Raw genomic sequence first — 110,911 nt, 5'->3', positions numbered from 1 at the left:
TACAAGATTTATGGCGGATCTATATCAGTTGGGTAACGTTATGTCTACAAATTCTACTTTTATATAAATGTTAATGTTGATGCAAATCTCAGCGGTGTTTGCAACGTTTTCATTGACACCTACATGTGTCAATCAGATAGACAACCTCGGGTGATTATAATGGGGGATGCTTATGATGGTTAGAGTACGTTTGAAAATTAAACTAAACTCAATTTATTTTAATTTATAATTATAACTTTTTTAAATTTCAATATAAAATATAATAAATAATTTAACTTTTTTAAATTTTAAAATAATAATAATGTTAAAAAATAATATTCTAACAATATTTTATCATCTCAACTCAACTTAACTCAGTTTAACATTCAAACACAATCTAAGTTAAAGTGAATCCATATCATCTCAATCAATCTTAGGATCCTTGCAATTCGTACCTGTGGATGTATTTATAAGGATCAAGGTGTCTCACGTGGAGGAGTTTTCCTCAATGATCGATTATGGAATTGACATTGTCTTGCCAATGAAAATATCTTAACATGATCTATTTTGTTGAGTGAACCTCTCACGAGATAAGTCTCATCAATTAAAATTTCAAGTAAGCTACAATGATTCCTTACGTTATCCCATGATCTCCAAAATGATGCACGTTAATTAGTTTCAATCATTTCTCGTCTTGTATCACTTGACCTGTTCGCGAACGTTTCTTTGAATTTCTTTAATCATAAAGTGACCTTTCCTTATCCATGGTGTTCACTTATACTTAACAATTAGTATTAACGTTATTATGGAGTGGTTTGGATTCAGATATGAATTGAGATGATTTGTGAATAGTAGAATAAAAGTTGAATTATTTATTATATTTAATGTGAGAATTTGAAAAAGTTGTTTTAAAATTTGAAAAAGTTGAATTATTTATTATATTTTGTGTGAAAATTTAAAAAAATTGTAATGATGAGATGAGTTAAGATGAATTGATGTATGTTTTGAATTCAAACATGTTCTACATAATGAACGAACATAATTTTCGAAACTTTCTCCCAATCATTTAAAAAATAACTAAGGAGTAGTTTAGATTCAGAAATAAGTTGAGATGATTGTGAATAATAGAATAAAAATTGAATTTTTTATTATATTTTGTGTGAGAATTAAAAAAAATTATTTTGAAATTTAAAAAAGTTGAATTGTTTATTATATTTTGTGTGAAAATTTTAAAAAAATTATAATAATGAAATGAGATAAATTGATGTAAATTTTAAATTCAAATCATGCTTAAGTGTTCATTGAGCATAAGGTATGCACATGCTTTATTAAAAGAGAAACACTACTTATTAAAAACCAGAGTTAGAAATTTCAATGTATCTATTCATCACAAATTACCGCCTCAGCGGTTTTTATTTTCACCGTGTGTTTTAGAAAGGATCCAATTTGTGGAAGTCTGTCCGCCTGTGAGGGAGCCCAACCCAGGCCCTGGTGAGTGGTGTGTAGAGAGAGACTTGTCCAGGACCATGTCCACGAATGGAGTTACGACAGTTGGCATTAATTAATTAATTAGGTAGTTTCAGAAAGAGCAACGACAAGAGGAAATTATAGCGTGGGCCTGGGGGGGAAATTTTGAACTCCGAGAACGAGGGCGGGTTTTGGTTTCCCACCCAAACGAAACCGCGCCTCCGCACTCTCACTCACCTCATTCAAAAGTTCAAACCCAAACGCAAACTCAAAAAATTTCTCCCAGTTGCTCTCCGGCCCTCTTCCCTCTCCAACACTCTCTCAGGTCTCTCTCTTCCGCTTTTCGATTTTTGGTTTTGGACCTTTTATTTTTTGTCTGCGGGCTTTTGTGAGCAAAGTTTCTGGTGTTAGATACTAGCTATTATTTTATTTTATTTTTTTACTTTTGCTTTCAATTTCATGGTCGAGGCTTTCCCAGAATTCAGTTCGGTCACTTTGTGTAAAAACTTCCCTCAATTTCTTAATATATCCGTTTTTTTTTTTTTTTGAAGTTTTTGACTTTGTTTCGTTGGGTTGAATGGCCCAGATCTGGTATAATACAAGCCCAACCAGATCTATGTCTTCTTTTACTCCGTCTTATCTATATTTTTCTTCCTGGCTGTAATTTTCCATCCATTTATGCTGCTAAGCTTGTTTAATCTCTTTGTTTTGGTTCATAAAATTTGAGAATTTTGATTATATTTTGCTCGTATACTGATGTTCTTGTTATTATATTCATGGGGATTTTTTTTGTAATCATTGCTTGTTAATTTGGAAAATGAATTGAAATAATAGGTAAGAAATGGCGGGGAAAGGAGGGAAGGGCCTCTTGGCGGCCAAGACCACCGCGGCCAACAAGGACAAGGACAAGAAAAGACCCGTTTCCAAGTCTTCCCGTGCCGGAATTCAGGTAAACTTTCTTCTTTTCTGCACGTAATTTTTCATAAGAGAATCTCGTAACGTGAATAAAATGAATTAGTACTGGGATATTCGTGACTCTGACTTTTTTATGGTATATGTTCCGTTTTTGCGTTGGGATTATGCGTTCATAGTTCCCTGTGGGTCGCATTCATCGGCACCTAAAAACAAGGATCTCTGCGAATGGCCGTGTTGGGGCCACTGCTGCTGTTTACTTGGCTTCAATACTGGAGTACCTGACTGCAGAGGTGCTCGAGCTTGCTGGGAATGCAAGCAAAGATTTGAAGGTGAAGAGAATCACGCCCAGGCATTTGCAACTGGCTATCAGAGGAGACGAGGAGCTCGACACGCTGATCAAAGGAACCATTGCTGGAGGTGGCGTTATCCCCCACATTCACAAGTCCCTCATCAATAAAACCTCTAAAGATTAGGCTCTTTTGTAGCAAATTCAGTAAAACAAAAGATGTTAACTGTAGGCTAATGTGTTTGGTTTGCGAGTCATTTCGGTATTTGGCAGTGTAGACTTTTCAATTTTAATGTAGAAGTATGTTCAGATCAGCTAGCTAGCTAGGATAGGATATATGGGCTAATCTTTTATTTCTGTTTTGTACCTGTGTTTAAGGCATGAGTGCTGTTTGTTGAATGGTATTTGATCGTGGTTCAACTATGATGTTCTGAAATGTGGTTTTTGCATCTAATAGGAATGATTATTTGATGTTCAGATATGTTTTCTGCTGCTTAATTCTCACCCATTGTTGTATTGTATGGGTGAGAATTGCTCATTGGTGTATTGTACTTGCATGGATTGTGTTCAGTCTTGTTTATCCTTTTTGCATGATATTTTTTGCTGAAAAAATGTTTTAATCATTAACGGATTTTACAAAGTAAATTTATAAGTTGACATAACTTGATATGATAAGTTAAATTGTAAAACTCATTTTATTGTAAAGTAAATCTAATATATCATATGAAGTTATATCAATTAAAAAATTTATTTTTGTAGAATTTCTTTATAGTTATAGCAATTTTTTGTTTGTTTGCTTTTGCTGGAAAGATTATGGTCCTTTTAATTTTAAATTGTTAACTTTTTTATCTAATTATTATAAATTTTTCAAACTTTTAGATAAAATACAAAAAATAATTTATTTTTTTTAAATAACATTAAAAATTTATATTTTAATAATATTTTTATTCAAAAAAAATTTTTTTTCCTCAAAGCTTCATAAAATATTTGAATTTAAATTATTTCAATATTATTTACAAATTATTTTATTACTATTTACAGATTTTTTACATCATCTTATTTGTATAATCAAATGAGACCTATAACTCGTATGACTTAGTATACCCTCTTGATAGTTGATTGTCCACTTCGTGAGTTAATCTGCTATATTGTTATTTTTAGTTTTTAATGATTAGTTTAAATATAATTTGGGATTGACGTGGTTAATCATGATCAAAATTGTCAAAATTTGTAATTGAAAAATGATAGGGTTATTACTCTCTTACTACTTATTTACTATTTATTTTATATTTAATTTTTTTAATTTTTTATTTTACTTAATAGTTAAGGAAATGATTATTAGTAAAGTTATATATATTTTTTAATTTTTTTTAATGATTAAGGATGTTAAAAAAATACTTAAAAATAATAATAAAAAAAAAATTGAAATGAATTATGAGTAGTAAATGAGGTAATAAGTTGATCACTACCCTTTGTAACTATCTGCTTGAACTTTTTGAATATCCTTAAATATTCAATAAATATTTATAACTATCTCACATTTTGTATTATTTGCCATGGAGCTATATTAGAAAGAAAATGTTAAATATACTTAAGAAAAATTTACAAAAATTTACTTATTTATATGTCAGTTATTGATATGTAGAAAATCATAAAATTTAAAATTTAAAAAAAAAACAAAGAAAATAAGTTTTATAAGTACATGTAACACTACTCATATTAGAATAAGCACAAAATTTAATGATGTCTAAGGTTACCTTTGGATATTGAGATGAATAGAGTTTAATTGTGAATAACAGTATTTTGCAGGTCTCATTAAGATAAATTTAATTTTTGATGAATTTAACTTTTTTATGAAAAGTTGAAAAAGTAGTAGATTCAATCAATGATTGGTTTGAGATAAATTGAAATGAGTTGAATTTAGTTCAACAACCTAACATAACTTAAGACTTCTTAAGACTTTGATATTTTGAACATGAACTTATTCTCTTTTAATAATTGAAAAGAAAAATAAATTAAAAATTATTAAGTGATTGAGAAATTTTATTTACTCTTGAAAAACGTTTTGCTCATTGTACATATGTATTGTCAGTATTCCTTTTGTTTTTAATGTTCTCAGCCATTGTCCTCCCTTCCATATAACTTATCTATATGACAATATGCCATTTCTTATTTTACTCTTGAAAAACGTTTTGCTCGTTATATACAAATGTATGTGTCTTTCTTTCCTATAACAAGTGTATACGTACGGGGACACATGTATAGATGAATATATATGACTAATGATGATAAAATTTAGGATGAAAATGGTTTTGAAGTATCCATGATCCAAAGATACTAAAAACCAAAAAGCTTACGTGCAATCCATTTTGCAGATGAACCCCAGGCTGGCATTAATGAAACAGAGCGTATCAATATGGGCGGGAGAGAAGAAGATCAAATGAAATGTTGTACAGTGTCATAAGAGAAGCTTGTACGATGCGGTGCGTTTCGATCTCCTTCTCCATAGGACTTCATTTGCCTGGAAAAAGACTTCCTTAAATACCCAGAAAAAGACCAAATTTCATGAAATCAAATCATAGGACTTCATTTGCCCAAAAGATCAAACCACAAGTGCGTAACAAAAAATTACAAGTTTTTCATGGGTATTGCAATCTTGCATATCTTGCAGGATCATTGGTATCTCAATCTTCATTAAAAAAAAAAAAAAAAAAAACAACATGAGAACCTAATGTTTTTGCAGAATACCAAGAACACAGAGCTACTAGTTCTTTAGGCAAAAATAAGAGTGAGTATATAGCAACATTTGTTGTGAAAAACGATGACAATAAAGGGAATATAGACACGAGAAAAACAAGCAATCACATACGATACAGTATTTACGTGGTTCGGCAAATTACCTACGTCCACGGGAGCTGCAAAGGATTTTTATTTCTTGAGGAATCACAATACAATGGTGTAGAACGGCTACTATTCATTGTCATACAGTACAAGTCAAACAACAACTCAATATATATATTGTACGGCGGAAACCCTAAAACAGCAGAATTAATGATGTTCGCTCGAGCGGCGTGTCGAGCCCGCGTCGAGCGAACCTGTTTCCCGCAATCGCTCGAGCCGTGAGTCGAGCGGCTCCTTAAGCGTAGCTCTCTTACTTCCCTCCGCTCGAGCCGTGAGTCGAGCGGTCATCGAGCGAACCTCTCTGACTTGCTTTTGCTCGAGCAGTCTGTCGAGCTCTCTTTGAGCGAAGCTCTCTGACTTGTATTCGCTCGAGCGGCTAGACGCTTCGCTCGAGCGGCGTGAGCCAGACTCCAAATACTTAACAATTCTTCCACTTGGAGACTGGTACACTCACATTGTCGCCCCTGCCTCAAACATGATATCCTCCACCTCTGCAACTCACAGCTCCTGTCTTCATGCTAGAAGACCAACTGAAGTTGCGCACAACTTCAGTTTCTCAAGTGTAACACCCTTTGTCAACATATCGGCAGGGTTCTTACTTCCACAAATTTTCTCAAGTAGCAACTGTCCATCATCCAACAATGATCGTATAAAGTGATACCTGATCTGAATGTGTTTAGTCCTGGAATGAAATGCTGGGTTCTTGGCAAGGAATATGGCACTCTGACTGTCACTGTAGAGAGTGCTATTCTGATTCTTTTTACCCAATTCCTCCAAGAAGCCCTGTATCCAAACCATCTCTTTTGCAGCTTCTGAAACTGCAATATATTCAGCTTCTGTAGTAGACAAAGAAACCGTCTTCTGTAGATTAGAACCCCATGAAACTGCAGTACCACCCAGAGTGTAAACAAACCCTGTGGTACTTTTTCTACTATCAATGTCTCCAGCTAAATCAGCATCAACATAGCCTTGCACCTCTAAGCCCTCTCCTGAGAAACACAAGCATGTTTCTGAGGAGCCTTTTAAGTACCTCAAAATCCACTTCACTGCTTCCCAATGTTGTTTTCCAGGATTACTCATGTATCTACTCATAACTCCCACTGCATGGGCAATATCTGGTCTAGTGCAAACCATAGCATACATAAGTGACCCAATAGCTAAGGCATAAGGAACCTTACTCATATAGTCTTGTTCCTCTTCTGACTTTGGTGCCTGATCCTTTCTGAGTCTGAAATGACTTCCTAAGGGTGTTCCAACTGACTTGGCCTTGTCCATACTAAACCGGTTGAGTACCTTTTTCACATACTCAGCCTGTGAGAGTCTCAAAGTGCCTCTGACTCTGTCTCTAACAATTCTCATGCCAAGGATTTGCTTTGCAGCTCCCAAATCCTTCATTGCAAAATGCTCTGACATCTGCTTCTTCAGACTGTTGATCTCATCAATACTAGCCCCTGCAATGAGCATGTCATCCACATATAGCAGCAAAATAATGTAAGAATTGTCAAACTGTCTGACATAGCAACAATGATCTGCCTGACATCTGCTGTACCCTGCACTACACATGAAACCATCAAATTTCTTGTACCACTGTCTGGGAGCTTGTTTCAGGCCATACAAGCTTTTCTTTAATTTGCAAACTGAACCTTCCTTTCCCTGTACCACAAACCCCTCAGGTTGGTGCATGTAGATGTCTTCTTCAAGATCTCCATGAAGAAAAGCTGTCTTCACATCTAACTGCTCAAGAAATAGATCTTCAGCAGCAACCATAGCCAAAACTAGCCTGATGGTTGTGATTTTTACCACAGGAGAAAAAATCTCAGAATAGTCAATGTCCTGTTTCTGTTGAAAGCCTTTTACAACAAGTCTGGCCTTGTACCTCTTACTACCATCATGCTCAGTTTTCACCTGGTACACCCACTTGTTGTGCAATGCCTTCTTCCCTGATGGAAGTTTTGTCAACTCCCATGTCTGATTCCCTAACAAGGAATCCATCTCATCCTTCATGGCCAACTCCCACTTGCTAGAATTTTCATCTTGCAAGGTTTCTTGGTAACTCTGTGGTTCTCCACCATCTGTCAACAAAATGTAATTCAAAGAAGGTGAAAAATGCTGTGGAGGACGAATAGTCTTACCTGACTTGCGAACTGCAACTATTGGAGTGGACGGCTCTGGATCTGACTGCGGAATAATGGGAATGGGTGTGCTGGACCCACTCTCCCCGTCACTCACATCTCTGCGCTGCACTGTGACCTCTGGTAGATCATCCAAACTCACAAACTCAAACTCTTGAGGAGCTGCTTCAGCAACTGTACTAGACTTGTCTTTATACACAATCTTCTCATTGAAGATCACATTTCTGCTTCTTATAATCTTCCGACCCTGATCATTCCAGAAACGATAGCCAAATGCCTCATCTCCATAGCCAATGAAATAACATTTCCTTGACTTGGCCTCAAGCTTATTACGAGCATCAGAATCAATAAGAACATAAGAAAGACAACCAAATATTTTAAGATGAGAAAATTTGACCTCTTTCCCGCTCCAAGTCTCCTCAGGCAATCCGCAATCCAAAGGAACTGATGGCCCTCTGTTTATCAAGTATACTGTAGTGCTAACTGCATCTGCCCAGAAAGTAGGTGGTAGCCCAGCGTGCAGCCTCATGCTTCTAGCACGCTCATTTATGGTTCTGTTCATACGTTCAGCAACTCCATTTTGCTGTGGTGTCTCAGGAATGGTCTTCTCCATTCTGATACCCTGAGTTGCACAGTACTCCTTGAACCCACCATCAATATACTCACCACCATTATCAGACCTCAAGCATTTCAACTTCAAATCTGTTTCAGTCTCAACCATGGCTTTCCAATTTTTAAACACATTAAATACATCAGATTTATGTTTCAAAAAATAGACACATACCTTCCTGCTGTGATCATCAATAAATGTAATATAGTAGGGAGAACCTCCAAGGAATGCCACTGGGGAAGGTCCCCACACATCAGTGTGCACAAGATCCAGTCTCTCTGACTTCAGTGTTCTACCACTTCTCAAGAAACTGACCTTCTTCTGTTTCCCCATGATACAACTCTCACACATACTGAGATCAACTGACTTCAGTTCTGGTAGCTTGCCTCTAGACAGAAGTTCTTTCATGCCCTTCTGACTCATACGGCCAAGCCTGCAATGCCACAAGTCTGCTGTGCTCTCTGCAACGGTAGTGGCAATAGTGTTATTCAAACCAGTAGTCATATAGAGTGTACCAGTTTTCTTACCCCGAGCCAGTACCAATGCCCCTTTAGTGACCTTCCAGGTGCTATCTGAGAACACCACTGAGTGACCACAATCATCAAGTTGCCCGACAGAGATGAGGTTCTTCTTTAACTCAGGAATGTGTCTGACCTTTTGCAAGGTCCATTTGTTCTTGTTAGGGAGTACAATGTCGATGTCTCCCATTCCAATTACGTTCAAAGCTTCTCCATCAGCCAAATACACATTTCCAAAGTCACCTGCAACATAGTTTTGCATTATCTCCCGATGGGAAGATGTATGGAAGGATGCCCCTGAATCAAGTATCCAATCATCAACTAGACTATGAACTGCAAGCAATAGTGCATCCTGTAATTCTTCAGTTACCACATTAGCACTATCATTATCTGTCTTCTTGGGATTTCTGCAATTCTTCTTTATGTGGCCAGCTTTGCCACAATTCCAACAAATTGCCTGCTGACCAGTTCTTGACTTGCTCTTGCCCTTATTCTTTGATTTTGATCTACCTCTGTTTGAGTTCCTGTCTTGTGCTCTCCCCCGAGAGTCGACATTCAGAGCTGAACTCGAACCTGAGGTCTCGCCTGAATCTCTCCTACGCACCTCCTCAGCCAAAATCAAATCACGGATGTCATCATATTTCAACTTTGACTTACCAGCAGAATTGCTAACAACCATCCTCATGGCTTCCCAACTGTTTGGCAGTGATGCCAATAGTACCAGTGCACGTATCTCATCATCAAATTCAATTTCAACAGACGACAATTGATTTGTGATAGTATTGAAATCATTCAGATGTTGTGCAACAGACGTACCATCCGACATCTTTAAGTTAAATAACTTATTCATCAGATGTACCTTATTATTTGCTGACGGCTTTTCATACATACCTGATAAAGCCGCTATGAGATCCGCAGTCGTCTTCTCCTTGATGACGTTGTGTGCAACGGATCTCGACAGGGTTAGACGAATAACCCACAGGACCTGTCGATCCAACAGAGTCCAATCAGCAACTGACATGCTATCCGGCTTCTTCCCCATCAAGAAGGAACCTTGTCTTCTTGATGCTCCTAAACAATAAAAGTAATGAAGTTTTATGATTGGACGAAGGAACCTTAAAACTGGACGATTGGATTTGTTGTACACTGAAATCACCGAAGACAAGGCGGATACGGGTTTCTCATAGGATCATCTTCTCTTCTTCGTGTTTTTTCCTTTTTTTTTTTTTAAATTAACAAGTGCTGACGCGTTCTACCACGTCAGGTTTGTGCACAGTAGTGTCGTGCACGAACTTGCCCGTACAGAGAAGAATTCATTAAAAATTCGACATCCTAAACTTATTAAACACATAATTCAAAGTTTCTATTCGAGTTGGCATTTGAATTAGATTTGGGCATCAAAATTAAAACGACAACATTAATCTTATTTCTAATAAAAATAATATATTATATATCCACTATTCAATTTTTCGGAAAAATAACTAGCATGCATGGCCTATCTTGACAGTGGCTCATCACATGGCTACCATATTAATATATTTTAAAAAACGAAAGGCGACCTAAGGCTTCATTTGGTTATTAAATTCATTTTAATTCATCATTATAATTTTTTTAAATTTTAATATAAAATATAATAAATAATTCAATTTTTTCAAATCTTAAAATAATAATAATATTAAAAAGTAATCTAATAATATTTTATCATCTTAATTCAACTCAATTCAATTCAATTTAACATCTAAACGCAATCTAATTTGAAGAGATATCTCTTTTAATTTGGAGTCAATTGTTACGAGTATGAATATATTTAAATTTGTGATAATAAAAGCACAACAAAAATGAATTGTCTTTCTAGCATATTGTAAATTAATTCTGGTGTATATCAATAAAATAAAATGGAAAATAATAATAAATAAGAAGATAACTCAATAAGATATCAAGAAATTTTATATAATTATATACATAATAATATATAGATTATTCCTCTGATCCAGAAGACGATCATGTAAAACTGTATCATTTTAGTTGGCTCACGTCACCTGCTTTTGCTCCCCTATTTTTAATATTCTAAAGTACCCATATTTGTAATGGTCTATATATTTATTATTTAATATTGACTGGTAGAAACGTGACTAGATATCTTAAATATCATGTATACTACATGACATGATCAAGCCAGGTAGCTATTTCTTCAATTCAAAATAATTGGTCTGAATAATTTACAAATATATTCATTTTTATTCACTCTAAAAATATATATTTTTTGTGAAATGAAAGTTTTGCAAATAGAAATAAAAACACTATACTGTATTTTAAAATTTTAAATTACATGTCAATTCATGCAGAACATATATATATATATTGTTATATTTATTATTAATTGTGATATTAAATATGTGAGTTATTGAATATGAGTTATTATTTATTTGAATATGGGTTTATTGAATATGTGAGTTTATTGAATATGAGTTATTATTTATTTGCGTGAACCATTATCTCAAAGAGATGCATTGGTTTAGTGGTAATGGTGTGTTCGAAACTCCACAAGTGCAATTTGATTTATAATTTCGTGAAGTGTTGGACTTGGACAGACACAATGCTTGGGCCAGCCAAGCCTTGCACGTGGGCCAAAGAGTCACAATACTTGGGTGTTTCTGGAGACTCGAACCAATGCCCTCCCTTCTCAAGGGAGGCACCTGTTGACCACTAGGCTAGACACATACCCTTTGGTATTTAAGTGAAACATCATAACCTTTAAACCAGTAATTGCCAGTTGAAAAGTCACAAGTTAATAGTTGTGATATTTCACATTGTGTCACTTCATTCTCTATAAATAGGGGATGAGATCCACGAATTTTATTCATTCCATTCTCCCATATCTTCAGTCATTTACACAATTTTGTAGAGAAACTCTGAAGGAAAAACTTCAGAATTGCTATCTACAGTTGGTAACTTTGTTGTATCGTAGAGGTGAATTGCTTGTAATCCAATAAAACTCTTTCGAGTGGGGGCAATTATCACCTTAAAAATAGTGTTCTACCGCCTTAAAGTCGTATTTATTTTTTAGATTACTGTATTCGCACAATTTTCTTCAACAATTTTAAGGTGATAATCGCAATGGGATCAGAATTTGATATGAAGACTTTCAAGATGATGAATCAAGACTTTGTTAAACTAGATAGGTTTGATGGAACGAATTTTAATCGCTGGAAAAACAAGTTGATGTTCATTCTTACTACATTGAAGATTACATATGTTTTGGATTCGAACTTGCCAGTACTTCCAGAACCCAAATTTGACGGTAATGATCAAATCAAGGCAGAACACAAGAAGCGCGAAAGTGGTATGTAGATGACACATTCTAAATACACTTTCCGATCATCTCTACGACTTGTTTACATCAATCAAGTCAGCAAAAGAGATTTGTGATGCATTAGAATTAAAATATAAAACCGAAAAGCAAGGTACGGATAATACTTCTTTAATGGATCAAGTCCATGAATTGCAAGTTTTGGTGAATAAACTACGTGAATGCAGGTACAAGAAGAAATACAAGAAATAAAATGGCAATCCCAATAGTGCAAATCTAATCGAAAATGAGATTTCGAAACTTGTGGTCATGATCTCTGAAATGCACATTAGTATAATTACAAAGTTAAATATAGCTACAACAACAGAGTCTTCTGATTGGTGGTATGATTTAGGTGCTACCATTCATGTTTGCAATCAGAGATCTCAATTCAAAAATTATGAAGATGCAGCAGATGGACATGTAATACTAATGAGAAATCACAACTCTGCAAAAGTTGTGGGAAAAGGAACTATGGAAATTCAGTTCACTTACGGGAAGAAACTTATTCTTGTTAATGTTCTTCATATCCTAGAAATAAAGAAAAATCTTGTATCGGCAAATTTGCTTTGTAAGAAGTATGTCAAGACCGTAATCGAGTCTGATAATGTAATTCTTTCCAAGGGGGAATGTTTGTTGGAAAATGGTACTCTTGTGATGGAATGTATAAACTAAGTATTAATAAAATAAGTTTTGATTCTGCTTATATTGTTGAGTCTTCTACTTTGTGGCATAATCGTTTAGCACATTTTAATTTTAAATATTTAAAGTTTATGTCTAAACATAGTTTAATTCCATATAATCATAGAAATGATATTAAATGTGAAATTTACATTCAAGCAAAAATGACAAAGAAACATTTTTCTAAAATAGACAGAAATACACAATTATTAGAACTTGTGCATTCTGATATTTGTGAATTAAATGGTATTTTAACTAGAGGAGACAATAGATATTTTATTACTTTTATGGATGATTTCTCAATATATACATATGTATGTTTAATGAAAAGTAAAGATGAAGCCTTCAATATGTTTAAATCTTATAAGTCTGTTGTTGAAAATCAAAAGAAAAAGAAAATTAATATTCTTCACAGTGACAGAGGCGGTGAATATCTTCCTACTGAATTTTCTTTGTATTGTGAGGAGAATGCCATAATACATCAAACTAGTGTACCCTATACCCCACAACAAAACGGTTTAACAGAAAGAAAAAATAGGCCACTAGTTGATATGGTAAATACTATGATTTTAAATGCAAACTTGTCTTTTAATTTGTGGGGAGAAGCATTGTTCACAGCATGTTATTTGCATAATAGAATATCTTTTGTGAAATTCAAAATTTCACCATATGAATTGTGGAAAGGTAGGAAACCAAATCTAGAATACCTAAGAGTATGGGGCTGTTTAGCCTTTTATAGAGTTCCAGACCCAAAAATAACAAAATTAGATCTATGAGCAATCAAGAGTATTTTTGTAAGATATGCTGAGAATTCAAAAGTATTTAGACTTTTAGATTTGGATTCTAACGTTATAGTAGAATCAAAGGACGTAGAATTTATTGAAGATAAATTCTATAATGACTCTAAAGCAGTATTAGATCCTACTCAAACACTAGAATCTAACTTGAGTCGGAAAATGAATTATATAATTCCTGACACATTGATTGGACTGAGGAGAAGTCAAAGAGTTAGAAAAGAAAAAAGTTTGGATCAAGATTTTGTATCATCTCAGGTTATTGTTTTCCTTTTTGAAGGAAATAGAGATGATGTTTTAAATAAGATACTCATTCTATTAAATATAGAAGAATATCTAAAAACATTTAAAGAAACTATGACTTCTAGAGATGTTGCATTTTGGAAAGAGACGATAAATAATTAAATGAACTCAATATTGTCAAACAATACTTGGGTTTTAGTAGACTTACCTCCTAGATCAAAACCTATTGGTCATAAATGGGTATTTAGGAGAAAATACAATACAGATGGATCTCTTCAAACTTTTAAGGGCAGATTGGTAGTCAAAGATTTTAAACAAAAAGAAGGCATAGACTATTTTGATATGTATGCCCCAGTGGCTAGATTTACATCCATTAGAGTGCTTATGACACTGGCTTCAATATATAACTTATATGTACACCAAATAGATATTAAAACTGATTTCCTAAATGATGAATTGGATGAAAAGGTGTATATGGAACAACCTGGGGGATTTGTCATGCATGGGCAAGAAAAAAAAGTTTACAAATTAATTAAGTCATTGTATGGATTAAAGCAAGCACCAAAATAATGGCACGAGAAATTTGATTCGGTAATTTTATCTCATGGATTTAGGCATAATAATGCTGATAAGTGTATTTATTCTAAATTCAAGGATTGTTATAGTGTTATAATATGTCTTTATGTGGATGACTTGCTTATATTTGGAACAAATATGGAAGGAATATCTGAAACTAAGAAGTATTTATCTTCAAAGTTGAAAATGAAGGATCTTAATGAAGTTGACATTATTTTAGGTGTCAAAGTAAAGAAACATAGTGGGGGTTATGCTTTATGTCAATCTCATTATGTTGAGAAAATGCTTTTTAAATTTCAACACTTAGGAATTAAAGAAGCAAATACCCCATATCACTATTCATTTAAATTAACTGAGAATGCTGGGAGAGCGGTTGCTTAGTTGGAATATGCTAGTGCAATTGGCAGTTTAATGTATGCAATGTATTGCACTAGGCCAGATATTTCCTTTGCAGTATGTAAACTTTCTAGATATACAGGTAATCCTAGTACGAAGCATTGGAAAGTAATTGGTAGAGTCCTTGGGTACCTTAAAAGAACTAATTCGTTAGGACTATATTATACCAATTTTCTTGCTGTACTAGAAGGATATTGTGATACTAGTTGGATTACTAGTGCAAGTGATAATAAGGTTACGTCTGGTTGGGTTTTCACCCTTGGTAATGGAGCTGTTTCATGGGATTATAAGAAACAGACATATATTTCACATTCTACAATAGAATCTGAATTTGTAGCCTTAGCTGCAGCAGGCAAAGAGGCTAAATGACTGAGGAATTTGTTATTTGACATAAAGTTGTGGCCACAACCGATGTCAGCCATTTCTTTGTACTATGATAGTGAAACTACTATGTCTAGGGCTTATAGTAAGGTCTATAATGGAAAATCTAGACATATTAGTTTGAGACATGAATATGTCAAACAATTAATAAGTGATGGTATTATCACTATTATATATGTGCAGTTAAGTAAAAACTTGGCGGATCCTTTCACAAAGGGACTCTCGAGAGATATGGTGAATAGTACATCTAGTGGAATGAGTTTGAAACCTTTCTTTTAAAAGTCACCTGTAATAGGAACCCAACTTTACACTATTAATAAATAGTCTAAGGTTTAATGGGTAATAACAAGTTACAGTTATGTGGTTGGAATAGTACTGAAATTTAATTAAATATGAGAAACCTTTCCAGGATGGTCAGTGCTGGCTGTTACGCTAAATGTAGGATGAGTAGTATACTCTTAATGAAGTTCAATAGCTGTATAAGTGTCTGAAGTAACAAAGACATAGAAATGAACTTTACCTATATGAACATAAGAGGTAGGGACAACTTCTAGCAAGAGTTTAAGGTTTACTTTTGTAAATGTTCATGAATGCCACGATGGAGCATGTGGATTAGTGCAAATAATTGGTGAGTTATTTCGCTAAAATTGGATAGAATCGTGTCTGTCATATTTCCGTTCTTAGCATATAGAGTCTTGGTTTAAGCCTAGGCCACCATTGACTTTGTTAAGAATTTGAAATACTTACATTAATTGAAGGTTTAAGTCGAGAGATACCTTTTGTATGCATGAGGATATCAGTATTTGACTGAAAATTTAATATCGCAATCTAAGTAGGAAATTGTTATATTTATTATAGATTGTGATATTAAATATGTGAGTTTATTGAATATGAGTTATTATTTATTTACGTGAACCATTATCTCGAAGAGATGCATTGGTTTAGTATTAATGGTGTGTTATTTCAAATGAAAGGGTAGAAGTTCGAAACTCCACAAGTACAATTTGATTTATAATTTTGTGAAGTGTTGGACTTGGACAAACACAATGCTTGGGCCAGCGAATCTTTGCACGTGGGCCAAAGAGTCATAACACTTGGGTGTTTCTAGAGACTCAAACCAATGTCCTCCCTTCTCAAGGGAGGCGCCTGTTGACCACTAGGCTAGGCACATACCCTTTGGTCTTTAAGTGAAACATCATAAACTTAACCAGTAACTGTCAGTTGAAAAGTCACAAGTTAATAGTTGTGATATTTCACATGGTGTCACTTCATTCTCTATAAATAAGGGATGAGACCCACGAATTTTATTCATTCCATTCTTCCATATCTTCAGTCACTTCCGCAATTTTGTAGAGAAACGTTGAAGGAAAAACTTCATAATTGCTATATGCAATTGGTGACTTTGTTGTATCCTGGAGGTGAATTGCTTGTAACCTAGTAGCAAATTCTTTCGAGTTGGGGCAATTATCACCTTAAAGATAGTGTTCTATACGCCTCAAAATCGCATTTATTTTTTAGATTATTGTATCCGCATAATTTTCTTTAACATACATATATATATATATATATATATATATATATATATATATGGACACATTAATTAACGTCCGTGTGAAAATTTCTTTCATTAAAGATTGAAGCTACTATTACAAAAATAAAAATTGATTGGCCACCATAGCTATATATGATTAACTGGATGATCATTACAAAAGGAAAAAATAAAAATAAAAAGACTTATTAGTGATCATATTTATATCCATTGAAAATAATCCATCAAAACAATTAGTTGATAGAACTTCAAATAAGCATTAGATATGAATTTAAAAATGTTTTTTTTTTAAGCTTTCTCCTTGTAATTTACATGCGCGTACAGTACTTTATATAATTAACTAGATCTGTAAAAAATGGGGGTACTTGCCGGCGGCCACCAAGCCTTGCATATATATATATATATATATATATGAACTGGAGATGCATGCAGCTAATTATTACCAGCACACCCTAAAACTAAGCATCTAATTAGATAACGTGTTGGATGCGGCCAGGTGGATGATGTCATGTGCATGACTCCAAACGAAGCTGCTCAGAGCATCTAATTTAGGATGGCCTCTCCTCAAAATTCTCTTATGCCAGTCTTTGTTTTTACTCGCTCGACGGAGCCTCCCCTAGTCTTATACCATGTATGTATGTGTGTGTATATACATATTATATATAACTTTTGTACTTCTCACTATTCATTCTCATCAACTTCTCTCTCTCTCTCTCTCTCTCTCTCTCTCTCTCTCTCTCTCTCTCTCTCCCCCTCCCTCCCTTAGAAATGGATGCAAGTTTTCTAGCACACAGCATGAGGAGCTCTCTGTCAACAGTGGCTCGCCGGAGGAATAGTACAATATGCAAGCCGCTGGCGTGCTCTAATCCTGCTGTTGTTGCCGTTCTAACGACAAGGCCAAAGGAAAGCATAGCCGAAGATTTATCAGGAAAGAGTACTAGTAGTAGTAGCGTCTATAACGATAACTGGTTCGATCTAGTGGCCATAAACCATCTATCCCAGAGTGTTCAAGCTGCAACGGGTTTATATCTGTGACCTATACATACATACATACATACATACATATATATATATATATATCAGTTTTGTGGGAAAACTGATTATGAAAGTTGATATATGTATGCAGGTATAAGGAACAGCAAAAGTGGGTATGAGAGCTTGGTGGAGGCAGCAAAAGTGGCATCACAGAATTTCAATCCAATTCAACAAAAAGAAGTGATCATTCAAGCCCTTGAGAGAGCCTTCCCAAGGCCAATCCTCTCCTTGGCAAGTTCATTTTATTTTTATTCCATTTTCTAATTTCACTACATATATATATAGTACTGCTGCATGGGGAGGGAATGAGATGATCTTGAGCATATATATAGATATGTATATATATATATATATATATATATATATATATATTTATAGTACTTGCTCTCTCATGCATGCTTTAGCTCTAGTTAGCTTCGATCATATTTTATTTTCTCCATATATATGGGGATTTGTGGTGAGGTTCACGTTTTCGTTTTCAAAAAAACCAAAACCATTTTATATATAATCAGATCAATTAAGCAATGTTTTCACTTTTCAACCTTAAAAAAAAAGAAAAAACGCACGCATGATGAGTCAATCTAAAAGGTACATGCATGATGCATGATCCACATGATCAGCAACTAGCTAGTTTGGAGTTTTTTCTCTTAAAACAAACCAAAAAAAAAAAAAAGAAAAAAAAAAGAATTATCACAGAATTTATAAGCAGCTAGCGTTATAAATTTTCTTAAGCTAGCATTAATCTAACAATTTTCATGTTTTTGGACGTTGCTGCATGTGCTAATTAAAAAGCTGATCACCAGCAGAGAACTCAGGAATTAATCTCTGCAAACAACGGCAAAATTGCATGCCCTAGCTAGCTAATTGCATGTATTAATCGATGATCTGTGTTTGGGACTGAGTTTCCAAGAAGTACTTTGCTTTAATTTAATTTATGGCCAGCTTGCTGCTTGAAAGATTCCAAAAACAGCGCGCCTAAGTCTCACAAATCATTGTTTGCATTATAGTAAAGTTAAAGCTACTTCTTTATTTATTTATTTATTTTTTGAATTTCAACATTTTGTGCAATTTATTAAATTCATGATGATCCATTGTTGGTGTCGTTGTGACCAATGGCAGATAAAGATACTTCTACCACAATCCAAATTCGCAAGAGAATATTTTGCTGTCTTCACAACTGTGTTTTTTGCTTGGTTGGTCGGACCTTGCGAGGTAAGGATATAGAATATATACTATACTATACTGTACGTAGTTCTTGGAGTTTATTTGTGAAATTACTTTTAACAATTTTTTGAACAAAGTTTCTAGCAAAATAAGAAAAAGCCAAGATCAAGAACGGAAAGAGATCCGGCTTTAAGGATGACAGAAATAGACCTGATATGAAGTACTGGGTCTTATGTATTGTACTCAGCAATAGATGGTTGGGATTCGCTTTACCTGTCTATCTTTCTTGATGAATTTAAAAACATGATCTTCATCAACACAAAGAAAACAGTAACAGACTTATAAAGGACCTGGAATTCGTGACCATTATATACTGATTAGTACTTATAGGTGACGACTCCTCAGACTCACGTGGTGCACGTGGTGTATGATCCAGTTCTCTAAATTCATAGTAATCCAGTCAGAAACATAAGATAATTTGATATAGGGATATACAAATGTGAATGAGTTAGCTGTCTAGGATACAGGTTATAAGGACCATATGATCATATGTAATAACACCAGTACTACTTCACACCCTCTAGCTACCATCAGCAATTTGATGGACTTGTGACTTGCTCGATGCTCCTTAACAACGTCTTAGGCATGCATTTCAAACAGTCATGTAATGCAGATTTCAAGCAACAGAAAAGTTTTTCACTGCATCGGAATGTTTTTGGCCTGGCCTGAAACGTCCAGCTTGACATATTAGCCCCTCAAATTGCATCAAACCTTGCATTTCACCACTGGCCTTTGCTTCTTTTCTATTCATAAAGGGGGCACACATTATATATATGCATATGGAGAGTGGCATCCCAGTTATGAGGTAAGGTCATTCTTTAAAACCAATACCCAGATTTCTATCTGGTTCAGGAGGCTTTTAGCATCGGGCAAAGAACAAAGATATCAATACAGAGAAAATATATTTGCAACCGTGAATTATGCAACCGCCGCATGATCGCTTTGAAAAAAAAAATAAAACATAGGATCCACGTGAAAAAAATTAATCTTTTAACAGTGAACTCCACTCTTTTTCAAAGCAATTATGCGATATTTACACACTTCACGATTGTATGTAGAATTATTCCAACATTGTTCATCTCCGGGATACTCACCTTATAATAAATTTAACAAAACAAGGTGAGGGAATTGGAGCTCAACGGAAGAAGAGAAAAGAATGTAGTCCACATCAAGAAGTGCAGGTAACTTTTTTCTTCACCCTTTTCTGTGTACTGTGCATATTCAACCCCAAGACTTTGTCCCAATTAACTTCACCAACCTAAGACACTTCCATGTAAAACAATCTGCTCCAATGATTGTGCCAACCCTAGAGTATTCTTCTATCTCACCATCATGATCACCAGACAAATTTGTTATCAATGTCGAAATCATCATTGAATTCATCAGCCTTGGCACCATCCACATAATCCTCTAATATTAATATTAAAATATTGCAGGTTTTTGGAGGAGACAGGTTGCGTGGGGTTGTGCGTTAATCTCTGTAAAATGCCATCCCAAACATTTATCAAGGACTCCTTTGGAATTCCAGTCAACATGGTCCCTAGTAAGTAACCCCCCCATCTAGCTTGTATATATATATATATGCTAGCTTGCAGATGCAAGTACAGCATCAAATACACAGTAATAAGCCAAGTTATCAACTTCTTTTTTGTCAGGAAAGTGATCTTGGTAAATTGCCAATAGAAAAAGATCAGGAAGTATACGTTCTAGACTTCTAGCTCCATTTTAGCTAAATAAAATAGGATTGATCTCCTTTTCTATTCTTATTAGAAAAAAGGTTTCCATCTGCAATAATGACTGCCTTAATTTTCCTCTTAAAGTAAAATTAGTATACGGAAAAAGAGCCAAAAATCAATAAAGGAAAAACGAATTCTAGTTGGAACTGGAACAATACCAGCACTAAAGAAGTGGAGCCATGCTCATCATGCCCATGGAGGGACCCGAGTATGAGCCACTTGGGGTGCAAAACTGCAAGTACACCATCCAAGATCAATGAGAATTCTACAACATATGATTACATATTTTCGCTCATGAGATAAACTACATCATGAATTCCTAATCAAAACCTTCATGAATATTAGAGCTAGGCCACTGCATTGTGTAATCAAAGACAGAAAGTTTCCGTTTGGATGTTGAGCTGAGTTGAAATGAATTAAGTTCTTTATGAATATATAATAGTGAGTTTTGTGAGACTCACTTAAGATGAGTAAGATGTGTTTAGATGTTAAGATGAATTTAGATGTATTTATAGAAAGTTGAAAAGGTTGTGGATCCCGTGTGTAAAAATGTGTTGATTTGATAAAGGTTGTGAGTCCTACGTGTAAAGAAATTTTGAGTTGAGATGAGTTTAATAATTTGATAATTGGGTATTTAGATATCAGGCTCAGATTAAAATTAGATTAAACAGTAAAATAATTATAATCTTACTTTCTGATCTGATTTGCAGATTTTGATGATATGAGTTGCGAGATGATTTTTGGTCAGGATCCTCCTGCTTCAACCGAAGATCCAGCACTCAAGCAGCCATGCTATAAACAATGTAGTAATTCAATTAAAGACCCCTTCAACTGGACCTGATCATTGCTTATATTTTCTTATTAATCTCAGCATTTCTTTAAAAATTGTCATGCTAAACACTCTATAGTGGATCTTCATATATAGGCTTTAGATTCTAACTCGGATTTATTTATATGATTCATGCAGGCAAAGCAAAGCTGAAACACAGCATGAAGTGCTCCAGTTAATGCAGAGGGATGCCGGAGAAGGGCATTTTTTGGGAAAAGATCATTCTATTTCTGACAGCTGTTCCCCATATCTTTCCATTTTACTGTCTATGTATCTATGTAATTTAAGGTATTTATGGTTCTTATTTAAAACCCAGAAAAAATACCATATCATTCTTCTGCAGCTAAAAAGGTACCTCTATCCATTCAGGCAATGGCTTTTCTAAGCAAGACCATGCAAAGATAATGAGAGATGAAATCAGTAACGACAGAGAACAGTAAAAGCTATAAAAAAATCACTACAGATACATGACGGACAATCACGACAAACATATTGAACTTTTTTCTAAAATGATAGGAGCACATTCTTGGAAATATTGAATAGTACTAACAAGAATCTACAAGTCTCGTCATATGCCAAACTTAAAATTGTTGGAAGAATAGTACAAAAATTAGGAATCATCTAACCTAAATTTTTAATCCAACTACCTAACATATATTACCAAGATAATTATTTGGCTATTAAATACTATTAACAGCTACAAAGGTCTCTTCATGTCCAGCTAAGGAATGCCAAGCAATGATTTTTGATTGTGCTGTCATCACCAAGTTCATGTTGCTCATTCAACAGTTATGAATTTCAATGCATGGTCATTGAAAAACATTTGGACTTGAAGTTGAAAAATGATGAATAATGTTTATCCAGAATCTAATCATAGATGAAACTTGCTGCTCAAGTAAGGGATTAAGAGATTGTGGTGTCAACTCAGGCCCCGTTTGGATTTAGAAAGTGTTTCATTCCATCTCATCTCATCATTATAACTTTATCAAATTTTCACACAAAATATAATAAACAATTCAACTTTTTCAAATCCCAAAATAATAATAATAATATTAAAAAATAATATTCTAACAATATTTTTTTCAACTTTCATCTTTCATCTAAAATCATTTCATCTCATTTCTGAATTCAAACCAACCATCATCAATGGGTTTGTAGATCCCTAGAACAGACCAAATTATGGTATCTATGGGTCAAAACAATTCATGGTATATATAGGAGATTGGTGAAATATGGAAGAAAAACAACAAATGTGAACTTTCAAGTTTTCAGTTGAAGAGCAAATTTTTATTCATTGTAATATGGATTTAAGAAAAAAGTAAACAAATCACAGATTGAACATACAAGTTAGTAAACAAATCACAGATTGAACATGCAACTTGTAATTACAAAATACTAGGAAACTATATATGGAATCAACTCAATCTCCCTAAAATTCAATCTTTTTCTTTCTCCAATTGGGAAATGTTAATTAGGAGGTGATAATTCAAAATTAAGACCCCGTTTGAATTGAGAAATCATCTCAATTCGTTTCATCTCATCTCATCATTACAACTTTCTCAAATTTTCACACAAAATACAATAAAAAAATTCAACTTTTTCAAATGGATCCTAAAATAATAATAATATTAAAAAAATAATATTCTAACAATATTTTATTTAACTTTTAACTTTTATCTAAAACCATCTCATCTCATCTCAATATCCAGACGGGAGCTAAGAGAGTCTTGAACCTCCAGATGTTTCTTTGCAATCTTTGATGAGGGTTGGAGTGGGATGATACTTCAGCGACTTATTATTTACTCCAATTGGAAAGCCAATCAGCTTAATTCCTTGTCAGCAGAAACATTTGAAAAAGATTTCTTGTATGGTGTAAGATCGGTCATGAGCAAAAGTGGATTAATTGTGTTTCCCACCTTAATTTGGTGTGCTGTTAAGTGAGAGATCCATGATTCCTCTGCCGCCTTTTCTGTCTCATTTAGAGAGAGACCAATCGAGTGCTTCACCCCAACCATCAAAATGTTCGGATGAATGTGATTTTTCTTCATACTTATGTTGTTTTGAAGTTCTTTTTAGGACAAATGGTGCATTTTATATTCCAAGTAGACCAGCTTTGTTTATTCATGAAGCGTCAAGCATCAATGTTATGTTCCCTAGTTGAAATCATGACATTTGGTGCTCCCAACACAACAACCCAATAAATAAACAAAAGGAAGAAAGGGTAATTAAAAAAACCAATAGGGATTTCTTTCTATTTCTTTTATATATAAAAAAAGGGTTAAAAATATAATTACCATCCTTTTTTTTATGAGTTAGTCAACATATAGTCTCCAAATAGAGACTGCTCATGTAAGCCCATACAGTTATGCTTAAAAAAATTAAAATTACAATAATATTTTTTTTAAAATGATTTTTTTTTCTTTTATCATCATTCATTAATGGGACTGCACATGCAGTCCACTCAGAATTGTAAATAGAATTCTTTTTTTTTTATAATAACTTTATTTTTACACAACTCTTGTGTAAAACCACAGAGGATAAGAAAAAATTCTCTCAAAAAAGCTCTGATATTGAATTAATAAAGATAATTAATAATTTTTTGGTACTCCAAAAGAAATCTCTCAAATGTTTATATACATATTTGCCATATTACAAACTAAATAGAGTCAATCGTGATCACTTTATTTAAAATCAAATTTCTAGAAAAATTAAACGAAATCAAGCAAGCTCACTCCACTAAGGTGTCTAGTGCACATCTAGGAAACTTGACGTGCAATTAATCTTGCTCAGCATGGTCCGACTATTCATTAGTGAGAGTACGTAGTAAGGAACCCTCGATCTGTCTAGTCCTTCTTTCCTTACTATATATGCCATTCTCTTCCTTCTTAAACTCGGCCTCCTACTACCTTCAAACTTCTTTTTATTTCATTTTCCATTAATGGCAGCCTTAACATGAGAAACCGTGCTAAAATGACTGAATTCCTTGTTTGGTAATTTCCGTTGTTTCAGTTCTTTTACACCCTAAAACTTGCCTACATGATCAATAAAAAGTGGATTTACAAAATATTTATGAATAATGTTAGATAAAAAAAATAAAGTAAGACCCACCTAATAAAAAATGAATTTGTTCAGGTAGATCTCAAATTTTTTTTTTTTCAAAACCATTTTTTAATATTTATTAATCACAACAAAATGATTTATTTAGCTCTAGCTTTCGTGGGTCCGTACTCCTCTCGATTCCACCAAAGCACTAGCCTAGATTAATATGAAATTCCTATATTGGAACCTAAAAATTAATTAATTTTTACTAAATTCTACAAACCATAACAACTGGTACAGAATCAGCAGCAACCTAAAGAACAAGAACAAAAAAACTGAACCGCTCAAATTTCACATATTAAAATGGCTTCAACCATTGGCCATAACGGAAAAGGTCGCATAAAACTCAACAGTTCCGCTTTGGAGCGGATTTTGCTGTTTTGTTGAGATTAACGGACACCAATAAGATATAGACACGTAACTCATCCACATAATAAGCTCTTGAGCCGCACCACAGCAGATCTAGAGAGAAAAAAAAAAAAAAAACCCGGCATTTTGTCTCATAGCCGCTCTAGTTTTTTTCTCTCTCTCTCTCTCTTAGCTCACTCCAGACGACTTCTTCTCCACTCTCAGACGCTACAATTTTTTCTTCACACCACTGTCAACCATTCCCTGCCGCTGGGAAGATTTCACCGCCACAACCAGCCTACCGTCGTCCTCAGTCCTCTATAGTCTGAAAATGGCTTTTTTTTTTCTGTTTTTTATTTACTTCTTTTTTTAATTTAAAAAATGCATCTTTGAAGTCGGAAATGCATGATGATTGAGTCAAAAAGTTATAATATCATCATAACCCAGAAAAAAGACCATTTTTGAGCAACTGAGTGATTAGTTTCTTCGACAATGTAATAGCAACTACTTTTGTTGACTTTCGTTTTCTTGATGAATGTTTTTAATCATTATATTATGCAGAAAATAATGGAGGGTATTTAAGTGACATACCCAATTAATTTCCTTTAGGAATTAAGGGTGGGTCTGGACGTCATCCTATGTTTTGCGGTTCAAGATAAGTTTCCTAGGAGGTCTACGTGGCAACATTTTATTAGTGGCTGTTTTTTAGGCATCATCAGAATGGCCTGTTAGAGACTTTCTCATAACTCAAACCCTTCCTGCTGCTTGATGTATTCGCTTTTTCTGTACACTAGAAACCAGAAAATAAGTCCAAAATCTACAAGTTGGATCGAGCCTTGCACATCAAACTGATGACAGTTCAAAAAAGTAGCACCGGATGAACTGAAAATCAATGCGGTAAAAGAGAGAATTAAAAGGCAACAAGACGCCTCAAGTACTTACATCAAGATGCATGTGGGTGGGTCCCTTAGGTCTCGTTTGTTTTCGCAGATGAGATGAGATGAATTGAGATTAAAATTAAAAAGTTGAATAAAATATTATTAGAATATATTTTTTTAATATTATTTTTATTTTGGGATTTGAAACAGTTAAATTGTTTATTTTATTATGTATGAAAATTTAGAAAAGTTGTAATGATGAGATGATATGAGTTGAGAAGTTTCCTAAAAACAAACGAGACCTAAAGAGTTGAAAATCAGACCGGTGGAGCGCTGTTCCTTGGATTTGCCGGCTGTTTGATTCAGGGACCGCTGGTTTTGTCTTTAGCTGTGTGAGGCAAGGAGCGCACACAAACACGGTGATTTCTTGCTTCGGTTGTGTAACTGCCCTGCACCTTAACCACCAATATAATTTCTGTGTCTCTGTTGTGTTCAGACCAACAATCTTGGGGGACACCATTAACAAACTGTTTAGTTTGGAATTCATTGTGATGAACCGACACCTCTGCAATATGATTGGGTCTGATTATGCCAGCTGCTGGAGTGACCTGGTTCAAACACAAGATCAATAATAAGCCAAATTTAAATTACATCCAGCAGAATACCTGAAATCTCTGAAGCCTCATGAGGGTATTAGTAGCTGAAAAATTTACGGTATATTACTATTTTGTACACACAACCAGACCAGACAAAGGCACAACGTTAGAATCAACCAAAATGGAACGCCACTCAAGTTTATAGAATGACAGTGATGTAATAACCAGCCCGCAGATGCTATAACTTCGACCAACATAACATTACAGTATCGTCAGCTCAGCAGTCTCTGGTCTAACATAAATTGACATCAAGAAGAAGCATATCTCAAATGCCCAAGGCAGACAGCTACAGCCACCTAAACTGTAGATCGACTTCCCCACTAATAGTATAGGAGTAACTGTTCAAGGAAAAATAAGTCACCTGAAGCCATCGTGGAAAGCCAAAGGAACCTCTTGGATGATGATCTGATGCTTGTCCATCCCCGTGATGAAAGATAAGCGTTCACAAATTATTTCAAAGAAAGCATCATTTTTCCCGGACTTGTTTGTAATATGCAAAATAGACGTGTCCTGATTTTGAAGGATTATATTGTTTGAACTGACAATAGTTTCTGGAATTTTGTGAAGTTCTTCATGCATATATCTAACTTTTTCATTTGACCCAAGAATTGCACCAAGCTCTTGCCTCCTTATTGAATCGTCAGCTCGAGCAATATCAACATTAAATATGCACCGCACCGGCTTGTGATCACTATCTATCACATCCATGCAAGCCTCATACCTATTAAACAAGAAGTGTCAAATTGTAAAATTCTAAAGAAAAGTTAAGATGAAACAAACTTATCTATGTTGACGTGTCTATATAATTTTATCAACCAACATACATCAATCCATGCAAAGAGAGTGAGAGAGCCGGTGCAGAAATCAAATCGCACCAACTAAAATAGTCAACACGCATCGTAACTTTATACAAAAATCTTAAAGATGACCCTTTTTATTTACCATCTTGATCACATTACCTGATCACATTACCCTCCTACACATTTTCTTTGCCCATAACGATTTAGCTGCCATCTACTCCCCATGAAATATGCTAATCAATTAGCTAAACGAGTCCAGTCAGATAGAATGCGATAAGCACAAAACGCTTGTGAAAATACCATCAAACATGACCTTGAAAATACACAAGTTCCAGCATGTTATTTGAGGCATCACATACAAAATGATTGTATGAAATATGCTAATCAATTAGCTAAACAAGTCCAGTCAGATAGAATGTGATAAGCACAAAACGCTTGTGAAAATAGCATCAAACATGACCTTGACAATATACAAGTTCCAGCAAGTTATTTGAGGCATCACATACAAAATGATTGTAGGTGACAGGTGAACAGGAAAACTCACCTCGCTGTTGAAGAGACCACGGGGAATGCTAAGCTGCAACCAGACGACAAAGTTGAGCGGCTATCACGATATAAAACTCTGTCACACCAGGCAGGGATGCGCTTCTTCTCACCAGAATCATACCCTATAGACAATTCACAGGAACTTCAGAACCCTTTGAGGAACCTTTATAAAAAGGACAAACTAAGAGATGAGAGCTCCATATATCAATCTCCAATTTTTTTTCCTTTTCAGGTCAAGGTGTACTTACAAGGGAAGGGGGGGGGGGGGGGGTGGCTGTGGGAAGCCCAACTAACCCACAATTAATTGTTTTTTTTTTGGGGGTAAGCATCTACTACGTATCAGCACTAAAAGTAATTTAAGTATAAAAGAAATGCTTTTATAGTTTATACACCGGACAATTGCTTTGAGTCATACACATCAAGCAATTGTAAATAATTAAAATCAGCTCAATTGGCATGTTTAGTTAGAACCAATAAATCAATGAAGCCTATTTTTCCTTTTTGAATTTTCTTTTTCACGCCCTGGCAAATAAGATTAATCTAAAACCAACCTGATAAACCAGCTTTATGCCTTTCAAACTTGTATGTGGGTGGAAATGTAATAACTGCTTCGTGCATCCCTTGGAAGACATTACCAGCTTCCATTTCTGTCAGGAGCTGATCCCTTTCTCTAAGCCTATCAAAGCATCTTTGAGAAATAATGTCCCGTGCTTCATCATAACCGATACCATCAAGCCGATAATTAAAATCACCAAGAAATATGACCAAGTCTGCCTCAGATAACTCAGGCATCCCTTCTGCAGGTTGCTCACCAATAACCTGTAGAGGAATCATGCTTTATCATATTCTGGAATACAATCAACTTATACAAGTAAACACTAGCAATGAAAATGGCGGCTTTCCCAATCGATACAATTACATACATTTGTACCACGGAGCATTTGAACAGCAGCAGCAGAACCAACTGCAACAGAAAGGACCAATGGCAAGCCAGAACTATAAACAGGCCAAAAGAAATAGATTGAGAACACAAGGAAGCAAAACGAGAACAGGTACAACACCGTACCAGCGGCAGCATTGAAAACATTAGTTGATCGGCAAAATGTCATTGTTCGATATACATGATCAAAATCTGCATTTCGCTGATTAACTGCTTCTAAATGAGCAGCAAAGTGACAGTTGACAAAGCAAAATATCCGGTCATACACTCTTAGCCTCAAACCAACAGCTCCCTGCTCAGACAATGTTTAGCGAATCAGTGTTAGGAGTAACCAACAATGACATAAAGTCGATATAATGTAAGTATTGTAAAGAACGAGAAATGTAAGTTAGACAAAAAAACCTAGAGAACATGATTGCAAACATTTCGAATTGTTTTAAGAGCAGAAGAAAGAAGTATGTTTATCAAAATGATAACACAACTTTCTGGTTTTTTTATAGGTAAAAAAAAAAAAAAAAAAAGAGAGAGAAATTTGGGTTAATCTCCTCATTACATAATTTTAATTTGACCACATAATTGGTACAGCATGAAGCTAAAGATTATAGATGAAATATAGATGTCATCATTTAACCTCACCTTTTTTTTCCCTCCATTTTCTTTCTAGTATTGGTATCCTCAGGCTTGAGGGTACTTGTTTTTTTTTTTTTTTTCACCCTCTTGTGGTTGGTACCAAAGGAAGTGGGGAGAAAACATTTTTTTAACATAAACGATAGTAAAGCTAAACGTACTCATTACCAATTTTTTTATGAGTAAAATTAATTTTGTTAATGACGGAAAGGGATATTATCCTGGTAAATATCAAACAGTAAACCGGTAGCACTGGCCAGAACAGCTACCTTATTACCAATTGCACGCCCAAAGCCACATGGAACTGCTGCAGCATCAACGTCACCAACATGAGCTCTAAGACTATTTCTAACCCTGAAATACAACACTTCAATTATCAAAGATGAGCAAGTCAACCCGGTTAAAGGCCTTACATAAGATTAAAGAGAAAGAAAGAGAATCAAGCTATATATTTACATCATGGAGGAACAGAACATCACATGATATTTAATTTAGCCATTGTTTCCTATTTCATTTCAGGACACAGATAGTAGATCCACCAGAAATAGGGGAAGGCTATTAAAAATTGGCCTAATTACTACCCAGTGTAAACGAAAACATAGTTAGCATGATCAACTCATTTCTAATACCATTCTATAATAAACCACTGAACTAAATCAGACAAAACTCCCATGACATTTGAAAGGAGCTTAATTTGTGAAACTTGGAGAATGCATCAGAGCTCATCAAGACCTTCCCATGAATTAATACGCACCACACAGAGATGAGCAAGCCAGCCAACTGCCTAGAACCAACATGTTCAAACGTCGATCCTTCATCCAATGTTTTACCAATCATATCCAGCCACCATTGCCCAACAGTACTCCCTGCAAGTCCTACCTACAGTTGACAGGGGAAAAATATTAAAGAGGCGATAAAATCCAACCGAAAAATGTCATTAAAATCAGAAAATGGTTACATAAGGGAAAAGAAAGAAGAATTTGAAGAAAAAATCTAGGGTAACGAGGGAGCTAACCATTAATTCTACTTCTATTTCTCCCTTTTTCTTTTACACAGTAGATTCCACCCACTTTGTTGCATATATCTTTCTCTTCTTCTTTTTTTTTTTTTTTTTTTGACAAAAAAAAAAACACAATAAAAAAAGTATTACTTAAACTATAAAAAGACACTAATCAATCAATGATTCACCTTAGCATAATTATGAAAAAATATATATCAAGACTTTATCTTCCATGAAATATAAGAGATAATGCCTTCTATCACAGAATAACAACATAATCTGTCCAAATTCCAGGTTATAATGCCTCTCAACAAAGCGTGAATCTCTAATATGTCAACAACATTCCCCATCTATTTCCCCTCGCTTTTAGCCTGAACATGTTTTTCTTTTTTATAAATAAAAAAAAAATGTTAAAGTTCTCTAAGGATTTCTAAAGCTTCTCCAGAGATATCAAAATAGCCAAAAATTGACAATTATCAACTTATTTATATGAAATAAATGTATTTCTTTCATCCTGGAAAATGTTTTTCTTCTTGACCCAAGCTTTTCAAGGATAACTTTTGACAGCAGGACGCTTTTAATATAAAGGCATTTAAGAGTATAATTCCAAACTCCAACAATGTGGCTTAAAATCAATGGAGTCGACTATAAGCATCTGAAATCTCTTATTTTCTTCCAAATGTCAAGCTTCGCAATTGGTTAAGTAGCATTATTGTCAACTTAAAGGAAAAAGGGTTCAACATAGAAAATAGAAGAAAAACGTACAGTCTCTTTAGCAGCAGACAGTGCAAGGACACCAGCACCCATTTCAACTTCTTGCAACCCAACAACAACAATCCCAACATCTTTGGCCCTAGAACCCAGCCAGGATATAAGTGAATCATGAGATGCTCTTCCCTGTCCAACATTCCATGTGCCAGACAACATTTTCACATTTTCTATCCTTGTGTATAGAAATTCTTTGCCAGCCAATTCTGATCGCAATATGCTGTCAAGAGGTCCTGGAGATGTGATGTTCCATCCACGTATACCACCGTGACTAGCCAAGGTAAAAACATAACCAGCTCCAACAGTAATTTCTATCACAGGGCTACTGTGAGCTACCCACCCTCCAAGCATATTACCGCCAAGGTCCAGTATCTGGACAGTTCCACTTGCATAACCAACCCATACTCGTGGACCAAATGTACATAAACATTGAACAGCAAAAGGGTGATACTGAAACTCTTGTATACGATTACCATTGCCATCCCATTGCACAAGTAGGCCACTTGTATTCCCAGTCCAAATCATCCCATCTATAGTCAACACCAGTGCTTCAGTTCTTCGATTGTCATCTCCAAAGGCCCCCTTTGTAGCAAATCGACGAACAGCATCTGCTGCCCCCATTATAGCATTACGTGAGCGCTGAAAGAAACCAAAGGAACCCTGCATTTTTTCCTTCCAATTTGAGGCATATTCAATTGAAAAATCCTGAAATGATGAAGAGTCCACTCGGTTCTCAATCTGACCATCCGTATTGAACACTCTCAGTAACTCCCTTGTGCGAGCATCCCTGCAAAATCAAAACCAGCAAAATATACTAAATCCGTAGAAAGAAAAAACTTAGAGAAAGAGAAAAAGATGAACCCAATGCGATGCATGGAAACAATATTAGAAAAAGATTATTAAGCGTTCATCTTTAGTCATCTATGTATCTCCCATCATTCCATGCACATATAGCACCACAAAATAAGTAAGAACCACTCTGACATACAGGATTATAGCTGAAATTGGAAATTGCACATTTGGCTTACTAGAATCCAAACTTTTCCACCGACTAAGAGCATTATTTCCTCATCATCTTTAAAAGCATATTTATGTGTGCCACGAATGAACAAACCAGATCAAAGTTAATAGATAAGAAAATTGATAGGCTAATGATAGGCTTCTACTCCAGCATATTTGTGTCAGGTAACTAGAAATCAAACTCAAATCCTCTTCATGGCTAATCCCAAAATCACCAGTTAAATTTGAATACCAATGGGAGAGATCTAAACAAAGAATATCGGCAGCAGTACAATATGCTAATTTCGAGAAGAAAAAACCTATTTGCAAGCCTTATTTTAACACACCAGTGATGTGGAGGATGTGAAAACCTGCCACCTCAACTAATAAATAGTATTTTGACTTTTTATATAGTTGTAATAGATTCCACAACAAGTGGTGTGTTACACTCTAGGCTTATACATAGCAGAACTCAACTTGAAATACATGAACAATGCTGAAGAATAAAACATACCACAGACCAAATGACAGATAACCAGCACTCCACACTTTTGCTCTAGAGTTATCAGCCAACAGATACTTAACATCTGATGTTAATATGTTACTGAAACCATTCACAGAGAGTTGGCTCCGCAAGTCAATGCAAGACCTCTCCACTGATAGAGTAGCCATGTGCCTCTCTTTGCTTGTTAGAGAGAGAGATTTTTCAATACTTTCCCATGGCCATATTCTAATAACACCACCTTCCGAACCAGACCACAGATCCCCTGAGCAAAAGTAATACAAAGTGAGGAAGTATAAAGTGCATAGATGAATTCCAGCAATCCAAAGCCTTGAAAAAGTTGACTGGATGGAACATCTCAAATTACACAAAGCAAAAGAGGTAAAGTCATAACTAGTACTTCTAAAAAGTTTCTTTTTTTTTTTTTTTTTTTTTTCCGGAAAAGAGGCAATTGGTAACCTCTAGCTCAGTGAAGACTGTTTGAACATACCTTCAAATTCAAAATGTTCCCTAATATGACATTCTCCTTCAATCTTTCCCCGTTCAATAGCTTATAGCATGTTGAGGCTCTGGTTCCTGATATAATTTCCCAATGCCTTGTATAGTGATAAGGTCCCAGGCCCTGATAGTTACTCTATGGCATTTTTCTCAAGTTTGTGGGATATGGTGGACAAAGATATATTTGGGTGATTTCTGATTCTGAGAAACTTGGATGTAGCGAAAGAAGTTTTATGAACATTTTCAATGATTTCCATGCAAAAGGAAAATTTAAAAGAAGTCTTCACACAACTTTCATTGGTCTCATTCCCAATAAAGGCTTTGACATCAAAGTTTTTTTTTATCGGTAAACAAAATTTTATTGATCATAAGAATAGGCAAAAGCCCAGATATACGGAAACAAGAAATTCAAGGAAACTCATTCCATTGAAATCAATTACAACCGACCAATGAAGTAAAGTACTGAAAAAAAATTTCCTAAGCTCTTCCATTGATCACTCCCGATCTTCGAAGCTTCTGTCATTCCTTTCCCTCCAAATGCACCACCATGAGCATATTGGGACCATCTTCCATATTGATGCAATCGAGGCTTCTTTCATTCTAGCTATACCATAGATTTCTGGATAAGCTTCCTTCAGTATCCTGTCACCACACTATATGACATGCCAAAATCTGATTTTGAATCCGTCACCCACCTTAAAGCAGGTATTTCTGAAGTATGTATCTCATCCTCTTCTTATGGGCTTCCAAAGACTCACCCCATATGGCCCACTTGCTTCATTTGAACACCAACCTCCCCATGCTTCACCGTACTTCAATTCTATGATATTTCTCCACAAGGTCCCCCATTCTTGATGGTATCTCCACAACTATTTACCCAATAAAGCCTTGTTAAAAACCTGGAAATTCCTGATATCTAGACCTCCTTCTAAGATGGGAGATCATATTGTGGCCCATTTTACCAAGAGACACTTTTTTTTTTTTTTTTATAGATAATAAGAGAATTTTGTTATATAGATAATAAGAGAATTTATTCCAAATAAATAGGCATAGCCCAAGTACACAGGAAGTATACAAGTAAGTACACCTAATACAAGCTAAAGCAAAACATTACAAATATTCCCATCCCTTACGACGTTCTTCACCCAAAAACTTAATAGTACTAAAGAAAAAATCCCTGAATTCCCCTATAGAACGTTGGCAATCTTCGAAACACCTCCCATTTCTCTCTAACCATAAGCACCAAAACAAACACAAGGGGATCATCCTCCATACTGCTGCACTGCCTCCACATCCCACTAAACCTAACCAACTAGCCAAAAAGTCCACCACACGCAAAGGCATCACCCAAACAATGCCTACCCTTGCAAAAATCTCATTCCACAGCTTTGTCACCACCTCACAGTGAAGGAAAAAATGGTTAACAGATTCACCATCTTTTTTACACATAAAATACTAATCAATTACAAATAAACCTCTTTACCTCAAATTATCCATGGTTAATATTTTCTCAAGAGACACCAGCCAACAAAAAAATGCGACTTTACTAGGTGCCCTTGCTCTCCAGATACATTTCCAGGGGTATACTTTATCACCATGACTATTTAACACCTTGTAGAAAGATCATAATGAGAATATGGAATTATAATAATGCACCCACAACAACCTATCCTCCCTATTCTGATCAATTTCTGTATCATATAATTTTACAAAGAAATCAGCAGCTTCACACACTTCCCAGTCCTATAAATCTCTGGTAAATTTCACATTCCAATGCAACATATTATTAGAAAACTGATAAGAGTCAGCCACTGCAGCCCCTTTGTTTCTAGCAATCCTAAAATGATTAGGATAAACATATTTAAGAGCTGAATCCCTCCACCAATTATCATCCCAGAAATAAATATTTGTCCCGTCCCCCAATTTGAAATTAATGTTTTTGACAAAATCCCCCCATCCCAACCGAATGGACTTCCACAAACCCACCCCTTTTACTTCATTAGTACACCAATTCCCCCACATTTTCCCATATTTAACATCCACAATCTCCCTCCATAATGCATTACTCTCGTTGTTGTACCTCCAAAGACATTTCCCAAGAAGAGCTTTATTGAAAAGTTTTATATTCCACACTCCCAATCCTCCACATGACACCGGGATACAAACATTGTTCCAACTCACCAAATAAAATTTTCTTTCCTCCCCATTACCGTCTCATAAGAAATTCCGAAAAATCCTCTCAATTCTTGTAGCTACCCCTGCAGGTAAAGGAAAGAGGGAGAGGAAATATGTAGGTAAATTAGGCAATGTACTTTTAATCAATGTAACTCTACCCTCTTTTGACAAATAAAGCTTTTCCAACCTGCTAACCTTCTCACAATCTTCTCAATCACCCCATCCCAAATAATTTGTGAGAAGCACCCAGAGGTAACCCAAGATATTTCATAGGTAACAAAGCTACCTTACATCCCAAAATATTGACCAGATCCAAAATATTTCTGCACCCACTGGAACAATTTCAGATTTAGTTAAATTAATTCTAAGCCCAGAGACAGCTTCAAAACATAACAATAAGGCTCTTAAAGCTCGAAGATGATCCTGGTTGGTATCACTGAAAATTAAAGTATCATTTGCGAAGAGTAAATGTAAAACAGTAATGCTGCCCCATGAAACATCACCTACCATGAAACTCGACACAAAGCCCCATTCCACAGCCGCTTCAATCATACGACTCAAGGGGTCCATAACTAAGACAAATAGGAAAAGAGATAAAGGGTCTATTTGCCTCAAACCACGGGAGCTATTAAAAAATCCAACCAGAGAGCCATTCACCAATATGGAAAATCTGGCCGTCGAAATGCAATGTTTTATCCACGAGCACCATTTCTCCCCAAAACCAAATCTCCCAAGCAAGTAGAGTAGAAAATCCCAATTGACATGGTCAAAAGCCTTTTCCATGTCCAATTTGACTAAAATTCCAGATTGCCCCATCTTTTTTCTACTTACCAAACACTCATGAGCAATTAAGATCGAATCAAGAATTTGTCTTCCCCTCGCAAATGAATTTTGAGACTTCGTTATAATTTTATCCACAACCACACTTAGGCGGTTAGCTAACACATTTGAGATGATCTTATACACCCCATTTACCAAGCTAATAGGGCAAAAATCCCTCATTTCTACAGCACTCACCTTTTTAGGGATGAGAGCAATGAAAGTGGTATTAAAACTCTTCTCAAATTTCAGGAAGGAATGAAATTCTTCAAAGACTTTAATATCATACTTTACAATATCCCAACATGCTTGAAAAAATGCAATGGAAAAACCATCCGGGCCCGGAGCCTTATCCTTAGACATGCCTCTAAACACATCAAGAACTTCATCTTCCTCAAAGGATCTCTCTAACCAATATGCAGTAAGATGATCAATGGTTTCAAAAGCCAGCCCATCTAACTTAGGTCTCCCTGAAAATTCTTTCCCAAAAAGCTTCTCATAAAAATTCACAATATGATCTTCAATCTCCTGCTTGTCACAAATCACATTATCTCCTACATGAAGAACTTCAATGGAATTATTTCTTCGATGAGGGCTGTAGAAGTAGAACTAATGCCTCTCGAAGCTCCATTAGAGACTAGCTCGACCCAACCCACATAATTATAGCTCCATAAACTATGAACCACCGATTGGTTGACAACCTTCAATTTAGTTTCTTGAAAACAAATAATTTTAGCCTTCCACTGCCTAATCATATTTTTCACTCGGAAACATTTTCTATAATCGTTCAACCCCCGAACATTCCAAGAAATGATCTTAGGCTTCATGAGAAACCATTGACAGCCCTCTCTTTGCCTTTTTCTCTAAAGGCACTCCCATCCCTGGATTTGGAATTAATCGTACATTCCAGTCTTTTTAGCTCCCTCTCCTTTTTAGCAACAGATCTGACCAGAGCAGGATGTCTAGCCTCAATAGCAATAAGTAGAGCTCTAAACTGCTCTTCAAATCAATGTTTTGAATACCATACCGGTCAAGGCACTGGAACGAAATATTTCGGTACCGGTACCGTTTTGTGTACAGTTTCGAGATAGTCAATATATGAATAAATTATATATATAAATATATATATATATATAAATTATATTCTAAAATACTAGTTTATATATGAATAAATTATATATAAATACATATATATAAATTATAAATAGCCTAGTCTGAATTGGGGGTCAAAAAATGAGCTTGTAGTTTGAAAAAATGAAAAAAAAAATTAAAGGCCGAAATATTGGCCTGTAAGGGTCGAAATACAGGCCAGTACAAGCCGAAATATAGGCTGGTACGGCCGGTATTTGGGCCGGTACGAAATATATGCAATACCTGTACCGGACCAGTGGCCGGTACGGCATATTTGGTCATACCGGCCGGTACGGTATTTGAAACACTACTTCAAATCCCTCACAAGAAATGCCAACACAATACTAAGTGAAACTTAAACTCATCATTCATCCCCCCAATAAAAAATCTCACTGAAGTTTCTCCATGCGTTGAACCACCCTGGCAGGAAGTGGGAATAATTATAAGAAATAAGTCGACAAGTTGGATAGGGTACTTTTAATTAAAGTGACCCTACCACCTACCTTTGAATAGGTACATCCTTCCAACTAGCTAGTTTCCACTCCATTTTCTCTAATACATCATTGATCATACCAAATTGATTTTGATATGAATGGTGCACCCAAGGGGAGGGCCAAGATATATTATCGGCAAATGAGATATCTTGTGTTCCAAGATGGAAGCCATGCTCTCCACATTAGTAACATCTCAAACCGGAACTACTTTTGATTTGGTCAAGTTCACCTTCAATCCCAAAGTACCTTCAAAGCAAAGACGAATAGCCCTCAAAGCTTGAATATGATCATGTTTGGTCCCACAAAATATTAGTGCCGTCGGCAAATAATAGGTGAGATATAATTGGCTCCTCCACTGGAAATCCATAATGGAAGTCGCCCTCCACAACTCGTGAGATCATCTTGCTAAAGGCTCCCATTGCAAAACAAATAGTAATGGAGAAAGAGGATCGCCTTGTCTTAGGCACCATGAGCTCTTAAAGAATTCCATGGGTGTCGTTCACCCAAGATAGAGAAACAAGTAGTTAAAATACAATAATTGAACCATGAACACCATTTCGAACCAATGCCACATCGCTTGAGCATGTGAAGCAAAAAGCTCCAATTGACTTAGTCATAAGCCTTTTCCATGTCTAGTTTACACAAAAGCCTCGGCTCACCTGACTGAGTCTATTAGCCAAACATTCGTTGGCAATAAGTACTGAGTCAAGAATTTGCCTACCTCTAACAATGGCATGTTAAGGCTTGGATATTAACTTCTTCACCGCCAAGCTCAATTTATTCACCAAAACCTTCAACATGATCTTGTACATCCCACTCACCAAGCTAATGGGTCGACAATCTTTTACCTCTACCGCACTTGTTCTTTTGGGAATGAAAGCAATGGAAGTTGCATTGAGGCTAATTTCAAACCTTCCATTTTCATGAAATTCATGAAAGACTCCCATAATGTAATCTTTAATCACTTCCCAACAAGTTTTAAAAAAAGCCATAGAGAAGCCATTCGGAACTGGACTTTTGTCACCCACCATACTTTTTACTACTTTCTGGATCTCCATCTCTTCGAAGGGCTGCTCAAGTCGTGCTACTTCTTGCGACTTGAGAGCATCAAAGGTAAGTCCTAATTTCGGTCTTCAAGAAAATTCTTCCAGAAGCAATTGCTCATAGTATTTTACAATGTGATCCGTGATCGTTGGTTGATTTGAAGTAGTCACCCCATCCACCAACAATGTCTTTATGGCATTGTTCCTTCCTATGCGAATTTGCCATCCAGTGGAAAAATTTGGTGCATTTGTCCCCCTCCTTCAACCATAAGGCTCTCGATTTTTCTCTCCAAGATATATCCTCCAATAAAGAAACCCTTTCAAATTCCACAGAAACTTGGACTTTACGAGCTCTCTCCTCTTCAGATAGTTCCCTAACCTCCTCCACACCCTCCAATCCCTTGAATTCTTCAAACAAAGCATGTTTTTGGCCTTCCACATTGCCAAACACCTGTTCATTCCAAGCCTTCATATCTTTCTTCAAAGCATTCAATTTACTTGTCATGACATAGCTTGGGTTTCCATAAAGTTGGTATGAAGACCACCACTGCCAGACTCTCTCAATGAAACCCTCTGATTTCAACCACATATTTTCAAACTTAAAGTACCTTGGGCCTCCTGGAATACCTCCACAATCAAGGAGGATGGGAAAAGGGTCAACAAATCCTAGAGAGTCTCTTCTAAATAAGATTCAGATAGTGTGCTTCCCATTCAAGTGGATACTAAGAATCTATCAAGCCTTGACCAAGAGGAGTGTTCTCGGCTATTCAACCAAGTGTAGGAGCCACCTGCAAGGGGAAGATCTAGTAAATCTTGTTCAGAGATGAAGTTAGAGAATTCTACCATTGCCGAATTGAAACTAGAGCCACCCGATCTTTTACTCGAAAACCGTTGTGACGTTAAAGTCACCATCAATACACCAAGGTAGGTCCCATATGATGTTTACACCACCCAACTCATCCCCTAACAACTTTTTTGCATGATCTATATTAGGACCATAAACACCTGCAAAGGCCCATTGGAATCCATCCACAACACTCTTGAATGAACAAGCTACCATAAGGTCCCCCACACAATCTTCTATCTTCTCCATTGGATGGCAAATGAAGCCACCACACTTGACTACATCCCCACAAACTTCTAACTATATTTCATAAGATGAGTTCCAATTTTGTTTCTTGTACACATACAATGTCTACTTTCTATTGTTGAAGCTGGTTTCTGATTCTGAGGGCGTTTTTCCATCTCATTCAGGCCCCTTACGTTCCACGAAATGATTTTTGGCTTCAAAAAACTACTTTTGTTGCCCTTCCCTTTGGTCTTGCACGACCTGAACTCCTCTCTCTAGCTTCGTAATTAACTGGCCAGTTGAGTCTTTTTAGTTCTCTAGCTCTTTTATTTGCTGAGCTGAGCTCATTTTTTGAGTTTGTTTGACCAGCCTCTATGGCTGTAACAAGAGCTATGGATTGGTCCTCGAAGCCATCACAGATTGTCCCTACACAATGTTGGATCTCCTTTGCTTTGTGCAGTACCCATTCTAACACATGGATGTTGTTGTTTCTACTTGGGTGTATAGAATTCAGTGGAAGGACTTCATCCCAGGTTTCTTCTTCACTGTCTGTGAAGCTCATCTAGGATACATTCTCCAAATCAGATCTCGGCCCTTGTCTGTATTCTCCCATAGCCCCATCAAAATTGTACACCACCATAGCCCCTAACACCCATGGTAGGTTTTCTGCCCCTTCTACATGCTTTTCACAGTGTCCTTCCTAAACTCGAGCCCTTTTCAAACTCAACCCTCCTTCTTCAGTGTTTCGACACTGCCAAAGGTGTCCCGGTATTGTTAACGCTGTCATTTCTGTTTATTTCCACTGCCGGAATATCTTTTCTGCGTTGGAGGCATGTTTTACAGCCATATCGCCTGTAGCCAGCGTTACCGCCATCAAAGCATCCAGGGGTGCCAGCCACTTTATCACCATGTTTCGGAAATGTTTTCAGTGCAGTCCCCTCCCCAAGAGTCATTGGTGCCGAGGCATTTTTCATGATTCCGGACCGGTTTCGAAATGTGCAAACCCGTGTGTGATCCGCCAACTCCATATCTTATAAGAAAAAGGCTGAAAATGGTGTTGGAGAAAATTATTTCGAAGTCTCAAAATGCGTTTATACAGCAAAGGCAAAGTCAAGATTGAATTTCCAATGCTAATTCATGTCTCAACAGCAAACTTAGATCTGAACTTTAGAGTGATGTGTGCTTTGAATATTGGATATAGAGAAGGTGTATGATAGAGTTAAGTGGGGTTTCCAATTGAATATGCTGAGGAGATGTGGCTTTTCGGAGAAATTGTGTGATTGAATAGCTCATTGTATTTGGTTTGTTTCATGACATGTTGAACGACACTTCTATGAAATTTTTTTAATAGCTCCTGTGGCTTGAGATAGGAGACCCCTAGTCTCCTATGCTCTTCTTATTCATGGAGACTACAAGTAAAATTCTCTCTTCTACTATGAATGGAGGATTTTTATCAGGTTTTTGTGAGGTTCACGAATAGAGATTGGCCTATCATTTCTGTTTGAGGAAATACTTTGATATTTTTTGAGAAAACCCCAATTACCTTCATTACTTGCACTGCCTATTATGCATATTGAAGTAATCAGGTGACAGGTCTATGATTTGACTATCTGAATTGCTCCCTGTGGGCACTATTTGGCTAGTTTGAAGCAATTGTACTTTTACAAGGGTGTTCAGACTATAACTAAAAGAAGGTTTTCAAATCTGCCAACATATTTCATGTCTCTCCTACCCTTTCCGATTGGCATAACTAACCACCTAGAAAAATTACAGCAGGATTTTCTGTGGGGTGGTATGAGTGTGGATGTTAAATTTCATCTGGTAAATTGGTCCAAGGTTTGTCTCCAATCTCTGAGGGTACTTTGGGGGGTCAAAATTTAATTCTATTCGACTGAGCTCTCTCTTGAGGAACTGATTATGACACTAAGCTTATGAGATAAGAGGCTTGGAAGGTAGGTGTGGAATTAAATATGGTACCTCGTTGGGAGGGTGGTGTTCCAAATGAAGTCAATGGATTGGCACAAGGTATGGTGTTGTGATCGGTCCCTTAAGGTAGCTTTCCCTAGATTATTCAAGATCGCGTGATTTAAGGATGTTTTCGCGGCAGATCATTTATAGCTTTCTAATGATTCTCATCAGTGGTGAGTTAATCTAGCCAGAACGGCACTCGATTGAAAGGTGGATCTCTTTACTTCATTTATTTACGCGGGTGAACTTCATCAAGCTGAGAGGGGTAGTGAAAGAGAAACTATGTTGGCCCCTTTCAAGAAAGGTGTGTTTATAGTAAGGTCTTTCTTTAATGAATTAATTAACTATATATTTTCTCAGGGGAACGAGGTAAGAAAAAACAAGTTCGCTGGCAGGAACATTAATCAACCAGGGCACAGACATACCATAAGACGTGATGACAAATGAAAGAACGGCGCCGCGATGAGCCTGCCATGAGAAGCTTTCCTTGAATCGACTCCAGGATTCGCCATTGTGGTCAGATATCGTCGTCTTCCAGCACCTGATTCTCCCATCAATGTGCCCACTCCACACCACTCTGCTCCCCTCATCCCCGAGCAAACATGTGGTAGGCGAAGTCGAAGCAGACTCCCGAAACGGTGCTGTATACTCATCCCCAGTCTTCAGGTCTCCGACCCCTGGCTGGTACAAATCCTCGAAGTCCCAAATCCTAACCCCGCACTCGCTCCCGGCCCACAACTGGGAGTCCGTAGCGGTGACAGTTCTCAAAAAGCTGGCAACCTGCAATTCTCTAAGCGGGTGAGGCCGGAGCTCCAAGCATGGCGGGCGACCCGGGTGCACGGCGGAGCGGACGGGTACTTTGAATATCCCGGTGCCACCGCCCTTGGCGACGAACTCGGGGAGGGAAGAGCCATCATTTTGGGGGCCGGAGGCGTCGTTGGAGAGCTTGCGGTCGAGGCGCTTGGAGGTGGACTCAATAGACTTGGAAGACAGAACGTCGTATTGGATTTCGTCGTCCTCATCGTCGCCGTCGTCGTCTAAGTCAATGAGCGGTCGATCCATTAACCGGAACTGAATCAGAATGCGAAGAAAGAAGACAGTTGGAAGACTTGTTTGCACGGGATCGAAGGAACGAAAGCAAGGAAGAAAGGCGATGAAATTAAGGAGGAGGGTGTTTCTTTTTCTTTTCTATTTTTGATTGCGAAGGTGCTGGATGTTTGTTTCTGTGTTTTGGGATTAGAAAGAAAAAAGAAAAAAGACAAAACAAACGTTGTCTGAAGCTCTGAAATACATTGTTGAAATTTTATAATATTATTAATAACTAATAATAGAATTTTATTATATACCACCATTTTTATATTTTTTTGATATATTTTATTAATATGATTGATGAAAATAATTATTTTATATTAAAAAAATGATAAAACCAATCATATTAATATAGTGCACAAAAAATATATAAAAGTGACTGCACATATAATTTTTATTAATTAATATACGTACAATTTATTACATTAATTTTATAAATTATTTTATAAAAATATTTTCTATTTAAAATAAAATAATTATATATATATATATCATTTTCTATCGTTAATATATGATTTTTAACTGAATATGTGTATATATATGTAATATAATTTTAGTTGAGATCATTCCTGCATTTTTTTATAATCTACATATTTACCAAAATTTAACAAGGAACATATATGCTAAACTCATGAAACCCAAATACTATAGGTTTTAACAACACATTGATGATATTAAAAGAAAAAAAATAGTTATCGGGTGGCAGAACGTTGTCAAAGGATCACATTAGAATCTATATATCTCCCCTCTATTGTAAATGGCGCTATAGTAGTGTCAAGAGTAATTTTCTTTTTTTTTTTTTTTTTTTTTGAATGGAGTAATTTTCTTGTCCTTGAGGTTTGCGTTTGATGAGCAGAAGAGAAATTACTTTTTCGTTCTTGGGGTTTGTGTTTAATGGGTAAAATTGTCTCTTGAGGTTTTATAATGTGTTTGATAGGTAAAATTATCTATTTGTTCTTGTTGTTAGAGTGTGTTTAGATATTGAAGTGAGTTGAATTGAGTTGAGATGATAAAATATTGTTAGAATATTATTTTTTAATATTATTATTATTTTAGGATTTGAAAAAGTTGAATTGTTTATTATATTTTATATTGAAATTTAAAAAAAATTATAATGATAAATTGAGATGAGTTGAGAGTACTTAAGGAACCAAACAAAGCCTTAGTATTTAGTGGGCCACCTTTTTGTGAAATTCTAAAAGTGGTAGGCAAAATCATCAAGGTTTTCATATAGATTATTAGGGCTTTTTTCATATTTTTTATATTATCTATTTTACCTTAATTAAATTATATTGTTTCTTAAATAAATTTACATTTTTACTATTACAATTTATTTTGAAGAATTTTAGGTAAATTTGGTCATCCTTTTGTGCTATGACATTCTTCGGATTAGGTTCATAAGCGATTATTTTTAGGAATAACACCGTATAGTACGAGTTATTTAGAAATAAGACCATCTAATAAATTTTTATCCTAACATCCACGAAAACGTGGTCCGATGACAAGGGTTAGCATATTAAAGAATGTCAAACTAAATTCATATTTTTGTGTCTTTCTATTTTAAATTTTCGTTACTTTAGTTCAAAACATTCAGGGTGCGTTTGGTTACCAAACTCACCTTAACTTATCTCAATTCATCATTACAACTTTTTCAAATTTCAATATAAAATATAATAAACAATTCAATTTTTTTAAATTTCAAAATAATAATAATATTAAAAAATAATATTCTAACAATATTTTATCATCACAACTCAACTCAACTCACTTTAATATCCACACACAATTTTTCAAATCATCTTCATTTATACAAATAATGTAGACCTAGGTATAAGTATTGCAATAAAAGAAAACAATACATGAGTTGGGAAGATCAATTTTATGAACAAAACAAATTCATCTCCATAAAACAAGTTAACTATCTTCTTAATAGTCTGATCATGTGTGAAACAAATACATACCCGCAGCTAACAAACACTAAACTTTACAATAGTTGTATATGTAAACCATGTTTTGATTCACATATCTATATTAGGTTTGCTACATTTGCTACTACCGATTTAATAATTATTTTTTACAATTGACAAAACTCTAAAACATTTTCGAATTATTTAGTTCAATATTATATTAACAATTATTATTTTTCCTCCATGAGTCTCATTCTTAAAGATTAGTTCAAATTTATATGTATTTTAAAGATTTTATTTTTCTATATAAAAAACACAATAACACTTTCACCTGGTCATACGTATCTTGCACAATCCGACCAACACATTGCGCAAGAATTTATCCTAGGATCACTGAGCAAGACAAACCTGATTAATGTATTGCTAAAAAATTTCGAGTATCGCAAGAAAATAAATCTTGATCGGGATCACCAAACAAGTCCAGTCCGACAGACACATTACTTAATAATTCCAAACATTGCAAGAAAATCTAAACCTTGGTTAGGAAAACCACAGACACATGAATTCGTAATCCCAAATATCAGTAGAAAATAACTCTTGATCAGGATCACCAAGCAAGTCTAGTTCGACAGACATACTAGTTGGTAATATCAAGTAGTGCAAGAATTCAACCCTTGTTCAGGATCACCAAGCAAGGCAAGTCTAACTAACACATTGCTTGAAAGTTTCGAGCATTGCAATAAAATAATCATTGCTTAAAATCACTAAGCAAATCTAATTCGACAAACACACTGCTCAAAAATTTCGAGCATCGCAAGAAAATAACCCTAGTTCTAGATCACCAAACAAGCTCAGTTTGACTGACATATTGCTCAATTACACCATTTTCAACCGGGTAGACATGCTTTGCACGTGGAATCTTTACTAATATATATGTATGCATATATCTATATATAAACTAAAATTGAAGTATTTTGCTTATAATTATATGATCTTTTATTTACAATAGAAAAATACAACTTCCAAATTCTATGTCTTTTGCATCGGGAAGGAATTTTATGACATAAAGGAGTTCAGGACCTTGATCCGAAATCTTTAGCTAAAATGCGAGGTTGAAACTGGAATTGTCAATTAGGGTGTCATGAATCATTAGACTCTATTTTGCCAAAAACAAAACCCTATTTACTAGCCGGTATAGATAACGCATCAAACAAATTGCTTATTAGGGATGACAATATATGACACGACCCGTAAACCTAACACGATATGAATTAGTGGGTTTGAGTTTGATATAAATGAGTTGGGGTTAAAATAGGTTGACCCATTAAGACATAATTAATAAACGGGTTAACCTGCTTAACTTGAAATCAACTTGCAATAATCTGTTTAATTTTATGTCAAAATTACAGTTTTATTATTGTTGGATTGTAATATTGATATTTCTCAATATACTTATATTTTTGTTGTTGAGATTGTAATTTTGGACCTATACTTATATTTGTTATTGTTGAATTTGTAACATTGGTTTTCTTATAGGTTAAAATCTGAAAAATATTGATATTTTTGTTAATAGGTAGCCTTATTGTTTATTTTTTGAGATATTAAATGAGTTATACAGGTCAATTCAACCCATATACATAAAATGGGTTGAAACAAGTCGTATTGCGTTGATCAATTTCTAATTAATTATTAAACGGATCAAAACGAGTCATATTGTGTCACCCATTATTTAAATGGATCGTGTTACTTAACGAGTCACGGGTTGTATTTGGGTTGATCCATAGTGTCAAATGTCAATAACTTATCACGACATGAACATGACTCATGAACACGAATTACATGACATGTATTTTACATACCGACTTGCAAATAGAATAACTATTTGCTTGAGGCTAATGAGTTGGATTTTTGTATATAGTCTTACACTTTGGATGATGTTTGATCGAGTTTGTTGGTTATTTATTGGTTAACACCAAAATCCATGCGCATGCATCATACACATACACATACACATATTAGGATTTTTAGTGCTACTCCCATCAACAGTCGGTATTGAATTGGGTACCGACTAGTGTATTGTGTTCTTTTTTAAAGTATTTTTTGTGTATTTAAAAAAATACTAAAACTAAAAAATATAATATTAAAAAATAAACAAACACAAATGTTAATAAAAAAAAACATAATTCGTTACAAATGATAGGTATACTTTGTAGGTGTACCTATCATTTTATATATATGTGTATATCCTTATGATATTTCTTAACATGCATGTTATGTCTTTGCTCTGAGCTTATGAATCTATGATCGGTCTACAATTTTAAAATGATTTTTTTTTTTTTAATTTGTTTAAAATCATGAATAAAAAGTGTTCCACGAGCTTGGTCCGTGTTTGCATTTATCTTGGTTAGTTCTCAAATTATTTCACAAGGGAATCCATATATATGATATGTCTTGTTAACATGCATGTTATCTCTTCGCTCTGAGCTTATGAATCTTGGTCAACAATTCTAATTTTTTTTTAATTTTTTTTAAAGTCATGACTAAAAAAGTGTTCCACGAGCTTGGCCTGGGTCTGCAGTTTTACATTATCTAATTGGTCAGTTCTCAAATTATTTCAAGAGGAAATGAGATAGCTTTGAGAATGGGACTTGTAGGCTTATTATTTTCTTTTCCCCCCTATGCTTACAAATTAAAGAATAAATATTACTTATAGGCATTAAAAACATTTCATAAGCACGTTTACATGTACGTTTATTTATTTATTTCTTTTTTTAAAGAAAGAAAGTTCACAAATACTTGAAGGGTGAGGCTACTCTGCCCCATTTTTTTTTTTTTTTTTTCTTTTCATATTTTTTTAATATTTTTAAAAAATAAAAAAATACACTAATATATTTAAAATTACTTTTTTAATCGCTAAATAAAAAAAATTTTGATCATCGGTCATACTAGGTGGGCAAATAAGCTTTTCCCATACTTAGGGGCTTTTTTCATGAAGAGATATGGTTTGACGGAGACATTTAGTGAGTATCAAGGTTTTGATACGGTTTTCATTACTATATTCTCTGAAATTAAATAAATAAATACAGAATATTTGTTTTCATAAATTAGATGAGACGAGACGAGATGAGTTGATTTGATATTAAAATTAAAAGTTAAATAAAATATTATTATAATATATTCTTTTAATATTATTTTTGTTTTGAAATTTAAAAAAATTAAATTATTTATTTTATTTTACGTGAAAATTTAAGAAAATTATAATCATTAGATGAGATGAGATGAGTTGAGATAAGCTCTGAAAATAAACTAGGCCTAACATGCGAATCAGAGTTGTTAAAGCTTTATTATATATTTATGTTTAATTAATATGTTATTTGTCATTTTTATCTTTTTATCTTAATATTTAAATATATATATTTAAATAAAATAATAAAAATGACAAATCATATATATTAATTATGTAAAAATGTCTAACTTCTTTATAACATTTCTTTTATAAATATTTAATTTGCCTGCACATTATAATTATAATAATAGCATTAGGATTTCATTAATTTACAGTAAAGGTTCTACCTTTGCCCAATGACTCGGTAACATTCTAAAGCAATGATTACATAGTTGGCTCTTCATCGAAGGGATTGACTTTTGATAACGTGATTTGAAATTTGCAAATCGATCACGAGAACTTGTGGATCAATTACACGGGCCTATAACAGCACAACGCGCAGACTGTTATTTGAGTAGTACATGAAATGACCATTTTATCCTCAGCTTAAAGTATGAATTGACAAAATTACCCTTCATTCTCTACAACTTAAATCTAAAGCAAATTTTTTTCCAAATTCAAATCAACCAGGCATACGTTTCCCTTTGCGCCGTGAGTGCCCCTCGACCCAACGGCTCTCTCCTCCACCATAGACGATCACTCTCAACCCACCATCGACTGCCGATGACCTCCTTGGTAGAGAACCTTGATCTACACTTATTTATTTACATACATCATGGGTTGGTAGAGAAACTTAGCTAGTTTGCACTCTGGATTATCCACACACTGATTTCATATTTTAGCTAGTCCTGCTGCACAAAGATATGTAACATGTGTTGGCTGAGTCTGGGGAAAGCACAGTCCATGTGTCGGCTGAGTCTGGGGAAAGCACAGTCCTCTGAGCTGTGCACTCTTTCCCTCAATTATTTCAGTTTGCAAACACCGACTATGACCCATGGGTGTATTATCATATTATTACATAGTATCTGGTTTTTGAGTTTCCGCTGCATAAAGCATGAAACAATGAAATCATATTAATGTGTTTATGAGTGGTATTCACGCTGCTTGTTGGATAAATACTACTATCTACATGCAACTTACACTTCATTAATGTGTTTGTGAGTCCCAATAGATCTGTATCCAGCAAAAAAACCAGAAGGGGTATTTTTTTTCATATGAGATTAGTGTATACATGATTCCATAATAGGCAAAAACAACATATAAACAATAATCAGTCAAAGATTTAACTAGATTATTTCTAGTTATAAATAAATAAATAAAACAGTATACATGATTTTATTGTTTTTAATTATCTTCTACTAACATATATTGCCTATGTTAGAAACATAATCATACTTTTGAAGTTTGTTTCTAGCATTTATTAACTTTTGCTTCAATTGTTTTCTATTCTTGGTTGTCAGGTTTGTTAATTTGTTGTGTTTTAAATATATATATATATATTTTTACTTTCATGTTGTGCTTTAAATAAATGAAGATTGTTCTTGATGGAGAAAGGGGAAGAATGCACATCTACTAGGCGACCACAATTTTTTTCAGAAAGCAGTAATTATATGGATACCCCAAATGTGAGAGATGGTGAGGTAGTGATTGATAATCATGTTGTAGTGCTGAGGAATGATGATGATGATGTGGTTTTAGAGCAAACGCCAGGAAATGATGATGATGTGGTTTTAGAGCAAACGCCAGGAAATGATGATGATGGGGTTTTAGATCCAACGTTGGGAAATGATGATGATGGGGTTTCAGAACCAACACCAGGAAATGATGATGATGATGGGGTTTCAGAGCCAACGCCGAGTATGCTTTTTAAAACTGAAAAAGAACTCATTTACTACTACAAGCAATATAGGAGACAGGCTGGATTCAGCATGATGACCCAAAGAAGTAAAAAGGAAGATGATGAGAGTGTTAAATATGTAACACTTGGGTGTGCTAGTGGTGGTAAGGCAAGGAAACGTATTACCAACATTTATAAACCACGTCCGACAACGAATAATGATTGTAAGGCGAGAATTAATGTAGTTTTAGCTAATGGTGTCTTACTTATAACTACTGTCTACAATGCACATAACCATAGGTTAAGTCCACAAAAGACAGGATTTTTTAGATGTAATCGCGCAATTGATGATTCCGTGAAGAGGCAGTTAGATATTAACGACAAGGCAGACATAGCTATGGCCAAAAGTTTTAACGCATTGGTTGTCGAGGTTGGTGGTTTTGAGAAACTTTCATTTATTGAAAAAGATGCAAGGAATTATATAGACAAGGCTCGATACCTTAGACTTGGCAAATGAGGTGCTGATGCACTTCGTGGTTATTTTTAGAGGATGCAGTATAAGAATTATGAGTTTTACTCATCGATGGATTTGGATGATGAGAGTCGATTAAAAAATATCTTTTGGGCCGTGCACGCAGCAGAGCAGCATATGATTATTTTGGGATGTTGTGACATTTGATACAACATACCTAACAAATAGATATGGTATGCCATTTGCTCCGTTTGTTGGTGTTAACCACATGGACAGTCAATACTTTTGGGAGCAGGTTTGATATCGAGTGAAAATACTGAAACATTTGTTTGGTTATTTGACACTTGGTTGAAATGTATGGATGGGAGGGCGCCAAAAGCTATCATCATTGATCAAGACAAAACCATGAAAAATGCTATTGTAATAGTCTTTCCAAATACCCTGCATAGATACCATTTGTGGCACATAATGAGAAAACTGCCAGAGAAATTGGGCTCACATGTTGAATTTAAGTGTAGGTTGAAAAGTGTATTGCAGAGATGTGTTTATGATTCTCAGACTTCTGACGAGTTTGAGAAGTCTTGAGAGGTGTTTATTGACACTTACAATTTGAAAAAAAATGCATGGCTTCAAAGTCTCTATAGTGAGCGAATGTAGTGGGTTCCCGTATACCTGAAAAATACATTTGGGGCTGGGATGAGCACAACTCAGAGGAGTGAGAGCATGAATGCCTTTTTTTATGGATATGTACATTTAGGGACTACGTTGAAAGATTCGTTGATCAATTCGACAATGCATTGAGGAAGAAAGTAGAGAATGAGATGGCAACGAATTTCCACTCATTCAATTGCACAATCCCTTGTATATCTCATTTACTCGTGGAGAAAAAATTTCAAGTTGTGTATACGAATTCTAAATTTAAGGAAGTGCAGTCATAAGTAATGGGGATTATCTACTTTTATTGTGTTGTCATAAAAACAGTAGGGGCAATTACCACGTATCAAGTTAATGACCAAAGGGTAGTTGAAGACAGCATCAGGAAGTTAACTTTGCAGGCGTACTTCAATGAAGATGAGTGTGAGGCAAAAGGCATGTGTGGACTATTTGAGATGAGATGGATTATATGTAGGCACATTCTTTCAATTTTTGCTTCAAGGGATGTCTAAGTGTTGCCGGAAAAGTACATTATGGAGAGGTGGAGAAATGACATTAAACGTAGATATGGTCTCATTCGAAGCAGTTACGATGACTTGAGTGGTAAACCAGCTGCTAGTCTGTACTCTGGTTTGATAAAATTATGTTACCAAGTAGCTACAAATGCATGTGAAAACGAAGATAATTCTCTAGACATGACACAGAAGCTAAAGGCAATGAATGGAATTTACACTAAATCGAAGCCCCAGACCACAGTTGCAAGCACTCATGCTTCCATTGATGCCGAAACTGGAAGTTCGAAGAAAGTGTTGAGCCCTCATGTTGTCAGAGGCAAAGGCAGGCCCCCATCAAAGAGGAGACAACCTACAATAGAGAAGTTACAAACCAAAAATAAAAAGGCTGGTGGCAAGCGACAAAGAAAGAATGTATGAAAGATTTAAATAATGTGATTTTTATATAGTTTTAACAAATTTATGAATAAGTTATGTCATTTGTTTATGTATTCAAATGTAGCCTCCATCACAGATGGAAGACGTATTAAACCCCACAGAATTGGTAATACTGCACGACACACCAGAAGCTGTTGTTTTGCAGCTGTCTGACACACAACAAAGCGTTATTTCTCAGGTAAATGTTAAATAATATTCATTTTTGTCTATATTTTGAACAAATAATGTTGAGTTTTGCATGATGTTTTACAAAATATTTCAAACTACTTGCATGTGAACTTTGCATGTCTTGGCCCTCTCGATGATTGATGAAAGACATGGTAGACTGCTGCCCCATCAAAGTATTTGAGATTTGAAGACGCTGTAGACTGTTATGTTGAGAAAAGTTCATAACTTCAGCTATATAAATCTACTTTGTATTCTTGTAAACTTGGTGTATTGATGTAACATTGGATATTTATACCATTTCACTTGGTTGAAATGTTATGGGTATGAGATATGTTATTATTGTTCGGAATGAGGATTAATCAAAGTGTTGGATGCTTATATTAAAGTGTTGGTTCAAAGTTATAATCTCATGGTTTTATTCAATGTAGAACAAAATACATGAAATATAGTGCAAGAAAAATACTTCTCATAACCATTCATAATATTCACAAGTCTGATGGGTTTGAATATTACAATATTGATAAAGGTTGTAAACCTATCTATTACAACTTACTTAATAATATTACACAGTTTGATATACATTGCTACTAATTTGTAACTGTTCTTGATCCTATCCAATAACAAAATATTAGAATTGCAAGTCTCCAATACACGTAGGGTCGTATGCTTGTATGGTTAATATCTTTCATTACACCCTGAAGCTCATCTTGATCATTTTGGATGTCATCTTCGATTTATGCATCTGTACCCTTGCACGTTGGAGCTCTTTCTCCCTCGTTTGGAGTTATTCCTCCCATTTTTGGAGTTCTTCCTCTCTTTTTTGGAGGCGACGTTCTCTTTCGTACACAACTTTTCCTTCATTTTCTACTTCAATATCCGTCCATAAAAAGTACTCGCAGTATGACATTCCCTGCAACAAACATCTAATTAGTGTGAGAAATTACAATTAATACAATAATATCTGAAAAAGGTTGCACTAACAAATTTTTTAAGTGTTACCTCTCTATTGTAATTTGGACAAGAATAAAAAGGTTGGCTTGGATTTTTTGTTGTTCTCGATAATTTTAAACGTGCCATCTCTCCGCATAGACATTTTAGAATATGATTCCAAGAAGATGAAGAATACGATGAAGACATTGCGTATCAAAAATAGAAATAGTTTTTGAAACTGTGTTATGCTGGAAATGTGTTATGCCTACATTAGATAATGATCTCTTAGTAATTACTAGTCCAGCAAAAGCAAGAAAGAAAATGGATAAAAGTTAGTAGAAACCAAGTTCCCAAAGTTTGGGTAGCTAGTACATTCTTCCTTAAAGTTCCCAAAGTTCCAAAAACAAGGTAAAAACCAATAACAATGAAAGACATATGATAGACTGCAGTTAAATAATATCTTGTGGTTATCATGCGTGCAGGTGCAACACCTAATGTTAAGTAAATGATAGTGGGTATCATGCTTGAGATTGAAAATCAAGCACACATTTTCATAAGAGAGCCTTTTGCAAATTACTTACACAGTTGGTAAATGATAGCATTAAAGTAATGCGTGGTTATTTGGTTCACTATCTTGTTTTGGTGAGCTTAATGGTCATCTTAATGCAACAGAAGAACCATGTGCAAATATAATAGGGGTGATGTTCCATGTATGCCTAACTACCTCGGGGTTGATTGTCAATTTATTGGCAAGTCTGCAAGTGATTCTCATTTTCTGCTCTTAATAGCAGACATTTTAATGAAAAAAGATATACACTTACACTTCAACAAGTCTGCAAGTGAAAAACACATACACTTCAAGCATAAATTATCATATGGAACCCATTCACAAATTTGAACAAACACGTAGAGTGCATTTCTAGAACTAGAAATATTTTATACAAACAAGTAAAGATCTTAACACAAATTTACAAACTACCAAAACCAATTCAAGATTCACGCTCAAGCGAATCACAGAGAATGAAATATTTTAAATCACAGAGAAAATCCCTCACCAACTGCCGCTCAAATCGCAGAGAAGGAAATCCCTCACCAAGATGGAGATGGCCACGGCGATGGCGCTGTGCGATGTAGACGGAGATGGCCACGGCGACGGCGATGGCGACGTCGATGGGCTTGGGCACGACGATGGCACTGCGCGATGGGCTTGGTCTGCTCGATGAAGGGGTCTGGGGCGATGAAGGGGTCTGCGAGATGAAGGGGTCTGGCTTTCATCTGGGCAATGAAGGGGTCTGGGGCTCGCTCGTTCTTTTCCTTACATGAAACGCAATGTTTCATTAAAGGACTGTATTGCAGATCTCGAATGGGGACTGCAATAAGAATTTTCCTCATTATATTCGGGGACTGCAATAAGAATTTTCCCCGTTATTTATGCTAGATTTTATAGATATATATTTAGATATTCGTCTGTTGTACTATCTCTGCTTTATTTACCATCAATACACATTGCACTTCCTATCTCATCCATTATCGTTCGTCTTCTATATTGCACAACTATGTCATCACTTATACTGTCACTATTTTGTTCACCATCATGACACATTCTTCCTCCACTTTTTATATCATTTATAATCATTTGTCTTGTACGATGTGTTAGTCTAGCATTTTTTATTTTTAATTTTACTGAATAATAGAAATAGTCACGAACTTAAAACTATTAAAACCACCATAAACTATTAATTTTCATCTTGATCTTGCTAGATATATTCTTATGAGTATTATCACTATAATAATTCTACCAACCATGTACTATATCCATCAACGTTTCGTTATTTGCATTACTTTCGTGTTTTCTATACCATTTGTATAGTGAAATATAATGTATAGCTTAATCATTGAATAATTACTTTCACTACAAAAAATTATAATATAGTCAAATATATTATAACCAAGCATATTGCATACACGTGGCCCAACCAATCATCAAGCGCTAGAAGAAGGGATGTTTTTCTGAACTAATTTAGTAGTTTATGGGATGTTGAAGGGATCGGTAATAATTGCATAATGCAAAGAATGTGTAACAAACTGAATATATTGTAGAAAATAATTTAAAAAATTTTGAGTTTTTTATATAGAACTAATAATAATATTATTTAAATATTCTTAATATATCTTATTTTCGAATTATAACTTAGTGAATAGTTATATTTTATCTAAATCTATTAAAATAAGTAGCAGAATACTTAAATCAAATCTTTGCAATTTACTACAGTAATCCAAACTAAAACAAATTTAAGTGAAATCAAGCCCAAATCTTATAAGCAATCAATTTTTGTCATGATTTTGAATTCAAGATAATAAATAATATGGTCTTTAAAAGAATAAAGTATTCACTTTAAAAAAAGGAACGTAATTTAGCCATAAAGTAAAAGCAAGTCTTTTATACTTTACAGAGGATTGCCCATAAAGAAGTTAAAGCAAGTCAGATTTGCTTTATGCTTTTATGCGTTTTTGCTTTACAGAGGATCCTTTTTTCTTTTGAGCACTTCTGCACATTTGCATATTTTTTCACACGAAGTGCGATGTGGGTTTTCTTTTTTTTCTTTTTTTTTTTTTTTTTTTTTTTGGGTTCACAAGTAAAATGTGCATTTAAAGAGAAATACCCAAATTATTAATTTTTGAATTTTTTTCCTCCCCGTGTTCTTCTTCCGCTAGCGGCCTCTTCACGTCTACCTCCACTTTCTTCCTCTGCCAATAGCCTCTTCACCTTTGCCATCGTCTGGGACCGACAAAGAGATTCTAGCCACGCTGACTGTAGACTTTTCATCTTCTCTACAGTGTTTCTCTCTGTTCTTTTCTTTGATAAATCGTTTATCTTGATTCCTCTTCACGTGTTTCTCCCTATCAACTTTTTTCATCGTTTAGGCTTTTTCAACTGACAAAATGACTCATTTCACTTCCCAGGAACTAAATATTTTTTATGGGAAGTTCTATTTTTGGCCTTTGAATTATTCCCATTCCCATGAAAATGGAAAAAAGTTACGTACCCAATAACCATAGAATAAAGTTGTATATCCTTAACCTTGAAATAAAGTTATATATATGAGGGAAATTTAAGTTGGAGATTAGTTTGTTGAATTGCGTTTTTGCACAGATGAGTACTAGGAGAAAAAATGAGAGCATTCAATTTTGATGAGGCAGTGGTTTTTCTGAGCCGTCTTATAGTAGAGAAGCCTTTACTTCCATACTTGATCCCTTTGATATTGCTTGCTTGGGCTATTGAGAGATGGGTTTTCTCTTTCTCCAACTAGGTTCCACTCGTTGCTGCTGTCTGGACAACCATATAGGTTAGCTCCCTGGACAACCCTCGAGAGTCATTTGATTTCTGTGTGAGTGGTCGAGAGAGGGAAATCTGTTTTCCAGGAGGGAGAGTTGAGATGGACCGGAGGAAGAAGTGGACTCGGTTTGCCACATGGGTTTCATGTGGCGTGTGATCAGTAAACTGGACTATGAATAGATTTTTCCTTTGCTTTTATATCACGAAGAAGAGGGATGCTTTTATCTGCATATCTCATCGAGAGGTAAAAACATATTCTGAAAAGCAATGCGACAGACTCACCAAGAGGAAGTAGAGAATGCGACGAAATTGGTGGTTTGACTGAGGCTACAACGATAAAGGCTTCTGTGTAGCATAAAATAATTTAGCATTCTTTAGGCTCAAGAACGGTGGAGAAAAGATAGAGGAATCAACATGTTCTTATCGAGAGAACCTGGACAGCCAATCGCTAGCGAAGATAACAATCTCCTATAATCCAGAAATCGTTCGGCTAGAAGAATTCAGAAATCAAGTTATTGGCATCCCAGAAGAGAGAGAGAGAGAGAGAGAGAGAGAGAGAGAGAGAGAATTTGCGTGGCTTACGATGGCGAATGTGGGAGATGATGGCGTTTCGCAATTGCAAATGAGAGTCGATGGCGTTCCGTGTGGTTGTGATGGTGGGAGTCAATGGCCTTCGTGAGTGAGTTTTGTTTCAATGCCCTCTAAGTTTCTGAGGTCTGTGTTTTGATTTTTGGAAATAGAGACTGTATTTTGAGGACTTGAAGGAATGCAAGTTCTGAATAGTTATATATTTTATTAGTTTTGATTTCACAGTGTTGTCGGCATGGCTTCTGACAACACTGAATTTTGTTGCCGTGGTTTGAAAATTCAAAAATTGGGTCCATTTTGTATTAGTGAAGCATGAAACGTTGCGATGCTTTGAGTTTTGGTCGAAATGTCGTTGTGATAGTTCAAGTTTTTGCCAAAACGTTACGAGAAAATTAACACAATTTTTTATGGAAACAATAAATGGTTGTAACAGTTGGAATGCTTATCTCTAAGTGCAAATAAATGATTTTGGCGGTTTACTTTCATTATGGTTGATGTTTGTGAGTGGGGTAAATGCCGATTAATGCGGTTTAAATGCTAAGTCAGATATTAAAACTTGACTTTTATATAATTAAATAGATATCTCTGTTGGTTTTTTGCAAGAAAGCTGAATGGTGCAATTGCATCCATTATAAATTGTTACCATTTTAAATAATTATACCCATTATAAAGTGTGGATCAATTATGAGAATTACTTGATATTGTATTAAAAAATATTTAACGATTAAAACAATGATAATTAATACATTTTTTTTAAATTATATTATTCGGTGTATAGAACACACTTAATAAAATTTTTATATAATATAATTAGATTTAAAAGAAAAATTTTAAATTTTATAAATTAAATCTTATCATACTTAGAGAACACGATTTTTTAAATGTGAAAAAAAAGAAAAAATTGAGGCCCGACGGAGAATACAACCGATCTACTTTTGTCGTTTAAAAAAACTCCGATGGACAGCGGGGATTTGGAAGCAGATAGAGAGACACTGCCCATGGCTTACCGACAGCCCATATTCGTCATAGAGAGGGACCCACTTCAACTCACGGTCCTGATTGAAAACTCTACACGTTAAGTTCGTTAATTTAATGAAAACACGAAGAGATGGGTTAAGACGGAAAAAATTAAAAAGTAGCGCACGCGCTCCATCCTCCACTGTGTCTCGGCCGGCTTTACACATGCGCATATATGGATCACGGATGCTTACTAACAGACATTACCGAGTTAATGGCAACAATGGAGAATTACCAAATTCTACATTCTTCCTCTTCAGCCAAACATATTGCTTTATTCGTTCATCTTTAGAGATTAGTCACCCGAGGCCACTCAGTCCACATTCTCCAACTTCTTTCACCTCCTATTAGGTAGGTAAGCTAGCTACCTACTATTTCTCTACCACTGATCTTATTAGCTTCCTTTGCAGCCTTTCGGTGGGTTTTTATAGGAGCTGGAGAGATTTGCGATGGGGAAGAAAGTGTTTGTGTTTTTGGTATTGGTGTCGATTTTAGTGCTTGCAATAGATGCGGTTAGTGTGGATAGGCTCAACATATGGCCAATGCCCAAGTCGGTGAGCCACGGGGAACATCGGAGTCTCTACGTCAGTAAGGATTTTGAGCTCAAGACTGAGGGAAGCAAGTATAATGATGCTTCTGGGATTTTGAAGGACGGGTTCTCAAGGTTACTCGATGTGATCCAAGTTGCTCATGTTATCGATGCTAATTTTTCTGGTATAGATACTTCGGTTCTGCTTCAGGGTCTGCACGTGGTTGTTTTGACAGCGGATGATGAGGTGGTATTTCTTTTCATGATTTGGAGTTGGCTGTATGCTTGGGATTTCTGTAGATGTGGGTTTGTTTTTTTTTTTTTTCGGTAACTTGTGTCCATTGTTCTTGAACTGGCATTTGGTACCGGATAATGCTTTTTTTCCCCATATGTGAGCATGGGCATGATTTTTAAATTAAATTCCAGTAAGCAGCGTGATTAAGCACTAAGATAATTCTCTTTTTGTTATGATTAAGAGACCACGGCTAATTTGTTATGATGATTTGTGTGAAGAGTTTTCTTTTAGATCCAGAGTTCTTCTCGATTTGCGCAACTTCATTTAATTTTGGTTTACCTGTCTCTATTATTTAAAATGCTCCAAGCGTATTTGATATGGGGACATTTCCATCCAAGAGATGCTTTTTGTTCGTTTGTACAAACAAACCCAGTACTTTATTATTGAAAGATCTTCCTTGCTGTGCAGTTACAATATGGTATCGATGAGTCATATAAGTTATCAGTTCCGGATTCTGGGACGCCTGTTTATGCGCATCTGGAAGTGAGTGCAACCTCTTCTTTTTCTGCTTGTTCGCATCAATTAAAGTTTCATTTTAGATATACTTTTTTGTCGACAATAATAATTGAGAATTAGCTTGACGTATGTATTAAGGACGGTGACTAGGGGGGTTTAAAAAATAAGTAACTCCATCATCCTTTGTAAGTATTCCATTTATTATCCGATAACATACTTGCGGATAGATTTCAACCGAAAAGTCAGAAGTATTCATTTTACCCATATAACTTGTTTTCCATTGAGCTAATACGTTGATATGTTGACACATTTAATTTTTTTTTTTTTTTGATAAGTAAGAAAATTTATTGATCCTCATAATTAGGTATAGCCCAAGTACATAGGTGGTATACAAGAAAGAAATACCTAATTACAGGCTACAAACAAAAACAGAAGCATAGAAGTCATTAAAATTAACCCCCTCTAATACAATAGCCTTAGCCCAAAGTAACAAAAATTGGAAAAATAAGTCTCTAATCCCTCCCAATGAGCTTTCTCTATTTTCAAACATCTTCCATTCCTCTCATTCTATATACACCACATAAGACATAGGGGCACCATCTTCCAAACATCTGCTACTTGACGGTTTCCTCATATTCCGCACAAACAAGCCAAAAGGTCCACCACCCTCTTTGGCATCACCCAAGTAATGTCCAGCCTTACAAAGATTTCACATCATATAGCCTTCTGAAATCCCATATAGCCTTTGCTACATCACAATGAAGAAGTAGATGGTCCATCAATTCGCCATTCCTTTTGCACATGAAGCACCAATCCATTATAAAACAGTCACACTTCCTCAGCTTGTCTATGGTTAGAAGTTTCCCGTGATGTTGACACATTTAATGAATTACAAAAGTATGTCTTAAACAAATTTATCAGGTGGGTGGACAATAAACCATGAAAAAAGTATGTCTTAAAAAAATTTATCAGGTGGGTGGACAACAAACCATGAAAAACTAACGAGAGTAAGTTTTTTTCAAAGAACTTCAAGCATAGTGCATATATTGGCCACCTATTTGCATTTTGGACAGTTTTTGCACAAATTTTTTCCATTAAAAAAATTAGCCAATACATTCTGTAGAATCTGCTAGTCATGACTATAAGTTCCACATTCTATAGACTTGATTAAAGATAACCCTGGCTACTTTATGGATCCTTGTGTGGTAGTCTATGAATTGGCCACTGATAGATACAACCAAGGGGTGAATTGCAGTGGGACAGCATAATAGGTGTTGCTGTCTAACATGGCAATATGTTGTTTGTGCTTGGTAGCCTTAAGTGATATGACCAAAAAACCATGATTTCATTGTCAATGCGTGCTACTCAGAAACATCGTGTACTTGATGTCATATGAATGCCAGTTTAGTATATTATAAATAAGCAGCATACCGTATGTCTGTACCTTTTGATCAGCTGATGATTTTCTGATTAGTTCAATTGTATTACAAAATGCTGCAGGCACAGACTATTTATGGAGCTTTACATGGGCTTCAGGTTATGTGTTATCATTTAATAAAAGATGTTGTTCTAAGAGTTTATTGACCACATGTAAAAATTTGATGTGTTTGCTTTGATATAAAAATGGCAGACATTCAGCCAATTATGTCATTTTAACTTTACATTGGAGGTAATTCAAGTTCCTAGGGTCCCATGGACTGTTATTGATAAGCCAAGATTCTCTTATCGAGGGCTTTTGATAGGTAAGATGCCTTTCTTGTACTCCTTGAATTGTCAGTTTACTGCTGATTGTTGATGTGTTCTATTTTCTTTCTTTTTTCCTTGTTTGAGAACATAATCTTCTTATTTAAAAATCTTTAATCTCTATTTTTTATTTTCTCCTTTTAGATTATAATGTACATATTTAACACTTTTTGACTTAAATTGTATCCTGTAAATTGTAGAGATTAAATGTTTAGTTCAAATAATTTCATATCAAGTGTTATACAATTTCCATTTTTTCCCAATTCATCTATTTAGTTTTTAGTGTACAAACTACTAATTAGCTGATGGTTTTTCTTTTTCATAACTAATCAGAGTGGAGTGACAGGAGCAAATGTATGAGCCTGGAGTCACCTGTATATACATGCACTTAATGCTATTTGTGCATATAGTATTAACAGAAGTATTGATAGGGAGGCTAAAAACATGGCAAGAGAAATTCATCTAAGATACCATTATGAGATTCAACCCTAGATCTAACCATCCACCCCTTTTTCACGGCGGTTAGGGGATGCCTTTTGTTCCAAAAACCACTGGCATTGATTCATAAATATTCAGTTTCAAGTTAGCCTCACTTTGTTCGCTGTTGGTCTTTTGTCAACTTACTGGGCTCCATAACTGCTGTGAGTTACCATGGCAAAAGAAGATGATTATTCAGAGCATGATATAAGTGGATCCGATTCTTCCTTTTTGTTTATTGCTGCAGATACATCACGACACTATTTGCCATTGCCAGTAATAAAGAAAGTTATTGACTCGATGGCCTATTCAAAACTGGTATGCACTCTATAACTTGTTGCCCAATGGTTTTTCAGTTTATATTTCCTAACTGTGCTTACGAGCACAATTCTAACATCAAGATTTCATGTAGTTCCATATCACAGCATATTGCGGCAATTGTTCTTGGATCTTTGATTGGGTAGATAGCATAATTTAGAATTTGTTTGATATATTTCGTTTTAGAGCAGATAATGACTACTATAAGCTTCACCCGTCCAATGTGGAACCCAATTATTTGGGGTAGAAAGCTTGAGAACTGTTGGCTTAAATTTTCGTGTTTCTCATTTGGGTGGATGAGACCATTGACTACTTTACTGAGGGCTAGTAGTGTTAAAACTTGTAATAACCAGTAAAATGGATATCGAATATTGTCACCAGCCTTCTGGGCTGTTATCATTAAAAAGCTAGAAGAGAATAGGTAGGTGACTCTTATATACAGAACGCAAGGGAATGCCACAGTGACAAGGGGTAAGAGGGGTTTTCAAGGGATAAGACTATTCTGTGTTTCTTCAATTATGTGCTTATTTTGTGGTCTGCTTCAATCAATGTAGAGATATGTAGGAAAATATATGAATAAATCAGTCCTAGAAAAAATAAAAAATAAAAAGTCTTCAATTAATGTAATTTGTCGTGGAGAGTTTGGTGGACCTAGAGTTAAGTTTTACTTCCCATACACTCTGCGCTTTGATTGGTACAAATAACTAATTACTTTAATGCAAACAACAGATTTGACAAACTTATCCATATGCTACCTGTCTTGCCCACTTTCATGCAGAATGTGTTGCACTGGCACATTGTAGATACACAGTCTTTCCCTTTGGAGATACCTTCATATCCAAAACTGTGGGATGGTGCATATTCAATTTCAGAACGATATACATTTGCCGATGCTGCAGAAATTGTGACGCAAGAAACTTTCACCTGGACTACATCGTCTGAATATTGATCTATCTTCTATAATTTATTTCATCTAATACATGAATTGTTAATAACACAGCTATGCTCAAAGACGAGGGATTAATGTATTGGCCGAAATTGATGTTCCAGGACATGCTCTCTCATGGTAACTATGATCTCTTTCCTTTCTCGTTACTTTCTTCTTCAATGTAGAAAAAGAGAATAAAAAAAAAAAAAACTCCCTTGCCAAATTTATTGATCCCTGATAATTACTCAGTGCATTGACTCAAATCCACTATTACTTGCTATGCATGCAACGGGCCATCACTCTTTTCCTTTGATCAGCATTCTTTTGCAACTATCTCTTATGTTGTTGAATTTGAATTCTGTTGCTCTCTAACCATTATTGCTCATTGTAGTTGCTTGTTTTTTAATTGTTTTTCCTTTACATTATTCTAGGAAGATTGAACATCTTGTGAACTTATCAAAAAAGCCACTAGACCTTATTTCACTTCAAACTTTGCACATACTAAGTTTCATAGACCGTTACCATGGCCTAATGTAACTATTGGACATAGATCTGCTACCTGCAGCTAGAAAAGTTTGATTGTCTCTCTAACATACTTCTTAACAAGATTGTTTAGCCCTAATACTTGTCTTTTCTGTTTAACTTAGCCTAATAACTGCTTTATTTTGTTGAAGGCAACCCTATAAGTTAGGTTTTGAAGTTGATTTTATTCCCGGTAAGTAAATATATAAACCATGACAAGTAATCTGAGAGCATAATTGCAAGAACTGGAAAAAAAAATCTAAGCTTACACTACTTCAAAGCATTTGGATAACTGGGAAAATAAAGACCCCATTTTAAAGGTGCTGGTGTTCTGACTCATAAAAAGAGACGGCAAATCTTTCCCTACTCAGAGGGATATCAGGACAGGTAGAACTTTCCTTAAAAATGCAAGGATTTGTGATTTTCAGGTCAAGAGGAGTGCTAGCGTCTATGCTGCTCTCACTGTACTATCTAATTGGGTTACTTATTTGAGATCTTCACAACTTTATACTATTCTTTCCTTCTGTTTTATGTTCTTGGTTATTTATACACATTGTGGTCCCTCAAAGTCTAGAGATTAATGCTTTTGTAATGACGTTGCACAAAGTTGTCTTGGTGCTTATAGTTTAAATCTTTAGGGGGATTGGCTATCCTTCTCTGTGGCCGTCAAAGAATTGTCAGCAGCCACTTGATGTCAGCAATGAATTCACCTTTAAAGTAATAGATGGAATTCTATCAGGTAATGTCACAGTTTTTTCTTGATAACAAGGTACCATCCTCCTCATTAACAAAATGGTACCTTTGATGTCTGAAAGCACGTATACTATTGTCAAAATGAAAAGGGAAATAATTAGTGTTTTTTTTTTTTTTTTTTTAAAAAAAATATTTTATCTTGCAGATTTCAGTAAGGTTTTTAAGTTTAGATTTGTTCACTTGGGAGGTGATGAGGTTGATACAAGTAAGTATCAATAAACTGTTGACTTTCAATTTTGTTTCTATTATCCTCTAACCAAGTAAAATTATGTTGGCGATTGTTTTCTTAGAGAATCAATCTTCTTCATCATCTTTCATGATAGGATTATATTTTAATTCAAAGCCTTTAAGTGCCAAGAGTTGCTAGAATTTTATATCCTGTCGAATTCCCTCTTAAAACTATTCTTTGTGGAGCTAAAGTGGTTTGAAGGGCTCTCTTATTATAAGCTTGATTCATAGAGCTCAATATATATGCATGTAATGTTTATATGTAGAGATTAGCTTTAAAAAAAATGCGTGTGGGGCAATGTTTATATTCTCTCCCAATCTTATGATCCTAAGAATTCAGTATCCTTTGGTTCAGCAATATGTGTTGACTCAGACGTTGCTTGCATATGTTCAAATTAATCTTACGATACAGATCTTTTGTATCCATATCTATATGCTGGTCACCACTCATTATCTGATTTTAGATAGTCCTAAACTTGATAATTTGATGGTGATAATTTATTGACACATAATTACATATTTCATTTCAGGTTGCTGGATATTGACTCCTCATGTAAGGAAATGGTAACATCTTAATTTGTAACATCTATTCTCTCTCTCTCTCTCTCTCTCTCTATCTCTCTCCCCTTCTCCAGAAAATGTCATATACTTTCTACTTGGAGTAAATTGATCACACAGGTGCAGAGAGTTCCCTGCATAGTTCCCACATGTACTACATTTACTGTAGAGAGTGATCCTACTTCATGGTGTAAGCCTTAAACGCCTAAGAAAGGGCTTTCCTTTCTGCTTCAAGTTAAATTTATAAGGCTTGGGAAATCCATAAATTTTCCACATTGATAACAAGTTTTAGCTGCCCATTGTTATGGGATATAGAGGGTTCTGGGACTCAGCTCTCTTCCAGTCTTTGTCCTCTGGCGTACCTACAGTTTAGTTAATATATTGCGTCATATCGGCCTCATAAATGGTTGAATAGGAAGCATGGATGCTTCAAAATAGCCACTGCTATGGTATATAACCTTTATCTGATACTGACATGGTGGAATTCATATCAAATTTGCATCCATCAAAGATATATTTTTTTTCTCACGGATACAGTTTGGGACATGGTAGAATACAGCTGGGACATGACTCATGCTTTTGGTGGCAAAAGTCAAAATTCCTTATGAAAAAAAGACTCTCAAGTATATAGTGCAAGATCTAGTGTTTTAGAAAGTTCGACACCTTTAAAATCTTCTCTATATGAATATTAGATATAAATAATTTTATTACGTTTATTTGCTGTTCATAGCTTCTAATTAGTTTTCATCATTCATACATTTTATGATTCTTGATGATCGTTATTTATCTCTTAACCTAAGAAATAGCATAATATATGTTTAAAATATTTTAATATGTTAGTTAATTAGCATATCCCCACCACATTGTATCTTAGATTTTCAAGAACTCACATATCATCGTGTTTGTATTACATAAAGAGAAATGATATTTGCAGTCATAAAGTGTGCAAGTACAGTGAGTTAATATGGGACCCATATGAAAAAAATAATTTTTTAATGGTAGACCCGACTCTTTTTCAAAAGGAGTGTGCAGTGTTTGCACAACCCATGACTGTATCTAGCATTACTCTATTTCGGCTTTTGCTTTTGCACTAAGCAGAGGAAGCTTTTTTCTGGAATAGTCCATTCATTGGGTTTAGTCAACCCCATACAATTAATTCTTCATTCCCAAAAATTATCATCTTGCTGCTACCATTGGGAGGAATTTTTAACATGTTAAATTTTGATTAGCATATTCTCTGATTATGGTCTATTTTACTGCATTGTCTCAAGAAGGACATGGAAACTATACTTGCTCAACGTTTATTACCCAGAAACATTTTAGAGATAGCCTATGATGCTCATGATAACTCTTATGTGCAGGTTAACTAAGCATAGTATGAACGAATCTCAAGCTTATCAGTATTTTGTGTTGCGTGCACAGAACATAGCTTTGTCCCATGGATATGAAATTATTAACTGGTACGATTTTATGCATGAGGTTATACCGGTAGTTTTGTGACCTTTTAATCTTATTCACCCATGAAAAATTACAGGGAAGAGACTTTTAACAATTTTGGCAATAAATTGAGCAGAAAGACTGTGGTGCACAACTGGTATGTCCTTAATTGCATGATCTAAAGTTGGAGGCCCCTGCATCATTTACCTCTGCTCATGGATTTTTGGTCATAATGCCCATTTTCATCTGAAGAAATTCACAAGATTGCTGATCTTGAATTACTTTTTTTTTTCCTGGAAGATAATAATTAAATGCATGCATTGTGATCAGGAATCGTTCCTTTTTACTATTAATTTGCAACATGTTAAAATATAGAGATGCATATTGGGCAAAAAATTTCCTGTAATAATTATGAAATAAGGATGTTTAGAAAAAAAAAAAAAATTATGAAATAAGGATAACACATCTGCTAGCATGATTTCATATTTTGGCTTCAAATTAGAATCCATAAATGTTGCCTTTTCTTTATATATTCTGACAGTGAGATTTCTGATGGGGCTGATTTCTCGCCTACAATTTTCATTTTTCCTGTTAGGCTTGGAGGTGGTGTTGCTCAGAAAGTGGTTGCATCTGGTTTAAGGTGCATTGTAAGCAACCAGGACAAGTGGTACTTGGATCACCTAGATGTCACATGGCAGCAGTTCTATATGAACGAGCCACTCACTAATATCACAAACCCCAAGCAGCAGGAACTAGTTATAGGTGGTGAGGTATGCATGTGGGGTGAACACATTGATGGGTCAGATATTGAACAAACCATATGGCCACGAGCTGCAGCAGCTGCAGGTAAGTATTATTTTTTCACTGTCAAATTAAATTCCTGGTATGTTATGTTTTTCCACCCATAAATCTATGAAAGAGATACTGGAGACTCAAGTCTCAAGATACTGGTAATCTTCTTGGCATTATGACTGTCTCTCAAGTGTATAAGCTTTCATAGATGCCAAGGACATTGAGAGTTTTTTTAATGTTAGCTTCTTCATTCACCAAGAAAATATTAGTCATTCTTTTGTTCTTAAGCATCATTGGAGGTGAAGTTGTCCCTTTCACATTAAGTAAAACCATCAGGAATCCATCTGAAGCCGGTATAACCATATGCTATCTTCATGATTTGTGTTGTAAGAATTTGAGCAGCTACTAAAGTGGCATCTATATGGGTATTTGTTAGATTAACTAGTTTTACTAATTTTTTCCACTGATATATATCTTCTTTCTTGTTTTGTCCCCTTTGAATGAAGAGCGACTTTGGACGCCTTATGACAAGCTAGCTAGGGATCCGAGAAAAGTTACTGGAAGGTTGGCACATTTCAGGTGTTTACTGAATCAAAGAGGAGTGGCAGCTGCTCCTGTGGCTGGACCAGGCAGAGTTGCTCCTGAAGAGCCAGGCTCCTGCTATCGTCAATAGTAATACAGGGCATATCTCTTATTCTTAGAATAACGAAAAGCTCGTGATCAGAAAATCTGGTAGCAATTTCATAATTTCAGCTAAAAAAAATCCAAGATTCATTGTAAGTTGGTGGCAAAGCCCAAGAATGCACCTTGATTGATGAAAACAATAACTTGTTTTACCTTTGTAATTCATACCCACCCACATGTTTTCTTGAAATATTTATCAGTTTAAAAAAAAAAAAAAAAACCTCTCGGAAAGAGAGTATAGCATGGCCATGGTCAAGTATGAAATACGATATACAAATGAAAATGTCTAATAATATAAATAAAAATTGAAAATGTCTAGGGATGTTTGTATTTATAAATCTGCTGGGAATCACATAAGAGATGTTTTTGTACACAGAGAAAGCTGAAAAACAAAAATTGAAGGGACAAGGAAACAAAAACCCACACCACAGTGAGATTATTGCATCTGCAGATCATGGCTTCCAAGGGGGTGGGGGTGGAGAGGGTTCTAAACAAATATTAAAATGTATGTTTGCTCGGCTGCATAAGAGGGTCAAACTTGCCCAAATTTTACCCAATTCCTGCATATATATACCAAAGCCAAACGCTCATTCAGGAAGTTAAGATCATGACATATGCACGTTGATACCAAGATTGGAGCTTCATTAAAGACATTCAAATTAGAACTCCTACATGCAAGGGATAGGATTTATGGATCATGAAGCCAATGGATCACACAAGTTAAGCTGATGAATCAGGCCCCTGCTTTTCATAGATATGTAAAATGTACATGCACTGTTATAACAACAAAATAACCTTGAAGCCATGCATATAGAGAAAAAGAACTAATAACTTGCATTGTTGGGCATTCAAGAAGAGGAGGGCTTTGGGGAGAGCAGCAGAGTAGCTGTCAGGAGGCGGAGGGTTGGACTTATGCTTGGGCAAGGACTTGGCGACTATTAACCGTAGAAATTGTAATTAATGTAATTAGTTAACGATAGAGAAGTTGCCACTGCCATTGTTATAGAAGACATTTCTAGCCCTTATTATCTCCACCATGGTGACAATCCTGGATTCATCCTCATTACACAGCCCCTAACAGGTGATAATTATCACACCTGGAGTCGCTAAATGATGATGGCGTTAACAACCAAGAATAAAGTTGGATTCGTTAATGGAACCATTTCACAACCTTCTGGTTCAGAAAATACTTTGTTCACTGCTTGAAAATTCTTTCCTGGATCTTGAACTCTATTTCCAAAGAAATTGCTTCTAGCGTGATTTATGCTAGTTCTGAATATGAAATGAGGCATGATTTGAAAGAGTGTTTCAGAAAACGTAATGGACCATGAATTTTTCATCTACAACAAGCCATTTCTTCTTTATCCCAAGACCAACTGTCTGTGAGTGTGTATTACACTCGTCTGAAAGGCCCATTGGGATGAACTTCAAAACTACTATCCATTCTTGAACTGTACTTGTGGAGCTTTAAGCACCTTGATTTCCTACCAACAACAACAATGCGTTCTTTAATTTATGATGGAATTAAATGATAGTTTCTCTCATGTCCGTGGTCAAATCTTGTTGATGGATCAAATACCAATTATCAACAAGGTTTTCTCGCTTGTGCTGCAAGAAGAGAGTCAAAGAGAAATATGATCCTCTAATTTATCTTCTACTGGACCTATTGCTCTCTTAGCAAAGGCTGATACATCTCGTTCTACCAAGTCTTACACAAAGAAGGAAAAGCCTATTTGCTCTCATTGTGGAGTTCTTAGACACGTTGTTAACAAATGCTACCAATAGGGGTGACAAATCGTGTTTTTGGATCTTGGCAAGTCATGAATATTGGACTATATAGGTCAATCCAAACCCAACATGTTAAGCTATATGTGTCAAACTTTCAAATCCTAACCCAACCCATTTAGATAACGAGTCGTGTCATGTCACCAATTTTGACCCGTTTAATAATTAGAAATATGTTAACATGATACGATTCATTTAAACTCGTTTGTTTCATATAAATTGGTTGAACCTTATTCTAAAACTTTCCAAGGCCCGCCTCATGGAATCTAAGTTGAGAGAGATAAATTAAACAAGTATGGCCGCCCTCTATTGGGATGTACTATTTTGATTCATTATATATATTCATTGAATAAGTAATGATCCACTGATTCTTACTCAGAGAATTTTGGGACTTATTTTGAAGGTTTTATTGAACTAAAACGCATAACTCATTTGACCTGATTAACATAATTTTACATAAAAGTTAAAATCTATATTTAGTAATAACCACAATATCTTAAAAAATATATATAAATATTTTTCAAATTTTAACATATAATAAAACCACTATTGTAAATCATCCAACAACAAATATGAGTATAGATCTAAAATTACAATCCCAACAATAAAAACAATACAAACATAAGCATACAAAGAAATATCAATATTACAACTTTAATAATAATAAATTTATAATTTGAAATAAATTCTAAATGGGTCAAAATAGCTTGATTTTGTGTTAAGCGGGTTGACCCGTTTATAAATCATGTCTTAACGGGTTAACCTGTTTTGATCCGAACCTGTTAACATCAAACCCAAACTTACTAATTTCGTGTTGTGTTCGTGTTGGATTCACAGGTTATGTCACATATTGTCACCCCTAGCTACCAACTCCATATATAGATTTCCTCCTGCTTTTCGCACCAAGCAGAAAGTTGTAGTTGCCAATCAAGTGTTATCTTCAACTGCTAATACATCACCATATGAAAAGCAGAAAATCATCTTGACCTCAAAAAATTCTTGGTTACTTGCATGACTATCATATCTTTTTGCTCATACCTTTTGCTTTCTGAAGGGTCAAGATGATTTTCTGATTAAAGGTATGCGGTTGAGATGACTATTCTACCGTTTTGCTCTCTGAAGGGTCGGGAGGTTAACCCCCTACTCTCTCTTGACTTTTCACTTTAGTTTTGTTTTTGTTTCCAGTTTTCACATCTATTCTCCACGATTTCAATCCCTCTGCTTCTTGTAATCCATTTTTTTTCTTCTTAAATGGAGAACCCACCTATTAACCTTAAATCACCTAAGAACTAAAATGTTCCTAAGAACCATGAAACATCATCCAAGTCTTATGCGGTCATTATGGGTGAATCTAATCGATTAGAGCTCACCTTAATCCCAATATTCAACATCGCTTTACTGTTGAAGCAAGCCCAAACAAAAAATGGCAACTCGTAATATTCTTCACACCGCTTGAGGTTCAACGGTCAGAAGCTACACTTCAATATGCATTGATAGAGAAATTATCTAAAGGTAGACCTCAAATGGATGCCATTCGAAATCACATCTCTAGAAAATGAAATCTTCCTCATCCTTCGATCATGGATCATGGGGCTTATTGATTCGAGACATGTATTGATAAAATTACAATTAGCTAAAGACCTGACCAAAACTTGGACTCGAGATACACACATCATGGAAGGAGCACTGTTTAGATAATTCAAATGGTCTTTGGATTTTTCACCAAATGAGGAATCACCTATTACTTCAGTATGTGTAAGACTTCTCCTATTGCCTTTGAATTTCTATGTCACATCCTATCTTAAGGCTATTGCTCATCCCCTTGGAAAATTTCTTGCTACTGATTTATCCACTCTTACACACACTCGTCCTTCATTTGTCCGTATTTGTATAGAAATGAACTTATTAGCTCCTAAAGAAAATGTTCTCTGGATTGGTGTCAAAGATGAGGGATTTTGGCAACGTATTGAGTACGAGATATATCCTCGTTATTGCAAGCAATGTAAAATCCAAGTACATGACGCTAGTGAATGTAGAAAACTATCGGTCAAGGTCAACAAGCCTCAACAGCTTGTGAATGACAATCCAGTTACTCACAAGAGGAAAAAAACTTACATTACCTCCCTTACTCTCCCCAATGGTTCTTCCTCCTCTGAGCATAAGATAATTCACTCAACTGTTATGGATTTATTTAACAATCACTTAGTTGTTTCTCTGACTCACTCTTCCACCTTTTTGTTTGATTTAATACCTAACTTGATTTCTGATCATGATAATACTTTGATGCTCAAACTTCATTCATTAGAAGAAGTAAAACAAGTTCTCTATAACATCTCTTTAGACTCAACTCTTGGTCTGAATGGTTTCTCTTATTCCTTTTACATCTCTTTTTGGTCTATTATCCATTCAGACCTCTTTGAGACGATTACTGATCTTTTTCCAAGGTGAGCCTTTGCCTTATTCCTTGAAGCACACTTTCATTTGTTTAATCCCTAAGAAAGACGATCCCTCAACTTTTTCTGATTTTAGACCCATTAGTCTTTGTCAAGTGTCTTATAAGATTTTTTTCTAAAATTCTGGCTTCTCGTCTTACCACCTTCTTACTCAAGCTTATTTCAGCTCACCACAATGCTTTTGTCGAAGGGAGAGTCATTATTGATAGTATTTATTTGGCTCAAGAACTTACTCATATTCTTGCTAGAAACATCAAGCAATAATATTATGCTCAAAGTTGACATTACTAAATCCTTTGACAGGATAACTGGATTTACCTTTCCCGTGTACTCCGTTCCTTTGGTTTTAATGAATGCGTTGTCTCTTTATTTCAGAAATATTTTTCTTACCCTACCTTCTTTATTTGCTTAAATGGTACTCATTCAGATTATTTCACTTCTAGTAAAGGCGTTCGACAAGGAGACTCATTATCCTTTTTTTTTTTTTTTTATTCTAAGTGAAGAACCCCTAAGTAGAGGTCTTGACCATCTTATGATTGAAGGTCATGTCGCTCCTTATGCAGTCCCTAGGGGTTGCACTCCCATTTCTCATATCCTTTTTGTAGATGACCTTTTAATTTTCACCAATGGTTATAAAAACAGTCTTTCCACCTTTATGAAATTCCTTACTATTTACGAAGACTCCTTTGGACAAAAGATCAACTATTCCAAAAGTGTCTTCGTAGTTCATAACAAACTCACCACATCTAGAAGATACATTATTGCTTCTGCTACCAATTTTAATGAAGGAAACTTTCCTACCACTTACCTTGGTGCTCCCCTTTCCTATGAGAAAATTCCTTCCTTCGCTTATGATTCTATCCTTCTTAAAATTTGTAAAAAGATAGCTGGCTGAAATGGTCGCCTCTTTTCTAAATGCAGCAAACTTACCTTAATTAAATATGTGCTCTCTTCTCTATTCCTATTCATATCCTTTCGGTCCTCAACCCTCCCAAAAAAGTCATTGAATCCATTCCCAAAGTCTTTGCTAATTTCTTCTAAGGTGACATTGATGGTAATAATGAGAAATATTGGATTTCTTAGAATCACATTTGTCGTCCTTTATCGGAAGGTGGTCTTGGTATTAGAAATTTACATGACATTGTTGATGCTCTTCATTGTAAATTGGCTTGGAGATTTGTTAACTTGAACTCTCATTGGACTACTTTTCTTTACCAAAAACACATGAATGTTGGTCCCTCCTTGGATCTTATTTCAGCCAAAGCCTACCACTCTCGCTCTTGGAAAGCCATTTGCAAATCTCTTCCCATCATTCATAACGAGAGCCAATGGAATATTCATGATGGCTCTATTAATTTCTAGCATGAAAATTGGGCAGGCAATGATTCTCTTATTCAAAAAGGTTTCATTATTTCTAGCCTCTCTTTACAAATCAAAGATGTTTGTTCTCAAAATGGTTGGAACCTTAATTTGATCCACAACCTCGGTGGCCACCCCCTTGTAAATGAGGTCAATCTCTTCCTGATAAAAGAAAAAAAAAAAGGCCTTGATATCTGTATTTGGAAGCACAACAAAGATGAAATATTCTCCTCCAAATTTGTCTGGAATTTTCATAGACAACACTATCATACGTTTTCTTTAGCCCCATCAATTGGAATAAAGCCATCCTTGTTAAGATTTCTATTTTTCTTTGGAAGTTGTGGTTCAATGGCATTCCTTTTGATGATAGGATCCAACATTGTGGGATATATATGGCTTCTAAATGCAATGATTGCACATATGGGTATGGTAATACCTCTAATCTTCTCCAATTGTAAGCTTTCCAAAGAGGTTTGCCAACATTTCTGTACTATCTTTGGCTACACAAACACAATCAATCACAGTTGGAAACTTAATGCCACTCATCGGTGGTCCTCCTTTAGAGGTTCAGATCATCTCCATTTACTCGCTCACCTTCTTCCTTCCCTTTTGGGAACTTTTACTTGTTAGAACTAAATCTCGTTTTGAGGACTTTTTTACCCCTGTTGCCACTATTATTCATAAAATCAATAAATAGTTAAGAGACCTTAATTCTCTCATTAAGTCTTATTCTCTTGTACCCTCTACTAATATTTATGTCCTTCATCACCTACACATTCCCCCAACCACCATCCGGATAAAAAAACCTATCCTTGTTCGTTGGTTAGCCCCTCCTCGAGGATGTGTCAAGCTCAACATCGATGGTGCCTCTGAAGATAATCTAGGTTTGCTATGGTGGGGGGTTCTTTGATCCCATGATTTCTCTTTTGTTCCTAGTTTTTCTTACTATTTTGGTATGACACTTTTGCAGAGTTGTTTGCTTCAAAAATTGGGCTTACTTTGTGCTATCAATTGAGTGTTCATGACCTTCTTGTGGAAACTGATTCCCTACTTGTGGTGAATTGGTTTAATAAGAATTTGCATCCCCCTAGAAATATGCTGATCTTTGGGATGATATCTTACATTTAAATTATTTTTTTCTTTTAGCATTGGTCATGTTTACAGAGAAGGGAATACTTTAGCAGATAGTTTCACTAACCATGGAGCTTTGGGCAACACTGTAAGTTTCTCTTCTATTATTGAGCTTCCCAAATATATGGTTGGACTTTTTGCTTTCGACCTTGCAGGTATTGCCAACTTCCGGCATTAATTCTGACATTTTTAGCTTCTTCTTATATTTTCATTTTTGTTTCGTTTATAGTATTGTTTTTCTTTTTTCTTACGAGCCTGGTTTTGGAATTTTAAATGTTGCAATCAACTTGTTTTTTTTGGTATAAGGTATTCATCCATCATAAGTGACGTTTTATCAATAAAATTAGGGTCTCGTCCTTTTCTTAAAAAAAAACTACTATTATTTCTACACGTAATAAAATTCAACCATGTACTGTGTGTCCTATATCCAAGCAAAAATGTTTACCATTTCCACAAAGTTCTCATACTTCAGAATCTCATTTTCATATGATTCATTTAGACATTTGGGGACCATTTTCATGTCCCACTGCTGAAGGATATCGATACTTTCTAATATTTGTTGATGATTACTCACGAGTTTGTAGGAAATTTTGAATGAAATCTAAACCCAACACTCGCTTCTCAGTTCATTCTTTTTTTGGCATGGTAGAAACTTAGTTTACTACAAAAATTAAAATTTTTCGTATTGATAATGGTGTTGAGTTTACCATGATTGAATTCTAATTTCTATGTATCTAAGGGAGTTATTCACCAAACCAGTTGTGTATAAACCCTTCAACAAAATTTTATTGTGAAATGCAAGCAAACACCAACACTTACATAACATTGTTCGTGCTCTTAGATTTCAGTCTAACTTACCTCTATCCTATTGGGGAGACAATGTATTACCAGCTGCCTATTTTATTAACAAATTACCGATCATCTATTAAATCATAAGACTCCTTATAAACTCCTCTTCAGCCAAACACCTTCTTTTAATCATTTACGTGTGTTTATTGCTTTTGTTTTGCATCAACATTGAATTCTTATCTTTCCATGTTTGATCCTCGAGCAAGACGTTGTGCTTTTATTGGTTATCCTTTCGGTGTCAAAGGTTGCAACTTCTTGATTTAGATACCTTTGAATTTTGATACCTTTTGTATCTTGTGATGTTCATTTCCTTGAACACATCTTCCCATTTCATTCTTTCTCAGATCCAATCATCTTATTCTACTTAATCTCCTGGTGCTGTTTTACCTCATATTATTTCTAATCATGGTCTCCATGAATCATCTTTATCAAACACTAAACCCACCAATATTCAAACATAAATCCATTCTACTGATATTCCATCCTCCAAACCTCTGTAACTTCCACTGACCTCATACCTACAATTAGAAAATTGTCTCGACCTTGAAAAATTTCTGGTTACTTGCATCACTATCATTGTCACTTGGTCTTTTCTTCAATGCCTATGCCTACTCAGTCTTCTCAGATAAATGGTCCAAGTAAGCCCTATGATATCTCTCATCACCTCTCTTAGTCTAAACTGTCCTCCACTCATAAAAATTTTGCTTCCGCTATTTCAACTCATTTTGAACTTAAATTATTCCACCAAGCCATAAAACTCCCTCATTGGCGCGAGGCTATGGTTGCTGAAAGATCAACATTCGAGAAAAATAACATTTGAGTGTTAATTCATCTACCTGCTGGTAAGATTGCCATAGGATGTAAATGGATTTACCGTATCAAGTATAAATTTGATGGGGTCATTGAAAGATACAAAATTTGATTAGTTGTAAAAGGGAACACACAACTAGAGGGTTTAGATTATTAGGAAACTTTTTCACTAGTTACTAAAATGGTAACATTTAGATGCTTACTTTCAGTAGCTAGTATGCACGGTTGGTTTTTAATTCAGTTAGATGTTAATAATTCCTTTTTACATGGTGAGTTCACTAAGAAAGTGTACATAACTTTGCCACTTGGATTTAGTCCTAAGGGGGAGTCTCGAGTGTTGCTGAAAGATCAACATTCGAGAAAAATAACATTTGAGTGTTAATTCATCTACTTGCTGGTAAGATTGCCATAGGATGTAAATGGATTTACCGTATCAAGTATAAATCTGATGGGGTCATTGAAAGATACAAAATTTGATTAGTTGTAAAAGGGAACATACAACTAGAGGGTTTAGATTATTAGTAAACTTTTTCACTAGTTACTAAAATGGTAACATTTAGATGCTTACTTTCATTAGCTAGTATTCACGGTTGGTTTTTAATTCAGTTGGATGTTAATAATTCCTTTTTACATGGAGAGTTCACTAAGAAAGTGTACATAACTTTGCCACTTGGATTTAGTCCTAAGGGGGAGTCTCGAGTATGCAAATTGCTAAAGTCATTATATGGCTTATAATAAGCATCTAGACAATATTTTTCTAAGTTTTCTTCTTTCCTCATCAAACATTGTTTTGTTTAATTAAAATTCGATTATTCTCTCTTTACAAGATCACAAGGAGACTCTTTCATTGCATTGTTAGTGTATGTTGATGATATGTTGAACCCTAGCAACAATGAAAATTTTATTTTTGTATTCAAAACCTTACTGCATGGTGAGTTCCAACTAAAAGATCTTGGTCATTAGAAATTTTTCCTTGGGTTAGAAGTGGCTCACTCAGCAAAAGGTATTTCCTTATGTTAAAGGTAATATACATTGGACATTTTGGACACTGGATTTTTGGGTGCTAAAACTTGTTTCTTCTCCTATGGAACAACATTTAAAACTTACTAAATTTGAAGGCTCTCTACTTCTTGATCCATCCATATGCAGAAGATTAATAAGTCGATTGCTATACTTGACACTCACACGTCTAGATATTACATTCTTTGTACATGCACTTAATCAGTATTTGGAAGCTCCTCGTGAACTTCATCTGCATGCAACCCATCATGTTCTTCCATATATCAAGCCCACTCCTGGATGGGGCTTGTTCTTTCCTACAAAATCTAGCATTTATTTTCATCGAAGCAGAGTATCGTTTCGTGGCTACTGTTGTTTGTGAATTAACATGGATTCGACATTTGTTTCAAAATCTTTGTACTCTACACTCAAAAGCTACATTGCTCTTATGTGACAAAAAAGATGCACTCCATATTGCAACAAATCCCGTCTTCCACGAACGTACGAAGCATATTGAACTCGACTGTCATCTTGTTAGTCGTTTGTGACCAATTTCAAGCTGGGCTCGTTCGCACTTTACATGTTCTATCTGCTCATCAACTTGTTAACTTACTTACTAAGCCCTTAGCATATAATTCTTTCTCTGTCTTATTGCGCAAGATGGGTATCATCAACATTTACTCTCCATCTTAGGGGGAGTTTTAATTGTAGAAATTGTAGTTAGTGTAATTAGTTAATAGTAGAGAAGTTAGTTAAATATTTGTATTTCCTTTTTTCTGACTTTTGTTCTTTGTGCATATAAAAAGAGTCTTATGTAACATTTTTGCAATGCAATACAAAAAAACTTTTTCACCTTTCCAAACCTTCATTTTTTCAATGTCGATGATGCACAAGCACTACAATGATATAGAAAGCCACCACAAAGGACCCCAGTATCCATTTTAAGGCCTCAATACTAACAAAAATGCATCCCAAGTCTATGTACTTGTTCTTCTTCTTTTCTGAGGCCCCAATAGCTGATGAATATATAAGATGGAGAAAATAAAAGTTAAAAAAGGATGAATGGAGAGGGATCTAAAGATTGAGAAAGTTCTTGTTTTCTTGTTGTTTTTAAATTTGTTGTCAAGTAAAAAGGGTAGGAGGGAGAAATTGGAGATTGAGAAATTTAATTGTTTCTATAGTATTTTCTATAAAAAAAAAAATGGGAGTGGGGGCTATAATAGCATTTGTAAAGGAGAATGTGACAAATGAAATATTGGTGCAACTAAGTATTTAAAATTTATTACTCATGAATAATTAAATCAGAGTCCATAATTGTCATATGCAAAGAGCTTTTGGCTCAACTTGTAGTTCTCATCGATGAAGCTAGTTTTGTAGACTTCCTGGTGTTGAGCAATCTGCCCACCATCCATCGATTGATAACCTCTACAACAATGGCTCCCATGTCACATCATTCTCGCACTCGAACAAGCTCACCTCCACTATAATTTTTTTTTGAGCTTTTCTCGAGGATTACTTCTATTGAAAAGTGAATTTTAGCCACATAATCTCCTTTTAAGAATGAAAGGGAGGTGGAATTAAAAATCGTGAATGATGATTTAAATATAGGTGAAATCAATGTAGTAGACTTATGGATTTCGCTTGTACTAGATCAATAAAAATAATTTCACCATTAATGGATGATAATGTGGATAAAATCCATCAGCCTGTTTAGATAGTGAGATGAAATGAGATGAGTTGAAATATGTTGTGAATAATAATAAGATTATTAATTGAAATTAAATGAGGTGAGATGAGATGAGATGGTTTTATCCCACCTCTGTATCCAAATGAGCCTTAAAATCTTTTTGAGAAGGAATTGGACTTGTATCTTATATTATGGACCTGGGCTTGGCTGCTTTCATCGGCTCTGTTAAAAAGGCTCTATTAGGCCCAATTCTTCTGGGTAGCAGCGATTACGTTTTACCAGGTCCAACACCAGACTCCACCATCGTTACCCTTCACTAACCCCCTCTCCCCCAGCTCCGAAAACCTCCCCGGACTTCTAATTTCCCTAGAAATTATAAGAACATTATTCAAATTTCCAAATATCCGATCAAATCCCTCGCTCCAGATCTGAACTGAAATCGACCGATACAGAGCGAAAACTTGTATGAATGAATTGTTGGAATTGAAGATAGTCTCTCCAGTTCCGTTACCATGCCCTCAGCCGAATCCGAAGCCGTATCGCTCTTCCGTTCCAAGCCCGTGTCGGAGATCCGAAATGTGGAGGCTTCGACCCGGGCACAGATCCAGCTCAAGCAGGAGGAGCTCCGGCAGCTCGTCGGCACCCGTTACCGGGACCTCATCGACTCCGCAGATTCCATCGTTCTCATGAAGAATTACTCTCAGTCTATCGCTTCCAATCTCTCCTCCATCAACAATGCGATCCGTTCCCTCTCTTCCGAGACTCCCAAGTTCAACTCCAATCCTAATTTGACCCGAGCGCGGACCTACGGGATCGCCTGCCGGGTCAAGTACCTCGTCGACACACCCGAAAACATCTGGGGCTGCCTCGATGAGTCCATGTTTCTGGAAGCCGCCGCACGGTACTCACGTGCCAAGCACGTGCATGACAGACTAATGAACAACGAGGATCGTGGAGAGCTATCGATCCTGTCGAGTTTCCCTCTGCTTCAGCACCAATGGCAGATCGTGGAGAGCTTCAAGGCTCAGATCTCGCAGCGGGGTCGAGACCGGTTGCTCGAACAACGCGGCCTTCCAATCTCGGCCTACGCCGATGCGTTGGCCGGCGTGGCAGTGATCGACGAGCTGGACCCAAAGCAGGTTCTGTTGCTCTTTCTGGACACCAGGAAGTCGTGGATTTCGCAGACACTAGGTACGTGTGCTCACAATCACAATGCTATTTGCGACGACGTAGTTTCCGTGTTTTGCGAGGTTTTGAGTATAATTCAGATCACTGTGGGCCAAGTGGGTGAGTTGTTCTTGCGAGTGTTGAATGATATGCCGTCGTTTTATAAAGTCGTATTGGGTTCGCCTCCCGCATCTCAGTTATTCGGAGGGATTCCGAATCCGGATGAGGAGGTCCGGCTTTGGCAGTTGTTTAGGGATAAATTGGAGTCGGTCATGGTCATGCTTGATAAGGAGTATATTGCGAGGGCCTGTTCTCTGTGGTTAAGGGAATGTGGGCGAGAACTTGTCAATAAGATCAATGGGAGGTATTTGATTGATTCCATTGGTTCTGGACAAGAGCTTGCTTTGGCCGAGAAGTCCATAAGGGAGACCGTGGAGAGTAAGACAGTGTTGGCAGGGAGTTTGGAGTGGTTGAAGAGCGTTTTTGGTTCGGAGATTGAGTTGCCTTGGACTAGGATAAGAGAGCTTGTTTTGGAGGATGAATCTGATCTGTGGGATCAGATCTTCGAGGATGCTTTTGTGAGGAGGATGAAAATGATTATGGACATTGGGTTTGAGGATCTGACGAGGGTTGTGAATGTGGTGGAATCGACTCGTGCCATTGGGGAGAATTATTCTGGTGGACAAATTGATTTCCAGGGGTACTTGAACAGACCTTCTACGGGTGGTGGGGTTTGGTTTATTGAATCTAATGCTAAGAAGGTTGGTGTGCTTTCTGGTTTTAAAGCACCATCAGAAGAGAACGATTTCCAGACTTGTCTGAATGCCTATTTTGGTCCCCAAGTTAGTCGAATCAGAGATGCAGTGGACAGCCGTTGTCAGAGCATTCTCGAGGACCTGCTCAGCTTCTTAGAATCTCCAAAGGCAGCTCTAAGGTTAAGGGATCTGGCACCATATCTACAAAACAAGTGTTATGAGAGCATGTCCACCATATTGGTTCAATTAAGGAGTGAGCTTGACAATTTATATGGGGCCATGGAAAATGCCAACAAGGAAGGTCAACCTCTTCCGCCAGCTATAATAGTTGAGAGATCTCTTTTCATTGGGCGACTGCTGTTTGCATTCCAGAACCACTCAAAACACATCCCAGTGATACTTGGTTCTCCAAGGTTTTGGGTAAATGAAACTGTTGTGTCCGTGGTTTTCGACAAGTTACCTTCCTTGTTGAGACAACAATCCAGAGTGACTGCTGATTCTCCTGTATTCGATAGCCTGGGAAGACAAACACCCATTGGCACTAAAAGAAGAACTTCATTAGCCACTGCAGCATTGCTTGGAGCCAGTGAAACTGCAAGCCCAAAACTTGAAGAATTCAATAGGCTTACACGAGATCTTTGCATTCGAGCACACAATTTATGGATATTATGGCTATCGGATGAGCTTTCAACTATTGTTTCTCGGTATCTTGGACAAGACGATGCATTATCATCAACAACTCCTTTGAGGGTATGCGATATTTGTGGACAACTTTGTCTTCTTTGTCTATCTTTTTTTTTTTTTTTTCCTTCTGTCATCATATTTTATGCCCTTTCCTTCCCCATACTTTTGGCCTTTTCAGCATGCATTTGTGGTCTTAAATACACAAAAAAGAATGTATATAATTGTCATCAGAGGTTTTTTTATAAGTAAATGATTGTATTAATAAGAATAGGCATAACCTAAGTACACAATGGGGTATACAAGAAGTAACACGTATTTAGGAAGAAGAAATGGAAGCTAGAAAATCATGAAAATCGAGTCCATTGAAATCTACAGCTTTGGCCCAATAAAGTTCTAACAAAAAGCAATCTAATCTCATCCAAAGAACGCTCATTGTCTTCAAATGTCCAATCATTTCGTTCCTGCCATAGGGACCAAAGAATACAAATATGAACCATCTTCCACACAACTGTGATTTGTGGAATACCGCCCAGGTTCGTCCAATTGGCCAAAAGCTTGACCACCATAGCAAGCATAACCCAGGCTAGCTTGACATCTTCCCATAACGCTCTAGCAACCTCATAATGCAACAGAAGATGATCCACAGTCTCACCACTTTTTTTGCACATACAACATCGTAGAAATCTTGATTTTTATAAATGAGAGATTTGAGTGCTTAAAAAAAAAGGAAGGTTTAGTAGTTCATGTTATCATTACATTTGGGGTTGGGGTAGATAAGGATAAAATGATTCATTCTAGTAAGCTTGTTCTTAGGATCTGATTATAATTGTTTAGCCTGTTAAAATACTGTGAATTGTGCAGTAAGATTTGAGGGAGTAAACTCCAATTTATTTTTTTGGGATCGATACCGGTAAAACATAAAATAGTAGTCAAATCAGCACTTGTAATGCCCCAATAGAAGGTCCAAGTCACATGACTTATACTCCAAAAGGACTAGTCAATGATACAATTGGAGTCCCATTGGAACATTATAAATAGCAAGAATTTCTCATTCCTAAACAATTTGGGATCCCATACACCACTTACCATTTCCTTATCATATGAGGTATCACAATACTCCATTTTGTCTTTGTTGAAAAAAATGAATAATGGAACATTGTTTTTGATAAGTAATAATGAAACATCTTTAGATAGACCAGAAGCTTAAGATTATGCTATAAACTGGTTTGAGTCCAAACTGACTAGAATTTAATAATTATTCAAGAAAGGGAAACTTTTTAGACATTGAGAAAGAGTTGCTTCAGAATATAAGGCCGATTAAACCTAGTTTCAACCTCTAGTACATATTGAAGGAGTGAGCTTGGAGTAATGAGGAGTAAAATATGGTGGTTTGCTTACCCTTTTTTTAATTACTCCTTTTTTTTTTCTTTTTTTTTTATAAGTAAATGATTGTATTAATAGAATAGGCATAACTCAAGTACACAATATGGTATACAAGAGGAAACATGGAGAAAAGTAAACAAGAAAATCATGAAGGTCTAAACCATTAAAATCTATAGCTATGGCCCATAGGAATAACGTTCTAACAAAAAAAGATCTAAGATCCTCAAATGATCGCTCCTTGTCTTCGAACATCCTGTCATTTCACTCCTGCCATAAGCACCATAGAATACAAATAGGAACCATCATCTACACGGCCTTGATTTGTGGAATACCTCCTAGATTTGTCCAACAAGCCAAGAGCGCCTCCACGCTAACTCGAATTACTTCCCTTGTCCTAATCAATTTATCTTGGTTTTGAATGACAGTATTATTAATAAAAAAGGTACAGATTGGTGATATTCATAAAATGTCATTTACTTTACATTATAGGTGGCATGACTTTTAATAAGAATCTCGTTTGCCTTTTTATTCAGAGTAGAATATAACATTTAGGAAAATGTTGAAGTATTTCTACTTCTAGGAAGTGGGTATTTATTTTGAGACATCCCAAAAATGTTGAAGTATTTCAACTTCTAGGAAGTGGATGTGTATTTTGAGACATCCCAATAAGGAAAGCAATATATTTAAATTGGAAGGAGAGAGTAATAGACATGAGATGGGAATCAATGTGAATCAGATGTCGGATCAACTTGTCCATAAGTTATGGAGCAATTGGAATCAACACCAGTTAAATGCAATTGTTTTTGATTAAATGATTTTGAAATGGCTTTGGATCAACTTGGAGCTCAGCTAATCATTATATGCTAGTTTTAGCCTAAAAAAGGAATACCTTTGATGATACTGCTTTTTTTAAAAAGGTGATGAAAAAAATTTATATATAAACTTGTGCAAAAAAATACAATAAAAAGTGATTGTACACACACTCCCCACAGAAACAAAAAAGGGCTACCATGGGTCTATCAGTGCTTGTACTCTATATGCAAAACGAGTTAAGTGTTTCTATGCAATGTTGTTTGCGATTTACAATGTATATTTGGTAATTTGTAAACCAAGCTGAATCATCTTTTGATTTTTTTTGTCAGGGCTGGGAAGAAACGGTAGTCAAGCAAGAACAGGCTGATGAGGGCCAATCAGAGATGAAAATATCTCTTCCATCCATGCCTTCTCTTTATATTATTTCGTTTTTATTCCGAGCATGTGAAGAAGTTCATCGTATTGGAGGTCATGTACTTGACAAAATGATTCTGCAAAAATTTGCATTAAGATTATTGGAAAAGGTATGCAAATTGCTGGATATTTTGCTTGATTTTTCTTTGCTGTTATTTTGGAATATCTTATTTTTTGTTGTCACCATCTGTAAATGTTTGAGCTTTATCATTGTTGAAGAGAATTGTGGTTCATTTCACTATTATTTACGGTTATTTTATTTTATTTTTATTAATGATGTAGCTAATGCACTAACGTGCACATAATAGCTATTGGTAAATATGTTCCTTTATTTATTGGTAAGCTTTGGTAAATATATTCCTTGATGTATGTGATGGGTACTAAAGGGATTTCCTTCCTCTAAACACGGTGTAATTGAAGCTCTGAAGTGTTATCTTCAAGAGATTGTGTTGTTTTTAGAATTGGGCTCTGACTATAGTGATTCAGTGGCTGAACTCTGCATTTGATTAACATACTTATTCAATTTTAATGAATTTGCCTATTAAAAATGATGCATTTGAATGCATGCATGATGACTCTCCACATGTCTAAAAAATTAATTTTACTTTTTAGCTGTCTGTTAAAGGGATGCTAATTCCAATACCTTAAGTTTTCCATTGAACACCATATGAGAAGCCACTGTGATTAGATGCACTATGTAACCACCTATTTCATCTGATTGGGACAATACAAGTGCACTAAGTTTTCCATTGAGCACCATCCGATTGCCAATTAAAAAGGAGACAGGTTAAAGAAAATTGACAAAGGAACCGCTGTTATAGAAGGGTGATGACACTGAAGTTTTTAACAGTTTCAGTTTCCCTTACATTACAATGTGAAGTTGAACATTGATGGGTGTAGTTTGGGGAATCCTGGTGAATGTGGAGGTGGAGGGGTAGTTCGGGATTTTAGAGGGGGAATCTTGGCTGGTTTTATGGCTTATTATGGAAATGGTACCGACACAATGGCCTAGACTTGGGGGAGGCTTGGAGAATGTGATGAGATGAGAATTTTGTGAATAGTAGTAAGTTGGTTTGTGAATAGTAGTAAGATGGTTTGTGTTAAGTATTTTTTGGATTTTGAGAAAGGAGAGAAAAAGTTGAATTAAAAATATTATAAAGTTAAAATATTGTTAGAATATAATTTTTTAATATAATTTTTGTTTTGGGATTTGAAAAAGTTGAATTGTTTGAAAGTTTCGGAATGTTGTAATGATTAGTGAAAGTATTTGTGTTTGAGTGATGTTTGGGAAGAAAATGAGATGGGATGATATTTGTTACCAAACATCCCCTAAGGCTTTGCTTGATGGTCTGCGAATATGTAATATGTTGATGCAGTCTAATGTCGAGGCTGAAACTGATTCCCAAGTGTTGGTTAACTGGTGGAATGGACAGGGTGATGTTCATTGGGCTGTGCAAGAAGACTAGGAGGGAATTGCTAACTCTACAAAGGAGTTGAACATAGTAGTTAGACACATATAGAGAAATAAATCAAGTAGCTGATTTTCTTGCTAAAAAAGGAGCTAAAGGAAATTCGATGGATTTTGAGCGGGCCCCAAAGGAGATAACAGGCCTGTTGAGATTGGATAGGATAGGATTGTCTGTAATACGTTGTAAGTGATAGATTTGGATCTTTTTTTAAAAGTTTTTTTTTTGGGTGCAATGAAGGTTGTTGTCATGGTTTTCCTCTACCATAAGTGAGAGTTTTAAATAAAAATAATTATTTTTTTTTTAAAAAAGTTTCCTTTACAACAAACATCCACGTCCTGAAAGCACAGGTAGAGAAGAACTGATTTGAGGTCCTTCTTTAATTGAGGAATTATATTGGATCTACAGATTTTCTACGGGAGCCCAGGACTGTTAGGTGTCTTTTGAATTTGATCTTATAAGGGAAAGCATAAGTATTTGTGGACCACAACCGTGATTTCATAGCATGCACGTTCCTGTTTGTTTTCTTGTCAATGATTTAGTTGTAGGAATTTTTTTTTTATTAGTAAAAATATTGTATATATCAAAAGGAGAAACCAAGTACACTGAATGTATACAAGAAAACACATTGCCCAAAATGACCCAACAAGCCCCTAATGACCCAAAAAGCCCATAAAAAAAACCAACCCAAAGTACATCAGACCCGACCCCAATCCCTTGTTTCCCGTAAAACTAAAACTCTACCCGAACACCAACCCAATGCCTTGATTCTCGTCTTCACAATGCCCTCCATTTAGACTTCCCTCTAGTTGAACTACCACCCTTAGCGTCATAGTTGATTGTCGAAAAAAGACATTGTAACTCCCTGCTTTTCTTGAAGCTTGATTTGGTTTCAAGTGTGCGGCTTGCCTCGATCGCAGTAATTAATTCGTTAAATTGGTCTTCACATCCTCCATGTGAAATTCCCACGAACTGCTGAATCTCAGTAACTTTTGGCAGAATCCAATCCGTTATTGGAGGAAGAGAGACCAGGGGTGCCACAATATCCCCATCAAACTGCACTCCCAACTCTAGACATTCCTCTACACAAGGCACCAACATCAAACCCATTGGTTCTCTAGTAACTCCATTGGTTCTCTCCAATGTTATCGGGATCCCCATTGGAGATTCTTGGGTGATAGCAAGTCCCTTCACCTTTGGGGTGATAGCGGATTCTACATCTCATTCAGACCTCGGTAGTGCACCCTTTTCCTTCAACTCTGACGAGGGAGCCATAGTTTCTTCAGGGACCAAGGGTGTAATACCGACTATCGATCTATCCTGTGTTACACAAGGCAAATGACATTCTATTACTGATGTCTCTATGCCAATACCCAATGTAGACCCCGCTTTAAATAACCCAGATTTCCTTTTGATCCGCCATACTCTCTTGTATCTAGTTATAGGGATAGAGCCGAATCCGATCTTTTGTTTTCATTTTTCTAAGTTTAAAGGATTCGTGCCTATCATGTTTCTTACCACCCTATTGCCTCCAGTTGAAAGTCGGTCTATTTTCGTAGACAAGAAAGTTATCGCTGCCTTTAACTCGACAAGTTGGGTTTCCATCTCCTTTAGAGAATTGTGCATCTCGACAAGCTGGTCCTGAGGCGTGATTGGTAGACCCCCCACACTCTGAACCCCCGAAGCATGTCCTGTCTTTAGAGCTGCCGCATAGGATTGCCTCGCCACTGAAGATGTACTTGGGTCTTTATGCACCTCCAAGTTCTCCCTCCCTGCCACACCACCTGTAGCACCTTGTCCTTCCAAGCCGTCACTCCCTCTCTTGCCGAAGGAAAAATGACGTAGCACCTCCCCCATCCTTCTCCAGCCACTGCCCCCCTTTTTAGGAATGAAAATAAAATTCCTCTTCCCCCACCACCATACTTCTCCACCACCATATAACGTTCGCGAGCATTTGAGCAGCGATGCACTGTGAAACTGCGTCGACCTTCCCTAACAGTGGAGAAAAAATCTTGTTTCTTATCCTTAGTGCACGCTTCTATGGCCTTGGCCAGCCACTGTACTGTTGTCGAACCCAGAACCAACTTAGATATCACCCTTCGACTCCTTTCAGTAATGGCCAATATGCTCCCCTCCTTCACCAGTGTAAAGGATTTAGATTCTATGATCAACTCCATAGAAGAACCCATACTGGCCCACTCCCTTTCTTCAACAACTATTCATCATCTTAGAGACAAATCAAAAAACCGTTGGGAGCCGCAAGCACTGCACAGTTGTCTGGACTCCAGGTCGTGCTCACTGCAAGCACTGGAGAGTTGTCTTTCCAGCTGCAAATCGTGCTCATAGGAGATGCCGGAGTACTCGTCGGAGCCTTCAGAGTCGATGGCACGACCAACGGAGCTTTCAGGAGGATCGCCGGAGTACTCTGAGAGACAATACAACGATATCTAGGATGCCGGAGGTTGGACCGACGCCGGACGGCCCTTAGCGAAGTGGCCGAGGTCCGTCGGCATCTGTGACGACAGTGCGGTGTGTCTCGCCGGCATGGGTGGGTGGCGGCAAATCTGGTTCCTTAGGGTTTTCACGCTTCGTAGTATTTTCTCACTCCTTTGGACCGATGCCGGCCGACCCTCAGGGAAGTCGCCGGGGCCCATGTTTGTCTGTGACGTTGGTGAGAGGTCACTAACCAGCAAGGCTGGTGGCGGTTTCCAAAAAAACTAGTTGTAGGAAATTGATCTTAGAATGTAGGTTTTTTTATAAGATAATAATATTAATGAGCAAAAAGGTGTTACTCAAGCTCACAAGGAGGATACGGTAGATACACTAGTTAGAACAAGTAGGTGGGTGTAAAAGATCCTAAAAACTAAGGCCCGGTTTGGATACAAAAGGTATCCCAACTCATCTCATATGATCATTACAATTTTCTTAAATTCTCACACAAAATATAATAAACAATTCAACTTTTCATATTCCAAAACAATAATAATATTAAAAGATAATATTCTAATAATATTTTATTCAACTTTCATCTCAACTTATCTCATCTCTCATCTCAACTCACTATTCAAACCTCCCCTAGAGGTGGAAACATATGTATGCTGCCATCCAATGGTAAAGGGATGTATAAAAGAAATCCATAAGCTCCTCCATGGTCTTCTCACAATTCTTGAAGCCTTGATCATTTCTCTCCCTCTATATGCACTCTGCCATTACATTAGGCAATTAGGATCATTTTCTGTCTAATTCTCACTTTTGTTGGTTGCCAAACTGACCCTTCCAACACTTAAAAAGATTCACCTCATGTTCTTTTATACATACAACATTAATTTATCAATACAACCTACTGCTTCCTCAAATTATCCTATGTAACGATTTTCCCTAATGCTGCCACTCAAGCAAAGAAAGCCTCTCTCAAGGGAAGTTACTCCTCAAATCATTCTTCCTTGGGAAGGAGGAACTCTCGTGGGGGTGAGAATGCATGGTTAAACGATTTTACTTCAAATACCCTTTTCTTAGATGGGGCCCAGCACATCTTGTTGGGCAATCTTATTCCCAAGTCGTGCACAACCTTGCATAGCACGATTAGAAATGATCCATCTCCCAATCTTGTGCAACTCTAACAAAGTCCACTTCCCATTGATTGGAGCCATTTGAAATCGGCAAATTCTCTACCACTGAATAATCCTTAACCTGTGCAAGTAATGAACAACACTGGAAAGGTCTCTTTAAGAGGTTGATTTCCACACCCTACCTCGTGTCAGGACTTTATCTTGGAGCCATTTCCCGTTTCATCCACTTTGTAGATAATCTTTGGAAAAAGTTTCACAACTCTTTGGCTGGGCTCTTGCACGTTTTGTTTCTGGCTGGAAAAACTCGCGGCCTGGCCATGAGATTGATTGGGAACCCTGCTGGTCATTTTTGTATTCAGTTTTATAAGATGTACAGTCTGGAGGATTGCATTTTGTTATTTTTCCTTCCCATGTAGAAAATGCATAGAGGAGCTACCCTTGATAGATTCACTTGATATGGATACTGTCTACAAGTTAAAAGAGAAAAGAAAGAGAGGAGGTTGTGATCAGCAGCTGTCAGCCGACGTCTTGCTTTTGATAGATTCACGTGGGTGGTCCTACATCAATTAAAGGGGGCTGTTTCTTCAAAAAAAAAACTGTTTCATTAAATAAACTTGTTCGATAATCTGAAATCAAAGTACACTTATGTTCTCATAAAATAATTATTGATCTTTTCATACTGTAAAGTCTTTTAGTCAAGTGCCTAACCAAACTGAATAAGTTCTCTCATTAGACTGAATACCCTGCAAGCTGTTTCCTTCTATAAAATGTCAATTATTTTTCTTCCTATTTTTAACGTTTTTGGCAGCGGTTGCTCATTATGTTGTAAGATCTTTTAATATTCTGGGAGTCCAACTGCATCCCTGAGTTCCTTTTGTTCGTATATTAATAGCATTGTTTCCATGTAGGTCATGGATATTTACGGGGAATTTCTTTCTGCTAGAGAGGCTGGTGGATCTCAACTGTCAGAAAAAGGTGTTTTGCAGATTTTAGTGGACTTGAGGTTTGCTGCTGATGTTCTTTCTGGGGGCGATTCCAGCTTGAGTGAAGAATTGTCTACTAGTATGAAGCCAAAGTTGCCTTTCGGGCGGAAGCAAGATCAAGGCCAGAAGAAGTCAGTCATCAGAGAGCGTATCAATGGATTAATAAGTCGTCTTTCACAAAGATTGGATCCTATAGACTGGCTTACGTAAGTTACGTTCTGGTTAAGAGAAAAAGTTTGAGTTTTTATTCTTCTGCGCTCATTTTAGATGTTGGGATTTTAAAAAATGCCATCTTCAAAGTTAGGATTAGAGATGGGAGTTGTATTGCTTGTGTCTTTGTCCCACATGGTATCCTCAAAGGAATATACATATTCACCTGGGAGCTGTCAGATCTGTCAGTTGAAAAGTCATGGTTAAATTTGAAGGTCCAACTGTCGAGCATGGTGGAAAAAGATTGGATTGACATTAATGGCTTATGATTGTGAAAAAAAGTCGAGTGCCTGGAATGTTAGAAGAAACCTATTTGATGCAAAGTAAAAATGAAACAATTATCCAGACTGTCGGCCAATGTACCCAACAAGATATTTAACACTTGCGTTTCTTGATACTCAAACTTTAATGGTTTGTTGAGTTTCTTGATTTGAGGTTTGACTAAAGTATGATCTGTCAAGATTATTTTACTGTGGATTTCAGAAGAGGGAAAACATCATCGTTCTCTTTGGGTTGCATTGTGAAAATTTTGAAGTTTTACAAATAATTACAACTTGATAAGTAGTTCTCTGTCTTTCACTCACAATTAGTAGATTATGACTAGTCTTGCCAAGGATAGATAGAATAGTATGCTTATGTAGTACACAGCAAAACAATTCCTTGGCAGAACCATCTAGAGGTAGATCTTTGTCTGAAAACACCTGGAGGCTTTTTTCATGGTATTCTTATTAGTTAATTCATTATATACTCATGAAAAGATTTTCATTATATAGTATATCTTTTAGTCATTTTTTACTTTAAATGTTCACCTCTTTTGACTTGGTAGTGCTTTCTGATTTGTTTCAACTCATTTAAGGTATGAACCATATCTCTGGGAGAATGAGAGGCAATCATACCTGCGGCATGCTGTCCTCTTTGGATTCTTTGTGCAACTTAATCGAATGTACACAGATACTGTTCAGAAGCTGCCTAATAATTCGGAGTCCAATATTATGAGATGTTCTACAGTTCCTCGCTTCAAATATCTCCCAATCAGGTTGGTGTTCTGCTTTCTTTTCATAAGTTATCATATTATATGCAAGTGTGCATAAGTTCATGTCTGTCTTCATGAATCAATATATATTATTTTATTTTAACAAACTTATCAAAAAAATATTATTTTATTTTAACAAACCCCTAAGGGTTGGCTCAAGTGGTACAGGCCTTGGGTTTGGGGGTATGCTCCCCCCAGGTCTAAAGTTCAAATCCTATTGGGTGCAAACAATCTCTAGGGGCCATTGGACTGGGGGGGTTAGGGGCATCCTCGGAATTTGTGCATCCTCGGAATTTGTCGGGACGTTGTTCCCAAACACCTGCTGCTAATAAAAATAAAATAAAAATTTAATGACATCTGCCAAACCAGGCTGAGCATCTGAAACCAATCTTGTATATCCTTGCTTGAGTCATACGACTTATTTGTTTATATATTTATTTTCAACCCCATTCAAAATAAATTATGGACAGCTTTAAATACTCTGTAACATTTTCTTACTCCTGAGTCATTGGCTATGCAGTGCTCCAGCATTGTCTTCAAGAGGCACAACTAAGACATCTATTTCAACAACTTCAGATGATATCTCTTCAAGAACGTCCTGGAAAGCTTATGCAAATGGTGAGCTTTCACGAAAGATGGATTTGGATGATAACTCCAGTTTTGGGGTAGCAGCGCCATTACTGAAGTCTTTCATGCAGGTAAGACTGCCGTATATCATTGAAAAACTATAAAATAAAAGGTATTCCGGTGAGAATGGGATTGGTTGACTATTTATGTAGAATATGACTGGATTTCTGCTATTTGCAAATCCTACCTGATGGTCCTCTCTTACGTATAAAACGTTGCAGTTTAGGATGTTGCGTGCTATTCAATGAGATGCAATATGCTGATGAAATATATAGGTGGCAGCAAAAACTATTTGCTCATTTTGTAATCAAACAATTAAGAAATAATGAATTCAGGTCCATCATCCCCTTTGCACAATCTCTAAAGCTACTCTTATTTCTCCCTCTTTCCAAATACACATCAGACACGCGGGATCATATCAACATTAGTGCACACTGGTTTGATCTCCAAGTTGGGCCTCTTCACCTAATAACCTGCCATCCGGTTTGGGTGTTGGATTATTGAATGTTATAGCAGTACATTGGGATTGATTTGGGTGTCTACTTTAATAAGTCAAATCGAGATGGGAATCATGCGAGGGATTCTGTAGATTGTTTTTCTAGAGTGAAGACATATATAGCATGATTAATGGCCTTATCTTTTATGAAAATATGGCTTAAACATTTTGTCATACATTTGTGTTTGCATTTTACGGAATTGAGGCTTAAAATATTTTCCTCGTAATGGTCAGGTTGGAAGCAGATTCGGAGAGAGCACATTGAAATTGGGATCCATACTTACAGATGGGCAAGTGGGCATATTCAAGGATAGATCAGCTGCTGCCATGTCGAGTTTTGGAGACATTTTACCTGTCCAAGCTGCAGGTCTTCTTTCGTCCTTCACAGCTTCTAGATCTGACGCTTGATTGTCCAATGGGTCCTTCCCTCCCTTTCCTCCATGGATGTGAACGTTATTTAGTTGAAGGAGATGTGAAACTTGATGAGTATTTGGGGACTTTGATACAGCAAAATCACGTTCCGATCCTCAGTTGAAAGAATATGTATATAGTATAGATAGGAATTAAGAGTTTTTGAGAGATTTTCCTCGAAGTAAACAAGAAAGTGGAAAGAATATTATGTGAATGGAATGCAGAGGAATCAAGAACTTTTCAGAGAATTTCAACAAGTGAGAGAAGATGGGGGACTGAAGATGTGCGGGAGGAGATTATGTCCAAATAAAATAGATGATACGGTTCGAATTGAGGCTGTACGGACTAAAAAAAATTGTTAGCAGCCCAAGAGTTTGCAGCTCAGTGTTTTCCCTAGTTATTGTGAAGTTGAAATGTATCAAATAAAGTACATAGTGAGACATCTTTACTGAAAATATTACAAGAACATGGCAAATGTGAGGGCTTTTAGGGGAAGCTTTATTTGGTTAAGAGTTGTCAGAGCCAGAGGATGTTCTGGTGTGGAAGGGAAGCTCTAACATCTTGTTCTAATTGGAAGGGAAGTTTATGTCATATGGACAACAATTGGACAATGCATGGCATTGAGTTGTTTGCGGTAAATATATGTACAAGATGGTTGGCTTCTACGTTTTGTTGGCATATGTTGGATCTAGTAGAGGACATTGCCAAACTCATTTTCATTGTTAGTGGCTAGCTAAGATCTAAAGCTGTGAAGTTTGTCTGGCAAAACGGCACGAGGCCTCTATTCTGTTCTTTCAGACAACTGGGATGAGCTGTGTTGAAGGTTGTCTCGAAGAAGCTGGACTTATAAAATTGTTAATCTGGGCTCTTGATTCTTTCATATTCATTTAATCTTGTTTAAAATGACCATTCGCATACCCCGTGTATTATCTTCTTTTTTTGTGCACTGTGAAACATATTTTTAGATATATTTTTACTCAACTAAAGCAAACGTATGAAGAAAAACTGAGAGACGATTATTGTACCCAACCCAACAGAACAGGTCTCCTCATGACATGAGTTTGTTTTGCATGTTTGAACGGATGATTTACTTCTCTTGAGTTTTTTGGGGTTTAAAATGTAAGGATACTTATGAGCTCAGCTTGACATCTTCTTGGTTCAGAGGATGTTCTATTTTCAGATAAGATGAACAATTTGAACTTTGATACCGGCCCGCTTCTTTATTGGATAATTCCCTACAAATGCGATGATCTGATGGCACAAAATCTGGATCGTGTTCCAGTCCCAAAGTGGCTGATTATCCAAAAAGAACAGCTAAGAATCATTGGCTGGCTCGAGTACCAAATCCCAATGGTGGCTTGTTCAGTCCAACACTACCTAATACTAGGTAGGCTTTGAGTAATATCACGATGCCATAAACAACCCTTGAGAGATATGTCATTCGTCACTCTAATTAATTGTCATCTTTTCATCCTTTCTTATTTATGAAAGCATACATAATGGTCTAATGAGCCCATATCATTTGGTGATTAAGATGTTTCCCTATATACATTGCAAAATTCTTTAATAGAATTCCAACCCAGTTCTCCAATACAAGATATATAAAGACACATTAGCAAGTACTTGGCTAAATTTAACAATAATATTGATCATATTCGTGGTAAGCTTAGGTATCAGTCCTCGAAACAAGCGTGCGTAACCCCATCTCTTACATAATATAATCACATAATTCAAGGCCTAGGCTCTGTCTGCAGTGGTGCACGCAAAATCTCTTATGACACGAACATTTCACGTGAAATTTGGTGGACATTTCTAGCATTGCAGCCAATCAAACAAAAGCTTGACCTTGACCTTTGAGAAGGCAAAAACATGAACATGAAAAAATCTATTATCACTGTTCTTGTTATATATATTCCTCCCTTTTTTTTTTTTTTTTTTTTATAATCTATATCCGGTCGCCTTACTTAATTTGGAAATCGGTTAAACCAGTCAACATAGGAATTTACATTTACACCACAGTGAATAGAACATAATGGCGGCATCGTTAATTAAATAGCCCAAGTATTTTGTGGTGTGAGGTTTTAGTTTTTACTTGACCAAGCTAGGGTGAGTTACAGGGGGTATTTTGACTTGGATTTCTTTGAAGAAAAAGGTGGGAATTTTTTTTTTTTTGGGGGGGTGGGGGAACAAAAAGCACGTAAATAAGGCAGGTAGAAAGGGGGAGAGAGAGAGAGAGAGAGAGAGGCGCAATAGATGCTGCTCAGAAGTAAGGAAAATGTTCTTGCTCTCTCTCTCTCTGTGTATTTGTTTTTGTCTACTTTAAACAACCATAGGAAAGCGTGTAATGCCAACTTCCTAGAATGGGGAATAGAAAGAAAGAAAATAAATAGTTGAGGGACCTGCCCCTGATTGTGGTGACTGAGGATTAGTCAAGTCATGCTCATGTTCATAAATTCATACCAATTGGCAGGGAAACAGAGAGAAGGAAAAGATGAGAGAGAGAGAGAGAGAGAGAGTAGTCTCTTGGTGTTGGCACTGTCCATTAAATGCCGAATGCTGCTCCAATATTGAGTAGTAAATATTACGCATGTATTGGGATTGTGAGGGGACTAGTGAGGATGGGGGGTGGTGGTACTAAGCAGAGGGACATCCCGAAATAAATGCCTTAAACCTTTCGCTTTTACTAATCCTTTGGCTCCGTAAGGCGTGCTTTTGTCGGGATATCCCCCCCCCCCCCATCTTTCACCTCATCCCACGCTTCAAACAAACCAGTCTCCCTCCAACCAAAAAAAAAAAATAAAATACATGAAATGAATTGATTCTATTGTTTAAAAGTACTGTTTTTATCAAATTTATTTCACGTATTTATTTATTTTTTATTTGAGATCTTAAAATTATTAATAAAAAGTTTAAAATAATTTTATCCACATGATTCTTATATGAGTAATGTTCCATGTAGTCGTGGAATGTGTAAGTGACGTGCAGTTATTTTGAAAAAGAGTGGACTATTATTAAAAAATTAATTTTTTTTTTTCATATGAGTCTCGTATTTATTCATTTTTTTCAAAATGATTACACAGCATTTACGTACTCACTACTGCAACTATCATTTCATTTCTTTTATATATCATTGTTCTCAAGCTACCACACTAGCTAGCTAGTACCCTAGCTACTTTCCCTCTCTCTTGCACACACCAAAAAGATCACTTAGGGACGTCTACTGATCACAGATTCATTTCAAAGTCCAAATTATATAAAAGTATGCAAAATTAGATATGGGGATCATGATCATGGTTTCCCATTTCAATCCTTATAAGCTGGTCCAACTTGTTTGATCTTTTTGGAGATTCATTGAATTATTTTCTCAAAAGAGATAAGAAGTACTACTCTTCAAGGCCGATTCATGTACCTAGGGTACTAGGTGGTCATTACGTACCAATTTGAGCCGAATTTGTGTAATATATATGTACTTATAGATGTCTCTGAATAAAATGATGGCAATGGAGATAAATGCATGCATGCCTTAAAATGGAAATCTAATGCTTGCTAAGGATGGTATTATTTAAGTACTATATATTTCCTTTTGGGTGCAAATTTTATAATGATCTTTTTCCTTATCCATGAATTAGTAACTATTTGGTATTCTATGTATACCAAACAAAAGAAACACGTTTTGTTTTCAAAATAAGACATTAATCTTAGATCTTCTTCCATATAAAAGTAATATATGTGGTTAGTTCTAATTTTAAGCTGGCTAAACGATATGCATTCAAGTATGCATATATATATATATATATATATATATATATAATATATAGTGCTTGACTGTATTAATTGGCCGAGGTTGACAGATTTATTGTAGTTTTTTTTTTTTTTTTAATTCGGCTAAAAGATGCTCGCACGTACGTGTACCTAGAATATCCCAATCATGTACCTACAAATAAGGTTAGTTTGATGATCAGGAAAGAAATCATACAAAAGAAATTAATCTAGATATAAAGACTAGCTAGGAAAATGAAGACGCATATATAAGGAAAAAAACTAGCAGATCTTTAAATTAAGCATTGATCGAGGAAATCCCCTAGAGGGTTTAATTACTAGCTTTTGCTTGGGTTGTTGCAGCTTTGGCTAATGCCAATACCAACAAATCCATGGCAAAGACCATGCATGTGTGTGTGTGTACGCGCGCTCATATATATATATATATATATATATATATATATATATATATATATATAAATCAGTATAAAAAAATTGTTATCTCATGCATGAATTTAATCTCTCTCTCTCTCTCTCTCTCTCTCTCTCTCTCTATATATATATATATATAGATACATACAAACGCAGTACGCACGCACTAAGAATCATTTGCATATCATTTGTGGGGGACTACTCCTATATCCTCTTACGGAAATGGTTTCATTACCATACTTTGGTATTAATATGTGTTCTTGATGCATACTTGCATGTGTAATTTCCTCTATTATTCGATGTATGTACATTTAAAAGAAGACATGCATTTTTCTTTAAGTGGGTTGTTGGGGGGGGGGGGGGGGGGGGGGGGGGGGGGGGGGGGGGGGGGGGGGGGGGGTTGTTGAGTACTTGATCATGAGTTGTATAAGAAAATGAACTGCTATACGGCACCAGATTCTTGGAAGTTTGGTAGGGCGCGCGAATATATTTCTATATAGGCATGAGAGAATATATAAATATATATATATATATATATAGAATGAATTAATAAGCTAGCATGCATGGGTTTAAGCTGAATCAATTGCAAGTGATCACAGCTTTTAACTGTATTATTTTGAGAAAGAGAGAGGGAGAGAGGATACATAGTCCAAGCTGCTGTCTTAATATTAAAGATGGAAATGAAATTCCGGAACTCATGTATTATTTTGAATTGTTTTTTTCTTCCTTTTTTTTTTTTTTTTTTGGCATAAGTTAAACTGTATTATTTTGAAAAAACTATAAAGATATAGAACAAATTTAAAACGAGAGTATATAACACATGATGGTCCGACTTTATTTGAGAGACTCACTAATTAATTACCTGATTCCCTTAAAACGGAGCTAGCATGCATGCATATTGAAATTACTAATAATTAAGTTACATTAATCTCTGAGTATTAAATTACTAATTACCTAATTCCCTCAAAACGGAGCATGCATGCATATTATATCCATGCAACTAATTAACTTTCGTCTTTGAAGAGATCACAAATTAATTAAAGCAAGTACGTACTACACCCAAAAACGGACCAATGTACTTAAATATATACAAGCTCAATGAAAATATAGTAGCTAGCAAGTTAATTAATATTGCAGTACCAAGTCGAGCTGTTTGCACTAGATCGATCAATGAATATAATTCTTATTGAATTTTGCAATAAATTATATTAATTGAGTATTAATTAATTTGTTTAATTAATTGTATCAATTTCTCTAATTTCTTATTTCCTTTTCTTTCAATGCATCATGTATTCTTTCCCTCAGATTTTCCAAAAAGAGCTGAATTTGGATCATGACAATTAGAATATATTTGACATGTACGCTAAAAGTGTCAACCAAACAAATATACCAATCTCGTACGTTAATTTGATGAAGTGGAAGCCGTGCCGGCCTTTAGCCTCAAAAGATAACATGCATGCTTTCCATAGCTAGGCATCATATATAATCGAGTATATCCTCTCAATAACATAGCATCCTCATTCTTAATTAGGATATAGTAATACTGATCATATATATCATGCAGACATGCGAGCAGAGGATCATGTTAATTTGCATATGGGCATGCATATATGCGGGCATACATGAGTCACACATGCATGCATGCGTCAGCTGTAGCTAGCTAGCAGTACTACTAGCCTGACGGTTGATGAATATGAGAGAGAGAGAGAGATCAGGCACTCCTGTCAAGTGCATTTAAAGGCAAAGTCATCATTGCACAAGTACGTCATCATTGTGGAGCAATTGCAAATATATTATATTCTGATCGATGGAGTACGTTCTTTAATTTTAATTTATTTTGAATGAGCTAGTCGATTGAGGTTTGAACTTTAAGATTGAGATCATGTATATGTTGACCATTAATTACCACCAACTCGAAGGCAATTGCCTTCTGATTTCATTTCCCATCTTTTCTGTGCTATTTCTTCGCATTGGATTTTGAGTTTTTTGGGCATTACACTGAGAGCATTCAATGTTCTTGACATTTCCTCTGCAACGGCCTTTCATACTTCTGGCACAGAGAGAGTGAGAGAGAGAGAGAGTTTTGAGGGTGGTGGAACCGTGGCCGAAGGCTTGCCAAGTTAAATTTCCCCACCCACCTCTCACCCATGCAGTATCTGTTTTGTCTTTATTCCATTGTCTTCTGTTTTGTTTGGGAAATTCCTTTTGCTTAACATGAGTGATCTTCGTGATATTCAAACTAATTCAACTCAAGAATTTAATATATCACGAGAAATGAATCCCAAGGCATTTTATATATTAATTGCAAATATATATTTAGTTTCATTCCTCTTGCTGCATCTGTCCAATCACTCATGAGATAATAGGCGTGCGTTGATAATTACAAAACAGATACTCAACTCTTGCAAGGCATATATGCATGCATGCAGGACTCGAAATAATGCATCAAAATCATAAAGGAATTGATCAAGTAGGTCTACCATATATGGACCATAATGACGTTATAATCCACTCTTTCCTAGGTCACTTACGCAAGATTTAGGCCTCGTTTAGACACTGAGATGAAATAAAAAGATTTTAGATGAGTTGAATAAAATATTATTAGAATATTATTTTTTAATATTATTATTATTTTAAAATTTGAAAAAGTTGAATTATTTATTATATTTTGTATGAAAATTTAGAAAAATTGTAATAATGAGATAATTTCACTATCCAAACGGGGCCTTAGTAGCATCGTTACAAGAAATTAATAATGTAACAAATTACTAAACTCAAAATTAAAATATATATATTTATTGGGATAAATCTTTAAAAAGTTATTATAATATATAAGCACACTTTTACGTACCCTATATATATATAGAGCCGAGTGTGTTTTACCAATTGAGATGAACTTTAGCCTGTGAATATTGTTAATTAGATTTACCTCACATGACTGATATATCTTCTTCATAGTAATAATCTATTCAATATAATTATTTTGAATCGTTCTCTATTAAAAAGCGTGAAAACTGCCATGCATATTTGATCCAAACAAGCGTGACCTAATTTCTACACCCTAAAACTACTTTCACATGCACGAAAACTTCACAAATGATCATATGATGCTTTAGTATTGAAAAATGGGTATTTTCTTTATCTAACCTATTGGTCGAGGAAGTAGTATTAATTCTGATGGCATATATCATCTCTCTCCCTGTGTGTGGAATTCTATGATCTGTTGGTTGCTAAAAGAAGGAAACTTCAACATGAGGTAAGTACTTCGATTTCATGGACGTTGTACGTACGTACCAAGAAAATTGTTTATTTCTGACCAGTTATTTTCAATAAAAATAATTATTTTCTGTTAAAATGAATCTATTTTTTTTTATAAATAATCTTTATCGTCGCAAATAATCCTTCATAAATGCTTTTTTTTTCTTATAGCATGTGTTTCATAATTAATAATCACCCATGGATGCTATATCTGTATAAATTGGCTTTTTTGAAGAAAAAAATGAAGAACTCCGATCCCCTTTGGCGCATGAAAGTTCAAAGACATGTAACGGATCAAGTTCTAAATTTTCCAATTAGTCATGTGTAATTATAACAGGCCATATAAATCATGATCATATTTAAGGGTGTAACCGGTCAGGTTTTGGATAAAATTTAAGACCGAACCGGTATGTACCGATTTTACATTTTTCAAAACCGATTACGCCCCAATTACCCTCCTAAACCGGTATCTCCGGTCCGGTCCCGTCCGGTTTTTCGGTTTTTTTAAAATATAAAAATATATAATAAAGTGTTACCTTTTATGATAAAATGTTATTAATAATTTAATATATATTTTTTATGTTTAAAGCATATGATCATTAAATTTTTATCTTTAAGATTAAACTTTTATTTTATAAATTATAATAACATTATCGTATATATAATTATATTAATAACATATAATCAAACAAATTATAAATATTCATATTTAAGATTAACATTTCATATTATTATTTATAAATTATAATATGAAATTATTTCATATATGATATATAATTATATATAAAAATTTAATATATAATTATATATTATATATAAAACTTATATATATAATATTTTGTATAATATATAAAATTAATTTTTATATTTTTTTTTCAACCGGTCCGGTTCCGGAAATTATGGAACCGAAACCGGATCGATTCCAGCCGATTTTCAAAATATAGGAACCGGTTCCGGACTGGACCGGACCAACCGGTCCGGTTTACTGGTTTAAATTTACACCCCTAATCATATTTACAAATGATGTATATATATATATTATTTTTTAGAGTTTCGTGATGACATGTGGTACTCATGTGTTTCCTTCAAAATAAGCGTCAACAGTAAGAGTACTACTACTTTATATATTTATTATATATATATATAAGCGAATATTCTTAATTATGCGCTACACATGAGAATAATGTTGTATACATAAAAATAAATAAATAAAGGCATTTACCATCATCCTCTTGTTTCGATCGAATCACAAATGTCAACAAACTCATTCAGAATTAATTTTATTAATCTAATTGATTTTTCTTTTCATCTCCATATCTGCAATTATTTCAGTAAAATTAACATGCAAATTTAAAATTATATACGTCGACATATAAAAAATCAAATTAATAAAATTAAAGAAAGAGGTATATATAGGTGTAATCGATCGTCCATTGAAAGGTATATATATGTGTAATTACATATATATATATATATATATATATAAGAGAGTCATGAGTGGCACATCGATCGTCCATTGAGAGGAGAATTATATAATTGATAGAGAAGCAAAACTCATGTCACACAAGGATCATATCTGTGTGTGTATTGATTAATCCCCAAACACGTGGAATTCTAATCTATTACCTGACCATATATGTAATTGGGTGCTACACTATCAATCGGCCGGGTACTGGTGCATGCCGAGATGTTGTCGAGCAATATTGAGTGATATCTTAATTGGAAATATTAGGGTTAGATCATGATCATACATGCATTAGCTAGCTAGCTGAGGAAAATTTCATAAGGAAATTCAAATTGATCATTTTGATCTTAATCATGAGGATAGAAGATGGGCAGAATATATATAATAAAATAATGTGGCTATATATATATATATATATATATATACACACACATATATATCTTTAATCATGGTACTGGCACAAGCTAGCGCCAGATGCATGCAAAGCTGGTCATGTGTATATATATGATATAGCTAGCTGTCTATGTATAATTGGACTGTTCAGGATTAGAAAAGTTCAAAGGAGTAGGAACAAATTAAACAGACTACCATGCCTGCCCGCAATGCATGCATGACACTTTTTAAGAGCAAAACCCCACGATCAACTATTGGGAATTACAGTGAAACTGGAAGCTGCTCAAGTACATTTTTGGCAAGCTAGCTGGCTACTAACACCTACATGACAAAACACTAGTTTATCATCATCATATTTAGGTCATAAAACACACACACACACATATGTATATATATATAGACTAATTAATATTAGTGGCATATATATATAAATTCATATATATATATATATATATGCAGCCAAAAGATATTGCCTATGGTATGATCATTATCGATGATTGAGATAAAATGATCCCAGACACTCTCTAATTTCTGATCTCTTCTAAATTAATTGTCTTTCAATTAATCCTGAATCCTTCAGATCAGTTCAGTCAATAACTAGTACTAGCTAGTACAGCATGTTGATCATGATCAGTTAATTAATTAAAGTATTTCTAATGCATAAATTAATGGGATATGCATGCAGATGGAGTTTCAATTGTGGGAGACATCATGTATGACTCAAATGGTAGTACTGGTACTGAGTATAATATATATGTGACGCAACCGTGCGCATTGTTGGCTGTATCATAAGATAAAAAGTCTGTAGACTCTGGCGTCAGGACACTGAACCACACAGTGTCAACTCTGTGGGCTATAAACTATAGTCATGCGAGAATCATATATATATATATATATAACATATATATATTTTTTCAGAGCCAATATTTCCTTAATTATTCATTTCTACATATATAATCATTACAAGAAAAATAAACTTTTATAGCCATTTAATTACGACGAAAAGATCATTTGTAATTAAAATAGACTCATTTTGACTGTAAATAGTCATTTCGTTAAAATTAACTGACTAAAAATAAATAATTTTCTTGTAGTGAATATATATATATATATATATATATATTACTTTGGTTGCTAGCTAGGGCTTTTTGGTCAACACCGCAACAGTACTGGGATTTGTGTCTGCATTCTTTTTCTGTTTTTATAACTATTTATTTTGAGGAGAATTGATAGTTACAATCGTAAGTTTGTAAGTAGTCATTTTAAAAAAAATAAATAAATAAATACATAACTCTCGTGAAAAAATAAATAAATTTTTAATAATAAATCCTACTTTTTTTAATAGTAGCATTATTTTTTATTGGAGGGGTGGATCCCATGTTGTATCATAATATCATCAGAATTAAGAAGAATTGATCTGATCTAATACATGATCATTACAAATACATGTTATTGTTTTTCAAGCTTTGCTAGCTTCAACAGAAATATTTTAAATAATAAATTATTTAATTAGCAAGCATCCATTTGGAGTATTTTGGGGCAACTAATTTTGATAATTAAAATATTACAAGTAAAACCCAGTCCCTAATAATTTTCTGGCTTACAATCTGCATAAAAATGATCATCAGGAGGTCACCCAATAACTTAATCATGACATTCCCACAGCAGTAAAATAGTTAATAATTATAACAATAATAACAATAATAATAATCAAAGCATCGATTGTCATGTTTATCGTAAGAGTCTGGACATGTACCATTTATGGGTTTGGGCAAGTTTCTGATCCATGGATGGGAAGAAACCCTAAGAAGGATCAATTGTGCGGCGGTCGTCCCCAGCAGCAGCCCTAGTTTGCTGAAACTGACTCAGTTGTCCTATGCTCGCCGAGACATTCATGGCCAAAAGGCTTGCATCATAGTTGTTTCCTGAATCGAAGCTCCTGATCATCTGCTGCTGATGAATATGATCCCTTGGGAAGAACTGGTGATGGTAATGATGGTGGTCGCGGCCGGCGCCAATCAGATTGATCCCCAAGTTCTGCTGGTGGTTGTGGTTGGTGGCAGTGGCTGCGGCGGCGGCGGCTGCTATGAGACCGTGGCTTGTGATTCCCAAGTTTTGGTATTTGGAGAGTTCAGATTTGGCGCAGCTGAGGTCCATCTGGAGCTGGCGGAGTTGGTGTTGGAGGAGAGAGATGACTCCGACGCAGCCATAGACGGGGTCTCGGAGACGCATGTCGGCCTCATAGGCGAGAGAATTCACGGCGTCCTCTCGCTGGTGCGGGTGCAACTCGTTCAGAAGCTTAGTCACGTTGCTTGCACCAAACACCTTGTGCACGTTTGCAAATTTCTGGGGTTGGTCCGGTGGGAAATATGGTGCGAAAACGCACTCCGGCTGGCATTTGCGCCGCAGAAACTTGCACGCTGCACATGGGGAATTCGATGATGATGCCATCTTTTACTTTCTCCCCTGAAAATCGAACAACATCCAGCATTATTGACATCGTCGGTATTATGAGAAAGAGATGTTGCTAGCTAGCTAGCTAAAATTTATGTAAAATAGGAAAAATAAACAAGAAAGAAGTGATTTTTATTTATGAAAATATTAATTTCCATGGTAAACAGAAAAGGTCAACAAACACAACGTGCTTTAAGTTTATCACGAAGTGAAACATGTTGATCAGCTGCATTTTAATCTTGGCCGGGAAGAAGAAACAAACAGGGAAAACTAGTAAATGAATTGATATACTAAGTAGAAGAAATTATCCAAACTATTTTAGTTTAACAATAAAAGATTGAAAACAATCCTACACGAGTGCAGAAAATAATTCATAGTCTATGACACGATGGCGGTGCCACTGTAATTGCTAAGTCTAAAAGGGTCAAGCATCCCCAACCAAAGTTCAAATCTTAAACCATGTGAAAGTTAAAAATAAATAAATAATGAAGACTAATTCTATCTAAAAATATAGTACAAAATGATTAAGCGTAAGGTGACGACCCAGCTATATATGAAATAGAAATTACTTCCGATTAAAATAGAGTTAGTTAATAGAAATAGAGGATCGAATGATTTTCTTCCTAATTTTTTTTTCTTTCAAAAGGAATCAAAATGAAATGTTTTTGATTTTTTTGGGGGCAGTTCAAGAGATCTGGCTGTAAATGAAGGCTAGTATGTGGTCAAACTGCATAAATCAAGCGCGCAATAAACACAGCTGATCCCTTGAATAAGATATTCTACACATCTATCAGGCTATATTTCCATTCCTCTCACCAATTAGAAAGAAACCCTAAACCAGCGGAATATAAGGTTTTACCTTGAGAGAGAAAGTAGGTTTACAGAGAGGGAGAGAGGTGATCGGGGAAAGGGAGAGAGAGAGGGGGCCGGTTGAGTACTACTTTCGTGGATGGTGAGGTTTGGAGAGAGATCAGGAACCAGTCATGGGAAAAGGAAGAAAGGTGGGTTTTGAGTGGTACTCGTATGGTGGGGCTGAGGGGTTGGATCTCGTGAATAAGAAAGGTTATATATATATTTCACCCTTTCCGATGAAAAGTTGGAAGTAGATCTTGCTTGAATTTCATAGAACTATGCATATTTTACTCCATTTTTGCTTTAAAGATATGAGACCTTTAAGAAAGGGTTTGATGGAAGACCTTGGAATGAACAAACTCATGATACCATACACGATTTTTTATCGTATATGGGAGGGGTAAAAGAAGCAAATAGTTGAAACAAATGCTCATACAAATATGGGAAGAGAAGAAAAAAAAAGGGTTGTAAGAAAATGGTAAAAAATAAAAAATAAAAAAAGAATTTGATGAAAAGGAGATCAGATGGGAATGAGAATAAGAGTAGTCTGACTCTGACTGAAGGGAGATCTTGGGATGATGGACCTTCTCCTCCTCCTCTAATTCTTATTCTCTTCTGTCTTGGGAGTTCAACATGTAACATAAAAAAAAAAAAAAAATGAAATTAAAGGGAAAGAAAATAGAGGAAGAGTGCTAGCTAGTCCTTATTCAAGTGGTGTGTGGCCTCGATATCTCTTCAGTCAAACCTTTTCTTTCTTCAAACTACTGCTATTCTAGTATTGATATGGATGATGATAGATGTGGCCGCTGATGAAACCGGATGGATAATTTGCCAAGAGCCCTTGAAGCTTTTCACAGTCGGCCCCTCTTTTTCCTCCCTATCTTGGTCTTTCTTGCTTGTACGACGTCCTTTGAACAGGCAATGCTTTGATCTCTTTCTTTCTCCTCGAGACCCCTCCCTTTTCTTCTCTCTTTTGTCGGCTATTCCTTGCTAATTTGAGACCCCTCCTTTTGAGCCGATGGAAATAATAATATCAGATACTTAAGCTAGCTTTGTTGTTCATGCAAAATCTGTCTTTTTTCAGGCGTTCTTCTCGCTTCTACTTTTCCGCCTTGAAAACAAATGGCACTGAAAACGCATATAAAGATGATAATCTCAAGGCAGCTATAGCCCTAAGCTTGAGCTAGCTAGAGAGAGAGAGAGAGAGAGAGAGAGAGAATGAGAGAATGTCTTGATCTTTTAGTGGGAAATGGTGGGTGGGAGAGATAATATCGGCGAGGCGGGGGAAAGTCCCCCAGAAGCAGAGGCTAAGGCGACGCTGAGAAAGCAAGCAGAGCGTGAGTACTGAGAGTAGAGTGATAAGAATATCAGATCAGTCATGAGTGAGGGAGATAGAGAGAGTGAAGGTGGGGTGGGAGAAGTGGGTTTTTTTCTTATTATTATTATAATTTATATTAGAGTAATGATATATACATAATAAATTATATAATATATTGTACTACAATGTTATAAAAGATAAATATTTTTATAAAATTATATTATTTTTATAAGATGTTTTATAAAAATATTTTTTATTTAATATATTATTATATAATATGTTGTATAAAATATTGTTAGCAAATATTTTTCCTTCTATTAAAGACAGTAGCAGCAGGGATTTATGTTCGTGGCATGTTATGTTGAGTAGTGACATGACCCATCCTCGGTCTTCCTATCTTCTGTCCAGTACTACAAACTGGTATAGGGGTAGCATCTTTCTTTCTTGAGCGTTTTTAGGCTTTCAGGTTGTGCTTTCTGTCGCCTACCGCCTTGCCTACCCCTCTGTATTACCTTCAATATTCTGCATTCAAAAAAAAAAAAAAAAAACTCAACTCATTCTGACTTGATCATCAATTCCCTGAAGTAAATTAATTATTTGTACGTGATCTTCCTCTTAATTGAACCTTTCAAGGGCTTCAGATAGTTCATCAACGAGCTAGCTAGCTAGCTACCAGCTCCAAGCAAATCAATTTTATGGTCAACAACTGTAGCTAGCATATATAAGGAAATAGAGACGGATTTCTTTGTTTCCACCTGGTTCTTTTGGAATGTCTTCATTGACAATCAAGTTCGTTCTTTGAAACCTAGCTAGCTAGCTAGTCCATGGCGAAATGCCATACGAATGGATAATATATATATATATTATATATGCATTGAATATTATGATTATCAAGATCAGAACCATCTAGTTTTGATATATGCTAGTCGTATGATTTTCAGTTGTAGAGAATATAAAGGTAATTAAGAAAGAAAGTAACAAAATTCAGATGAAAATTAATATGGAGAAGAAAAGTGACTCTTTTTTTTTTTTTTTTTTTTTGTCCTCTTCGCAGAAGAAAAGTAAATAATTGTTGTCACATGCATGCATGCTCATTAATTTGCTTCGTTTCAACTTGTTTCGCACGAGGGTGTTAGCATATTAAGCCTACACATTATTCATAACTTACTTTATATGGATTTGTGCACGGGTACTTAGAAAATATAAGGGAAGAAATGATATCAGCAGCACTACACTTCTTCAAAGAAAGTCCCCAATACACTTTTCGAACAGCACATTTTATTTTTTTTATATATTTTTTTAATCATCATAAATATTTTAAAAAAATAAAAAAATTTACAATATTATTAAAAAATATTTCTTTAATCACTAAAAAGAAAATCATTCGATACACTATTTTAAGATCTGAATTTGGAGCATTCCTCCAATGATATTCCACTCAAAGATTACTATTTTTTTTCTAGCTGTCAAATCAAAGTTGTCGATATCAAGGCTAGGATTTGACTTAAAGATCAATTGAAAAACCTTATAGGGCGGTCAGTCGTTTATATATATGGAATAAGAGAATAAATACATGGGAAATTCTCGTGTACTCATTTCTAATTCAGCAGGTTGAAATATTAAGGGACTACTTGAGAAATCTGTCTGATCAATTGCAGTATTTTTGTGCCAATAGCTTGATGGTCAGATGATATGATCCGATTTTGTAAATAAAAAATTTAAGTTCGAAACTCTTCATTTCATTGTATAAAAAAAAAGTACAATATTTTTGTATGTATTTATATATAGATAAATGTTATGAAGATGTCAACCATTTTATAATATTGCACATGTTAAATGAGAGGAGAGGTTGGCAGCACATGTAGAAGTCTCGAGTACAATTACTTTTGCTGATGTGGAATAGAGGAGGCACATGCAAGCTGCAGCTATATTCTCATTAGAATTGTGTAGGCTATAAAGGAGAGGACTGTTGTATGCATTCAAATTATAATTTATGAGAAAATATTAGGAGAGAAAAAGAGAGTGCAAGAAAGCGTGAAAACTTCAAGAAGGTGAGTGAGACTTTGAGTGAAGTGTACTTGTAATCTCAAAGTTGGTTTTTGGATCAACAATAAAGAAGGCTCTTAACTGATCCTGCCGTAGATGTAGATCATTTTGATTGAACCACGTAATTCTTGTTATTTTTTTATTTTAATTTTATTTCATTGCATTAAGCCTGCAAGTTTCTTGACTATCTTGGCTGCAAATTTTGCACTAACTTGTTGAAGCAGTGTGGAAGAATCCTAACAAATGGTATCAAGAGCAAGGTTGATGGGAACTGCCAAGTTTGATGTCGAGAAGTTTACGGGAAAGATTGACTTTGGGTTGTGGAAAATAAGATAAAGACTCTTATGGTTCAACAGGGTCTTTAGGATGCACTTCTTGGTGAAAAGATCAACTTAAGTTCTTTATCAAATAAGGAGAAATCTGAGGTGTTACAGAAAGCTCACAGTACAATTATTCTTTCTCTTAATGATAAAGTATTAAGGGAAGTTGCAAATGAAGAAACAGCAGCTGCAGTTTGGCTTAAATTGGAAAATCTATACATGACAAAATCCTTGGCAAATCTACTTCACAAGAAGACAAGACTCTAGACCTTCAAAATGACTCCAGGTATGTCTATGGAAGAACATCTTGATGAGTTTAACAAGATAATCTTGTGTCTTACAAACATAGACATAAATATAAAGGATGAGGATTAAGCCATTCTGTTTTTGGATGCCTTATATGCTAATCTTAAGGAAACCATGATGTATCGTAGAGAAAGTTTGACATTAGATGACATGCAATCTATTTTGCACTCTAGAGAATTGCAAAATAAGGCAGAAACAAAAACAGAAACTGGAGAAGGTTTGGTAGCAAAGGGTAGACCAGAAAAATACAATCACAAAAGGAAGAATAATAAGGGAAGATCCAAGTCAAGAGGAAAGCAATTGAAATGCTTCATCTGCCATTAGGAGGGACATATCAAGAGGGACTATCTTGAGAAGAAACAAAACTTAGGAAATAAAAGAAAGGAGGAAGGTAATGCAGCAATGGTTCTGGATGGCTATGATAGTGTTGAGGTCTTGAATGTCTCAGATGTGGATTCAAGAAATGAATGGATCCTAAATTCAGGATGCTCATTCCACATGTGCCCCTCGAGATCATGGTATGAGACCTTCACAGAGATGGATGGAGGACATGTAATTCTTGGAAACAACAAGTCCTATACGATTCTAGGGATTGGGACAATAAGGTTAAAAATGTTTGATGGTTTGGAAAGATTACTAAGGGAAGTAAGATACATACCGAAGCTGAAAATAAATCTTATTTCTCTGGGAATGCTCGACCAATCTAGTTGCACTTTCAAGTCAGAATCTAGAACTCTAAAGGTTGCCAAGGGTTCTCTGATAGTGATGAAGGGAGTAATTAAAAATGAGTTGTATACCTTGGTGGGGAAGACAGTTATTGGTGAGGCATCACATGTTCAAAGCACAATGGAAGACAAGGTTAATCTACGGCACATGAGGCTTGGACACATCAGTCAGAAGGGCTACAAGAACTACAAAAACAAGGTTTGTTAGGAAAAGATAAACTTGGAGAACTACCATTCTGTGAACATTGCATCTTTGGAAAGGCTACAAAAGTTAGTTTCAAAACTGCAACACACCAAACTAAGGAAACCTTGGACTACATCCACTCAGATTTATGGGGACCCGCAAGGGTCCCTTCACATGGTGGGGAAAGATACTTCCTATCCATCATTGATGACTACTTGAGGAAGGTATGGCTTTACATCTTGAAAACAAAGAGTGATACATTTGCTAAATTCAAAGAACGGAAAACATTGTAGAAAACCAGGTTGGCAGAAAGGTTAAAACATTAAGAACAGACAATGGTCTGGAATACTTATCAAATCAGTTCAACACTTTCTGTCAGAGGGAGGGCATGGCTAGGCACAAAATAGTGAGAGAAACCCCACAATAAAATGGGTTAGCTGAGCGTATGAACAAAACCAT

General features: G+C 35.6%; 6 protein-coding genes across 8 annotated transcripts; 4 read left to right on the top strand and 2 right to left on the bottom strand.

The window, feature by feature from the left end:
• Nucleotides 1-1,616: 1,616 nt before the first annotated feature.
• Nucleotides 1,617-3,122, top strand: LOC121251413 (histone H2A variant 1-like). Of its 2 annotated transcripts, none has more exons than XM_041150666.1 (3): nucleotides 1,617-1,771; nucleotides 2,281-2,395; nucleotides 2,538-3,122. In XM_041150666.1, exons 2-3 carry the CDS (start codon nucleotides 2,288-2,290, stop codon nucleotides 2,832-2,834), a joined length of 405 nt encoding a protein of 134 aa, XP_041006600.1. In that variant the 5' UTR covers nucleotides 1,617-1,771; nucleotides 2,281-2,287; the 3' UTR covers nucleotides 2,835-3,122. The 2 variants fall into 2 exon arrangements, with proteins under 2 accessions (XP_041006600.1, XP_041006601.1); XM_041150667.1 differs by lacking the exon at nucleotides 1,617-1,771 and adding an exon at nucleotides 1,906-1,945.
• A 14,401-nt stretch (nucleotides 3,123-17,523) lies between these two features.
• On the top strand, nucleotides 17,524-21,848 carry LOC121253135 (beta-carotene isomerase D27, chloroplastic-like). Its single transcript, XM_041153068.1, has 7 exons — nucleotides 17,524-17,798; nucleotides 17,904-18,043; nucleotides 18,932-19,024; nucleotides 20,156-20,217; nucleotides 20,473-20,579; nucleotides 21,483-21,575; nucleotides 21,740-21,848. The coding sequence occupies exons 1-7, from the start codon at nucleotides 17,546-17,548 to the stop codon at nucleotides 21,778-21,780; spliced, it is 789 nt and encodes a 262-aa protein (XP_041009002.1). The 5' UTR covers nucleotides 17,524-17,545; the 3' UTR covers nucleotides 21,781-21,848.
• Nucleotides 21,849-26,134: 4,286 nt separating this feature from the next.
• Nucleotides 26,135-43,209, bottom strand: LOC121253134 (type II inositol polyphosphate 5-phosphatase 15-like). Its single transcript, XM_041153067.1, is given in 13 exon segments — nucleotides 26,135-26,326; nucleotides 26,328-26,534; nucleotides 26,944-27,005; nucleotides 27,008-27,303; nucleotides 27,927-28,050; nucleotides 28,480-28,747; nucleotides 28,852-28,892; nucleotides 28,995-29,160; nucleotides 29,765-29,849; nucleotides 30,250-30,374; nucleotides 31,261-32,050; nucleotides 32,777-33,029; nucleotides 42,387-43,209. Coding segments are annotated over 13 exon segments (3,213 nt in total). The 5' UTR covers nucleotides 43,024-43,209; the 3' UTR covers nucleotides 26,135-26,167.
• A 15,038-nt stretch (nucleotides 43,210-58,247) lies between these two features.
• LOC121252908 (beta-hexosaminidase 3) lies at nucleotides 58,248-68,019 on the top strand. Its single transcript, XM_041152748.1, has 14 exons — nucleotides 58,248-58,912; nucleotides 59,369-59,443; nucleotides 60,917-60,952; nucleotides 61,047-61,158; nucleotides 61,884-61,954; nucleotides 62,733-62,863; nucleotides 62,955-63,020; nucleotides 64,043-64,143; nucleotides 64,303-64,362; nucleotides 64,916-64,949; nucleotides 66,305-66,403; nucleotides 66,478-66,537; nucleotides 66,976-67,226; nucleotides 67,679-68,019. Exons 1-14 carry the CDS (start codon nucleotides 58,586-58,588, stop codon nucleotides 67,843-67,845), a joined length of 1,590 nt encoding a protein of 529 aa, XP_041008682.1. The 5' UTR covers nucleotides 58,248-58,585; the 3' UTR covers nucleotides 67,846-68,019.
• Nucleotides 68,020-79,223: 11,204 nt separating this feature from the next.
• On the top strand, nucleotides 79,224-94,040 carry LOC121251622 (conserved oligomeric Golgi complex subunit 1-like). Its single transcript, XM_041150907.1, has 6 exons — nucleotides 79,224-81,601; nucleotides 84,061-84,255; nucleotides 90,089-90,369; nucleotides 91,230-91,409; nucleotides 91,927-92,104; nucleotides 92,764-94,040. The coding sequence occupies exons 1-6, from the start codon at nucleotides 79,442-79,444 to the stop codon at nucleotides 92,935-92,937; spliced, it is 3,168 nt and encodes a 1,055-aa protein (XP_041006841.1). The 5' UTR covers nucleotides 79,224-79,441; the 3' UTR covers nucleotides 92,938-94,040.
• A 9,699-nt stretch (nucleotides 94,041-103,739) lies between these two features.
• On the bottom strand, nucleotides 103,740-107,000 carry LOC121251467 (protein ASYMMETRIC LEAVES 2-like). Of its 2 annotated transcripts, none has more exons than XM_041150728.1 (2): nucleotides 105,561-105,758; nucleotides 103,740-104,713 (listed from the first exon to the last, which is right to left on the bottom strand). In XM_041150728.1, the coding sequence occupies exon 2, from the start codon at nucleotides 104,696-104,698 to the stop codon at nucleotides 104,051-104,053; it is 648 nt and encodes a 215-aa protein (XP_041006662.1). In that variant the 5' UTR covers nucleotides 104,699-104,713; nucleotides 105,561-105,758; the 3' UTR covers nucleotides 103,740-104,050. The 2 variants fall into 2 exon arrangements, with proteins under 2 accessions (XP_041006662.1, XP_041006661.1); XM_041150727.1 differs by lacking the exon at nucleotides 105,561-105,758 and adding an exon at nucleotides 106,299-107,000 and having other exon boundaries at nucleotides 103,741-104,713.
• Nucleotides 107,001-110,911: the final 3,911 nt, after the last annotated feature.

The sequence above is a fragment of the Juglans microcarpa x Juglans regia genome, chromosome 2S, assembly GCF_004785595.1.
Source record: "Juglans microcarpa x Juglans regia isolate MS1-56 chromosome 2S, Jm3101_v1.0, whole genome shotgun sequence".
In the NCBI taxonomy this organism is placed as follows: domain Eukaryota; kingdom Viridiplantae; phylum Streptophyta; class Magnoliopsida; order Fagales; family Juglandaceae; genus Juglans; species Juglans microcarpa x Juglans regia.
Note: the sequence above shows the minus strand (reverse complement) of the source record. Positions and strands in the feature narration are given on the sequence as shown.

Bases quoted from the DNA above. Each gene is read 5' to 3' on its own strand.
- LOC121251413 (XM_041150666.1), top strand. From the start codon at position 2,288: ATGGCGGGGAAAGGAGGGAAGGGCCTCTTGGCGGCCAAGACCACCGCG. The intron at 2,396-2,537 runs GTAAACTTTCTT...ATGCGTTCATAG, and splicing joins CTTCCCGTGCCGGAATTCAG to TTCCCTGTGGGTCGCATTCA.
- LOC121253135 (XM_041153068.1), top strand. From the start codon at position 17,546: ATGGATGCAAGTTTTCTAGCACACAGCATGAGGAGCTCTCTGTCAACA. The intron at 20,218-20,472 runs GTAACTTTTTTC...AAAATATTGCAG, and splicing joins GTCCACATCAAGAAGTGCAG to GTTTTTGGAGGAGACAGGTT. The intron at 21,576-21,739 runs GTAGTAATTCAA...TGATTCATGCAG, and splicing joins GCAGCCATGCTATAAACAAT to GCAAAGCAAAGCTGAAACAC.
- LOC121252908 (XM_041152748.1), top strand. From the start codon at position 58,586: ATGGGGAAGAAAGTGTTTGTGTTTTTGGTATTGGTGTCGATTTTAGTG. The intron at 60,953-61,046 runs GTTATGTGTTAT...TAAAAATGGCAG, and splicing joins GAGCTTTACATGGGCTTCAG to ACATTCAGCCAATTATGTCA. The intron at 64,363-64,915 runs GTAAGTATCAAT...ATTTCATTTCAG, and splicing joins AGGTGATGAGGTTGATACAA to GTTGCTGGATATTGACTCCT.
- LOC121251622 (XM_041150907.1), top strand. From the start codon at position 79,442: ATGCCCTCAGCCGAATCCGAAGCCGTATCGCTCTTCCGTTCCAAGCCC. The intron at 81,602-84,060 runs GTATGCGATATT...TTTTTTTGTCAG, and splicing joins CATCAACAACTCCTTTGAGG to GGCTGGGAAGAAACGGTAGT. The intron at 91,410-91,926 runs GTTGGTGTTCTG...TTGGCTATGCAG, and splicing joins TTCAAATATCTCCCAATCAG to TGCTCCAGCATTGTCTTCAA.
- LOC121251467 (XM_041150727.1), bottom strand. From the start codon at position 104,698: ATGGCATCATCATCGAATTCCCCATGTGCAGCGTGCAAGTTTCTGCGG.